The following is a 133941-nucleotide window of genomic DNA, read 5'->3' as shown; positions in this document are numbered from 1 at the left end:
TTAGGAATTTGAATCAATGTAAATGAATCTGATCTTCTACAATGGAAACGTAACCAAATTAGAATCTTGACTTGACGAATCCTGATGACGGCCGTAAGTTTTTTTTAAACTTATTTGTTTTACTTTACTTAACATTTCTAAGCCAAGTGGGTGTAGATAGGCCATAAGGCCTCAGGAATAAAATGCGCAGGTAACTATGTTACAGACATAACAAGTATGCCAAGAACGTTGTAAGATACCGTAAACCGGGATGACATTGGTATGGAATCATACCATCTACAACGGTCAGTATGATTCCATACCATCCGTACGTATTTAAAAAAAAACTAAAACCTATCAAAGTCACCCCGGCTATCAATATTAATATGGAATTAAAAAATACATTAAAACCTTTTATTTATTTTGTATTGACCAAATAAACGTTTTGGTTGATTGGTCATTCAACTGAATCAATAATAAACAATGCCATGGTAATTAAATGGCGAATTTAATATCGTTCACTTTGTGTGCGACATGATTGACATCGATAAACATTTATTAGGGTTCAATCAATTTCCTTCTCTCGCTATCCCTTTGAAGTTTAATCAATTATCTCAGTGATGTTAATTATATATAAGTCATTTTGGGCCTAATAGAAAAATGGTTTCCGGTGCTGATCCGTTTGAGCTGGAATGACCCATATTGACGATTTTCCATACATCGATCATTTTGCGTTTTTTTTTGTTTCACGGCCAAAAGCCTCGGTGGCTAGGACCGAGGGCAAATAATTTTTATAACGCTTTGAAGTATACGGTTTAAAGCCTTTTTATATGACAATGTGAAATACGTGCTCAAACAGTTCAGGTTGTTAAAGGCTTGTCATCGAGATTATGTAACATTTTTTGCCTGCCAATACATTAAAAGAATCGTAGATATTATTTCAAAGGAAGCGCACGATACTTCATGAAAACTTAAACCTTAAACGATAATTTTGTAAATATATGCAAAAACCTAAAATTTGAAAAAAAAAATAAAAAATCCTTGGCAAAATATTTTCTAGGTCACCAATATCTGAAAAGGACCCTCTGAGCGATACATTGATTTGTAATAATAATCTCTTCAAACCATGGCGTGTGTAGTTCTTCATTCACAATGAATATAAATTTCACATTGCCAACCACTCAATTGATACTTCCGTATACCGTAAACCAAACTGAGTGTGATTGAGCGGAACCCACTTTAACCGTACACGTAATGTGATCATCATCATATATAATCCGCCAACAGGACGCTTAATCCGTACGTGCACGAGCAAAGGTGAGTATCGATGAAATGTGACCTTTCCAAGACCACAGTGACAACACGAGAATGGAGAGGTATTATTTTTCCCCTCAACGAGATTATGTTGCATATAACAAAATAAAATGTCGTGAGGTGTAAAGAGGCTTCAACAGATAAATTTCATTACATTTTCATCTAGAATGAGTTTGTTTTATTACAATAATTTTGAAAATTTCCATCAAGTGATAGAAACGTTTATTGTACTGCCACCAAATTTAGCAAACTTGTTTTCCTTATCGAGTATGGATTAGCCATACTCGACCATGACCTTAAGAACCGGTGCCATAAACGAAATAAAGCCCTCAACTCATGCTGGATGTCATCCTGTCATCTACAGTCGACTCTCTCCAGGGCTAATCGTCAACATTATATGGAGAGATTGGGCCCAGAATTTTCAATAATTAAAATTGTTGATTCTACTGCCATTAATGTTAACAGTATTAAGTAATTCCATGTCAAATAGGGAATCGGTTGTACCTGACTCTCTCCGATTTCTATAAAACTTTGTAGACATGCTATCCTACGCTTATATAACCCATTTTTGTGTATATGGAGCCATTTACACTCGAGAATGACATTTGAGAAGGGCGTAAGTGTTTTAAATATTTTTGTATTTCGTAATTTGAATATTGCTGTATCTTGAAGCCGTTGCATCGTATCGAAAAGTGGTCAAACACAAACTTGTAGGAAATTTGGCGGACTTTCCGAAAAAAATACACTGAAAGAAAAAACACGTCACTTTGATGAGATTTTTTGATTTTTAAATTAAAAAGTCAAATTTGAAGGTGAGCCCTTTTTTTTCGTTATTTTTTTGTGAAAATAGCCTAAGATGTTACAAAAAGACTCATGAAAAATGCAGGATGGAGCAACTCTCCTTAAAAAATACAAAAATCATTTATTGAAACTGTTTTTAAGTGCTCTAAACATCAAAAAAAATTAAAACCGAATACGTGAATCGATTCTCCAGACAATTTTATATAAAAGTCTCCATATTGACAATTGTCCTAAGTGCAATCTTTCCGAAGTTACAGCGGTTTTAAAAATAAAAATGTTGAAAAAATAGTTTTTTTATGGTTTATGGCAATTTCTATGTGACAGACTTGATTTTTCAGTCTCGAAAATATTTGTTTTGGGTTGGAATTGCTCTTTAGCGTACTTGCTATTGCTACTGGCAATATTCACGAAAAAAATTTTTTTTCCTTGTTTTATTTTTTATTGTTGAACTTAAGTATGACTCCTAAACTACTCTAAAGTAAAGATGGCGGCCAAAATGGCGGAGATGAAGTATTGGAGAAATACATTTTTTAATTTGATAGGCATCAACAATTCAAATTTGACTAAAATTGGGTTGCAGAACTCGAATTTGATGTTAATAGTAAGGAAATAAAAAAATAAGAAAAAAAAATGTTTTTGTTCGTGATTCTGAAGTCCCATACAAACCTTCGGATAATCGAACTTCGGATAATCGAGTTTGGACTGTACTCGAATGAACGTGCCGACTTTTAGGTTTGGATACCCGAGCAGACGAAAATAACTTGGGAATAACATTTATTTATATTGGAAAATACTAGGCCGATAACATTTTATGTTATTTATAACAAGATTTGTTATTCGTCGTTATGAATTATTTGTTATTGGATTGTTATTGTAATAACAGACTTATAACAAATCTCTGTTATTATTTTTTGTTATTTTAACAACAAATCCTATCATCCCAATAACAATTGAAGGTATTCTTCTATAACAAAAAACGTTATTCTAAAGTTGTTTTTGCTGTCAAACAATATCACACCAATAACAAATTTTGTTATGATAACATCCACTGACATTGAACCCTTATGCAAAAATGTTTATTTCAAGAAGTTTCCATAACACTTTCTGTTATTTCAATAGTATTTATTATTGAAATGGCATGAATTGTGTTTTTACCGTCTGCCCGGGTAGCAAAATAAAAAAAAATGTTCGGTTTTGTTTTCATGAATTCATAATAATTTACACATCTTTCTTGAATATGTTTAACAAAAATTTTCAATGTGTTTTTTAAAATTATTTTTTTGATTTATTCAGAGAAATCTTTTAAAACATTAACCAAACAGTTTTAAGACAAGTTATGTTATATAATTTTTAACAATAAATTAATAAATAATTGAAAAAAAACAAATCAGTTTAAACAGTTGCAATTTTAGGCAGAATAAAAACTAATAAAAATTATAGCATTAAATTATAAGTTTACTGAAGAAACTATCACTTACTATAACTATTTCCTCAAAAAATTTAGACTTAAAAATCAAAAAATCTCATAGATGTGGCGTGTATTTTTGTTTCAGTGTATTTTTTTCAGAAAGCCCGAATTCCTACAAGTTTGTCTTTGACCACTTTTTGATACGACGCAACGGCTTCGAGATACACTAATTTTTAAATTACAAAATACAAACATATTTAAATACCTTACGCCCTTCTCAAAAGTTATTTTCGAGTACTATTGGCTCCATATACACAAAAATGGCTTACATAGGCCTAGGATAACATGTCTATAAAGTTTCATTAAAATGGGAGAGGGTCGGGTACAAAAGTACCAGAAAAAACCTGATTTGAGCTGGAATTGCTCTATTGGCTTCATGTTCGAATATCTTTGTGTATTCAATGTATTCAATTAACCTTTTTTTTATAAACCACTTACAAAAATCAACAAAAATGGCAATTCCAACTATTCGTTTTGGATTCCAGTGATCTCCTTTTCGGGTTAACAAAATCAACAATAGATTGTTGAAAAAAAAACTTGGTAAAAAAAATAGCCCATGCATTTAGTTATATTAACCAAGCTTTTGTTAGATTTTTCCTGGTCGGTCTTTCCGTGTAGAATGTTACAACGTGTAAATTTGGTAAGCATTTAAAAAAACAAAATTCAAGCCTATTTGTAAGCTAAAAGTATCACAAAGTGCTTTATACATTATAGCAGAAATGCTTTTTTCAAAAAGTAACAAAATATTAAGGCCGTTGCAAATATTTTTTAAAGTTTATGTCCCCCCCCTTTCAAAATCGGTTCGAAAAATCAGGGGGCAAAAACATTTTTTTCATGAACATCAAAATTTAAAAGAAATAGAGGTCTAACCAACTGAAAACAATTAGAATGCATTTTCCTGCCTTTAAAATCATATTTAGCATGTCTGGAATCGATCAAAAATATTGTCAATTTTTGTGGAATTCCTATGTACAGCACCGCAAAAAGTTTTTTTTTCGGCGAAAAAAAAAATTCTTCAATACTTGGATATTTTGAAAACTAATGATTGCAAAACAACTGGGCAGGTGTAAAATGCACTTTTTAACACTTTTTCATTCAAATGTTGAGACTATGGCTTGTTATTTCAATTTTTATGTTTCTTGTGTTATCAGATGGGTAATTCTCTACCAACTCACACGAAATCGGGAAAAGTTGCCCCGACCCCTCTTCGATTTGCGTGAAACTTTGTCCTAAGGGGTAACTTTTGTCCCTGATCACGAATTCGAGGTCCGTTTTTTGATATCTCGTGACGGAGGGGCGGTACGACCCCTTCCATTTTTGAACATGCGAAAAAAGAGGTGTTTTTCAATAATTTGCAGCCTGAAACGGTGATGAGATAGAAATTTGGTGTCAAAGGGACTTTTATGTAAAATTAGACGCCCGATTTGATGGCGTACTCAGAATTCCGAAAAAACGTATTTTTCATCGAAAAAACAATAAAAACGTTTTAAAAATTCTCCCATTTTCCGTTACTCGACTGTAAAAATTTTTGGAACATGTCATTTTATGGGAAATTTAATGTACTTTTCGAATCTACATTGTCCCAGAAGGGTCATTTTTTCATTTAGAACAAAATTTTTTATTTTAAAATTTCGTGTTTTTTCTAACTTTGCAGGGTTGTTTTTTAGAGTGTAACAATGTTGTACAAAGTTGTAGAGCAGACAATTACAAAAATTTTGATATATAGACATAAGGGGTTTGCTTATAAACATCACAAGTTATCGCGATTTTACGAAAAAAAGTAATTCTCCTAAGTGTGAAGGTATGGCACGGGGAGAGGGCACCGTGTTATCAGATGAACCGATTCTATTTTGCATGGCTGGTCATTGTTTGATAAAAAATTGGAGATTTGAATGAGCATGAGCATGAGCATGAGAGATCACCCATGGTTGCCCCTCCGTTGCTGAACAGAACCGTAATATCCTTTCAGCACTACTGATCATAGGCTTCGACGATCTAGTGGTGTTTCCCTTATCAACAGCATGTATGAATGCGCTGAAAAGATAAAACACCATGATTGCCAAAACAAGATCAGTTGCGAATAGGTAACAGTCATTGGCCACCAACGGCGCCCGCCATGTCAGTTTGTAGATCTCGATTTTAAGGGACGGGAATGTTAGTTAGCGCAGGTTGCTACTAGGGCAGCTGATTTACTCTGTGCTTACACCCCACGAGCGCCAGGAACCTGAAAATTGGTTAGTAGGATAGGGTGTTTGGTCAGGATTCATCATAGAAGATGATGATGCGACCCAAAATCATAGTGTTTGTTGAAAGGTATTATGTTTTATTCTCAAGGCAAGCAATCGGATGCTGCGGATGAGACATTTCCCGTTTAACTGTTGTTAATTTTTAATGAAATGGTTTAATCTTAGACAGCCGGCTGTGGAAAGATAAAACCAAATAATATTTGTTTATAGTATGAGGTGTTAAACGCAATGCTGCAATGATAGCGTAGTCTGATTTTTAATTATATAATCATTTAGTTCATGAATTTGTTACGGAATAGACGCGACGAACTCAATCATCAAGTGCCTTCCTATCTTCTTTCTATTAGCTAGATTAGGTATTGATTTTCGTTGCCTCTCGAGCTACGATGCTATGGAGAGGGCTTAACACACAAACAACCGACGTCGAGCCCTCCGAGCTATGGAGCTATGGGAAGGTCTTTTCAACACAAAAAAGACTAGCGCACCACACGACGTTCTTGATGAATCAAAATAATTTTGTTACGCGATAAACCTAACGAACTCGGATCGTTTTTATCGAAAACTATATCACAATTCACGACAAAATGCGAAACAAAAGGCACACACAAAAAAATCACTTTTCACTCCGAATATTTTTACGACCACGCGCTCCTTTGCCAATTATGCACTGATGACGCTGCATTTTCAGAGGGTAATCTTCTCCTCGCAACGCACAATTCACGACAAAAATGCGAAACAAAAGGCACACACAAAAAAATCACTTTTCACTCCGAATATTTTTACGACCACGCGCTCCCTTTGCCAATTATGCACTGATGACGCTGCATTTTCAGAGGGTAATCTTCTCCTCGCAACGCACAATTCACGACAAAAATGCGAAACAAAAGGCACACAAAAAAAATCACTTTTCACTCCGAATATTTTTTACGACCACGCGCTCCCTTTGCCAATTATGCACTGATGACGCTGCATTTTCAGAGGGTAATCTTCTCCTCGCAACGCACAATTCACGACAAAAATGCGAAACAAAAGGCACACACAAAAAAAATCACTTTTCACTCCGAATATTTTTTACGACCACGCGCTCCTTTTGCCAATTATGCACTGATGACGCTGCATTTTCAGAGGGTAATCTTCTCCTCGCAACGCACAATTCACGACAAAAATGCGAAACAAAAGGCACACACAAAAAAAAATCACTTTTCACTCCGAATATTTTTTTACGACCACGCGCTCCTTTTACGACCACGCGCTCCCTTTGCCAATTATGCACTGATGACGCTGCATTTTCAGAGGGTAATCTTCTCCTCGCAACGCACAATTCACGACAAAAATGCGAAACAAAAGGCACACACAAAAAAAAAATCACTTTTCACTCCGAATATTTTTTACGACCACGCGCTCCCTTTGCCAATTAATTCACGACAAAAATGCGAAACAAAAGGCACACACAAAAAAAAATCACTTTTCACTCCGAATATTTTTTACGACCACGCGCTCCCTTTGCCAATTATGCACTGATGACGCTGCATTTTCAGAGGGTAATCTTCTCCTCGCAACGCACAATTCACGACAAAATGCGAAACAAAAGGCACACACAAAAAAATCACTTTTCACTCCGAATATTTTTACGACCACGCGCTCCTTTGCCAATTATGCACTGATGACGCTGCATTTTCAGAGGGTAATCTTCTCCTCGCAACGCACAATTCACGACAAAATGCGAAACAAAAGGCACACACAAAAAAATCACTTTTCACTCCGAATATTTTTACGACCACGCGCTCCTTTGCCAATTATGCACTGATGACGCTGCATTTTCAGAGGGTAATCTTCTCCTCGCAACGCACAATTCACGACAAAATGCGAAACAAAAGGCACACACAAAAAAATCACTTTTCACTCCGAATATTTTTACGACCACGCGCTCCCTTTGCCAATTATGCACTGATGACGCTGCATTTTCAGAGGGTAATCTTCTCCTCGCAACGCACAATTCACGACAAAATGCGAAACAAAAGGCACACACAAAAAAATCACTTTTCACTCCGAATATTTTTACGACCACCCGCTCCCTTTGCCAATTATGCACTGATGACGCTGCATTTTCAGAGGGTAATCTTCTCCTCGCAACGCACAATTCACGACAAAAATGCGAAACAAAAGGCACACACAAAAAAATCACTTTTCACTCCGAATATTTTTACGACCACGCGCTCCTTTGCCAATTATGCACTGATGACGCTGCATTTTCAGAGGGTAATCTTCTCCTCGCAACGCACAATTCACGACAAAATGCGAAACAAAAGGCACACACAAAAAAATCACTTTTCACTCCGAATATTTTTACGACCACGCGCTCCTTTGCCAATTATGCACTGATGACGCTGCATTTTCAGAGGGTAATCTTCTCCTCGCAACGCACAATTCACGACAAAATGCGAAACAAAAGGCACACACAAAAAAATCACTTTTCACTCCGAATATTTTTACGACCACGCGCTCCTTTGCCAATTATGCACTGATGACGCTGCATTTTCAGAGGGTAATCTTCTCCTCGCAACGCACAATTCACGACAAAATGCGAAACAAAAGGCACACACAAAAAAAAATCACTTTTCACTCCGAATATTTTTTACGACCACGCGCTCCCTTTGCCAATTATGCACTGATGACGCTGCATTTTCAGAGGGTAATCTTCTCCTCGCAACGCACAATTCACGACAAAAATGCGAAACAAAAGGCACACACAAAAAAAAATCACTTTTCACTCCGAATATTTTTTTACGACCACGCGCTCCTTTTGCCAATTATGCACTGATGACGCTGCATTTTCAGAGGGTAATCTTCTCCTCGCAACGCACAATTCACGACAAAAATGCGAAACAAAAGGCACACACAAAAAAAAAATCACTTTTCACTCCGAATATTTTTTTACGACCACGCGCTCCTTTTGCCAATTATGCACTGATGACGCTGCATTTTCAGAGGGTAATCTTCTCCTCGCAACGCACAATTCACGACAAAAATGCGAAACAAAAGGCACACACAAAAAAAAATCACTTTTCACTCCGAATATTTTTTTACGACCACGCGCTCCTTTTGCCAATTATGCACTGATGACGCTGCATTTTCAGAGGGTAATCTTCTCCTCGCAACGCACAATTCACGACAAAAATGCGAAACAAAAGGCACACACAAAAAAATCACTTTTCACTCCGAATATTTTTACGACCACGCGCTCCTTTGCCAATTATGCACTGATGACGCTGCATTTTCAGAGGGTAATCTTCTCCTCGCAACGCACAATTCACGACAAAAATGCGAAACAAAAGGCACACACAAAAAAAAAATCACTTTTCACTCCGAATATTTTTTTACGACCACGCGCTCCTTTTGCCAATTATGCACTGATGACGCTGCATTTTCAGAGGGTAATCTTCTCCTCGCAACGCACAATTCACGACAAAAATGCGAAACATAAGGCACACACAAAAAAAAAATCACTTTTCACTCCGAATATTTTTTACGACCACGCGCTCCCTTTGCCAATTATGCACTGATGACGCTGCATTTTCAGAGGGTAATCTTCTCCTCGCAACGCACAATTCACGACAAAATGCGAAACAAAAGGCACACACAAAAAAATCACTTTTCACTCCGAATATTTTTACGACCACGCGCTCCCTTTGCCAATTATGCACTGATGACGCTGCATTTTCAGAGGGTAATCTTCTCCTCGCAACGCACAATTCACGACAAAAATGCGAAACAAAAGGCACACACAAAAAAAAATCACTTTTCACTCCGAATATTTTTTACGACCACGCGCTCCCTTTGCCAATTATGCACTGATGACGCTGCATTTTCAGAGGGTAATCTTCTCCTCGCAACGCACAATTCACGACAAAATGCGAAACAAAAGGCACACACAAAAAAATCACTTTTCACTCCGAATATTTTTACGACCACGCGCTCCCTTTGCCAATTATGCACTGATGACGCTGCATTTTCAGAGGGTAATCTTCTCCTCGCAACGCACAATTCACGACAAAATGCGAAACAAAAGGCACACACAAAAAAATCACTTTTCACTCCGAATATTTTTACGACCACGCGCTCCTTTTGCCAATTATGCACTGATGACGCTGCATTTTCAGAGGGTAATCTTCTCCTCGCAACGCACAATTCACGACAAAATGCGAAACAAAAGGCACACACAAAAAAATCACTTTTCACTCCGAATATTTTTACGACCACGCGCTCCTTTGCCAATTATGCACTGATGACGCTGCATTTTCAGAGGGTAATCTTCTCCTCGCAACGCACAATTCACGACAAAATGCGAAACAAAAGGCACACACAAAAAAATCACTTTTCACTCCGAATATTTTTACGACCACGCGCTCCCTTTGCCAATTATGCACTGATGACGCTGCATTTTCAGAGGGTAATCTTCTCCTCGCAACGCACAATTCACGACAAAATGCGAAACAAAAGGCACACACAAAAAAATCACTTTTCACTCCGAATATTTTTTACGACCACGCGCTCCCTTTGCCAATTATGCACTGATGACGCTGCATTTTCAGAGGGTAATCTTCTCCTCGCAACGCACAATTCACGACAAAAATGCGAAACAAAAGGCACACACAAAAAAAAATCACTTTTCACTCCGAATATTTTTTACGACCACGCGCTCCCTTTGCCAATTATGCACTGATGACGCTGCATTTTCAGAGGGTAATCTTCTCCTCGCAACGCACAATTCACGACAAAATGCGAAACAAAAGGCACACACAAAAAAATCACTTTTCACTCCGAATATTTTTACGACCACGCGCTCCCTTTGCCAATTATGCACTGATGACGCTGCATTTTCAGAGGGTAATCTTCTCCTCGCAACGCACAATTCACGACAAAATGCGAAACAAAAGGCACACACAAAAAAATCACTTTTCACTCCGAATATTTTTACGACCACGCGCTCCCTTTGCCAATTATGCACTGATGACGCTGCATTTTCAGAGGGTAATCTTCTCCTCGCAACGCACAATTCACGACAAAATGCGAAACAAAAGGCACACACAAAAAAATCACTTTTCACTCCGAATATTTTTTACGACCACGCGCTCCTTTGCCAATTATGCACTGATGACGCTGCATTTTCAGAGGGTAATCTTCTCCTCGCAACGCACAATTCACGACAAAATGCGAAACAAAAGGCACACACAAAAAAATCACTTTTCACTCCGAATATTTTTACGACCACGCGCTCCTTTGCCAATTATGCACTGATGACGCTGCATTTTCAGAGGGTAATCTTCTCCTCGCAACGCACAATTCACGACAAAATGCGAAACAAAAGGCACACACAAAAAAATCACTTTTCACTCCGAATATTTTTTACGACCACGCGCTCCCTTTGCCAATTATGCACTGATGACGCTGCATTTTCAGAGGGTAATCTTCTCCTCGCAACGCACAATTCACGACAAAATGCGAAACAAAAGGCACACACAAAAAAATCACTTTTCACTCCGAATATTTTTACGACCACGCGCTCCCTTTGCCAATTATGCACTGATGACGCTGCATTTTCAGAGGGTAATCTTCTCCTCGCAACGCACAATTCACGACAAAATGCGAAACAAAAGGCACACACAAAAAAATCACTTTTCACTCCGAATATTTTTACGACCACGCGCTCCTTTGCCAATTATGCACTGATGACGCTGCATTTTCAGAGGGTAATCTTCTCCTCGCAACGCACAATTCACGACAAAATGCGAAACAAAAGGCACACACAAAAAAATCACTTTTCACTCCGAATATTTTTACGACCACGCGCTCCTTTGCCAATTATGCACTGATGACGCTGCATTTTCAGAGGGTAATCTTCTCCTCGCAACGCACAATTCACGACAAAAATGCGAAACAAAAGGCACACACAAAAAAAAAATCACTTTTCACTCCGAATATTTTTTTACGACCACGCGCTCCTTTTGCCAATTATGCACTGATGACGCTGCATTTTCAGAGGGTAATCTTCTCCTCGCAACGCACAATTCACGACAAAATGCGAAACAAAAGGCACACACAAAAAAATCACTTTTCACTCCGAATATTTTTACGACCACGCGCTCCTTTGCCAATTATGCACTGATGACGCTGCATTTTCAGAGGGTAATCTTCTCCTCGCAACGCACAATTCACGACAAAAATGCGAAACAAAAGGCACACACAAAAAAATCACTTTTCACTCCGAATATTTTTTACGACCACGCGCTCCTTTGCCAATTATGCACTGATGACGCTGCATTTTCAGAGGGTAATCTTCTCCTCGCAACGCACAATTCACGACAAAATGCGAAACAAAAGGCACACACAAAAAAATCACTTTTCACTCCGAATATTTTTTACGACCACGCGCTCCTTTTGCCAATTATGCACTGATGACGCTGCATTTTCAGAGGGTAATCTTCTCCTCGCAACGCACAATTCACGACAAAATGCGAAACAAAAGGCACACACAAAAAAATCACTTTTCACTCCGAATATTTTTACGACCACGCGCTCCTTTGCCAATTATGCACTGATGACGCTGCATTTTCAGAGGGTAATCTTCTCCTCGCAACGCACAATTCACGACAAAATGCGAAACAAAAGGCACACACAAAAAAATCACTTTTCACTCCGAATATTTTTACGACCACGCGCTCCTTTGCCAATTATGCACTGATGACGCTGCATTTTCAGAGGGTAATCTTCTCCTCGCAACGCACAATTCACGACAAAATGCGAAACAAAAGGCACACACAAAAAAATCACTTTTCACTCCGAATATTTTTACGACCACGCGCTCCTTTGCCAATTATGCACTGATGACGCTGCATTTTCAGAGGGTAATCTTCTCCTCGCAACGCACAATTCACGACAAAATGCGAAACAAAAGGCACACACAAAAAAATCACTTTTCACTCCGAATATTTTTTACGACCACGCGCTCCCTTTGCCAATTATGCACTGATGACGCTGCATTTTCAGAGGGTAATCTTCTCCTCGCAACGCACAATTCACGACAAAATGCGAAACAAAAGGCACACACAAAAAAATCACTTTTCACTCCGAATATTTTTTACGACCACGCGCTCCTTTGCCAATTATGCACTGATGACGCTGCATTTTCAGAGGGTAATCTTCTCCTCGCAACGCACAATTCACGACAAAATGCGAAACAAAAGGCACACACAAAAAAATCACTTTTCACTCCGAATATTTTTTACGACCACGCGCTCCTTTGCCAATTATGCACTGATGACGCTGCATTTTCAGAGGGTAATCTTCTCCTCGCAACGCACAATTCACGACAAAATGCGAAACAAAAGGCACACACAAAAAAATCACTTTTCACTCCGAATATTTTTACGACCACGCGCTCCCTTTGCCAATTATGCACTGATGACGCTGCATTTTCAGAGGGTAATCTTCTCCTCGCAACGCACAATTCACGACAAAATGCGAAACAAAAGGCACACACAAAAAAATCACTTTTCACTCCGAATATTTTTTACGACCACGCGCTCCCTTTGCCAATTATGCACTGATGACGCTGCATTTTCAGAGGGTAATCTTCTCCTCGCAACGCACAATTCACGACAAAATGCGAAACAAAAGGCACACACAAAAAAATCACTTTTCACTCCGAATATTTTTACGACCACGCGCTCCTTTGCCAATTATGCACTGATGACGCTGCATTTTCAGAGGGTAATCTTCTCCTCGCAACGCACAATTCACGACAAAATGCGAAACAAAAGGCACACACAAAAAAATCACTTTTCACTCCGAATATTTTTACGACCACGCGCTCCTTTGCCAATTATGCACTGATGACGCTGCATTTTCAGAGGGTAATCTTCTCCTCGCAACGCACAATTCACGACAAAAATGCGAAACAAAAGGCACACACAAAAAAATCACTTTTCACTCCGAATATTTTTACGACCACGCGCTCCTTTGCCAATTATGCACTGATGACGCTGCATTTTCAGAGGGTAATCTTCTCCTCGCAACGCACAATTCACGACAAAATGCGAAACAAAAGGCACACACAAAAAAATCACTTTTCACTCCGAATATTTTTTACGACCACGCGCTCCTTTGCCAATTATGCACTGATGACGCTGCATTTTCAGAGGGTAATCTTCTCCTCGCAACGCACAATTCACGACAAAAATGCGAAACAAAAGGCACACACAAAAAAATCACTTTTCACTCCGAATATTTTTACGACCACGCGCTCCCTTTGCCAATTATGCACTGATGACGCTGCATTTTCAGAGGGTAATCTTCTCCTCGCAACGCACAATTCACGACAAAATGCGAAACAAAAGGCACACACAAAAAAATCACTTTTCACTCCGAATATTTTTTACGACCACGCGCTCCTTTGCCAATTATGCACTGATGACGCTGCATTTTCAGAGGGTAATCTTCTCCTCGCAACGCACAATTCACGACAAAATGCGAAACAAAAGGCACACACAAAAAAATCACTTTTCACTCCGAATATTTTTACGACCACGCGCTCCTTTTGCCAATTATGCACTGATGACGCTGCATTTTCAGAGGGTAATCTTCTCCTCGCAACGCACAATTCACGACAAAATGCGAAACAAAAGGCACACACAAAAAAATCACTTTTCACTCCGAATATTTTTACGACCACGCGCTCCTTTGCCAATTATGCACTGATGACGCTGCATTTTCAGAGGGTAATCTTCTCCTCGCAACGCACAATTCACGACAAAATGCGAAACAAAAGGCACACACAAAAAAATCACTTTTCACTCCGAATATTTTTTACGACCACGCGCTCCTTTGCCAATTATGCACTGATGACGCTGCATTTTCAGAGGGTAATCTTCTCCTCGCAACGCACAATTCACGACAAAAATGCGAAACAAAAGGCACACACAAAAAAATCACTTTTCACTCCGAATATTTTTTTACGACCACGCGCTCCTTTTGCCAATTATGCACTGATGACGCTGCATTTTCAGAGGGTAATCTTCTCCTCGCAACGCACAATTCACGACAAAATGCGAAACAAAAGGCACACACAAAAAAATCACTTTTCACTCCGAATATTTTTACGACCACGCGCTCCTTTGCCAATTATGCACTGATGACGCTGCATTTTCAGAGGGTAATCTTCTCCTCGCAACGCACAATTCACGACAAAATGCGAAACAAAAGGCACACACAAAAAAATCACTTTTCACTCCGAATATTTTTTACGACCACGCGCTCCTTTGCCAATTATGCACTGATGACGCTGCATTTTCAGAGGGTAATCTTCTCCTCGCAACGCACAATTCACGACAAAATGCGAAACAAAAGGCACACACAAAAAAATCACTTTTCACTCCGAATATTTTTACGACCACGCGCTCCTTTGCCAATTATGCACTGATGACGCTGCATTTTCAGAGGGTAATCTTCTCCTCGCAACGCACAATTCACGACAAAATGCGAAACAAAAGGCACACACAAAAAAATCACTTTTCACTCCGAATATTTTTTACGACCACGCGCTCCCTTTGCCAATTATGCACTGATGACGCTGCATTTTCAGAGGGTAATCTTCTCCTCGCAACGCACAATTCACGACAAAATGCGAAACAAAAGGCACACACAAAAAAATCACTTTTCACTCCGAATATTTTTTACGACCACGCGCTCCTTTGCCAATTATGCACTGATGACGCTGCATTTTCAGAGGGTAATCTTCTCCTCGCAACGCACAATTCACGACAAAATGCGAAACAAAAGGCACACACAAAAAAATCACTTTTCACTCCGAATATTTTTTACGACCACGCGCTCCTTTGCCAATTATGCACTGATGACGCTGCATTTTCAGAGGGTAATCTTCTCCTCGCAACGCACAATTCACGACAAAATGCGAAACAAAAGGCACACACAAAAAAATCACTTTTCACTCCGAATATTTTTTACGACCACGCGCTCCTTTGCCAATTATGCACTGATGACGCTGCATTTTCAGAGGGTAATCTTCTCCTCGCAACGCACAATTCACGACAAAATGCGAAACAAAAGGCACACACAAAAAAATCACTTTTCACTCCGAATATTTTTACGACCACGCGCTCCCTTTGCCAATTATGCACTGATGACGCTGCATTTTCAGAGGGTAATCTTCTCCTCGCAACGCACAATTCACGACAAAATGCGAAACAAAAGGCACACACAAAAAAATCACTTTTCACTCCGAATATTTTTTTACGACCACGCGCTCCTTTTGCCAATTATGCACTGATGACGCTGCATTTTCAGAGGGTAATCTTCTCCTCGCAACGCACAATTCACGACAAAAATGCGAAACAAAAGGCACACACAAAAAAAAAATCACTTTTCACTCCGAATATTTTTTACGACCACGCGCTCCCTTTGCCAATTATGCACTGATGACGCTGCATTTTCAGAGGGTAATCTTCTCCTCGCAACGCACAATTCACGACAAAAATGCGAAACAAAAGGCACACACAAAAAAAAAATCACTTTTCACTCCGAATATTTTTTACGACCACGCGCTCCTTTGCCAATTATGCACTGATGACGCTGCATTTTCAGAGGGTAATCTTCTCCTCGCAACGCACAATTCACGACAAAAATGCGAAACAAAAGGCACACACAAAAAAAAAATCACTTTTCACTCCGAATATTTTTTTACGACCACGCGCTCCTTTTGCCAATTATGCACTGATGACGCTGCATTTTCAGAGGGTAATCTTCTCCTCGCAACGCACAATTCACGACAAAAATGCGAAACAAAAGGCACACACAAAAAAAATCACTTTTCACTCCGAATATTTTTTACGACCACGCGCTCCTTTGCCAATTATGCACTGATGACGCTGCATTTTCAGAGGGTAATCTTCTCCTCGCAACGCACAATTCACGACAAAATGCGAAACAAAAGGCACACACAAAAAAATCACTTTTCACTCCGAATATTTTTACGACCACGCGCTCCTTTGCCAATTATGCACTGATGACGCTGCATTTTCAGAGGGTAATCTTCTCCTCGCAACGCACAATTCACGACAAAATGCGAAACAAAAGGCACACACAAAAAAATCACTTTTCACTCCGAATATTTTTTACGACCACGCGCTCCTTTGCCAATTATGCACTGATGACGCTGCATTTTCAGAGGGTAATCTTCTCCTCGCAACGCACAATTCACGACAAAATGCGAAACAAAAGGCACACACAAAAAAATCACTTTTCACTCCGAATATTTTTTACGACCACGCGCTCCTTTTGCCAATTATGCACTGATGACGCTGCATTTTCAGAGGGTAATCTTCTCCTCGCAACGCACAATTCACGACAAAATGCGAAACAAAAGGCACACACAAAAAAATCACTTTTCACTCCGAATATTTTTTACGACCACGCGCTCCTTTGCCAATTATGCACTGATGACGCTGCATTTTCAGAGGGTAATCTTCTCCTCGCAACGCACAATTCACGACAAAATGCGAAACAAAAGGCACACACAAAAAAATCACTTTTCACTCCGAATATTTTTTACGACCACGCGCTCCTTTGCCAATTATGCACTGATGACGCTGCATTTTCAGAGGGTAATCTTCTCCTCGCAACGCACAATTCACGACAAAATGCGAAACAAAAGGCACACACAAAAAAATCACTTTTCACTCCGAATATTTTTTACGACCACGCGCTCCTTTGCCAATTATGCACTGATGACGCTGCATTTTCAGAGGGTAATCTTCTCCTCGCAACGCACAATTCACGACAAAATGCGAAACAAAAGGCACACACAAAAAAATCACTTTTCACTCCGAATATTTTTTACGACCACGCGCTCCTTTGCCAATTATGCACTGATGACGCTGCATTTTCAGAGGGTAATCTTCTCCTCGCAACGCACAATTCACGACAAAATGCGAAACAAAAGGCACACACAAAAAAATCACTTTTCACTCCGAATATTTTTTACGACCACGCGCTCCCTTTGCCAATTATGCACTGATGACGCTGCATTTTCAGAGGGTAATCTTCTCCTCGCAACGCACAATTCACGACAAAATGCGAAACAAAAGGCACACACAAAAAAATCACTTTTCACTCCGAATATTTTTTACGACCACGCGCTCCTTTTGCCAATTATGCACTGATGACGCTGCATTTTCAGAGGGTAATCTTCTCCTCGCAACGCACAATTCACGACAAAATGCGAAACAAAAGGCACACACAAAAAAATCACTTTTCACTCCGAATATTTTTTACGACCACGCGCTCCTTTGCCAATTATGCACTGATGACGCTGCATTTTCAGAGGGTAATCTTCTCCTCGCAACGCACAATTCACGACAAAATGCGAAACAAAAGGCACACACAAAAAAATCACTTTTCACTCCGAATATTTTTTACGACCACGCGCTCCTTTGCCAATTATGCACTGATGACGCTGCATTTTCAGAGGGTAATCTTCTCCTCGCAACGCACAATTCACGACAAAATGCGAAACAAAAGGCACACACAAAAAAATCACTTTTCACTCCGAATATTTTTTACGACCACGCGCTCCTTTGCCAATTATGCACTGATGACGCTGCATTTTCAGAGGGTAATCTTCTCCTCGCAACGCACAATTCACGACAAAATGCGAAACAAAAGGCACACACAAAAAAATCACTTTTCACTCCGAATATTTTTTACGACCACGCGCTCCTTTGCCAATTATGCACTGATGACGCTGCATTTTCAGAGGGTAATCTTCTCCTCGCAACGCACAATTCACGACAAAATGCGAAACAAAAGGCACACACAAAAAAATCACTTTTCACTCCGAATATTTTTTACGACCACGCGCTCCTTTGCCAATTATGCACTGATGACGCTGCATTTTCAGAGGGTAATCTTCTCCTCGCAACGCACAATTCACGACAAAATGCGAAACAAAAGGCACACACAAAAAAATCACTTTTCACTCCGAATATTTTTTACGACCACGCGCTCCTTTGCCAATTATGCACTGATGACGCTGCATTTTCAGAGGGTAATCTTCTCCTCGCAACGCACAATTCACGACAAAAATGCGAAACAAAAGGCACACACAAAAAAATCACTTTTCACTCCGAATATTTTTACGACCACGCGCTCCCTTTGCCAATTATGCACTGATGACGCTGCATTTTCAGAGGGTAATCTTCTCCTCGCAACGCACAATTCACGACAAAATGCGAAACAAAAGGCACACACAAAAAAATCACTTTTCACTCCGAATATTTTTACGACCACGCGCTCCTTTGCCAATTATGCACTGATGACGCTGCATTTTCAGAGGGTAATCTTCTCCTCGCAACGCACAATTCACGACAAAAATGCGAAACAAAAGGCACACACAAAAAAATCACTTTTCACTCCGAATATTTTTACGACCACGCGCTCCTTTGCCAATTATGCACTGATGACGCTGCATTTTCAGAGGGTAATCTTCTCCTCGCAACGCACAATTCACGACAAAATGCGAAACAAAAGGCACACACAAAAAAATCACTTTTCACTCCGAATATTTTTACGACCACGCGCTCCTTTGCCAATTATGCACTGATGACGCTGCATTTTCAGAGGGTAATCTTCTCCTCGCAACGCACAATTCACGACAAAATGCGAAACAAAAGGCACACACAAAAAAATCACTTTTCACTCCGAATATTTTTACGACCACGCGCTCCCTTTGCCAATTATGCACTGATGACGCTGCATTTTCAGAGGGTAATCTTCTCCTCGCAACGCACAATTCACGACAAAAATGCGAAACAAAAGGCACACACAAAAAAATCACTTTTCACTCCGAATATTTTTTACGACCACGCGCTCCTTTGCCAATTATGCACTGATGACGCTGCATTTTCAGAGGGTAATCTTCTCCTCGCAACGCACAATTCACGACAAAATGCGAAACAAAAGGCACACACAAAAAAATCACTTTTCACTCCGAATATTTTTACGACCACGCGCTCCTTTGCCAATTATGCACTGATGACGCTGCATTTTCAGAGGGTAATCTTCTCCTCGCAACGCACAATTCACGACAAAATGCGAAACAAAAGGCACACACAAAAAAAAAATCACTTTTCACTCCGAATATTTTTTACGACCACGCGCTCCCTTTGCCAATTATGCACTGATGACGCTGCATTTTCAGAGGGTAATCTTCTCCTCGCAACGCACAATTCACGACAAAATGCGAAACAAAAGGCACACACAAAAAAATCACTTTTCACTCCGAATATTTTTTACGACCACGCGCTCCTTTGCCAATTATGCACTGATGACGCTGCATTTTCAGAGGGTAATCTTCTCCTCGCAACGCACAATTCACGACAAAAATGCGAAACAAAAGGCACACACAAAAAAATCACTTTTCACTCCGAATATTTTTACGACCACGCGCTCCTTTGCCAATTATGCACTGATGACGCTGCATTTTCAGAGGGTAATCTTCTCCTCGCAACGCACAATTCACGACAAAAATGCGAAACAAAAGGCACACACAAAAAAAAAATCACTTTTCACTCCGAATATTTTTTACGACCACGCGCTCCCTTTGCCAATTATGCACTGATGACGCTGCATTTTCAGAGGGTAATCTTCTCCTCGCAACGCACAATTCACGACAAAAATGCGAAACAAAAGGCACACACAAAAAAAAAATCACTTTTCACTCCGAATATTTTTTACGACCACGCGCTCCCTTTGCCAATTATGCACTGATGACGCTGCATTTTCAGAGGGTAATCTTCTCCTCGCAACGCACAATTCACGACAAAATGCGAAACAAAAGGCACACACAAAAAAAAAATCACTTTTCACTCCGAATATTTTTTACGACCACGCGCTCCCTTTGCCAATTATGCACTGATGACGCTGCATTTTCAGAGGGTAATCTTCTCCTCGCAACGCACAATTCACGACAAAAATGCGAAACAAAAGGCACACACAAAAAAATCACTTTTCACTCCGAATATTTTTACGACCACGCGCTCCTTTGCCAATTATGCACTGATGACGCTGCATTTTCAGAGGGTAATCTTCTCCTCGCAACGCACAATTCACGACAAAATGCGAAACAAAAGGCACACACAAAAAAATCACTTTTCACTCCGAATATTTTTACGACCACGCGCCCTTTGCCAATTATGCACTGATGACGCTGCATTTTCAGAGGGTAATCTTCTCCTCGCAACGCACAATTCACGACAAAAATGCGAAACAAAAGGCACACACAAAAAAATCACTTTTCACTCCGAATATTTTTTACGACCACGCGCTCCCTTTGCCAATTATGCACTGATGACGCTGCATTTTCAGAGGGTAATCTTCTCCTCGCAACGCACAATTCACGACAAAAATGCGAAACAAAAGGCACACACAAAAAAATCACTTTTCACTCCGAATATTTTTTACGACCACGCGCTCCCTTTGCCAATTATGCACTGATGACGCTGCATTTTCAGAGGGTAATCTTCTCCTCGCAACGCACAATTCACGACAAAAATGCGAAACAAAAGGCACACACAAAAAAATCACTTTTCACTCCGAATATTTTTTACGACCACGCGCTCCCTTTGCCAATTATGCACTGATGACGCTGCATTTTCAGAGGGTAATCTTCTCCTCGCAACGCACAATTCACGACAAAATGCGAAACAAAAGGCACACACAAAAAAATCACTTTTCACTCCGAATATTTTTTACGACCACGCGCTCCTTTGCCAATTATGCACTGATGACGCTGCATTTTCAGAGGGTAATCTTCTCCTCGCAACGCACAATTCACGACAAAATGCGAAACAAAAGGCACACACAAAAAAATCACTTTTCACTCCGAATATTTTTTTACGACCACGCGCTCCTTTTGCCAATTATGCACTGATGACGCTGCATTTTCAGAGGGTAATCTTCTCCTCGCAACGCACAATTCACGACAAAAATGCGAAACAAAAGGCACACACAAAAAAATCACTTTTCACTCCGAATATTTTTTACGACCACGCGCTCCCTTTGCCAATTATGCACTGATGACGCTGCATTTTCAGAGGGTAATCTTCTCCTCGCAACGCACAATTCACGACAAAATGCGAAACAAAAGGCACACACAAAAAAAAATCACTTTTCACTCCGAATATTTTTTACGACCACGCGCTCCTTTGCCAATTATGCACTGATGACGCTGCATTTTCAGAGGGTAATCTTCTCCTCGCAACGCACAATTCACGACAAAATGCGAAACAAAAGGCACACACAAAAAAATCACTTTTCACTCCGAATATTTTTTACGACCACGCGCTCCCTTTGCCAATTATGCACTGATGACGCTGCATTTTCAGAGGGTAATCTTCTCCTCGCAACGCACAATTCACGACAAAAATGCGAAACAAAAGGCACACACAAAAAAATCACTTTTCACTCCGAATATTTTTTACGACCACGCGCTCCCTTTGCCAATTATGCACTGATGACGCTGCATTTTCAGAGGGTAATCTTCTCCTCGCAACGCACAATTCACGACAAAAATGCGAAACAAAAGGCACACACAAAAAAATCACTTTTCACTCCGAATATTTTTTACGACCACGCGCTCCTTTGCCAATTATGCACTGATGACGCTGCATTTTCAGAGGGTAATCTTCTCCTCGCAACGCACAATTCACGACAAAATGCGAAACAAAAGGCACACACAAAAAAATCACTTTTCACTCCGAATATTTTTTACGACCACGCGCTCCCTTTGCCAATTATGCACTGATGACGCTGCATTTTCAGAGGGTAATCTTCTCCTCGCAACGCACAATTCACGACAAAAATGCGAAACAAAAGGCACACACAAAAAAATCACTTTTCACTCCGAATATTTTTTACGACCACGCGCTCCTTTGCCAATTATGCACTGATGACGCTGCATTTTCAGAGGGTAATCTTCTCCTCGCAACGCACAATTCACGACAAAATGCGAAACAAAAGGCACACACAAAAAAATCACTTTTCACTCCGAATATTTTTTACGACCACGCGCTCCTTTGCCAATTATGCACTGATGACGCTGCATTTTCAGAGGGTAATCTTCTCCTCGCAACGCACAATTCACGACAAAATGCGAAACAAAAGGCACACACAAAAAAATCACTTTTCACTCCGAATATTTTTACGACCACGCGCTCCCTTTGCCAATTATGCACTGATGACGCTGCATTTTCAGAGGGTAATCTTCTCCTCGCAACGCACAATTCACGACAAAATGCGAAACAAAAGGCACACACAAAAAAATCACTTTTCACTCCGAATATTTTTACGACCACGCGCTCCTTTGCCAATTATGCACTGATGACGCTGCATTTTCAGAGGGTAATCTTCTCCTCGCAACGCACAATTCACGACAAAAATGCGAAACAAAAGGCACACACAAAAAAATCACTTTTCACTCCGAATATTTTTACGACCACGCGCTCCTTTGCCAATTATGCACTGATGACGCTGCATTTTCAGAGGGTAATCTTCTCCTCGCAACGCACAATTCACGACAAAATGCGAAACAAAAGGCACACACAAAAAAATCACTTTTCACTCCGAATATTTTTACGACCACGCGCCCTTTGCCAATTATGCACTGATGACGCTGCATTTTCAGAGGGTAATCTTCTCCTCGCAACGCACAATTCACGACAAAAATGCGAAACAAAAGGCACACACAAAAAAAAATCACTTTTCACTCCGAATATTTTTTACGACCACGCGCTCCCTTTGCCAATTATGCACTGATGACGCTGCATTTTCAGAGGGTAATCTTCTCCTCGCAACGCACAATTCACGACAAAAATGCGAAACAAAAGGCACACACAAAAAAAAAATCACTTTTCACTCCGAATATTTTTTTACGACCACGCGCTCCTTTGCCAATTATGCACTGATGACGCTGCATTTTCAGAGGGTAATCTTCTCCTCGCAACGCACAATTCACGACAAAATGCGAAACAAAAGGCACACACAAAAAAATCACTTTTCACTCCGAATATTTTTACGACCACGCGCTCCCTTTGCCAATTATGCACTGATGACGCTGCATTTTCAGAGGGTAATCTTCTCCTCGCAACGCACAATTCACGACAAAATGCGAAACAAAAGGCACACACAAAAAAATCACTTTTCACTCCGAATATTTTTTACGACCACGCGCTCCTTTGCCAATTATGCACTGATGACGCTGCATTTTCAGAGGGTAATCTTCTCCTCGCAACGCACAATTCACGACAAAAATGCGAAACAAAAGGCACACACAAAAAAATCACTTTTCACTCCGAATATTTTTACGACCACGCGCTCCCTTTGCCAATTATGCACTGATGACGCTGCATTTTCAGAGGGTAATCTTCTCCTCGCAACGCACAATTCACGACAAAATGCGAAACAAAAGGCACACACAAAAAAATCACTTTTCACTCCGAATATTTTTTACGACCACGCGCTCCCTTTGCCAATTATGCACTGATGACGCTGCATTTTCAGAGGGTAATCTTCTCCTCGCAACGCACAATTCACGACAAAAATGCGAAACAAAAGGCACACACAAAAAAATCACTTTTCACTCCGAATATTTTTACGACCACGCGCTCCTTTGCCAATTATGCACTGATGACGCTGCATTTTCAGAGGGTAATCTTCTCCTCGCAACGCACAATTCACGACAAAAATGCGAAACAAAAGGCACACACAAAAAAATCACTTTTCACTCCGAATATTTTTTACGACCACGCGCTCCCTTTGCCAATTATGCACTGATGACGCTGCATTTTCAGAGGGTAATCTTCTCCTCGCAACGCACAATTCACGACAAAAATGCGAAACAAAAGGCACACACAAAAAAAAATCACTTTTCACTCCGAATATTTTTTACGACCACGCGCTCCCTTTGCCAATTATGCACTGATGACGCTGCATTTTCAGAGGGTAATCTTCTCCTCGCAACGCACAATTCACGACAAAAATGCGAAACAAAAGGCACACACAAAAAAAAATCACTTTTCACTCCGAATATTTTTTACGACCACGCGCTCCCTTTGCCAATTATGCACTGATGACGCTGCATTTTCAGAGGGTAATCTTCTCCTCGCAACGCACAATTCACGACAAAAATGCGAAACAAAAGGCACACACAAAAAAATCACTTTTCACTCCGAATATTTTTACGACCACGCGCTCCTTTGCCAATTATGCACTGATGACGCTGCATTTTCAGAGGGTAATCTTCTCCTCGCAACGCACAATTCACGACAAAAATGCGAAACAAAAGGCACACACAAAAAAATCACTTTTCACTCCGAATATTTTTACGACCACGCGCTCCTTTGCCAATTATGCACTGATGACGCTGCATTTTCAGAGGGTAATCTTCTCCTCGCAACGCACAATTCACGACAAAAATGCGAAACAAAAGGCACACACAAAAAAATCACTTTTCACTCCGAATATTTTTTACGACCACGCGCTCCCTTTGCCAATTATGCACTGATGACGCTGCATTTTCAGAGGGTAATCTTCTCCTCGCAACGCACAATTCACGACAAAATGCGAAACAAAAGGCACACACAAAAAAATCACTTTTCACTCCGAATATTTTTACGACCACGCGCTCCCTTTGCCAATTATGCACTGATGACGCTGCATTTTCAGAGGGTAATCTTCTCCTCGCAACGCACAATTCACGACAAAATGCGAAACAAAAGGCACACAAAAAAATCACTTTTCACTCCGAATATTTTTTACGACCACGCGCTCCCTTTGCCAATTATGCACTGATGACGCTGCATTTTCAGAGGGTAATCTTCTCCTCGCAACGCACAATTCACGACAAAATGCGAAACAAAAGGCACACACAAAAAAATCACTTTTCACTCCGAATATTTTTTACGACCACGCGCTCCTTTGCCAATTATGCACTGATGACGCTGCATTTTCAGAGGGTAATCTTCTCCTCGCAACGCACAATTCACGACAAAAATGCGAAACAAAAGGCACACACAAAAAAATCACTTTTCACTCCGAATATTTTTACGACCACGCGCTCCTTTGCCAATTATGCACTGATGACGCTGCATTTTCAGAGGGTAATCTTCTCCTCGCAACGCACAATTCACGACAAAATGCGAAACAAAAGGCACACACAAAAAAATCACTTTTCACTCCGAATATTTTTACGACCACGCGCTCCTTTGCCAATTATGCACTGATGACGCTGCATTTTCAGAGGGTAATCTTCTCCTCGCAACGCACAATTCACGACAAAAATGCGAAACAAAAGGCACACACAAAAAAATCACTTTTCACTCCGAATATTTTTTACGACCACGCGCTCCTTTGCCAATTATGCACTGATGACGCTGCATTTTCAGAGGGTAATCTTCTCCTCGCAACGCACAATTCACGACAAAAATGCGAAACAAAAGGCACACACAAAAAAATCACTTTTCACTCCGAATATTTTTTACGACCACGCGCTCCCTTTGCCAATTATGCACTGATGACGCTGCATTTTCAGAGGGTAATCTTCTCCTCGCAACGCACAATTCACGACAAAAATGCGAAACAAAAGGCACACACAAAAAAAAAATCACTTTTCACTCCGAATATTTTTTACGACCACGCGCTCCCTTTGCCAATTATGCACTGATGACGCTGCATTTTCAGAGGGTAATCTTCTCCTCGCAACGCACAATTCACGACAAAAATGCGAAACAAAAGGCACACACAAAAAAAATCACTTTTCACTCCGAATATTTTTTACGACCACGCGCTCCTTTTGCCAATTATGCACTGATGACGCTGCATTTTCAGAGGGTAATCTTCTCCTCGCAACGCACAATTCACGACAAAAATGCGAAACAAAAGGCACACACAAAAAAAAAATCACTTTTCACTCCGAATATTTTTTACGACCACGCGCTCCCTTTGCCAATTATGCACTGATGACGCTGCATTTTCAGAGGGTAATCTTCTCCTCGCAACGCACAATTCACGACAAAAATGCGAAACAAAAGGCACACACAAAAAAAAAATCACTTTTCACTCCGAATATTTTTTACGACCACGCGCTCCCTTTGCCAATTATGCACTGATGACGCTGCATTTTCAGAGGGTAATCTTCTCCTCGCAACGCACAATTCACGACAAAAATGCGAAACAAAAGGCACACACAAAAAAAAAATCACTTTTCACTCCGAATATTTTTTTACGACCACGCGCTCCTTTTGCCAATTATGCACTGATGACGCTGCATTTTCAGAGGGTAATCTTCTCCTCGCAACGCACAATTCACGACAAAAATGCGAAACAAAAGGCACACACAAAAAAAAAATCACTTTTCACTCCGAATATTTTTTTACGACCACGCGCTCCTTTTGCCAATTATGCACTGATGACGCTGCATTTTCAGAGGGTAATCTTCTCCTCGCAACGCACAATTCACGACAAAAATGCGAAACAAAAGGCACACACAAAAAAATCACTTTTCACTCCGAATATTTTTTACGACCACGCGCTCCCTTTGCCAATTATGCACTGATGACGCTGCATTTTCAGAGGGTAATCTTCTCCTCGCAACGCACAATTCACGACAAAAATGCGAAACAAAAGGCACACACAAAAAAAAATCACTTTTCACTCCGAATATTTTTTTACGACCACCCGCTCCCTTTGCCAATTATGCACTGATGACGCTGCATTTTCAGAGGGTAATCTTCTCCTCGCAACGCACAATTCACGACAAAAATGCGAAACAAAAGGCACACACAAAAAAAAATCACTTTTCACTCCGAATATTTTTTTACGACCACGCGCTCCTTTGCCAATTATGCACTGATGACGCTGCATTTTCAGAGGGTAATCTTCTCCTCGCAACGCACAATTCACGACAAAAATGCGAAACAAAAGGCACACACAAAAAAAAAATCACTTTTCACTCCGAATATTTTTTTACGACCACGCGCTCCTTTTGCCAATTATGCACTGATGACGCTGCATTTTCAGAGGGTAATCTTCTCCTCGCAACGCACAATTCACGACAAAAATGCGAAACAAAAGGCACACACAAAAAAAAAATCACTTTTCACTCCGAATATTTTTTTACGACCACGCGCTCCTTTTGCCAATTATGCACTGATGACGCTGCATTTTCAGAGGGTAATCTTCTCCTCGCAACGCACAATTCACGACAAAAATGCGAAACAAAAGGCACACACAAAAAATCACTTTTCACTCCGAATATTTTTACGACCACGCGCTCCTTTGCCAATTATGCACTGATGACGCTGCATTTTCAGAGGGTAATCTTCTCCTCGCAACGCACAATTCACGACAAAAATGCGAAACAAAAGGCACACACAAAAAAAAAATCACTTTTCACTCCGAATATTTTTTACGACCACGCGCTCCCTTTGCCAATTATGCACTGATGACGCTGCATTTTCAGAGGGTAATCTTCTCCTCGCAACGCACAATTCACGACAAAAATGCGAAACAAAAGGCACACACAAAAAAAAAATCACTTTTCACTCCGAATATTTTTTACGACCACGCGCTCCCTTTGCCAATTATGCACTGATGACGCTGCATTTTCAGAGGGTAATCTTCTCCTCGCAACGCACAATTCACGACAAAAATGCGAAACAAAAGGCACACACAAAAAAAAATCACTTTTCACTCCGAATATTTTTTACGACCACGCGCTCCCTTTGCCAATTATGCACTGATCATAAAAAATTGGAGATTTGAATGGAAAAAAAAAACTATTGATGCAAAATGGCTTCTTATGAAATAGGAAATTCATAGACACACAATATTGAAAATCTTGAAAAAATATAAAATTCTAGCGACTAGAGACTCGACACAAAAAAATAAGTAGTCAGCATAAAAACGACCCAAATTGAAAGCAAACCCCCAAATGTTCGTAATAACGTGGAACAAACACCCCCTCTTAACAGCAAAAAACGCCGATGTTGAGCCGTTGAATCCACAGTTTACAGTGGGAGGAACAATAAAGTAGCAGCAAATAAATATATGTAAATTCTCGACTTTTATTTCCAATTTCCTCCCATACGTACCCATCTACCTACGGCAACAACTGAACACGTGGAGCTGCTGTTTGCTGTTCGTGTTTTTTGTAGGTTCTTGTTTGCAAACATAAAAGAGTGAGACCACTGAGGTGTTCTGGAGGGGAAAACGACAGAATGTTGTCCGTTGAGTTTAATTTTTTCAATACCCTTTAAAATGCTCAATCGGGAGTAGAAGTGGTATACATGTTGGAAAAAAAAATAAACGAAAAATATATGTATGACTGATTTGAGAAAAAAAAAATAATTTGCAAGTAAAAGTCGAATTTAAATATATTTTACGTGGATCCTCAACATAAAACGAGAAGACAATAAGAAGCCAACATTGCTCGCTGGAAAATTGAAGGTTGGTGTTTTGTGTGCGAGTGTGTGGTTGCTTGCCAAAGCGAACCATATACGACAAGTGGAACGGGAGCGCATGTCGAATGGATGTTCCGGAGTATCCTTCTGGCCAATTCGGCGTAACACAGCAGCTGAAACCGAGCGTAATATTTGCATGTTGCTTGTATGGTTGAAATTACTCGGAAATTTAAACAGACAATATGCACGCGAATCGACGATTTCTCATCTGAATGAAAATTTTGTTATGAATTTTTGATACTGATTTGCCAGACAAAAATACATTCTGGGCTTGTGCAGCTGAATATTACAGAATGTGAAATCACAGTTTCCACATATAGTTCCTTGAATGTGGAACATACATTTAGATGTAAATTTTTTATCAGTTAAAAAAACACTTCCACGAAAAAAATCTAGCGGACGCAGCTTGAAATTCTGTAAATTCTGAGATATTTTGAAAATTCACCCTTTGTTCTGAACAATTCTCAAAAATCTTGGTTCTGAAGCAGTGTGGAAAATCTCTGAGAGATTTTTTCTACAAGCTATAAGCATAGTTTTTGAATAGATAGATTTTGATACCTTAGACAATAGCTTCTATAGTACGATTTTTTTTTATCAAAACAGCTTTGTGTGTTGATTTGAATGTTGAAAAGGTAATAATTTCAGCAAATTGGGTGTCTTCCTGACCATCCTTTCCATCTGGAATGTAAAATCAAATAAATAACTGTTAGCTAAATTACTTCAAACCATTGGCTTTGTCAATGTCGTCCGCAAAATTAATTATCTCTTCCAAAGGTTCACTTTCAGCGCCAAAGGCCAACAGTGAGATAAAAAAAATCGATTTGTAAACTGTCACAAAAAGGTAACCCGTCGGCAAATGAAATCCCCCGATGCCTAATCAAATATTTTGCTTCTAATAATATTGCGCCAACCTTTCGGCCCCGACAGTGAACCCCGAATTCGAAAATATCTCCCCTTCTTTCTCACGCCACCGCACACCGCAAAGCTGAATATCACGAATCTGGCAGTTGACCCGCGTCACTTTGGCTGCCATGCAAGTGTAACCACCCCTCAACCAGTCCCAGTGTATATAACGTTACGCGCGTGGGAGGGCAATAAGATTAGTTTAAAATGGGTTCATTTTTGATGGTTGGTTTACTTCGGCTCTTCGCTTCTTCTTCATCTGAATTGGACCCTAAATGTGGGTTGACAAATGTCCAATTAGCGTTTGCCATAAAATTTTTCCCATTCCGAACTGGATGTATTGCCAGAGACAGCAAATATTAAGCAAGATTTATCTGTTTTCTTTTGGAGTGACACAACTTGTTAACAACCAGATCTTATTGATTAATGAGCACAGAAAGATGATTTCAATTTAAACTCAAAAAACTATTTTTCTTCCCAACTTACTATTCGATCCATTTTATACCACTTGAAGAAAGTTAAATTTAGTTGTGAGAACATTATCCCATTCTATTTTGTTCAGTCGCAAAGTTTCTGCTTTGAGCATGGGAAACGTAATTTTCCTTCGTCTAAACTTTTAACTTTGCAACTTGCAAGCTGTGACAAAATGCACGTCATAATTTGCAGGAGATGAATATATTTCATGAAAGAAATTTCACATAATAGCTCTGCATTTGACGCGTGAGTGAGAAAACCATGCATCAATTGTATCAATCAGTACAGCAATTGGGTTCCTAAACAACTCCCCACAGTTTGTCGTTTACGTTTGAAATTAAAAATAGAAATTGTTTATGGGAAAACACTTATTAAATTTTGATTGTAAAAAATACGCTTTTCATGTTATATTAAAGCCGGATACATATTCCGCTGCTCTTGTGGTCATAAAACCGCGGCCCTTCAAGATCTTTTGTGCGGCCCGCAGGCTGGTTTTGAAATTATTATGAAATCCGAATCCGAAGATCTCTAGAAATATTAAGAAATGTTTTCTTTGCAAGGACTATAAACATATATTAATTGTATTCAAAGAATGGGAAATCACAATTAAATTTTAGTCACTATATAGTATTAACAGTTTGAAAAAAAAATTATTCACACATTTAAAATTTGTCCAATTTTCAATGTTAAAATATGAAACATTCGTGGAATTCTTTCCGAAAAAAATATTTTCAATTTTTTTTAAAAGGCGTAATATTCAATGTTTGGCCCTATTGAAATGTTAGTCTTGATTTGAAAATTTCAAAAGTATTGTTTTCGGAAAGATCGGAAAATTTCACCAATGTTTCATATTTTAACATTAAAAATCGGACCATTAGAGACTTAGGAAACATCAATTTTCCTGCTTTTTTTTTTTGCATGGCAATATATAGGTCGTATCAACAAAGTTCAAAAAGCAAAATATAGAAATTTCAAAAATATTTTTTTCAAAAGTGGGCAAACATGTGCACTAATTTAAAAAAATGGAAAACTGCGACTATTTAAAAAAAATCCTAAATATGGCTTTATCTTGAAAACGGTGCATTTTATGAAAATTTTACTAAAGTACTTATTGATTGGAAATTTGATTTTACATCGAAGAATGAAGTTGAAAATTTTTTGCGACCAATATTTCGATTTTTTGAAAAAAATAATGTTGATTCGAAAATTCATAACTCGGTCAACGATTTTTTGCACAACCTGGAAATTTCTGAAAAGTTGGCATTTGATGTCCGTTTAAACATATCAAAAAATAAAAAAACTAAAAATAGTGTTTTTTTTGTAAATTAAGTTTTAGTGACAAAAAGATAAATTTAAAATCACGATTTTTTTTTACCTTGTATCATTTTTTTTTCAGTGTAGTCCTTATCCATACCTACAACTTTATCGAAGACACCAAATCGATCAAAAAATTCCTTCAAAAGATACAGATTTTTGAATTTTCATACATCATTTCTGTCCATACAAAGCTGCCAAATTTGTATGGAAAATTATAAGGACAAACTAATGATGCAAAATGGCTTCTTTGGGCATACCGAAGGCACCAAAAAAGTTTTAGCCGGATTAAAAAATACAAAAATTAAAATTCAAAAAAAGATCGATTTCGTAGAGAACTGCTCACTAGTGTAAAATGCATTTTGCTTGTTATTTATTTTTTATATATTTTTTACGCTGTATTCTTAACAGCAGCACCATGCACTTTATTCATTTTGTTGGATTAAAAATTATGTTCAAAATAAAAATGACAAAAATCAAAGTATACCAAAAAATGCAAAAAAAAAAAAAAAAATCAAATACGCCAAGTTTGGACGCAACCGATCGGTTTCAGCCCCTGAAGGCACCAAAAGAGTCTTATTCATGTTTGATCTGATTATTCAAAACAGTAAAATTACTCTTTAGGGGCAAGTTACACGAAAATCGAATAAAGGTTTTGGATAATTCTCCGCCAACTCACACAGCAGTTGCCCCGACCCCTCTTCGATTTGCGTGAAACTTTGTCCTAAGGGGTAACTTTTGTCCCTGATCACGAATCCGAGGTCCGTTTTTTGATATCTCGTGACGGAGGGGCGGTGCGACCCCTTCCATTTTTGAACATGCGAAAAAAGAGGTTTTTTCAATAATTTGCAGCCTGAAACGGTGATGAGATAGAAATTTTGTGTCAAAGTGACTTTTATGTAAAATTAGACGTCCGAATTGATGGCGTACTCAGAATTCCGAAAAAAACGTATTTTTCATCGAAAAAAACACTAAAATAGTTTTAAAAATTCTCACATTTTCCGTTACATGACTGTAAAAATTTATGGAACATGTCACTTTATGGGAAATTTAATGTAATTTAATGTAAGTTTTGAAAATGTTGGTCGTCGTTGATAATGGCCGTTCATGGTCACCCGCGACAGACACGGACGACGAAACAAAGAGAAACGCAAAAAGTAACTTTTCCAAAATATTTTTTCGTAAAATCGCGATAACTCGTGATGTTTATTAGCAAACCCCTTATGTCTGTATATTAATATTTTTGTAATTGTAGAACATTGTTACACTCTAAAAAATAACCCTGCAAAGTTAGAAAAAACACGAAATTTTAAAATGGAAAATTTTGTTCTGAATGAAAAAATGACCCTTCTGGGTCGAAAAGTACATTAAATTTCCCATAAAATGACATGTCCCAAAAAAAAATTACAGTTGAGTAACGGAAAATGGGAGAATTTTTAAAACTTTTTTAGTGTTTTTTTCGATGAAAAATACGTTTTTTCGGAATTCTGAGTACGCCATCAAATCGGGCGTCTAATTTTACATAAACGTCCCTTTGACACCAAATTTCTATCTCATCACCGTTTCAAGCTGCAAATTATTGAAAAACACCTCTTTTTTCGCATGTTCAAAAATGGAAGGGGTCGTACCGCCCCTCCGTCACGAGATATCAAAAAAACGGACCTTGGATTCGTGATCAGGGACAAAAGTTGCCCCTTAGGACAAAGTTTCACGCAAATCGAAGAGGGGTCGGGGCAACTTTTCCCGATTTCGTGTGAGTTGGTAGAGAATTACCCCTTTTGACAGCTTTTTCGAACGAGTTAGCAGCCCAAAAATCTACAAAATAATTTCTTTGTCAACTCAACAGCATCTCATTTTTCGGATGATAAACTTGTTCGTATTGATTCGCAGCTTCATGGCTCAACGGATGTTCTTTTTACGTCTATTTGAATTGTATCCAACGTCAATAGTCGTCAAACACAATCAGTAAGAAAGCATTGTTGCAAGGTTAACAAGATTTATTTTTATTCAACGGTGAGAGACCAGATTCTTCTATGGACCAACAATTTATTTCTGTCTTCTCTTAGTGGGTGTTTAAGATTTAAAAAAAAATAACAATATCGTTCGCTGTTATCATAATGGTCACCTAACAATCTGCTGTAGATAAAATGTTGCAATGTTTTGCTCTTCTTCACTTGAACGATGCTTAAAGTTGCGTCTTTCATCATTTTCCTTCTGTTGCCGTTGCCTCCGGCGATGTTTTTATCGCGGCAAAACAATGAATTTAAATATCAAGCAGGCAAAAGGTCAACCCAAGATGGAAACGGTGGATTTCGTAGAATCAAAAGTACGCGAAAATTGCTTAGGGCATTCCAACTTTTGCTGGAAATCGAAAACATTTGTGCAAAAAAAAATGATGCACAATGATTTGCAATTGAAAGTACAAAATTAAGGTCATCCACTTAAATCATTTTAAATTACTTGAAAAAGGGTGGGAGAATATTTCAAGAATTATAACAGAAAAACACAATTACGGCCAGTTCGCTTTCCATCCCCCAGGATAACCCGCAGGCTGCGAATGTTGCCCGCGTTCCTGTAAGTAACATTTTAATTAAGATAATCCCAATCCACAGCGCAACCGCGGGAAAATAAATTCGCCGAAATTTTCATTACCAGGGTATGACGTAATGAACAATAAAGGTTCAAAGGCGGCCCTAATTTTCAGCACTGCGAAAGATTTCGGTTTCGAAGAAGTTTAAAAATTGCAAGCAAAACATGGGAAAAAACAATCTAAAAATAAAAAAGTTTGTTACGTTTGGTACTTGTTACATCGCGAGGCATTTTTTCATAATCTGATTGATGTTGTAATTTAAAATAATAGCGATTTGGTACAATAGGGTGTAATAAAAACTACGATTTATCAGCAAACAGTTTTTTCATATCTTTTTGAGAATTTTAACATTACTTGGTAATGAAAAGATCAATCCCAAACAAAATGTTTATTTTTCATGCAAATTTAAACTCCTACACCCAAATGGTACGAGCGTGGGAAGGTTTCCAATTCATTTGATACATTTTTCCTCGAATAGATTTAATTCATCTGACGGACACAGAACGACATCATTTGCTGCTGGCATTCGAGGGAATGTTTTGAGCTCCGCTGGAAAACGCAGCTGAAGATTATTTGAGAGAATTCAATTTAAATTTTAATGACCCCGTTCAGCAATTCCACGTTTGACAAAACGTTCCACAAACGACAATCGCACCTTCAAACTCTTGACCTTAGCCCCTCTAGTGGAAATGGGAAAAAAGTAAGACAAAACTGGTATAAACAACACCTGTTTTCTGCCTGTTCAACGCGTTTTTCGAGAACCGTGTAATTGCCAACGCCGGCGACGCCCCAGAATCGTTTTCCCTTTCCTGGAATTGTAATCAAATTTCGCGGGGCTTCAACTTTGATCGGAAAGCCCCCGGTTTCCGTTTAATTTGAAAGCACAGAAAAATTGCTCTTTTGGTGCCTTTAGGAACCCGGAATGTGATGGTGTTGGAGGATGAGGAACAATCTAAAAGAAACACCATTTAGCAAAGGGAACAATAAATTTTCATAGCACAATTCAAGTAATTGGAAATGGCATTGCAGAAAAATATTATTAATTGGAATAAGTTGGGTTTGAATTGATGCAGGCAGTTGCATTTCCCCATAAATGCACTAATTTTGTAGAAAAAAGTTAAAAAAAATGAAAGAATTCTAGAATTTTAGAATTTTAGAATTTTAGAATTTTAGAAGTTTAGAATTTTAGAATTTTAGAATTTTAGAATTTTAGAATTTTAGAATTTTAGAATTTTAGAATTTTAGAATTTTAGAATTTTAGAATTTTAGAATTTTAGAATTTTAGAATTTTAGAATTTTAGAATTTTAGAATTTTAGAATTTTAGAATTTTAGAATTTTAGAATTTTAGAATTTTAGAATTTTAGAATTTTAGAATTTTAGAATTTTAGAATTTTAGAATTTTAGAATTTTAGAATTTTAGAATTTTAGAATTTTAGAATTTTAGAATTTTAGAATTTTAGAATTTTAGAATTTTAGAATTTTAGAATTTTAGAATTTTAGAATTTTAGAATTTTAGAATTTTAGAATTTTAGAATTTTAGAATTTTAGAATTTTAGAATTTTAGAATTTTAGAATTTTAGAATTTTAGAATTTTAGAATTTTAGAATTTTAGAATTTTAGAATTTTAGAATTTTAGAATTTTAGAATTTTAGAATTTTAGAATTTTAGAATTTTAGAATTTTAGAATTTTAGAATTTTAGAATTTTAGAATTTTAGAATTTTAGAATTTTAGAATTTTAGAATTTTAGAATTTTAGAATTTTAGAATTTTAGAATTTTAGAATTTTAGAATTTTAGAATTTTAGAATTTTAGAATTTTAGAATTTTAGAATTTTAGAATTTTAGAATTTTAGAATTTTAGAATTTTAGAATTTTAGAATTTTAGAATTTTAGAATTTTAGAATTTTAGAATTTTAGAATTTTAGAATTTTAGAATTTTAGAATTTTAGAATTTTAAATTTTAGAATTTTAGAATTTTAGAATTTTAGAATTTTAGAATTTTAGAATTTTAGAATTTTAGAATTTTTTAGAATTTTAGAATTTTAGAATTTTAGAATTTTAGAATTTTAGAATTTTAGAATTTTAGAATTTTAGAATTTTAGAATTTTAGAATTTTAGAATTTTAGAATTTTAGAATTTTAGAATTTTAGAATTTTAGAATTTTAGAATTTTAGAATTTTAGAATTTTAGAATTTTAGAATTTTAGAATTTTAGAATTTTAGAATTTTAGAATTTTAGAATTTTAGAATTTTAGAATTTTAGAATTTTAGAATTTTAGAATTTTAGAATTTTAGAATTTTAGAATTTTAGAATTTTAGAATTTTAGAATTTTAGAATTTTAGAATTTTAATTTTAGAATTTTAGAATTTTAGAATTTTAGAATTTTAGAATTTTAGAATTTTAGAATTTTAGAATTTTAGAATTTTAGAATTTTAGAATTTTAGAATTTTAGAATTTTAGAATTTTAGAATTTTAGAATTTTAATTTTAGAATTTTAGAATTTTAGAATTTTAGAATTTTAGAATTTTAGAATTTTAGAATTTTAGAATTTTAGAATTTTAGAATTTTAGAATTTTAGAATTTTAGAATTTTAGAATTTTAGAATTTTAGAATTTTAGAATTTTAGAATTTTAGAATTTTAGAATTTTAGAATTTTAGAATTTTAGAATTTTAGAATTTTAGAATTTTAGAATTTTAGAATTTTAGAATTTTAGAATTTTAAATTTTAGAATTTTAGAATTTTAGAATTTTAGAATTTTAGAATTTTAGAATTTTAGAATTTTAGAATTTTAGAATTTTAGAATTTTAGAATTTTAGAATTTTAGAATTTTAGAATTTTAGAATTTTAGAATTTTAGAATTTTAGAATTTTAGAATTTTAGAATTTTAGAATTTTAGAATTTTAGAATTTTAGAATTTTAGAATTTTAGAATTTTAGAATTTTAGAATTTTAGAATTTTAGAATTTTAATTTTAGAATTTTAGAATTTTAGAATTTTAGAATTTTAGAATTTTAGAATTTTAGAATTTTAGAATTTTAATTTTAGAATTTTAGAATTTTAGAATTTTAGAATTTTAGAATTTTAGAATTTTAAATTTTAGAATTTTAGAATTTTAGAATTTTAGAATTTTAGAATTTTAGAATTTTAGAATTTTAGAATTTTAGAATTTTAGAATTTTAGAATTTTAGAATTTTAGAATTTTAGAATTTTAGAATTTTAGAATTTTAGAATTTTAGAATTTTAGAATTTTAGAATTTTAGAATTTTAGAATTTTAGAATTTTAGAATTTTAGAATTTTAGAATTTTAGAATTTTAGAATTTTAGAATTTTAAATTTTAGAATTTTAGAATTTTAGAATTTTAGAATTTTAGAATTTTAGAATTTTAGAATTTTAGAATTTTAGAATTTTAGAATTTTAGAATTTTAGAATTTTAGAATTTTAGAATTTTAGAATTTTAGAATTTTAGAATTTTAGAATTTTAGAATTTTAGAATTTTAGAATTTTAGAATTTTAGAATTTTAGAATTTTAGAATTTTAGAATTTTAGAATTTTAGAATTTTAGAATTTTAGAATTTTAGAATTTTAGAATTTTATGATTATGACGCGAAACTACGGCAATCAAATTAAAACCAACTTCAGCGCAATACAGGTAATGGTCATCATTTTGTCTTTTCGTAAAAACTCTTCATTAAATCCGCTTTTCGGGTTAATTTTGAGTAGGAAGTACAAGTACAAGAAAAGACCATTTCCGCAAATTTTCTCTTATGATTTTTGCGTAGAGTTTCAAATTCAAACATACTAAATGGACACAAAGTACAAAAAAAGCTTTTCTGCTGATATAAAGTTTGAGGTAAAGTCATTTAAATTTCAACAGCGATCCAAAAACCGCCGACGAGGCAACAGCAACCTTTTCCCATCCTAATTCTTCAATTTACCTCAGCTCCTTGATGGTGGCGCACGCGTCAAACAGCAGCCCCGCAATGCGAAGCTCCTTGGTCTTGTTGTTATTACCTGCTCCTCCCGGCTTCAGGTGGGAAGGGTTTGATTTAGCGGGGATGCTGCAGTTGTTGGCAGCAGCAGCAGCAGCTGACTGCTGGCTATTAGCGGTGCTCAAACAGCGGAAGGCTTTCTCCACCAGCTTGGCCAGCTTTTCGATGGAAATCTCTCCGGAGGCGCCTGCCGCCTCGTTGCCCTCGGCAAGTCGCAGCTGCGGCCCGGTTCCGTCGGACGATATCTGGAAGAAGAAGGGATTTCGGGGCGACATAATGACGGTTTTGCAATTTAGCGGATGCTCGCGGGTAAGATGCTCACGGGGAGCAAACAAAGTACCTGATTAGTGGTTGGCGGGGTTCTTTTTACGGATAGTTTGAGCGATGATAATGCGAGACCGTACTTTGTACCAGAAATTGATGTGAAATTCAAAACCCCTCGTGCAACCTGATGTTGGATCTCGGAGGCTTTTAAGCTTGTTAGCTTCTCTGATTAGTTATACTAAAATTATGTATCATGCAACAAAGGCCATCTGAGGTAATCTGTTGTTCACAACAAGTTACATTTCGTCGCCATCGTGCTAACTTGTCGTACGTGCATTTTGGGCCAAATTGAGTTAAGAACGCCATTTTGTGCAGCTCACAATGCCTCACCTTTTGACCTTCACAGATCCCCAAAATTCGATTTCAATCCTGAGATATTCAACAAAAACCGAAAAAACTCCGTGCATTTTTGTCACTTTACATATGAAAGAAGTTTCAATCTTGTCGTGCTATCTTGTCACTCCATGAAAATTGATGTAAGTGCGACAAAAGGCCAAAGGGATTTCAGGCCAGGAAAGTCAGGATGCGTTTGTCGCACGTACAAGCTAGACTACCGTAAACATTTGTAATCATAACTCGAGACTCCAGCAACCAACTTCAACCAAACTTTGGGACAATGCACAGAATGGTGAGCCAAACAAAACGTGTTTGTTATTGTTTACTTTGCGTGCTCTCGTTTTTTAATTTTCAAGGTCAAACATTAAAACGCGTTTTTCTCGGAACGTCAAAATGGCGGGTGCGACAAGATAGCACGACGACGTCGATTTTGAAGATAGCAACAACGATTGAATCATCATGCGTCTCCATCAAAGTTTATTGCCTCTGAGCATTTCAATGGAGACGCACGATGATTAACTAATTCCATCATTAACTACAAGTCTAGTTCTGTGATTAATATATTTCAATAAATTTGTTCTAAATATCAACGACAGTACTCTAACAACATTATCCGGTGAAACTTTTTCCCAAACCTCATTAGGTAAATGAAAACAAGCAGAGACAAGCTTACCGCAGAGAAAAACATGTCCAACGCACAAAACCACCGACCAGACCACACCGCTCTCGTTCGTTCTCTGTTTATCTCCTGCCAACATAATAAACCTTGCCAACACTTACGAGGGTGTCCAGGTAGTCGGTCAGCAGTGGTCCGACGGCGGCCACTTGCGCCCAGATGCGTGGGTTTGCCCGGGTGTACACCGTCAGTCGCCGGCCGGCAATCGTCAGCAGCAGATTTCCGAGCGCCTGATCCGGCAGGATGTTCTCGAGCAGCTCCTCGGCGTACGTGTCCCAACCGTGGGCGTAAAGTTCGACTATCTGAGGTAAAACAAAACGAAAAGATCAATATTGAATTACGCTCGATGGAGCGAAATTTTCTAACTCAATTTGCCTCCAATTAGGGAATACGACAGTCCAGTGAAGCAATCTTAGAGAACGCTTGCAAAACCACCCAACAAATGGTGCGTTATCATTGAAATCCAAAATTAATTACAACCAGAGCCCAACCAAACCAACCCCATCCAGCAAACTTTGGCCGAAACTATTTAACAAAATGCCACCGACGCAAAAAAGGCCAACTCAACAAGTCGTCCAGAACGATGTCAACACCCTCTCTATCAGGTTTTCAAACCAATTATAAAGTTTTCGTCACCCTTGCGGAAACAACTATGGCAACCATTTGTCAAAGGAGTTTACGAAACCAGAAGAGGGGGAGGGAGTCATTGTTTCCCCTTTTTTGCTGAATGAAAGAAAACCAAAAACTGTCGATTCTTGCTTCTTCTTGTGCCTTCCACGAAGGGATTTATGATTCCGTGTCGCCGTGCTGGTTTCGCCGGTGGCTTTTTGAACATCGTATCAATGGATGAATGTAACGTAAATATAGCTTTATTTTTTGGCGAATTCTTTGAGCGAGTTAAACCCTCTACAAAACTGAGTCACCATTTTCACAACTTTTTTGTTCCTTGCAAATTATAAGTAAGTACCTATGCAAAACAAATCTTTCCAAATTCGACAGTCTGCTTGAAAAGAAGGTATTCGCTTTTGTATTTTTTTTCTCGATTCAGTGTCAATTTTAAGCCACAACAAACGTCGAAAATGAAACTTTTGAAATGAAAGATACATGAGCAGGGCTCTACGAAATCGGCCTTTTTTTGTGCCTTCGGTATGCCCAAAGAAGCCATTTTGCATCATTAGTTTGTCCATATAATTTTCCATACAAATTTGGCAGCTGTCCGTACAAAAATGATGTATGAAAATTCAAAAATCTGTATCTTTTGAAGAAATTTTTTGATCGATTTGATGTCTTCAGCAAAGTTGTAGGTATGGATAAGGATTACACTGAAAAAAATGATACACGGTTTTAAATTACTGCACATGTTTGCCCACTTTTGAAAAAATATATTTTTGAATAGCTGAGAAAATTCTCTATATTTTGCTTATTTGAACTTTGTTGATACGACCTTTAGTTGCTGAGATATTGCCATGCAAAGGTTTAAAAACAGGAAAATTGATGAGACTTGGAAAACATCAATTTTCCTGTTTTTTAACCTTTGCATGGCAATATCTCAGCAACTAAAGGTCGTATCAACAAAGTTCAAAAAAGCAAAATATAGAGAATTTTCTCAGTTTTCAAAAATATTTTTTCAACAGTGGGCAAACTTTTGTGCAAATTTTAAAAAATGAAAAACTGCGACTATTTTCAAAAAAGTCACCTAAAAATGGATTTAACTTGAAATCGGTGCACTTTATCAAAATTTCACTAAAGTACTTTTTGATTTCAAATTTGATTTTACATCGAAAAATGAAGTTGAAAAATTTTCGCGACCAACATTTCGATTTTTTGAAAAAAATCATAATTGATTCAAAAATTCATAACTCGCTAAAAGATTTTTTGCACAACCTGGAAATTTCTGAAAAGTTGGCATTTGATGTCCTCTAAAACATATCGAAAAAATAATAATGTTTTTTTTGCAAATCAAGTTTTAGTGACAAAAAGTTAAATAAAAAATCACCAAATTTTTTTTACCTTGTATAACTCTTTTCCAGTGTAGTCCATATCCACACCTACAACTTTGCCGAAGACACCAAATCGATCAAAAAAGCTGCCAAATTTGTATGGAAATTTATATGGACAAACTAATGACGCAAAATGGCTTCTTTGAGCATACCGAAGGCACCAAAAATGTTTCAGCCAAATTAAAAAATACAAAAAAACTAAAGACCTAAATTTCAGAGAATTCCATAAAACACGATTAAGTTTTAGGGGAAGTTCGAAAAATTAGTCAAAATTATCACTCTTCCAAAAAAATGCTTTTTGTGCAAATGCAAAAAATTGGTACACTCTCTCGTGCTGGGTTATTCCAAATTCAAAAAGTAAATTAAACTTCCCATAAAATGACATGTTTGTCGTTTTTTTTAAGCCAAGTAATGGGAAATAACTACGATTTTTAATTATTTCATAGATTTTTCTGATGAAATAAGTTTTTTCGAAATTCTTCAATAAATTCCTAGCTTTTCACAATTTAGTATTACCAATCATTGAAAACTGTGTCTTAGTTAAAAAGCACATAAGCTGTTTTAATAACTCCAAATAATAATAGATAATTTGCTCAAAAAATAACTCAATCTGCTCTGAACAAAAAAATACAAAATTAAATCAATAATTTTGATACAAATTTTATTGTAAAAAGAAGATCGGAAAGCACTTGATGGTTGAGTTCGTAGCGTCGTTTCTGTAACAAATTTATGAATTAAATGGTTATATGATTAAAAATCAGACTACGCTATCATTGCAGCATTGCGTTTAACACCTCATTCTATAAATAAACATTATTTGGCTTTATCTTTCCACAGCCGGCTGTCTAAGATGAAACCATTTCATTTAAAATTTACCAACAGTTAAACGGGAAATGTCTCATCCGCAGCAACCGATTGTTTGCCTTGAGAATAATATATAAAACCTTTCAACAAACACTATGATTTTAGGTCGCATCATCATCTTCTATGATGAATCCTGACCAAGCACCCTATCCTACTAACAAATTTTCAGGTTCTTGGCGCTTGTGGGGTGTAAGCACAGAGTAAATCAGCTGCCCTAGTAGCAACCTGCGCTAACTAACATTCCCGTCCCTTAAAATCGAGGTCTACAAACTGACATGGCGGGCGCCGTTGGTGGCCAATGACTGTTACCTATTCGCAACTGATCTAGCTTTAGCAATCATGGTGTTTTATCTTTTCAGCGCATTCATACATGCTGTTGATAAGAGAAACACCACTAGATCGTCGAAGCCTATAATCAGTAGTGCTGAAAGGATATTACGGTTCTGTTCAGCAACGGAGGGGCAACCATGGGTGATCTCTCATGCTCATGCTCAATTTTGATACAAATTTTATTGTAAAGTTATTTGCCACTTTTGAATTTGGTCCGAAAGTCAGCGGACAAAAATCATGTTTTTATCAATAAAGATAAAAACAAAGGATTCAAATCACTGACGAACTGACGTGCCACCCCATACATATTTCTGAAGAAATTCTGACCACTAATTCTCCAGCGAACACCAACTCCATCTACCTCAGGTTCGCTGAACTAATTCTCTCTTGTGTTTTCGATATTGCGACTATGATTCAATTTGTAATCAACATTAAATAAAATATTCAGCTTTTTATAAAAGCTTTGGTTTAAAGCCCATTTTAATGGTCAGCATAATGTCCTTGACAAAACTTGTAAAATAATCCGTAGTTCTGGTAACCGGACTTGGACTGGCTTGATCCTAGCTATCCCACCTCGATCCGCAAAAAATCCCTAGTTCTAGTCATATATTATATATGAAATACAAAATAGTTACAAATTGGGCTGTGAACACTTAAAAATTTACGAACTAATAAAATAAAGCTCAGTAGAAAGTATGCAAGTGAGTTTCTATCAAAATAACTAGTTTAAAATGCTAAATTTGCTCCCAGTTGTCGGTATTTTCCAGTTTGAATTTCTAAATTCACTGAACATTCGTATTCCCTCAATTTCCACCAATAGAACATACCTGGTGCTTCTTCAGCTCGGGAATGCTGATTTCCCACACCTCGGCCAGCTGCTCGATCCGCTCGACCCAGGAGATGTGGTCCGTGTAGAACACGCTGTCCAAGTCCTCCCGGATGAGGTCCACGGTGGCCGTGATGCTGTTGCACAGAAACTCGAACCGGGTCCGCTTCAGCAGGAGATCCGCCTTCGGCAGACTGTACGCCAGCTGGCGGTTGATTTCGGCGAAGAAGGACTGGTTGGCCATTCCGTCGAAGAACTGCTGCATCGGTTTTTGGTACTTTACGTTGAACGAAGTTAGAATGAGTAGGACGGTGGTCATTTCGTGGTGCAGCTTGAGCAGGGCCATGTTGGCTGTGTTTTGCTGTGTGGCCAGGGTCGTTAGAGGGATGGGGCCGTCTTGGAGCAGTTCTTCGAAGCGTAGTTCTAGCTTGTCGTGGTCGATTGTGCTGGAAAAGTGATCGAAAAATTCGAGGCAGCTTTCCAGGAATTGAGGCACCAGTGCGTCGGATATTCCGATATCTTGAAGGCAGAGCTTCTCTTTGGGTAGTCGACCAACTTTATTGACAAGCTTTTTGGTTGCCTCGAGAGGTATTTTGAGATGCGCATTCCAAATCATGCAGCACAGCCCGTGTTTCATCGAATACTGTAGTCGTGGTATCGCCTTCAAGCAGGCAAGACCGGCAGAGAGACAGCTAATGTTAGACATGTTTTTGCTCCAGTCACAAATGTACTCCCAGGCCAAGTGACACAGGATTGTACCACTGTCTAAGCTGAAGGGGAAATGTCTCCTCAAGATGTTAAGGTTGTATAGCACCGGATCGAGCTCGGACTCACTGCTACCACCATATTCGCTAGTTTGTAGTAAATCTTCTTTGATTAGTTGTAAACGCTTGCGCTCCTTTCGATCACTCATTTCGGGTTGATATTCTCCGGCTTGCTCGTTTTCAACTGCTTCTTCAGGCACTTCTATCACCAGCTTCTCAGGATCAATTCCACTGGCAGCGATCCACTTTGCAACCATTTCCGCCACTATTCCTTGACCTCCCTTGAGAATCTCCTTCAAACTGACGTCTGGCTTGTGATACTTGATGCTCGGATATTTTACATCGGAACACTTCAAACCTTCTGCCAGAATAGTTCCAAGAACTGCTACATCGTCCAACTTCCCAATCAGCAACGTCCACTGGCATGCCTCTTGCGATACTTCCTCAAACTGGTAGTCATCTTCATCGCTATGCTCCTCGTACTTCAGGGCTTCATTGCGACACATGATGGCCGCGAGCAGACCACGAAGCGCACACGGGGATTCCAGCAGATACTCGCGGACATTCTGCCACCACAGACAAATGGTATTGTTTTCAAAGCGAATCTTTTCTTCAGACAACTGACAGATTCTATGGAGGACTTTGTTGAACTTGTTCAAATCTTCCACTAACTCGGCAATGTCGCGATACGCAAACGGAAGCCGCAACCAATATGCCAGAAACAATTTCAGCATGTCTTCGTGGATCATTCCGGAACTACCAGCAGCCTGGACGAACCCTGCCAGCCGAGCTCCATTGCTTTGGTACACGTCTTCGTAGATGATCTTCCCCAGCGAACTGTACAGCAAAGCGGAGTCATCCTTCAGCAGGATGAGCTCTTCGTTGCTCACGTTAAAGTAGGACAAATACTCTTGAAATGAATTACTCTCAACAGTCGTATCTTTGAAAGTGACTCGTGTCGCTGAATGTCCTTCGGTAGAACCATTCATTGTCAGTAGTTCAATAAGCTTCCCTATTGAGGCCAGTTCCATTTCGGAGAGTTTAACATTTTCATCGTACTTTAGATTGGTTGATTTCGGGTCTCCACAGCTGTCTTCAAGCTCATCGTTGGTTTCCCCATCTTTTAACGAATCTTTTTCAATCTCTCTCGACGCCGTCAGCTCAGCCGCATCCAACTCACGAATCAAAAATAGATAAAACAACGTCAACCGTTTGTAGTTCTCACAGACAACACTCAAATGGCTCCGCTGCTGGCCCTCATGCTCCGCCACACTCGAATCAACATTCGCTTCATCCAGCCCGCCAAACACTTCAACTGCACTTCGGAACAACTTTGGCTTGATTTTCTTGTGCTTCGCCAGCATCTCCACGCACTGCTGCTTGATTTCGTCCGTTTCAAAGCTCCTGCACATCTCAATCATCTCGTCCTGCTCCTCCTTCTCGCTCCCATCGCCGGCCTTCAAGCAAATCTTCAGTCTCTTTAGTAAATGCAAATCCTTGGCAGTTTTGGACTTGGAATCACTCAGTGCGCAGTGAAACGGAATGCTGATTTCTTTCAGCGAACAATCGCTCGGATCAAAGAAGGTGCACCCGTAGCCACTGTACTTGACCTTGCTGCTTCCCGACCCAACGCCCATTAAGCTGTGGGTGTTGTAAATCAACTGTCCATTCTTGGCAGCGGTAAAAGCCGCCACTTTGGGCCCACTCTGCAGTGACCACACCTCAAGTACGGACCGCCTGGGCGCATAAATCACCAAAAAGAGAGCCTTTCGACGGTCCTGTTTGACCACGGAGTCCTTCGCCACCTTCTCGGCCACTTCGACAAAACCACACTGGGCGTCCCGGTAGCCCTTCCAGATCCGCAGCGCAATGCCTTTGACGCAGTCGATTAGTATCACCCGGCCGAGGGTGTCCGCGACGGCAGCCAGCGAATAGTTCGGGGCTAGCCACACGGAGAAGGCGGAGCGGGGAAGGTCACACAGGCCGAACCGGCAAATCAACGCCTCCGAGGGTGGCAGTTGCGGTTCCGGTGGGGTCTGCGGTGTCGATGACGAACCACCAAACCAGGAACTGTGTTTGGAAAAGGATTATTTTTTGTGTCATAAGAATGCTGGACTATGTGAAAAACATGATTATTTTTTGTTTTGAAGTTAAAAATGTTATTACATTTAAAGTACCATGAAATGATGTGACCTTGATATGATTTTGATTTATTATTCAAATATTTATACTTAAAACATTTATGAAAAGAAAAACATTACCACGTTTTTTATTTTTGAAATATAATTGTAAAAGCGAGTTACAAATGAAAACAATAGTTTCGTTCTTCCCGCCAAAAATTTGAAACTTCAGAAAATATGTGTTACTTTCATTATCAAATCTTTATAATATTTTGGCAGCTGTTTACACAAATATGGTATCAAAATATTTGAAAAGACGGTATACTTCCAAATCAATATACATACCATTGATTTTTTGTTTAATTTTTCATCTTAAAAACGTTTGACTTTATTTTGGATTAAATTTTGGCGGATTTTTGCCGTAGGCCTTATTTAAAGATAACCAATTTGTTTTCAGAAAATATTATATTGCGTAATTGATTTTTAAGTATATCTTGAACAACTTTCAACTGTCATATTTACAGTTAAGTGATTTTCAAAAATACATTTTTGATCCGTTTTATATGTATCCCTTAAAAAAAGTTTTATCCTAAGGGGGTTTTCATCCCAAATGTTAAAAACTACTTTTTAAGCTGCCTGCAACATTTCGCTTCTAAGAACAGTAATGACTGCAAAAATTCCAAAAATATTTGTTTTTTTTTTATTTTTCCCGTTCCAAAAATTCTTCAAACTATCGATGTCACCTCAGATTACAGTAGCTTAAATCTAATAATTTACAACATTAAACCGATTAGTCTAATAATCATCTGAAGATTTCAATAAGAATGATATCAAATGATATTAAATGTTGTCTTATTATCAGATTAAAATGTTCTACTTACGGTAACGCCGACTTGATCTTGCTGGCCACGGCCCTTGCCACATCCGCCAGCACAGGCTGCGTGAATCCCTCCTTCGCATAGTGGAACCCGATATACGGCTTCATGCCGGCTGCCACGATCAACGAGTTTTGCGGAGGTGCATGGCGATACTTGGCAAAGAACCCACCCTCCAAGCTGGCCGTCAGCAAGTGGTCAAACGTGCAGGTCTTCTGAGGACCTACCACAATACTGTCCTGAACGGTCATACTTTTCCCGTAGCTCCACTTTCGACACGCAATCACTTCCTGTGCTTCGTTCACTCGCGGACTTCCCACTCCGTACCGACCAATCTGTTGCTTGAGGCTTCTCAGCAACGGGAATAACTGCGCACCGTGAATAATAACCGCGCAGGACGCGTAGAACACATACAGCTCCTCATTGATATGTTTACCACTTTGTGCCTTGATGGCTTGCACCGGTTCCTGGTGGAACAGCTGCGAGTGGATGAGCGTTCCATTTTCACCGTAGAACAACACTTGACCATTGTCGAGACCAACCACTATAAAACTAAAGTCCATACTGATCTGCGAGCTGCCCTGGCCAACCATCGGAGCGCAGAGTATGCTCGTGATGAGACAGTTCGGATCGTCTATCGCACCCTTCCAGGCAATCCTGTACACGTTCAACTGCCGCTGCCGATCCCATTTCGAGCTGAGGATCACCAGTATCGAGCCATGGCCAAACGCAAGTACATCTCCCGCAGGAGACAACGCGTAACAAACCGCGTTCAGCCAGTTTTCCTCTGCGTAATTAGAGAAGAAGAAAACAATTTACAAACTTTGAGGCTTATTGACTGTTTTGGCCCGTCCATACAAGTACAAAGTGATATGAAAATATTTTAAAAATCCTGAGAAAATCACTTGCACTGGCCTTTTAAATAAAAAAAATTAACAAGGTTTACCGAGTTTATAAATAAGAATAAAAAATCAACGAGTTGCAAACAATTTTTTTTTGCATTTTCAAAAAAACACCCAACACATCGTTTAAATCGTAATGATATTGAAAAGTGTTGCATTTCAATGCAATTGATGAAAATTCCAATATTACTGCATCCATCATTTAAGTGCTGAATAGTAGAACTTTTCAGCCCTTGTTTCAAAAGTATTAATTTTCGATTCTATTATTTGTGAAGAAAAGTAGGCCGTTTCGTCATTCGAGAACGACAGGAATAGTAGTTTTTCAAGGAAGTTGTAAAACCTAATTTTGATTTCCTATTCAATAAAATTCAAACCGTTATTAAATAATTAAATTTACAAAAGGGGTCCAATTTGCATATGAAACCCATATCACAAGGGTTGTTTTGAAAATTTTATGAATTAAAGCAACAGAATACAAAATCAAAACAAACCTGAGCTCAATCCAAACTGGTCCTGCACTTCGGATAGATCGTCTACGTTGGATAGCACTTTCACTTCGCACGACATCATCGACTACATAAAATGGAACTTTTTCCCGATGGACGCGAAATCACGGAGCAATTCTTTTCGATTAAATCGACACTTTTTCTAGTGAAATTCTCTTCTGCTGATGATGAATGCAAATTTTCTGACTTTTTGTTCAAGCTGACGGAGATAAACAACACAGGAGTGTCCACAAAGTAAAGAAACGTCAAAACTAATGTTCTCTCTCGCACACACACACAGTCGTCGAACATGCGCAGAGGCGACGTAAAGGTGGGGGCGTTCGCGTGTCGAGTGTTGAAACTGTTATACGCCAGAGAGAATCGTAGCGGTACTGTGTGCTTGAACATGAAGCTATACACTCAAACCCCGGTGGTTTGACACTAACTGTTGTCAAACGAGCGGGGTCACTTTTTTAGTTTGACACCCTCTTTACACGGATATCACACACACTACCAAACGTTTGAGTCCCGTTTTAAAAGTGACAGTTCGACACTTTTTAGTTTGACTTTGACCAATCAACCGACGAGATTCGGGTACCGTTTTAATTTTCTCATTTCAGTTTAATTTGGTCATGAAAAAGGTGGGTCAAGTCTTCTCGATTTTTTTTCCAACCAAGAAAAAAAAATATTGCATTGCCAGTGAAGCACGTTGTATTGAAGCGTTCCAAAAAAGGCTTCACATTTTTCATCCCATCATACAGCTTTTCACAAACATAACTTTGCTTCATGGAATAATTAAATGATATTTAATTATTTTCGGCAGCGACCCAACATACCACCACGCATAAAGTTGTTCAAGAAGAGCAAACCCCTCATCTGTCATTCATCTTTGCCGTGTCCCGTTCCGCTCATAAATTCTTGTAACTTTAATGAGACAATATCAGGGGACAGATAATTAAGAACAGCGAAGCGCAGGACCATGCAAAATTTTATGGACGTCTCGTGGTACACAAGAAAGCTTAGATGCCCCCGTACAACTCCATTAGTGGGAGGACACATGTCTTTAGGATTTCAATGAATTCTTCTGAAAGTCCTTGCATTTAATTAGGTGAAGAGTGTCAAGGTACTTCGCTTTATTTCTCACATTTCTTGTTGGAAATATAAATGGAACCATTCACTTGAGATATTGGACTTTTTATCATGAAAAAACACCTAAAATCAATTTTAATTCATAATTCCATGTTTTCTTGTCCATGCTTTTTGTGACTCACAAATTGAAAAAGTTGAAAGCCTAATAATTTTTGCTCTAAAGATAACATACCATTTTTGCAACAATTCATTTACATGACGAATGTTTTCTAAACAATTGTTATTAAGAACAATAAGTGCCTTAAAGATGTAATAAATTAAATACTGTTATTTTCATATTACTATGAAGGAATCGAGATATATCAATCATCTAGAAAAATAACTACATGCAGATGAAACCATGCAATAAAACCCTTGCTGGAAAACTAGCAATCAATCATCCTAGACTAATTGGTTGGGAATGAGTATGATTTACCAACATGAAATAAAATCCGTTAAAGCTTCATACATCGAGCCTCGATAAAAAAAATCAACGGAGCAATACTTTGATACATATGTAGGAATTTATTGGAGTCAGATTAAATTCTGGGAAGCATAGGAATTGGAATTGAAAACAATCAATGAACGTTTACTCAATTAGGCTTCCGAAAGGAAACTCAAGGAACAGTTTGGCTTCTGCGTTTCAGCACACAGTTGTGTAACAACTTGTGTTTCCAAAATATTGGAGAACCAAACCATTAGCTAATCAATCGAGCGAACCTCAAGGTACACACTACTGTAATCCTCCCATCGGTGATTTCGGATTGCACGAAAATTAATCCAACTGTGCCCGTAAAAAGTAAGCCAACTGAGAAAAAGTTATGAAACTCAGCAAAATTAACTTTTTTATTGGCGGAGCCAAGGTCGAATAAAGAGAATATTTTTGTCGTGTGGAACATACCATGTGATACCATTCCACACCAATAAGAGTACATCATATAAGCAAACTTTTCTCATATTAAAACTTTAGAGGCTATTTAATAATGACTTTTTTGGATAAGTGACATCACATTTTCTCTGTAGCATGTTTTATTTAATAACGATGAACAGAATGATGTTGTTTGAAAACGTGGCTTACTTTGTGTAACTTGATTAAATATTAAATGTAATTTCGTAATTTCATTACAACATTATAGGACTCTGGATCTATTCCCGATATCAACACTGTTAGTTTTGATACAAGTGAACTTCTATAAAAATGAACATGAGAGTAAATTGTATTAATCGACAGTAATTCCCCTTAATCACGTTCAATAACCTATTAATTTTTTTTACAATGCCCTCAAAAACTATTATGTCAACAATCTCGTTTTTTTTTTGTTTTAATTATGCATGCTCGAACAGGATGGCGCTCTAGATTCTCCCTTGCTCGCTAAAATGGCTTTTCTCTGCTTCAAAACACTCAAAATAATTGAATCACTCAACTTCATTAGGCCTGGCGAGCATCGGCCAAGAAGCAACCTCTATTTCTATGCTGTTTTGAAACATTTTTTTTTTTTGTAAAAAAAACGTTTTTGTGACGGTCTGGAGATCGGTCGCCGTAGAAAAAGGTGCCGTTCCGCATAATTGACAGCTGCCAGTCAAAGGTGTCTGTAGACGAGACCCTCCACCAAACTAAGATAAGTCCTTTTTGTGTTCTGCCCTGGTACAACATTAATAACCATCCTCCGGACCTCGCTTGGCCGGAAGAAACTTGAAATTCGTGAAATGGAAAGCTTTCGGCCCCAACTTTGTCGAACGGCGCCGCAGGAAAAAGGGAAAAGTTTAGCACCCGAAAGAAGTTGAAATTAATTACAGGAACATCCCTGTCTGTACGCAGAACGCACCGGGATTATTTTTTTCCCTGAATATTGTTGATATAATTATGCATAAACTTTGGGCGAGCAAACAACAAGGCATTAAGAAGCATTTGCCGGTGAGCAGTGTAGCTTTTGGGATCCAGGAAGAAAAATTGCCCCTGGCAGTACTCTATAACAAATCACATTTTTATGGTATAAGCAAGAGAAAGCAAAAAAAGGAGTTTAAATCGCTCGCTCGCCGCAAGAGCTTCTCTAATGTTTAGTTATTTTTTCAAGTGTAAAAACCCGTCTTTGCAAACGTTTCCTAAATATCAAATACTAAAACTGAAAACTAAATTTTTTTGTTTTCTGGGGTATGGCCTTGCATACCCAATCAACCCTCATTTGAAACTCGACCATATGATTTGGCTCTTTTGAAATGTTACTTTTTTTTTCTTTTTTTTTTTTTCAAAAGGATGAGATTTTTTCACAAATGTAACAATTTTTGACATTTAACATTGATTGAAAGGTTTCCAAGATTTCTTCATTTTAAATTTAGAGCGCATTTCTCCTTTTTTTGCGTGGTTGCAAGCATTTTTAGCAATCAACAAAATTTAAAAAAAGTTCGCCATACACTTTGGATTTGGCACTCTTAGGGTCAAAGAAAAAAACTCTACTTTTTGCGTATGAAAGGTAAACCGAAAAATAGTTCTCCGCAGCCAATTTGTTGTCACTTTTTTTGTCATTTTTTTTTACCTTAGTATGTTAGATTTGAGTTCTTTGAACACGCTCAAATAGTAAGAACTAGAGATGGGCAAAAAAAGAGCGAACCGCTCATAGAGCCGGTTCACTAAAATGAGCGAACGAACTATGGCTCACAAAAAAAGAGCCGCGGATCTTTTTGAAACTTCGGTCTTTTGAAAGAACCGTTCCAAGATAGAATGATTTTGGAAAACTTGCCCATTTTGAAGTTTTAAAAAATAGTTCATAGAATTTCCAACAAATTGTAGCCACAAACATTATAATTATAAAAAAAAATTCTCAAAAATGTCCTACGGTGTTTTTTAGTATTTCAGGATAAAAAACGGCAGATTAAATAGAAGCCAAAAAAATCAAGTTCTCTCGCTGGATTAAACTTTAGCAGTTTGTAATAACGAATTAGGGGGCAATTACCACCACTAGTTCATTAATTCAAAATTAAATAAAAACCAGAACTTGAGACTCTTGGAGATGAGAGAGAGATGTAAAGATCTGCAACTGCTCACATTTGACGTGGGGAAGGAGAATCGTACCTACCCTTTCACAATCCTGGTTCGATTCAGCAAATCGCACTGTCCTGGCAAAAAGAATCACAAAAGATCGTCGCTTTGGGTTATGAAAAAAATCATGTTTATTGCGTTTAACTGTCCTAATTTATTGTTCTTCGTCGTTTTAAAACTAACCTAACCATGTGTGTTCGTGTGTTCTAGTGTATCCCGCGGTGGTCGAGTCAAGTCGGAGTGTAGGGTCTAGCCCTCCGAGTGTGCTTCCCCTTGGCACAAGTTGTGTGAGAAGGGTTGCGAGTGAGAGAGAAATTATGCGGGAGAGTTTAGTCTGGTACTGGCAGTGAGTGAGAGCGCACGGCGCGATGCGGGGGGGAACAACGCGAGTGCTACCGGTGATTTCGGGAGTGGTGTTCCGGAACTGCCGGCGGAGGAACCGACGGAACGGACCGTAGGTCAGAGGGCGGTCGGGAGGAAGATCTGCAGCAATGCAGCTGCGTCCGGTTCGTCGGGACCTCACAAATCTGGCGACGAGGACTAAACAGGTGTGTAAGGTTCTGATTTTTTTTTTTTTGCTAAATCGATCCTCATTTGAAGATGCAAATGTTTTTGTGTTTTCTTAAAATGGGCAAAAGAGTGTTGGTAGTAGATCGCAGTGTGATGTCACAGAGGGCAAGGTGCTGGAAGATGAAAGAGAGGGAGAGGAACAGAGAGGAACGTTTCAACTTGGAGTGCGTCGCGGTGACGGTAGGAACGACCGTTGGAATGCGTTCGCGAAGTAGAAGGAAACGTCAGATGATCGTTGCGTTTAGTAGACGAAAATGGTTGTCTTCGTTTAGTAATAGACGGAACCAGGTTGACGTAGGACTACGTTTTAACAAATATTGATATAAATATGTATTTATTTATCATTTGATAGTTGTATGGTTTTGGAATACAAAATTGTTCGGCAACTCGTGAGAATCGGTAACATTAGATTTGGAGGTAATTGTTTACATTTGTTATAGATAGTTTACGTTATTTCAAAGTTAAATTTAATGTTGTCGTTTGGAACCAACCTAAATGCAAATTTGGACCTTGAGGAATGTTTATTTCACAGGATTATTGTTGTCTAGAAAATTGCTTGGAACTGTCCCTATAAATGTTATAGGTGGTGAACCAGAGGTTGTTCACGGAAATAGTGTTCAGTTGTTGAGCTGTTCACGAATCGGTTATAGTTGTCCCTATAATTATTATAGGTGGTGAACCAGAGGTGTTCACGGGTAAAGTGTTCAGTTGTTTAGCTGTTCACGAGTCGGTTATAGTTGTCCCTATAATTATTATAGGTGGTGAACCAGAGGTTGTTCACGGGTAAAGTGTTCAGTTGTTTAGCTGTTCACGAATCGGTTGTAGTTGTCCCTATAATTATTATAGGTGGTGAACCAAAGGTTGTTCACGGGTTAAGTGTTCAGTTGTCTAGCTGTTCATGAATTGGTTGTAGTTGTCCCTATAATTACTATAGGTGGTGAACAAATGGTTGTTCACGGGTAGATTGTTCAGTTGTCTAGCTGTTCAAGGAATGATTGGAACTGCCCCTATAATTACTATAGGTGGTGAACGAATGGTTGTTCACGGGTAAAATGTTCAGTTGTCTAGCTGTTCAAGAAATGGTTGGAACTGTCCCTATAATTACTATAGGTGGTGAACAAATGGTTGTTCACGGGTAGATTGTTCAGTTGTCTAGCTGTTCAAGGATTGATTGGAACTGTCCCTATAATTACTATAGGTGGTGAACGAATGGTTGTTCACGGGTAAAATGTTCAGTTGTCTAGCTGTTCAAGAAATGGTTGGAACTGTCCCTATAATTACTATAGGTGGTGAACAAATGGTTGTTCACGGGTAGATTGTTCAGTTGTCTAGCTGTTCAAGGAATGATTGGAACTGTCCCTATAATTACTATAGGTGGTGAACGAATGGTTGTTCACGGGTAAAATGTTCAGTTGTCTAGCTGTTCAAGAAATGGTTGGAACTGTCCCTATAATTACTATAGGTGGTGAACAAATGGTTGTTCACGAGTAGATTGTTCAGCTGTTCAAGGAATGATTTGAACTGTCCCTATAATTACTATAGGTGGTGAACAAATGTTTGTTCACGGGTAAAATGTTCAGTTTTCGAGCTGTTCATGAATTGAATGGAATTGTCCCTATAATTATTATAGGTGGTGAACAAATGGTTGTTCACGGGTCTCGTTTGGTGATCTAGCTGATCACGAACATAAATTGAATTGCTTGTAACTATGAAGGAAGGTGATCAGATGGATAGTTGTACTTAATTTCAAACGGAATCGTCCCTGTAGCTGTTGTTACAGGTGGTGGACAAATATATTGTCCACGGGTATCATTGTAACTGTGGTTGTAGATGGTTAAGGAACTAATTGTAAACGGCTGTTAGTTCTCTGGATGAGACAGTATAGAAACTATGTAATAGTAATTACGGATAACGAATTGTTGTAAAAAGTGACAAAATGGTGAAGCTCATTTGTAATCGAATGTTAATCTTATACGATTATTGTGTAGTTTCAAAGAGTAATACTATGTGGGAAAAGTAGTTTTGATTTTAGATGTGTAGCGGTTATAATTACTTTGTATACGTGTTAGTTTTTGGGTTGAGTGGTGGACGATATGTTCAATGATGTACATAGATATCAAATTATCAAGTTCAGCTGATGCCAAACGACTGCGGCTGTAATCAATTATGTCGGTTGTATTAAAAACAATAAGTATAAACTTCAGTATAATTAGGGATTAGGCTAGGGGTCAATCACTTCGAGTATTCTGCATAAGGCATATCATACGGGCATAATATTTGCAGCTACCTAGGCTGCATACAGTATGGACCACAACATTGGATTCATATGAGGTGCGATATAAGAAATGATTTGCCTTCGGGATTAGGTAACTCGATTCAGTAAATACCCATCAGTTCTTCTGGGTTAGTATCAGAGGTACAAGAGTCACAGTTATCCTCGCATATTGGAGTGTCTAATATAACTATTAGTAATTTTTAGAGGATTCAACAGATAACGATTTGTTAGTTTCTGAGTAGTTCAAAGAAAGATTATGTCTTACGGCAATGGTTGTGGTTTAATAATTCATTATAAGTTTATTGTGGTGCTGAATTCAAGGCTGATGAAATGATTTCTTTAAATGATAAATCTATTAACATTGGAGAAATCCTAAGAATGATGATGTTGAGATTCAATTCTGTTTTGTTATACAAACACGTGTCAATGAAGGTCACACGTGTAAAGAACGTGTTGACGTTACAGGATTATTGTTAGTCATGAGTTAAGATTGTCATTGTAAAGTTATAAGCTAAAGTTTTCATTTAATTGTTGTTTCAAACATAATCCGAAATATGAAAAGTAGAGACTTTTATAATCGATTAAGAAATTAGTGGTATTTTATCTTTTAGATGGTTTATTTAACTAAATACTATACGTATCACAAATGTTTCTAAAAAATTGAGCTCTTATTTCAGTTTTGATGGTCAACACTCATTGGTAGAAACCCAGAAGAATAAACGTAGTACACAGTTTCATTAATAACTCTTGTTCAAGATGGATTTACATGCGAAGTCATGATTCAACGCAAGAAACAGTTTTGATGAGTTGATAGTTTTTGGTTTACACACAAATGTCAAAGTCTTATTAGGAAATTATGAAACAGGCATGACAGACATTAGTGATGTAGAAAGATTGAATTATATATGTGTTTTGTATCTAGGATGTTTGGGCAGGAATTGGAATGGTACAGAGTAGATTCGGTAATACAAATTTCGTTAATATGATTGCTTACAATTTGAATGTTCGTTAAAAACAAAACACTCAAACGTCATTAATAACCAGTTGTCAATTGTAGTTACATTTCGAACTATAGAGTTATCTAAAGCCGATCTCATGCACACTAGCGCTCCATTTGTTTTGCTGGCTGGAACAAAATTTAACCTCAATCTTTTTCGAGTACGTACACATTTACGTACACGTAATATAAACGCACTTTATTGTTTGTTGGTTTTCGACCACTTAGCTTTCGTGTTTTGATGTATGTCATTTGTCCCATTTAGTGAAATTGAATGAAACTGTTTTAATGAATTACAAATGATATCAGTTATTGAACAAAATGTTGGCTGCTATTATTTTATGTTGAAATGCGTTAGGTAATAAACTAAGTGATTGAGAATCATATACCTATATTTCCAAAATAGTATAAAACCAAAGAGTTAAGAGTAGAAACATTCAATATAGAATCATACTGGAAACCTTAGTTCATTTTAATGTTCTTTTCCAGGATGGAATTACTAGAAGTGTGACAGTGAAAACTTGAAAAAGTAATTTCATTGATGAGGCAACTTTATTATAATAGGATAAGTTCAAGATATACCGGAAAAGAAGCTATCCTTCTAACATGTTGAATATTAATATGATGAACATTATCAATTAAAGATATAAAGTCGATGACATTGAAAAAAAACGAAGGTAGGAAGGAGTGCTATTAAAGCTATGTCGAAGTATGGTTTTAGGTTGGAATTAATTGCAGTGTTGTTTAAACATAAAATTAAACCAAGGTTATTTTTATTAGTTTTTCATTTGCAAAGTTGTTAGGACAAAATATGTATCGCAGATTAATTGCATAAACTTTGGGAACGATAATTTGTCAGTTGAACTATATATCAAGTCATGGAAGAAACTAACCAGAAATGAAGAGGTGGTGAAATGTGATAGTTTTATCATACATGTGAGAAGAAACAGCAAATCTATTGTATCAGAGTTTATTATTATACAGTCTTGCTCTGTGAAATAGTGTTTTAGAGAAGAGATCACTTCAAACGGTACCGCTTGACAAAATAGCGAATTTAGCTTGAATATATGGTTTGTAGGTATTTAAGTAGGTGTGATTGCATTAGTAGTAGGGTTCCATCCAAACCTTGTAGTGTGCTTGTGAGAGTACAAGAAACTTCATGAAGTCCTACGGCCACATCTTTCAAAATTAAACCAAGGGGGGATTGTAGGGTCTAGCCCTCCGAGTGTGCTTCCCCTTGGCACAAGTTGTGTGAGAAGGGTTGCGAGTGAGAGAGAAATTATGCGGGAGAGTTTAGTCTGGTACTGGCAGTGAGTGAGAGCGCACGGCGCGATGCGGGGGGGAACAACGCGAGTGCTACCGGTGATTTCGGGAGTGGTGTTCCGGAACTGCCGGCGGAGGAACCGACGGAACGGACCGTAGGTCAGAGGGCGGTCGGGAGGAAGATCTGCAGCAATGCAGCTGCGTCCGGTTCGTCGGGACCTCACAGGAGGATCTTCCTCTGGCCAGGCCTGGCGCAGCAACGGTTTTGGTGTCTTTGGTTTTGTGTCTTTGTCTTTGGTAGAAAAAACCTGTGCGTTTAAGTTTTGTTTTAGTACTTGTGCTTTCGTGTCTAGTGGTTAAACAATGAACTCATCGGATGGCCTCCGCCATTGCGCTCTACAGAATTCTCGGGTTGGCGCGCTTTGCCAACTTGGAGGTTCTGGAAAGGAGTTCATTTCTAGTGTTTTGTGCAGATCTTACAATTGATTATTAATTACCACTATTTGTGACACTCCATGCACCACCAACCAAACGACCTCTTTTGACGTTGAGCGCGGTCCTTTGCGTTTAGTTTGGATGGTGAATTGTTGGGACCAACTCCCTGACACTAAATTAACAATAAAAGACACTCTTTAGACACGACTCACATAGTTAAAGACACTAAATTACCATTTCGCCGCTACTGGAATGCTGTTAACATTCAACACTAATATAACAATTTCACTGCACTATAAATTACAAGACTTTTACAGGTGAGACTAGAATATGTGTAACGGATTCTAGTCGGTAGCGGCAAATGAGGACGATTCAAAATGAAGAAGTCTCTTTTATAAAATTTTAAGCTTTTGTTTGCGTATTTCGAAATTGACGCAATAGAGATGTGAGTCGTGCTTGCCGAAGTGATAGCTTGTGTGTTTGTTTTTATGTTGTTAAAGTTTAATGGTTAGTTACAATGTCCTAACTTGTCCCTACGGTTCAGTTTGACAGGATTATGCGAAGCATTGTAACCAGAGATTGTACTACGTACAAGCGATAGGTTACAATTCCCCACCACCAGGGAAAATGTGAGTTTTGCAGAAACTCCACATTTTTCAATCATCAGTAGAATCCCCTAGTTCTGGTAAATTATTTAGTTTTATTGATTAGTGGGCGCATCTGTCAAAAAAAAATTCAAAGAACAACACGAAATAAATAACACAATAAATAAATAAATTAAAATCTGTAAAGTGTATATGAAAAATTGTAAATAAAAAAATCTGAATAAATAAAAAAATCTCAAAAGTCAGCTTGTCAGAATTGTTAGAATTGGTCAGAAATTAATGTTGTCAATTATCACAGAATTATCACAGGGAAATTAATCATTGGCTTAAATTTAGCCATTTATTTGTCACCCTTTAAATTTTCAATGAGTCAGAAGTGTTTGATTTACAAACGATACACTCAGTTGAAAAAACAAAAGAAGGGTATACAAACAAAAATAATCACAAGTAATCTCATTACAACCTCAATTGATTTCAAAAATGCTAGCTTACCATCAATGAAGTCCAAAATTGAGAAGTACTCGTTATAAAATTTAAATTTTTACAAAGCAGTAGTATTTTTTTTAGCAGATAAGCTCTGTGCACCGTCGTACTAGAGCAAAAGTTGCATAAAAATTGACTACTTAAAATTTTGTTAATAAAAAATCATTATTGACCGGTCAGAATTTTTTTAAAATATTCAAATTATTCTAAGTCCTAAGAATGACAGGAGCATCTTTCGCAGATTCCTAGCGGAGGTGCTGTCAATCTCCGGAAGGGCTCTAATTAGGGGAATATTCAACAATTGACAAACTTTCCAATTCTACATTTCACAAACACTCAACATTTAATTCATTCACACTGGTTCATTCACTACATTCCATCCGATTCTCCACGCGGGGGAGGGCACGGTTGACCAGGAATTTATTTCACGAATTTAGCACTACTACTGGCCCACAAACATTATAATTATAAAAAAAAAATTCTCAAAAATGTTCTACGGTGTTTTTTTAGTATTTCAGGATAAAAAACGGCAGATTAAATAGAAGCCAAAAAAATCAAGTTCTCTCGCTGGATTAAACTTTAGCAGTTATCGACTTTGTCGATTCAATCAGAATGTAGAAAAGAATATTGTCTCCAAATATCAGAATTGGGAATCAGAATGTTCAATTTAGGCAAAAATAAACGCATTTTTGTAAAATTAACGGTACACATCAACCATAGCTTTTGCACCCATATTTCTGTTACAGACATTTTAGTATCTTCAAAACAACGCGAACTATCGCTATGATTTTTTATTCATCCCCTAAATTACTGTCTTCAAGGTTATTTACAACATTGTTTGACTATTTTCACAACCACATTCTTGCAGGATTGGGTCCGTAAGTTTCACAAAATTGGAATAAGAAGACAACAACTTCTTTGGTTGCACCCTTAAGAACATTTTTTTTCCAAAATCCTAGATTCAAAACATTCAATATTTTGAACCCTGAACGTTGAGTTTATACAAGTTAAAAATAAATACAAAAATGAAGCCACTCTTGGAATAAGCTTATTTATTAAAATGTTGGAAAAAAGCGAAAGAGCCGCTCTTTTTGATGAGTGAACGAAAATGAGCAGCCCCTAAAAAAGAGCGATTTTGCCCACCCCTAGTAAGAACTGAGAAATTAATTGTAGCAAATTTCCTGCAAATTAATAAAATTGAAAATTGTGGGCAACCATGTGCCTAAAGAGGTGAGGAATAGAGCATAAATACCTGGAATTTAATGTTTTTAGTTTTTCGCTGAAAAAAAAAACAATTAAATCTCACAATGTCGAGTTGTGTTATTTTTCCAATATGTGTTTCGTAAGAATTTGATAAAAAACATTGAAACTTTCAAAACATTTTCCTGTTGTTTTCTGAAGCACAAACGCAAACAAACAATCACACCATCAATATCGTACGAAATATTTTCTCTCCTACGCATAGCGGATTTCCTATCTGTGTTGTGATGACCATTTTTACGTTCGTTATCGAAACCATACATCGCACAAAGTTGCTCCGTTGCCTATGACCAGGACGTGTGGACACATCTCATCTTACTTTGGTCGTAACATCGGAGCCTCTTTCATGTGGCCATCGGTCGGTACTCTTGATGACTACAGCACAAACAAGAGTATACGCATTTTAAAAGTGAAATCCAGTTTGGTGTGGTGCCTAAAATTCATGTATTTCCATTGTTATTCTGATATTTTCATTGATTTTGTGACAAAAAGTCCAAAATATAGTTTAAAAGCCTTTCCAACCGTACTGCGAAAAAACTGACTGTATATCACTATGAACGTCACACGAGTCTGAAGAGCAAACCGAAATCTCCTTTCAATGTCAGCAAAAATAATATGATTTCAATAGCACTTGTATCGCTGCCGGTGCAAAACAGTAGGATTTTGTTACCCATACGAAAGCAACATGATTTCTCATAGGTGGAAAGTTGAGCTTTTCAGTTTGGTGTTGATCATAGAAACACACAAAAATTTTTTATTGTTTTTTTATTGATTGTCGAGCTCAAGTATGACCCCTAAACTATAATATACGCTAAAGTGACCTTAACATAAAAAATGGCGGCAAAAATGGTGTTGCTAAAATATTGCAAAAGTGCACATTGTAATTTAATAGGCAATCAACTATTCTAATTGAACTAACTTTCTTTCGCAGAACCCGGATTTTATGTTAAAAGCAAGAAAAGAAAAAAAATACGAAAAAAAACAGTCTTCGGAACTAGCCAAGCATAAGACTAAGCATTGTGAAATGAAAAGTTTATCCACATTCCTCACTTAAAATCTTGAACCCGCTTTAATCCCGCTCGCAAACTCCAGCCCTCAAGATGCGTTCCGCCCAAATAATTTATTTTATTGTGCGGGCTTTTTTCGTCTTTTTTCCACGTGTCTGCTCGCATTCAACTTAATTCGGATCTCAAGTTGGTCATCAGACGGCAGCTGTTATTGTTGTTGTTGTGAGGGACACAACAACGAAAGAACGTGGGCTGGAAAAGTTTTTATTAATGAATGCTCGTTTTTTCTTTCTTTTGGAACTGGTTTTGCACTGAAGAATGCCTAGGATTGCGGATTTGCTTCATTTCCGGAGCTGTTCACAAATGGAAGTTTTTTTTTTAAATCTTTGGCCGTGTGAACATTTTTATGTTTTGATAACATTATTTTTTATCAAAGGTTTTTTAAAGTACTGAGGGTCAAATCAAAGAAACTGTACTGCGTGTGCTGAAATTACGTGTTAAGTATGAAATTTTGTTTGCCTGTGTAATCGTGAGTGACACTCTGGATTTAAATATCCAGGCGGACGCGTTTGAAAAAAGGAGCTAACAGGATTAGGTTTAGTCTTTTAATTCACTTTGTGTCAAGTTCATTCAAGCACAGACAAATACTACACTCACTGGTGGTTGGTCACTATTTCGTTTGACCCTTTTTGGTTTATACCCCGTTGGTTTGACAAAGTCAAACTAAAATGTGACGAACTGTCACTTTTTACACGGCGCTCACGCACACTATCAAAACACACGTTTGGTAGTCTGTGTGAACTCCGTGTAAAAGGGGTATCAACTCAAAAAGTGACCCCGTTCGAACAGTTGGTGTCAACCTATCGATGTTCGAGTTTAGTGCCAAGTAAGATGGAAAAATTATCGAAAATGTAAACATAACTCGATTTTTTCTTAATTAGGTCCTATAAACAAATCATAAGTTATTATGTATCATTTGTTTTTCCATAGCAGCCTTTAAGCTCATAAAAAACGGCCAATTTTGCATCTTAAAATGTTTTTTGTTGTATTTTGTTTGACAATATTTCAGAGTTTTTTTAACTTATTTAAATTGGGAGCGTTTTTTTTTATTACGTAACGCAGTTGGATGAAAAATTTGCATGCATTTTTTTACAAGGGGCGAGGGAAGTCAAAAATTAAAAATGTTGCGTTACGTATTAAAAGAACTCTCCCTTTAGTAACTTATCGTGCGTGAGAGAAGTTCACCATCAAAAGACAATGTGTCATCTGTTGCAAACATGCCCAACAGGTTTCATATAATACTATTAAGCACCAATTTGCAAATGCCAAATTTATTCAGTGTGTCTATCAAGTTGTAAGGCAATCAGGGAAAACATTTCGGATCAAACTTTTCCATTTGTTAAAGCTCCATGGCATTCCCCCCAAGACCCTTTTTCTTTCGCACTCCCCAATCAAACCACAATCCTTTACATTCACTTACCTTCGATCTTTCTCCGGGGGCTTTCATCGTTGGCTCGTTTTGGCCGTATCTTTCCGAAACTCAACTCGTCCCTTCCAACTCACTGCTCAAGTTTGGGCCCGGCCTTGGCACTTGGTTTTTACGGTTCGCTAAACTTTGGAACCACAATCTATCCCCATCAAAAAGTAATCCATTTTCAAGACGCCGGCCAGCCCAGGATGCTGCTGCTGCCTTCCAGGAACGACTGCTGCCCCACCTACGCGGCACTGTCTTTGTACGGAATGCTGATAAAATCACCCCTGGCGTCGAAACAGGACACTTGACTGCGTGCTCTGATCGGATTCACATTTCACTGAGTTGAGCTTGCTCGAAATCTTATGACTTTCGCCAAAGAGAAATGTGAACTATTCATGATTTACCTTGACAACGGGAAATTAAATCAGCATTGTTGATTTATATTTCAATTGTTGATTTATATTTGAATTGATTAAGGTATGTCTTGCCCAAGAATGGAATGATTTGATTAGCGGAGATTGTATCGATCGTTTCATTTGCACCACAGGATTAATCAATTCATTTTCTTTAAACGAAAACAAAAATTCATTCAAAAAACTACCCAGTCAGTTCAAGTCGAATTTAATATCGTAATTCGATTCAAATCGTATGCGATTTCCGTTTCAAAGCAATAACCGGAAATGGATCGGCGATACGAGTTAAGTTAATTTCCATAATTTGGACTAAATAATAAACCCAATTTTTCCCAACTTTTGTTGTTTTTTCTTCCCTTAACAAGACTATTAACATTACAGTTGTCATTTTCATTTCAGCAGTTAATTTGAAGGAGATTCAACCTGTGTTTGAGAAAAGGGGATTTTAAAACTACTGACATGCCTCGGTTTAGCACCGCATATGGGGGATGCAAAACCGAGGCGTGCATAACCGAGGCACAGAGTTTATGGGATTTTGGTTATATGGGAGAGACATTGGCTATAATCGTATGAAAATTCATGCAAACATAAAAAAATTATAGTGTTTTGGAGTCGGGCTGATGTCAACTATCCATGAAAATAATAATTTCATGAAAATTTTCACAAAAATACGTACTATTCCAGTATTTTGAAAATGCATTTTTTTTCTCTAAAGAAACCAAAAATATATGGTTATTGGAATATGGGTATCAAATGATAATTTTTTTTCATACATTTCGAATGTTGAATTTGTTATTTGAAAACACTCAAAATTTTCACAAAACTACGTATTTTTACAAAACTACGTATTTTCAAAAAAATTCTAAAAAAATCTGTTTTTACAATATGGGTGTCAAACGATCGAGATTTTTTCATACATTTCGATTGTAATAACAACATTTTTTTGAAAATACTCAAAATTTTCACAAAACTACGTATTTTCGAAAAAATACTCAAAAATTCCGTTTTTACAATGTGGGTATCAAACGATCGAGTTTTTTTTTCATACATTTCAATTGTAATAACAACATTTTTTGAAAATGCTCAAAATTTTCACAAAACTACGTATTTTCGAAAAAATACTCAAAATTTTAATTTTTACAATGCGGGTATCAAACGTTCGGGATTTTTTCATACATATCGAAAGTTATTAGAATATGGGTATCAAACGATCGGGATTTTCTATACATCTGTAATAAGTTATGTAAAAATTTTGAGTATTTTCAAAAAATGTTGTTATAACATTCGAAATGTATGAAAAAATCCTGATCGTTTGATACCCATATTGTAAAACTGAAATCTTGGGGTTTTTTTTTCGAAAATACGTAGTTTTGTGAAAATTCTGAGTGTTTTCAAGATATGTTGTTATTACAATCGAAATGTATGAAAAAATCCCGATCGTTTGATACCCATATTGTAAAAAGAGAAATTTTGAGTATTTTCAAAAAATGTTGAAGAACATTTCATTTTCAAAATACAGGAAAATACGTATTTTTGTGAAAATTTTCATAAAATTATAATTTTAATGGACATCAACCCGATACCAAAACACTATAATTTTTTGATGTTTGCATGATTTTTCATACGATTAAAGCCAATGTCTCCCACATAGCCAAAATCCCACAAGCTCTGTGCTTCAGTTAAGCACTGGGCCGTGCTTAACCGAGGCAGCTGAACGAATCAAAACCGGGGCAGTGCAAAACCGAGGCGTGCAAAACCAAGGCATTCATGTATATTTATTAAGTGAAGACATCCCACTGGATCTGCGAAAAATGACAATGCAAAAGTGAAAAAAATATTCTATGAGAATGCTCAACCACGTAAGTGCGAACTGTTTTTTGTCCAAGCATTCAATAACATTTACGGAGTGTTTCTTTTTGCCATTTCTCAATAAATTAAAGTTAAATTATTAAATTTAAAGTTTTGAAGTTTATTATCTGTTTCGAGCGGACTAAATTTGCTGATTGAAAAAATAAACTCTGACTATTCAATAAAAAATAAACGCAATAAAAAACATCACTTTCATATTGCGCCACCTTCCGTCTATCAATGCTACGTGATATATCTAATGCATCACACTTCGTTTCATCTGATCCTGATGGTCACAAATTTGTTCAGAATTAATTAAATTGTACGATAGGAGATTCTCCGGAACCATTCTCGTTTCTCACATCAAACACTCACTAATTATTTGAATTTCGCGCACCACATGCGCCACAACACACGTCATCGACCTTCGTTTGCCCGGCGTCAGTGTTGCCAGGCTTACACGATCTATCATCGCCAGCCGCCGGTATCGAGGCTTCGCGTTAGGCCACCGTCCACCGACGAGTCCAGTTCGTTGGGCGTAGGATCCGAGTAGAACGATGGCCGGGACAGCATCAACGACCGCTCGTCTGCCAGCACGGCAAACTCGCTGTAGCTTGGCTTGCAACCCTTCCGTGGCACGTAGGAAGCCGTCGCGTTACCATAGGATACCGTTGCCATGTTGGCACTCCGAACCCAAGGCTGCCGGCGTGGGGAAAAGTAAATCTTTATTTTGTACCGGCAATCAATTACTAGCGGCAAGTTTTTATTTAATTTACAAAATATCGCAGAAACTCACCTCATTCACAGCACGCCCCGAAGTTACGGCACAGTATCCGAACCGAGTCGTTGCTGTTCCAGGCAGGCATTCTCCTTCTCGGAAGGTGATTGATGGATAATTGAGATGTTCGGCAGCACAGCGAGAGCAAGATAAAAAAAAATGGAAAAATAACAGGAACGTTAAAGTTAAAGGTCACGGTATTTCGCTGCTATCATATGTTAATGCTAACCGGCATGACGATCAGGTCATTTTGAAAAAATAATCTGAAAGTAACTAAATGTGCAAAAAAACTATTTACCCATATAAACTACAATTCCAGTAAAACGTTGTTTCCCAAAGCAAACACAAAGCGAGATGTGAGCACTAATCGGAAATTGGAGTACTTTATCTTTTATTGAGCTAATAAAAGTTTTTCCCTGGCACGCTACTTTTTTGCAGCAACTGTTCCACCGTTCCTAGGATAACTGATATCCGATAAAAGAGGAAGTTTTTTTTCTCGGTTACTTTTGAGAGCAACTTTTACTGCAATTTGCAACTCTTTGTGCTTTCGTCTATCTGGAAATTTTTGGAAAGCTGTTAAAGCTCAATGAAATTGAATCATAGCTGAGCAGTGGTGGTTCGCTGCTACACAAAATCATCTTCATATACGGATTTAGTTGACAAATGGCTTTTAAACAAATATTTTGTCACAAATTAACTAAAAACATAAAACGTTAATTATAATTAACCTTAAGGTTTAAATACATGTATGAGAAGTCATCAGTCATAACCTAATTTTTTTTTTTTTTTATTGTTGAATTTTACTATTGGAAAATTTTGACCAATTCTCCATAACCCAATTTTTTTTTTGCTCAGTATTGCCAGGACTATGTGAAAAAATTGACCAATTTTATCAAGAACATTATTTTGGCGATGAATGTGGTCTTTATACCAATACATTTTTAAAAAGTAAACAAGCTTAAATTTTATTAAAAAAATATTGATATACCCCCTAAGGAAAACAACAATTTCTTCGAAAATGTGGGTCGTAATTTTTATTTTGATTAATATGGCCGGAACTTTAGGATATTTTTAACCAGTCTTTTCAAGGACATTATTTTGGACATGAAAGTGTAACATTTAAGAGTTGAATTTTTACAATCTTAACGACGAATAACGAATATTGTTATAAATAACATAAAATGTTATTGGCCTAATATTTTCAAATGTCAAAAAATAACAAGCTATTGCCGTCTGCTCGGGAACAGCTAGTCTGGGTGTTTTAATAACAAGATCTGACCTCCTAAAAACAACCTCGGGATATGAACACACAGGTAATGTTGTCTCCATGGCATCAAAGTATACATTTTCAACTGCTGAAACCCTTAAATTTGAAGACATATTGCTGAGATATTTCTATTCAAGGTTGGCAGTTTGGAAAAACAACAAAGTCAAAATAAATCATGGTAATATTACATTTGGGAAGGGGTAAATCCTGAGTACCTTTGAAAATGTGTAATCATGTGACTTTTCTGATGTAATGTCTACTTTTTCAGTCTAAATTTAGGTAAAATTACATCATAAAATATTCAACCGTTCAAAATTACAACTTTTTTTTTCACTGTGAAGTGCCACGATATCCTATCACTGGTTTGACCAAATTGACTCAAATTTTCAGTGAAGACTCGTTAAACAATGTTTGAAATGGAATTCGTTCACGATTCGAATCTTATTACTTTTCAGGACCCCGGGCAGACGGTAATAACAAAATTAATAATATTTCAATAACAAATCCTGTTAAAATAACAAAAAGTGTTATTATTTTATCCTGAACTTCAACTTCAAGAAGAAAAAATAATAACAGTTTCTGATAAAATACCAAAGTTTGGTATTGAAGTGATATAATATTGAAAATGTTTAATAACACGCTAATAAGAGGAAATGTTATACATTTCAAAAACTCTCCTTATAACAAGATTTGTTATTCGTTTGGTATTCTGACTTACCATAAATCGCACAAAGTTTCTAAGTGTCAATAACACAATCTGTTATTATTTTTCCTTTTGTTAAATATGTTAAGATCTTTGGTATATGTTTGTCCAATTTCGTCGGGGTCATTATTTTGGCCATGAAATGGGGTCGTTAAGCTAAAATTATTCTAAAAAGTTGAAATTTTGAAAGTTGATTTTTTAAATTATTTGATATACCCTCTAAGGGACTTTGCTAAAATTGGCTAGAACTATGGGATAATTTTGACCATTTTCGTTGGGATCATTATTTTGGCCATGAAATGGGGTCGTTAAGCTAAAATTATTCTAAAAAGTTGAAATTTTGAAAGTTGATTTTTTTAATTATTTGATATACCCCCTTAGGGACTTTGCTAATATTGGCTAGAACTATGGGATAATTTTGACCAATTTAATCGTAGTCATTATTTTGGCCATGAAATTGGGTCCTCAAGCTTAAATTTATCTGATAAAATAACTTTTGAAAGTTGTTTTTTTTTAGTGTGAATTACAAAAACCGTTATTATTTTCACAGAGCGAGGAAGTCGGAGCTGACGTTGAAGTTTGAGACCTCGGAGACGGCATTCTTCGAACAAATCTTTGTTATTGATTTTTGTTATGTTAACAACTAATCCGATCATCCCAATAACATATTTCGATCATCTCACAATATCAAAAACTGACCTTCCCGAGTTATTTCCGTCTGCTTGGGACCCGAATTAAACTGACTGGGATCGCACTTCAAGTCAAGAAGTGATGTAGAAGTTTATAGTCGTAAAGCCATAAAAATGGACGAGCATTATACAGAAGTTTGTATGGAGAACTACATGAAATTACAAGGATCATGTTATTAAAATGTGACCCACTTAGAAACAGACTAAAAATAAACTTGCTCTTGAAACAATAGATTTAGCAATCACTCACCTGTGCTGTTCATTCCTATTTTAGTTTGGCCCGGAGCTCCGTTGGCCAGCCCGAACTGGTTCAGCTTGATGCTGCGTTCCTTCTCGTACATCAACTCGTCTTTATTGTCTCGACCGGTCAGCCGGTCCGAGTGCGGTCCTGCCATACCCGATACGGCATCTGTGTGTGTGTGTGTGTGGGGTAGATTAGCATGAGAAATTATAGCCGGTGTTGCTTAGATAAGTTGTGGGTTAGTGTGATTAGTGATTCTGTCATCCAGAGGCTTCTCTATAGAACAACCCGCACACTGACTTTGGCATCTTTGTGTGCAATTTTCAATTGGTTCGTGATTGCATGTTGGTCACTTTATCATTGATTCAAGCTCTTAAACATTTGCATCGGTGAACGCCTAACAATCATGCATCAAATGTGATAGGCATGAAAGAAAATTAATTTTTGCCTTTATATAAGATGATTATGGATTATGTTAGCTGCGTTGAGCTCAGTGATTCATTGTATGCTAAACAAAAAGGGTTATAAATAGTTAAATTCTAATTTTCCACCTAATTCAATGTCCAGAAAACGAATTCAAAACATTTTTGTCAAAAATCCTAATTGATATTTTAAAATATTTTAATACGTTTAAACATTTAAAAAATCAATTCAAGTATCTCGATTTTCCTTTAACAATTTAATCCAGCGAAAATATTGAATGGTTCTCCCATTGACAACTTTGTCTTCACACATTTACCGCGTATGTATCGCGCACTTTGCCCAATATTTGATTGTGGAATCCCCAACCTGGTGCCGCGTCCCCGCACTTACCCGTGGACCTGCGCTGAGCCGCATTCGGTGTTGCCACTCCATTTGGCACGTTTTGCCGTTTCCAGGGCCACCGACACTTCATCGCGTACGACCCGTAAACCAGCGGATTCATGCACGAGTTGGACACGGCCATCAGGAACAGCCCGTCCTGGATGGCCCCATCGACCTTGATGGCACTCTCGCGATCAAACATGTACCTATTTAGTGTGTGAGTGTGTGTAATGGCAGGAAACGAAATGAATTGGGATTAGAACTTTGTTGATGAAGCGAATGAAAGCCACCCCCCAAATGAATGGCTTTGGTCCAAAAATCACCAAAAAAAGCCGTGAGCACTGAACGATTCACTCACCACAGGGTCATCACGACGTACGGCGTCCAGCACCAGACGAAAACGACCACGATGGTGATGGTAAGCCGGAGTGTCCGCTGCCGGGCTCGCTCGATATGAGTCAAATCGTTGCACCGTAACCTCATTCCGCCCGTGTGGCTGGTGTCACTCGTTTCTGAAAATTAAACGAGAATATGAATTAATCCGCTTGCAGCTCTCTGCATATTTCCGCTAAATTAGAACCACTTCATTTAGCTGTGCTGCAATCAGTGGTCGTTTAGTGCACTCGAACCAATATTGGACAGATTATAATGAATGTTATGAGATTTGCCCTAAACATCTCAATATGGTGTGTCTAAAATAATAATACAGAAGACCAATTCTGTTTTATTCTAACTTATGACAAAAATTTCACATTTGTCTACAATGCATTTATGGGCAATTCACAACAACATAAAATTACTCTTTTATATCCTTATGAGAGGTTTGTGTGGATACAACGAATGGCTTTTTGCTACAAGTAAATAGTTAGAGATAGCAATCACTAGGGTTCAAAACCATGAACTCAAGTGTTTTCTTGAAATCAACTCAATTAAAATTGTCCTCGGGTAGTAAACGAGAAATAAATCCTATTTATTTATTCATCCTTGTCAATCAGAGCCTTTCACTGCACTGAGATAGAAGATCGTTCATAATTCAAAGAATCCTACACACTCTAAATGAACTGTAGGAGTTCTGGAGGGCTTTTCAGGGCTGTCAAGTTCCGGGAACTTTGCAAACATCCTATTTATGTCATATTTTTCCATGCTTAGGCTGGTGACGGATGAATGTCACGAACCGATGATAAATTGAATTGAAATGACGTTTTTATTTCTTTTGAAAATAAATCAGCACTTTTACGTCGATTTCCTGGAGCCCTTTATTCCTTTATAAATATAGAACAAAACAAAAATAAAAATTTAGTTCAAATTATCTGAACTAACCTTAAATATTAACAGCAAAATTTTGCAAAGCTACGTGCCAATTTCCCCACGTTTTCTGGCTTAGAGTGACGGCATGCATTCTGCAACACGAACCAATTAATCAATAAATTGCAATCAAATGTTGTTTTTTATCTCATTTCAGTTGACATTATTCTTTCGGTTCACTGAACACATTTCCCGATGCAGTGAGACAGCGCAGATCAGCGCACATTTTCGTAGAAAGTGCATAATTTCCGCACCTTCCCATTGAAAGGTCAAGCGGATTAATGATTAATTAGTTAATGTTATGTTTGATTTGCAGGGTTGCCAGAGTAAAAAAAAATGAGTACAAGAAATCTGAACGGCCAATATTTAAACAAAAATGAACCTAAGGGACCATTATAAATGAAAAAAGGCCAATAAAAGGAAAAAAGAAATTTAATTTCAAACAAAAGGTTAATTTAGCATTCAATAGGGTAATTTTTTCAACATCATGGCAACCTCGGTAAAAATTCTCGCTTGTGATGGTCTTTTTTAGAACGAAGAAAAATAATCAGAAAAAGGCTCCCACTTTTTTAAACTTTTATTTAAAAATAAATGAATGAAAATTGAAATCGAGTTCTAGTTTTAAAACAAATAAATATTTGCAAAAAAACTGTACTGCACATTTGAATTCCGCTAAAATTCATAATATTTTCAAAATCGTTAAGTTATTGATAAGTTGGTACATTTCACCGAAAGTTGTTTTGCTGAAGAACATTTCGCCGAATAAGAAGAGGATGTTTCGCCGATTTTTTTTTTGTTTTCTTCAGAAATCATAGAAATCAAAAAAAATATTTCAGAAAGCTGGTAATTTTTGTTAAGAAACTGCTCATGCCAAAAAAAACTGAAAAAACATTAAAAACAAATTATAACCCATAATTTTAAATTATTTGCAAATCAGTTCATGTTTAAAATAATGCGCAAGCTCATAAAAAATATTTTTTGAAAAATCTATTTGTTTTCAAAAAACTACTTTTGTTTGAAAGTATGCAAAAACTACAAAAAATGGTTTTAAAAAACACCCATTTATGGTCCGTTGGGATACCCCCAAGGTAATCCGGAAAATCTCCGGTAAAAATGGGCCATATTTGTTCACCATCTGAAATTTAAAAATATAGACGAATCTGCATCTTTTGTATCCAATTTGGTAAATTCTACCAAAAGTTGTACAATGTTTGAGAAAAAAATACGAGTCAAATGACTACCCGAGCTTTTGAGTGTTAAGCAAACCTACCTTTTTCCCGCGAGCGGTTGGAAATCTCGCACAGAATAACCGTGTACGCCGCACTGATGATCATCAGCGGCATGAAGTACATCGCAATCACGCAGAACAGATTGTACGCCGTCTCCATGCCCGGCGTCCGGAAGAACCCGAACGTGACGCACTGCGTGAATCCCGGAACCTGTGGGTGCTGCTGGACGCGGAAAATAATGCTCTGAAATAAATCAAAACGGGAGAAAAAATAATTGAGTTTGGATTGTAGGTTTATATTTGCTTCTAGGAAATCCCACACCCTGACGAGTGAGAATAGATCCATCAGAAGGCCAAAAATGACCGCTGATGTAACAAGCTTTTGAACCAAGGCCAAACTAACAACCACGAGGAGAACAAAGAACCACAAAAATAACATTAGAACAAATACACACAATTTGTTATGCTTCTCGTTGCTAAGATTAGATGTGATGTATTTTCTCGCTGGAACAGGAATCTGCGGCATAAAGGGATTATAACACGATGTGAAACATTGGCCGATCCATCCATCACGCCGATGAAACATGTGTCGGTTATTGAATGCATGCTAAAGCTATGTTTTGTTCCTCTTTTTCGTGGAACTAAAGCTTCGTTTGAAGTTTGTTGTTTCCGTAATTGTTTTCATTTTGTAGAACACTGTCCCAGAATTATATATTATAAAACATCACGTTATTCGAAACAAACTTTGACCACCCTAGCAAAATGCCGTCATTTCTAATCTCCGTGGAAGGATTTCCAACTTCACGGATGGCTGCCCCTTTGTAAAGACCTAGGCCGTCAGAATCCGAGCTCACCCTTGATTATAGCCTTCCTCCTGTGTGGGCAATGACGGTGGATACAGAAGAGGCGTCGTCTTTTAATTTACCGTGCACCCATTCAAGATATGTCATGCAGCGTAAAATGTCAATGGGCTTAGGGGAGATGGGGGTAAGACGGCCACCCTAAGGGAGAAGTCTAATAAAATTTACACAACAGATTATTTTGATCTCAAATTACGTACATATTGTTCTACTACTAGTCCATTATAGAAATGACATAAATTAGTTGGTCTAAAAACCAATTTTCAATACTTTTCAGCAATTTTAAAAAAATAATTGAAATCGTATATATATGAAATACGCGGGGTAAGACGGCCACCCATGTGGGGTAAGACGGCCAGTGCTATAAATTAACTTAATAACTTTGCTAAATCCACCCAAACACCTACATGGTTGGTTCAACAGACTTCTCTGAACATCATAACTATTTTGGTTGAAAAAATCAGGTTTCAAATGTGAAGAAAAATGCTGTTTAAAAATTTCATATTTTGGCTCAGTGAATTTCATATTATTGCGACCACATTTTATGAAAAACTATGAATTTTTACTACAAAACAAACACAATTTGGTACAATAAAAATAGTTTGTGTATTTCGATTAGATTAAGTAAATCAAAATTATGTAAACTATATTAAATTAGCGATTTTTGTGAAAAGTTTGATAGGATTTCATACTATTCAATGAGTTTTGCTTTATCACAGTAAAGAATGTTGTCGAAACGGTAGTTAACAGCATTTTGATTAAAAATGGATAGTTTTATTGAAAATGCTTTTCCTTTATCTACAAATATGTCTTAATAGTCAAAAACCGTCAAAAATATAACCTATATCAAATAAAATCTACAAATTACGGGTGGCCGTCTTACCCCCGGAGGAGGTGGCCGTCTTGCCCCCAAATAAATTATTTTTTTAAACATTTTTTGTAAACAGTTCATCGCATTTTTTGAACTTTTTCGAGGGACATAATCTAGGGAAAACTTCAATTTAACATGAAAAAATATTTGAAGACAGGAAAACATATTGTTATTTAACAAAAATGCCTAAGTTGTAATTCATGAAAATTACATCCAGTTTCAAGTTCAAAAATTATTCCTTCATTTTGAGCTATTTTTATACTATTTCAAACAATATTTTTGACAAAGGTGACTCCATATGCATTATTTAGCATGAGGAACAGTATTGCTAAACATTTTAGTAATATTCATTAGTATACTTATTAAAACAGTAGGGTGGCCGTCTTACCCCGCCTGGCCGTCTTACCCCCAGCTCCCCTACGCGGTTCGCTGGGAAACAGTGCAGTGGGTTTGTTTGTTTCACTGAGATGAATCTTACGCAACTATAGAGAACAGCGTGAAGCACCTCGAAGTGCTGTTTTGTGTGTAGTCTAACGCTGTTTTATGTAAAAATGAGATAATTTAGTTTAACTACGTATATATTAGGATGGCTCGAGATGGTCGATTTTTCAGAACATGTTTTTTTTCGGTTGCTTTCAGGACCCTAAACAACCCCTTAAAATTTGGGAGCGATTGGTTGCGTCCACACTTTGCGCATTGCATTTCAATTTTTTATGGGATTTAGCATAGAAAATCCTTCTTTTTTAGATTTAGATTTTTATCATTTTTATTTTCAACTAAACTTTTCAAACTAACACAGTAGCGTAAAAATTGAGAAAATTTTCAAAAAGTATTGTGCTATCTTGCTCCTGAGCAGTTCTCTACGGAATCGGTCTTTTTTCTTTAATTTTAATTTTTGTATTTTTTTAATCCGGCTGAACATTTTTGATGCCTTCGGTATGCCCAAAGAAGCCATTTTGCATCATTAGTTTGTCCATATAATTTTCTCAGCAACTATGGGTCGCATCAACAAAGTTCAATAATGCAAAATATAGAGAATTTTCTCAGCTTTTCAAAAATATTTTTTTCAAAGGTGGGCAAACATGGGCACTAATTTAAAAAAATGAAAAACTGCGACAATTTTCAAAAAAGTTAGCTAAAAATTGTTTTAACTTGAAAACGGTGCACTTTATCAAAAATTCACTGAATTCTTTTTGATTGCAAATTCGATTTTACATCGAAAAATGAAGTTGAAAATTTTTTGCGACCGATATTACGATTTTTTGAAAAAATCAGTATTGATTCAAAAAATCATAACTCGGTCAAAGATTTTTTGCCCATTCTGGAAATTTCTGAAAAGTTGGCATTTTATGTCCTCTAAAACATATCAAAAAATAAAAAAAATAAAAATAGTGTTTTTTTGCAAATCAAGTTTTAGTGACAAAAAGTTAAATAAAAAATCACAAATTTTTTTTTTACCTTGTATCATTTTTTTTCAGTGTAGTCCATATCCATACCTACAACTTTGTCGAAGACACCAACTCGATCAAAAAATTCCTTCAAAAGATACAGATTTTTGAATTTTCACATATCATTTTTGTATGGACAGCTGCCAAATTTGTATGGAAAATTATATGGACAAACTAATGATGCAAATTGGCTTCTTTGGGCATACCGAAGGCACCAAAAAAGTTTCAGCCGGATAAAAAAATACAAAAAAAAATCGAATGACCGAAAACTCAGAGAATTGCTCTCCTGTCAAAAGATTTCCGAGCTAGGGGCAGGACAACTTGGTCGATAGACTAATAATAGCTTATAATAGTTCGTTGATTGATTAATATTTCGTCAATACTTTAACGCGACCTTACCTGGGTTGTGGATCCTTGAACCTTTGTCAAATAGAAATGTCAAATTGAACATAAACACAAACAATTTTGACGGTGAGGATTTTCACGGAAATTTATAAGTAGCAGAAATTGGACATTTCTTCAGCGTGGACCATGCTCCGTCGGCCAAGAATGGTCAAGTTACTTTTGAAACACCAAAGAAGAAAAATGCAGTGGACCGGTTAACTGATTCCTCTACGTCCCGCTACGTTGAAGGATTACCCGAAAAGTCATGTCCACCTAATCTAGCTTCCTCCTCTTGCTCCTTCTGCTCCTCCTGCTCCACTTGTTGCAAAAGTAAGAGGCCATGTTCCGGGATCAGAACCCGTCCTGTTGCTTCCTCCAGAAATGAACCCTCGATGAATACTATATTCTTTAAAACGGAGTAGGCTTCTCTTTTTCTACGGAACTTGGACAAATTCTTTGGACAGGCCGGATAACATAACCTGATATTTAGAGTGCAAAGAAAAACAAAAATGCTAGAACCGGTGACTTTCCGGATTGGTCCAAAATCAACTAAATAGTGGAAGGGAAACAGCAAATCCGATCATCAATTGTGGCCAAATGAAACCAGTGTCGAAGAAGAAAAACAATCGGCAACGAGACCGATTGCTCCTTCTTCAATGTGGACATCATCATGATCATGGCCGCTAGAGGAACAGTTGAAGTAAAACCCGGAAAATCCCGGATGAAACCGTAAATATTGCCTCCTCCTTCTCCTTGAACTGCATACTGTCCTGAATCCTCCTACCGTTTGAATTCCGCCAAACCCGGTCAACCTCGGTTGAAACGCCACATACTCCATTGAGACGGAATCTCCCTCTTCCTGTGATCGTATTTGGTCAATCTGAGACTGTTTTTCTCTTTGGACAAGTTGCCTATGGTAAACGCAAAAGTAAGGGACCATGTTCCGGTGACCAGGTCTTGTCCCGTTGCTTCCTCGATCATGTAATAAGCAAAAATGAACACTCAATGAAAAGTAGCGGCAAGAGGAAAACTATCGACATCGAGACCGATTTCCTCCTTCTTCCACCACGCAAGAGGAAACAATTGGAAGGACATAATCATGGTCATGATCGTTGGCAGAGCAGTTTCATGCCTCTTCGAGCCATATTGTTAGAGAAAAAACGCGGAAAATCTTTCCAACCATTGATATAGAATCCTCATCCTCCGCGAGCCGCATCGTAGAAAACGATTGGTAAAAGAATATTTTCTGCTTTCGCCTACGGCCCTGAAATCTCCTCTTGTTTGAGCTCCGTCAGCCCGTTATTACGCCGGAAGTTAGGTGTTACTGTGCCCGGATTTGGCCAATATGGGACCGAACAGGACTTTTTTCTCCGAAAATTTCCAAGCGGTATTCTTTAGATAGTAAAATTTTGTCGCCAACAATATTTTGTTGTTTTCGTCTGTCTGTCAAACTGACAACTGTCAAATCAAGGTGTGCAAATGTAGGTCATAACATTCTCGTTGATTTATTGGCCAATAAATCAACAACAACGTCAATATGTTAACGAATGGTAAATATTTTTACTTTGTACACCCCCTAGTTTCCGAGTGAAAAACACGTTTTAGACCAGTTTTGAGAACGCTGTATCTATTCCCATACAAAATAGAAATGCAATGCGCAAAGTGCGCTCCCAAATTTTAGGGGGTTATATTTAGGGGTTGGACACAAATTTCATCTACTTTTTAGATCCGGAATAAAAATGTACATAAATTTCACTTAAGTGGCCATATCTCGACAGGGTTGCCAGATCTTCAATGTTTTGGAGTCGTTGGAAATGATTTTTGATTACCTAACCAACGATGGGTTTGATGGTGGATCCGGACACAGTTTACATACATTTAAGTGAGATCCGGCTTCCAAATAGTACATAAATATTACTTAAGTGGACATATCTTGAGACAGGGTTGCCAGATCTTCAATGTTTTGAACTCATTGGAAAGGTCTTTTGATTACCTAACCAACGATGAGTTGGATGATGGATCCGGGCATAGTTTTCAGCCATATAAGTGAGATCCGGATATATGTGAAAACACCTTTTTATATATAACTTTTGAACTACTTATCGAAACTTCAAACAATTCAATAGCGATGTATGGGACCCTAAATCAAGTCAAATGCAACCGGTTTGATCAAAATCGGTCCAGCCAGTGCTGAGAAAACTTGGCAAGAATTTTGAGAACATACATACATACACACACACACACACATACACACACACAGACATTTGTTCAGTTTTCGATTCTGAGATTCTGAGTATACCTACATGAATATAGGTCTACGAGCTGTTTTTCAAAAGTTCATTTTTCGAGCAGGGTTATAGCCTTACCTCAGTGAGGAAGGCAATAAGATTTTAAAACATTGATCGAACTTAAAGCACCATTCGTCTCCAGCTAAATGTTCTGGAAAATTATGTCTTTTAGGGGAAGCATGGTATATTAAGTTCAATTGATACACCCAAATCCAATAAATTATTTTCAAGAAATCATATCTGGGAATCCTGGTAATGATTATTCCATTTTCTGAAAATATCATTTTAATCAATAGGCTTTTTGGTCACGTGCTAAAATCTTGTAAACACTCAATTTGTGGACCATCTTAATCCGGCTAGGATTATGTTAATCACCAAACTAAAAATACGGGTCTAACTATTTTGACCAAGAAATTCTAAAGCCAAAGTGGACATTCGGAGCACTTTTGACTTCCTATTAGGATATAACGAAATTGACATTTTGGTGGACATTCATGGGTTTGTTCCGGTGAAAATACTGTGCCTAAATCCCAAATATGAGATTGATTGGACGTAACAGGAGCTGGCGCTTTGCATTTGAATTTTGAATGAAAGATTTTTTTCAAAAATGGCAACTTTTGAGGCCTTTGGACACTGAAGCTTTTGTTTTCAGGCGTATTTTTTCTAGAAATCAGTCCCAGCAAAATCAAATGGCGTCTCGGGCGTCGCGAGGTGCGACGCATATCTTTTTTGCCGGGGCCGATTTTTCGAAAAAAATGCCAAACTTTGAAGGTCGGTACCGAGCTCCAGGGTGCTCCAAGGTTATATAAACCAAAAGATGCGCAATGATCTGGCCTACAAGCCAGTGATGTTGAAAATAAACGCTTCAGTGTCCAAAGTGCCTCAAAAATTGTCATTTTTGAAAAAAGTCTTTTTTTATGGGTTAATTCCCATTTAAAATTCAAATCCTGTTCCATCCAATCAAGCTCATATTTGGGATTTGGGCTCAGTATGCTAACCGGAACAAACCCCTGAATGCCCGTCTAAAATTCATTTTTGTTACACTCTATTTCCTATATCGATGCCTCAGTGCTCTCCTATGCTAACTAGATAGGAATCTCAGCAAGCTAAGTACAATAGGGCACAGAGGCATCGATATGTTTTCCAAACAGTTCCAAGAATTCTAGGATTTTTTTTCTTAGACGTTTTAATATGACCAAGAAAAAGTATTTATTTATTAAAGCTGGGTTCACCCTTTTTTAGCCGTGTTTAGCTAAAATAATCCCTCAAATTTTGAAGCAGACCAGAATCCAATTACTCCGTCAGTCGTTTTTTTTTTTGCATTCAATTTTAAGGGACGTTCATGAGTCTAACATATGTCCCGCCCGAGGCGAAACGTTGGTTAATTTAATCGAAAGTTCACCATGGCGTGCCCGCGTGGGAGGACGTGGTGATAAATATTGTGGTTTGTTTCGTTCACCTGGCATATCATAAACAAGTTTTTTTTCTGAGCATCAGTTCAAATCGGCGCGCCAAACGTGGAGAAAAGCATCTTTTTACGCGCTGCTGTCTTGCAACCCTCACAACCGTCTATCTTTTTAGATCCCCCAATGGCAGACCGTATTAGGATAGACACGGCAAGACGTGGGCCCCACTCTCAACAGGATTATTTAGTATTAAGAGCGTACCTGACGGTGGCCGGACGCTGGATAAGGTTTAGAGAGATTTATAAGTCCCACGGGTATCCGCACAGAAAGGCCCTTTACAGAAGATTAAAAAGTTATTTTTCTCCATCTTCTAGAGCGTAAAATAACTTTCAACAGCAAAAATGTTTTAGATTGTTTTGTTGACAAATGATTCTGCTTCAAATAAATTTTACAGCAAAAAAATAATTATGAAATGATTTATGTTTTTCTTAGCATCAAGCAACAGCCTACGCAGTCGCTCTCATAAGATATCAAACTAATGGTTTGGAAAAAAAGTATGGTCATAAATTGAAACTGTAGCTATTCGCCATTTGTTACCTTTCACGTACTGTTTGCGGTACAAGTATAAAAAAAGTAAATATAAAACATAAATAAACTCAATACCATCACGAAAGAGAGCAAATTCTCGTTAGGTACACATGCGGCGTGCTGTCTACAAAAACTCCAAATTGCTAGTGAATGACTGTTACATCCGTGAGATAAGCACCAAAAACACCAAAACCACCTATAGGACATATTTATCACCTACCTGGGGGAGGGCGTTGGCAAACGCGATGAACCAGGCCCCGCCGAGCATAATCTTGCCCCGTTTCCGGGCGGCGGACACCCTCAGCGGGTAGATGACGGCGAAGCACCTGTCCAACGACACGCACACCAGCACGTTCGAGCTCAGGTAGAGACAGAAGGCGCGCATAAACAGGAACACCTTGCAGGCGACGTTTCCGGCGTGCCACTGCACCGTGATCCGCCAGCCAACCTGGAGAAAAACGGGAAACGAAGAAAAGAATTGAATGAAGCAGGAGAAGCTGTTTTCTGCTTTATCTGTCAATCAATTGGGCGGACATGTTTTTGTTTCCTGTAAGGCTAGCTTAAGTTCTGCATCGCAAACAGAGTTAAAATGGCGAGGGAAATGATATTTTCGATGAGGTTTATTTAACTGGGGTAATTTCGCCTCAACTGTACACAAAAAAGTACAGTTTCGAAATCGAAATCTGATCAAGCTCAAATTTGGTGAATCAAATTGGACCACCCCTTCTTTTTTGGCACCACCCCAAAAAAAAATGTTTTCAATTGGCCAAATATTATAAACAAAAAAAATGATAGAGCAAAACTCGACAGCCATATTCAAGGAAAGGAAATTGGACGCTAAAATGAATGGCGTCATCAGATTTTTGGTTCTAATAAACTTTGATATATTGATTTGTGGCTAAATTTCCAAGTCAGCAGTTTTCCGTACAAAAACAGAAGAATGATATGATTTTTTTCTTATTTAAGAAGAAAAGCTGGAAGTATTCTGTGAAAAACACAATTTCTTGTAAAATAAAATTATGGACAACCCAATTAAGGTACTAGACCCAATATAGGGACAAATACTTAACTTACTACTCCTATCATTCCGAACAACAGCATGACCTAACAGAAATTATCAACATCAATTTGAGTGTTGAAACGTTCAACACAAACGTTTTACTGAAAAAACGTGACTTAATTCACCGTAAGGTAGTTGATGCCTTCCTCTCAATAGTATAATTTTTGATTTTTGGTAAAATAAAAATGTCTACCAACAAATCGTCAGATGTGTGCTATCTTGTGACATATACCATTTTGGTCGAAAATGAGTTAATGATAACGTTTTGCTATACTTAACAAACACTACAAGATGCTTTAACCCGATTTTGGAAACTCGCTTCCGTTTCCCGGATATCGCAATACACACTTGTGACATAGACCAATTTATCATCAAAATGATTGTGAACACTTGTGACACGTCATACATGTTGTTGGAAAATGTGGAAAAAATTTCTTGCTTTTCACAAATTTATGTACACACTAGGGTGTTTCATCCAAACAAAAAAGTTCTCAGAATCAGGCTAACCGAGGTTCCCCTAGTAGAGGATACCCATAGGGACTCTCATGCCAAATATCAGCCCACATACTTTCTGAAGGCAATGCAACCGTTTGTTTATAAAAATTTACTGATTAAGTCGATTAAACCATTGATTTGAACTTTTTTATTTTGTATGGGAATTCTGTGCACACTTGTGACACGTAGTGCAATTTAACTTTCGAAACACACTTGTGACACGTGCTTTTCAGATTTTTGTTTACATTATTTACTGCATCTTTTAACTGGTGTAACCAAATTAGTTGAAACTTGGAGCGTTTGTTAAGCGATAGTATACAAACCGATTGCTTCAAAAAGTTTGGTTCTATCATTCATAGTTTTTAAATTATTTACCAACAAACTTTAAAAATCGATTTTCTCGAAAAGTACTAAATGGTCTTTGTCACAAGATAGCACACAACTGACGAAATGATGATGAGATGATATGAGATCCAGCTTCAAAAAAGTGTAAACACAACACTTACAGTATGTAAAAAAAGTATTTACACCCCTTGGGCACTATGCACATTTTGTGATGAAACATGTAAAAAATTTAAAGTTCGACAGGAACCTAGTATAAAAAGTTATATAACAAATACTATTAGGAAAATAAAAAAGATGCAAAAAAAGTTTGTACACCTTTCGAAAAATTAACATAAATAATGTTATTTGTTGACAAATCACCATAAATCCAGTCTCCCAACTCCAAAAAGGCATCCTTGACTGATTAAAAAAATAATTTGGATTGAATATAATGTTTACTAACTACTTAGTATAAAAGTTTATATAACTTTGGAAATTCTATGTAAAACTTATCTAAACTTAATTTTGCAAACTTTTAATGCAAACACAATATATTACCATAGAATTGTTAAATAAACATTTTGAAGTGGGTATAACACCAATCCAGATCCACAATCGGTTCAGCCATTCCGGAGATAATCGAGTGCATTTTTTTGGGTGCACGGACTCACATCCAAACACACACACAGACATTTGTTCAGAGTTTGTTTCTGAGTCGATAGGTATACGTGAAGGTTGGTCTACGAGGTCGAATCAGGAAGTAAATTTTTCGAGTGATGTTATAGCCTTTCCTCAGTAAGGTGAGGAAGGCAAAACAGAGCCAAACACACTCGTCCTCAGTCACAATCGCTATACAACTCAAACAAATATTTGCAACGGCCTAAACATAATTAAGTCATGAAAAATCTAAATCAAACCCCCACAACGCATTTAAACCAAAGGAAGAAGAAGAAGAAGCAAAGAAAAACTCACCTCCAGCGGAATCATGATGAATGCCACCATCAGATCCGCCACGGCCAGGTGACAAATCATCAAACTGACGCGGGACCGCCGGTGTCGTCTGGATCGGAACAGCGTAATCACCACGGACAGATTGCCGCCGGCCGCGATGATGAACAGCACGCAGTACACGATTATCACCGCCACGGTCGAGTCCGTGTAGCCTGAATAAGGGAACAAAAATTGACAAGAAAGAAAAAAAGTTTTGATTGCAATGCTTGAGGCGTCGAGGATACATCCAAAAATGACAAATTTAACATGATTATTTATTCGACACCGTATTGTTAATGAAAAAACAATCTTTTTTTCTGATGATGAAGATGGCAACTGCCTACTAAACTGCCCATGTTTGCATAAATGTCCCATATGCAAAAACAGCAAACTGAGAAAAACGCAAGGCAAGTTTGTCCCACACATAAGGCTACGTGTTAAGTTTTCACGAAAAAAAACTGGATTTCCTCAAGATTTCTAAAACAAAGTACTGGATGTTATAGGCTCTTTTGAAAGAGCACACGATTTTGAACTAAACTGCATAAATAACTCAAAAGTGATGAAAATGCATATGGGACATTTATGCGATCAGGGGCAGTAAAAAAAACACGAATTAAAACCATTTCTAATCACTTTTTTTTAATTTAATGCAAAAAAAGTTAATTTTTAACAATTAAAAATCTATTCTAAATTCTTTGGATCATTGCACTCAGAAAAATAAGCTTTATCGTTGTGAACAATAATATCACACATTTAAGCTTAATTTTAGGACCCAAGCAAATCATTTTCAAATCCTACGCTTAGATTCCTACGCAAAAATCCTTATGTCATGTATGGAAAATTGAGCGTGATTTGTTTTAGTTGCAGAGGATAACATTCTACATTCGATATAACCCAGTATCCAAACAAGTTCACCTATCCTAATATTGTATAAAATGTATGCTGTTGGCATGCTATTCAACTCACATCCCACAAGCTTTAATATCAATTAATTTAGGGTATGTCAGTGTTTAGTCTGAGGCCACATTTTTTTGGTTTGATGTTTTCCAATAAAATATAATCAACTAAATGTTTTGATATTAATTTTATTCGTATCTAGTTATGAATCTATCCAAACAGTTTTCAACACAAAAAAATGATTTAAGGACATTTAATATGCACTCCTGCGTCAGAGTCGCTTCAAAATCATATAGATTTTACAATTTCCGAAATTGTAAAAAAAAAACAAAAAAATAGTCAATATTTTATTTTTAGTACCTCTTGGCATAAAATCTATGTAATGTTTTTGTGCAGTCTCTGTTAATATAGTAAAAGTTTTTTTTGTCTGGAAAAGGCACAAAATGTATTATTCAGAAATTCATAAAGAGAGTACATTTTCCGCATAATCAACCCTTATTGTCTCCAACCAAAAGTTGATTTTTTCACACCAGCCACTGAGCTTCATTAAGTATTTATGAAGATAAAAACCTCTTTCACAAATCATAACCGCGTCAAATTTAACCGCCGACTTTGCGGTGAAATCCTTACAAAAAAAAACTTGAAAAGCCGCCGAATCACTTGAGGGATGGAATATTTCCAAACTGTAATATACTTTGCCGGCCCATTTTCAAGTCTGCCAGTTTATGTTTGGCTTTTGCTATCTACGCCAAAGTTCTGCCTAAGCCAGGGCAGTGATTTATGTCTGTACAGGCTTGACCAAAAACGATAAAAAAAGGCAAACAGTCGACCAGCGAAAAGTCCGCGCTGAATCCTCAATCAAAGCAACCGCTGCACCGCAAAACTCATTTTTTCCCCGCTTTTGCGAAAAGTTTCATTTCAGTTTACACGCCTGCTATGAAAATGAACTTTACGGCCACTTCAGTGCAGAGCCTCGTGGGTTGTCGTATCGTAAATGACAAGCAAAGTCTCCCCCGGTGCCGGATGACGGTTGGTTGATGTCGTAACAGGCTATAATAAGAGACCCCAGCAATCGGTCGGGGTTCACGAACTACCAGCAGGCCGGAAACTGACAATTTATTGCTTCCCAAGTTGCAATCAGTCGCGAGGGGTTTAATGTGTATTTTATTGGTATTTATTATTAAGTAGAGGATATTGATGCCAGTTACGATTTGGATATTGCAAGTCGAGGATAGTGGAGCTAGGAGCTACTCTGCACTGGAGCCACTTGGAGAATTTTGTACAAAATTCGGTGCTGAGCATTTCTCTCAGATATCGGTCATTTGATTTTTTTTTGGATTTTTTAATCAGGTTGAAACTTTTTTGGTGCCTTCGGTATGCCCAAAGAAGACATTTTGCATCATTAGTTTGTCAATATAATTTTCCATACAAATTTGGCAGCTTTTTTTGATCGATTTGGTGTCTTCGGCAAAGTTGTAGGTATAGATAAGGACTACACTGAAAAAAAATGATACATTATAAAAAAAATTTGATGATTTTTAATTAAACTTTTCATCACTAAAACTTGATTTGCAAAAAAACACTATTTTTATTTCTTTTTATTTTTTGATAAATGCCAACCCTTCAGAAATTTCAAAAAAAAAATTGACCGAATTATGAATTTTTGAATCAATACTGATTTTTTCAAAGGTATGTGCACTTATTTTTTGCCCACTATTGAAAAAAATATTTTTGAAAAGCTGAGAAAATTCTCTAAATTTAGCTTTTTTTTCAATTTTGTTGTTACGCCCTATATATAGTTGCTGAGATATTGCCATGCAAAAGTTTAAAAAAAGAAAAATTGATGTTTTCTAAGGGCCCTTACAGAGTGGACACTGCAAGCGACGCTACAAGCGACGCGACTAATTTGACAGGCGAAGCGACTACGCGCGACTCATTTGCGGCCAGCAGAAATCGCTCGCCTATTCAGAGTAGAAGCGATTTTTCGCTGCGCTACAAGCGACGAACAAGCAACTGTCAAATTGGTCGCGCGACCGACCTGTGCAAACCGAGGTCAGTCGCTTGCAAATCAAGCGATTTAAATTGATTCTGATGTTTTGTTCAGCAATGATGACAATAATGACAGGTTTTGCTCTGATCAGATATTGGCCTCTTCGGTGGTTCCCCGGGGGACATTCAGTATCGGTTCTGGAGTGGCCAGTGGCCACCAAATTATTTTGGAGAACCATTTCTGGAACTAGAGCACAACAAATACTGCATTTAACATCAAAAGATATTATGTTTGCATCGAAATTGCTTCTTTCATTCGCGTTGCTTGGAGTCGCTTCTAGTCGCGTCCACTCTGGGGCAAAAATCCAGTCGCGCGTTGTCGCTTGGTCTGTCAAATTAGTCGCGTCGCTTGTAGCATCGCTTGTAGCGTACACTCTGTAGGCACCCTAAGTCTCACCCAAACAACCCACCAACATCTACATTGTGAGTCCAGTGCGCGGTCCGATTGATCCACACAGGCAACCCGCTACAATTTTGGAGCAATCAGTGCAGACCCGGCATTCCGCAAATCATTTGAATTTCCTTACACACTTTTAGGACAATTTAGCAAATTTGTTTAGACAGCAATTTTATTAGTTTTTCAATTGTGATCCCGGGCTAAACCCCCAAAACAAAATTGTAATGCTTTGCGGAAAGCCAGGCCTGCTCAGATTTGAGACCTGATTGCACAGATCTAATAAATAACAAAAATGACTGCGCAGGCTAAACTCGAGGGAAAGCATGAACTTTGGGGTCCCCAGAAACACGTTCACTTCGATTTCTAGACAGGGCCGAGTGGTTTTTCTCCAAAGTTCGTCATTTGGGCGGTTTATAAAATACACTCAAACCCCGATGGTTTGACACCAACTGTTATTAAACGAACGGGGTCACTTTTTAGTTTGACACCCCTTTTACACGGAGTTCACACACACTACCAAAGGTTTGTTTTAATAGTGTGCGTGAGCGTCGTGTAAAAAGTGACAGTTCGTCACATTTTAGTTTGACTTTGACCAACTAACGATGTAAAAACTAAAAAAGTGTCAAACGAAAAAGTGACCAACCACCGTACCGTCCTTCCGTCACGAGATATCAAAAATGGAGCTCGGGTTCGTGATCAGGGACAAAAATTACCCCTTAGAACAAAGTTTAACGCAAATCGAAGAGCGGTCGAGGCAATTGCTGTGTGAGTTGACGGAGAATTCCCAGTTCGAAGTTTGAAAAATCTAGCCTTACATTTAAAATGGTCGTGTGAAAACAAAAAATGCTGTTTTACAGGACTCGGGACCAAAGAGCCTATGACTGAACATATTTTGATCAGATTCCACGGGTATTCTGAGCAAATGTATATATGCGTCCGTGAGGGTGTATGTGGGTTCGGTGCTCCGAAAATGGTCCCTCGATTATCTTTGGTTGAAAGAGGAACAGAAAAGAATGCATTTTGCAATTCCCTTCAAGGACCTATAGTATATTGAAAAGTCATGCTGATGTCCTAAGAGGAAAAGCAAATAGATTAGCCACTCAAGCTTGTACGCTGTCCCGAGAAATTTCCACAGAATTTTCAATATATTCAAGACGGTTTCATTCATGCACATTCCACGATGTAACACTCTGTAGGCTGTCATCGCAATATAAAGGATCGTGAGCAATGGCCTTGTGGGCACACTACTTGGTACGAGATAAATTGAAAATACGCGGAAAAGAGTCTTTTGGGTTGATGTGTCCTCAATAAAGTGCAGAGAATGTCACGTTGTTCGTAGAAATCATCCGTGGCCCGTAAAATGTCAGCTCGTGTTTATTCACGAGAGATTGAAACTGTTAAATTAATGGAACTATTTGCTTGAGAAAAGAAAGCATAAAAAGAAAAGAGAAACAACTTAGTTCAAGCAAACAAAAGTCAATCAGTAGAAGCGAGCTTTTCTATTATTGGCCAAAGCGTTATTTTTGTACACGACGGCCAGCAATCTGTTGCCAAGTGTGATACTGACAGGATGCTAAATTTATATCAATTTTTCGCGTTGGGCGTTTTCAACTGAGGGAGGAAAAGTTATCAAAAGCACTTCGATTGAAAACCAGGTGTGACACCAGAGCCCGTATAAATAAACTCGATTGAAATCTGCTGCTCGTTATGCCGCTCCAAGAAGAAAAGTAGGATTTTGCGTGGAAAAACGCCATAAAACGTGCCAAGTTGAACGACACACGGTGAAGCACCGGAACACAAGGGGAAATCAAGATTTTATCTCGCGCAGGCATGGGGAAACCTGTAACTTGTTCAACAACCGCAACGCATCCGAGTTTAGATTTGGGACAGTCGTCCCAACCCTGATCAAGCCCAAGCTCAAGACATTCTTCAAAGTGAAACGAACGAGAAAATCGATTTATGATTTCCGCTGGGTTGCACGTGTCAGCAGCCCACAGTGTCAAATTTCCTGACAGTATTCTAAATCTACTATCTGATCTGATTGACTAAACATTTTAACAGTTCGTCAAAAGGGTCATGATATTTTTATCTTCATATCAATCTTGATATCGAATAATTCTCAAACATTTCGGCTTGATTTTTTATTTGGACTTCAAAAAATTAGCTTTTTCGGTTACCGTCATCTGGGGCGAATCGGGACTACAATCTGAATAGGGACAGCAGTGTTTAAAGCACTTAAAGGATTAAAATTTGGAAACGGATGTACACATTTTGTTTCGCCCCATGTGTCCCAATTCGCCCCAGTTGACGGTACTATCTAAAATCACACGGAAAGCCCCCGCAAAATTGAATCAAAAACATAATTTAAAAGAGGAGAATTGCTCAACAAAAAAGTAAGGTTCAACTTCAATATCAAGTGATAATATTTAACGTCGTCGTCTGGGTTTACCCACGTAACCGGAGCCTATTTCACACGAAGAAAAAGTGTTTATCTTCATGAAATGGTTGCTTACCTCAGCGACGAAATCCCAACCGTTATCAAACCCACGCATATGATGTTTGCCGTTGTAAACGGCGCAAAACGGTGGCATTTCAATCTAGGACTTTGACATGGGTTTGCGTGTCAACGGTGTCAGATAGCTGTTTTTTTTTTGTATTTTTCGGTTGAATGGACAAATATTTGATTCTAACAGTAGCTTTTTCATCACAAACCCAATAGCATTATTTGGACACGCATAACAGCAAACAAAACATGATAATTTAAACGCATCTAACATTCATAAATAAACACATTAGATGGAATATAGCGATACCACGCAAAACCAGCAAATCGTTGGTATGTATGTATCAAAATGTCATCACCGACGTCATTACCACACACTCGAGCGAGATTCTTTGGAAAACATTAAGGGAAATATGCGTATTCTAAACAAATACCTATCTTCACCATATCCATGAGGAGATTGTTGCTCGATTAAAGCTTCAAAAAACCATAAGCCTCGAGTAAGAACACTCATTTATGCCATTTACTGAGCAAAAATATTTCTCATCATTTTGTTTGCACACACATCCACACGCAAGATGACTGGTTAACCGCTTAACAAAAGTCGCCATCAACATCTTTTCACTTGCTTAAACGTTGTTATAGCGCTTAAGATATGAAATTGCTTCCAACTATCGTCAAAATATTCTTTTGAACACGGTTTGGCCACTCACATGAAAAATAATCCCGAAACAAGTAATTAACTAGCAAGCGCTATAAAAAAAACGTTACTTAATCCACCCTTATGTGGTTGGCGCCTTCCTCAAATTTAAAGGGTGCTATCCAAAATGCAAAAAGTGCGTAAATAATACTTAAGTGCTTGTAACTTTTGATAGGATTGTCAGATCTTCAATGTTTTGGACGCGTTGGAAAGCTCTTTTGAATACCTATCCAACGATAGGTCGCATGAGAGATCCGGACAGCTTTTTCATCAACATATCTGAGATCCGGCCTCCAAAAGCGTATAAATAACACTTAAGCGCTTATAACTTTTGATAGATTTGTCAGATCTTCAATGTCTTGGACGCGTTGGAAAGGCCTTTTAAATACCTTTCTGAAAATGTATAGCATGACGGGTTTTCTTTCAAAACCCACCCTTTTTACAATCTTCCGGACTTTTGTTAAAATCGTTTTTTTAGCATAACTTTTGAAGTACTTTACTAAACTGCATAATTTTTAATAGCAACTTATAGGACCCCAAAACTTACCGAATGACGCCAAAACGGACAAAATCGGTTCAGCCAATGTCAAGATAATCGAGTGACAATTTTTTGATCAACATCCCACCACACACACAGACATTTGCTAAGAATTTGATTCTGAGTCGATAGGTATACATGAAGGTGGGTCTAGGACGTCAAATTAAGAAGTTTAATTTCCGAGTGATTTTATAGCCTTTCCTCAGTGAGGTGAGGAAGGCAAAAACAAACGCGCCGAGACATTTGACGTTTATACCTATTCAAATCGAAGGCTGACGAAAGGCGAGCGAGAAGCGAAGGCAAAAAAAGAACAAAAGCTGGCCACCACACCACCAGCAGCGCAGCCAGAAAACTTTCTCTAAAAATGCCATTTTTTGCAAGGGAATGATGGAACGAGAGAAATCACAAATCCGCATAAATAATTTCAAGATTGTTCAGGTGTAAACCGAAAACGTGATCAAAAATTAAAGTGGAAGAATAAGGCTTTTAACTGCTCATGTAACTGTCGGTGAACAGGACGCCACACTGTTTAATCATTTTCTGACGTACATTCAATTTTGCAGCCCAAAACCAATTATTGAAATAGAAAAATAAAATTCTTTTTCAAATTTTCTTTTCTTGATTTGTGTGCACCTAGGCCGACGACCAAGATTGTTTACTTTTTGCTCTTTGGTCTGACAGTCTTGGTCTGACAGCTTTATCATGGATTTGGGTCTGGTCTAAGCGAGGGATAGGACACAGTACCTTCCTGATTTTTTGTGAGTGGTCACTTAAAGTTTCGTCTGTGTTTGTACCGTTTAGTTAGTAAATTCAGTCTGAAAAGACGGTGTGATGTCTAGGTATTTAAGCAGACACAAAAGCTGCAAGAAAAAAGAACTCGGCCGATAGTAGAAAAATTGGCGGGGCCCAGTGCATTCTCGTCAGATTAGAAAACACTTGAGATTTTTTTTAATGCTTTTAGAAGGAATAGAATAACTTTTGATGGAAGTCAAATTAAACAGACATTTTCATAAAAAGTTGATCTAATGGTTGGTGTACTTGGTTTTATTAAATTTCAAGGAACACTCCAGATTATCCAGCATCATTCAGACACGACCACTTATTAGGCTGAGAATGGGTATATTTCCTATCTTGGAAACCCCGGTTACTTCACGTGCTCCACAGAGTCATAAAAATAAGGGTGATCCATGACATGACTGATATTTCAGAGCAAGGTTTATTTCCAACAAGTTTGCAAACAATATTTGCGGAAATGGAACACACACTTGAGCCCATACTTTGAGTATTTATTTTAATTTTATATGGGATTGTTTGGGTAATGTTGAAGAACAGAGTTCATCAAATAAACTTAGTTTTGAGACAAATTCATAAAATTCCTTACGCAACTTCAAACCAGTCAAATTAATATGAAGCAAAGCGAAGGAACACAGCATCAGCTCGTTCTAATAAACTAAATTTTTAAGCACTCAATTTGTAAAGTTGAAACAAAAATAAACCTCGAAACGTACCAAATTGCATGACGAATTCAAACTACGAAAGACGCACTAAAGCGCTAAAATTCCGGCGAAATACTTTCCTCCAGCCAACTCCATGGGGCAACTGTCTCCACCAAGTGAGACGCAAAACAGACGACCCTAAGTAGGTGTTTGCTCATCAGCTTCATGTTCTTGAAAGCATCGTGAATAATAGAGCCTCTGGCACCAGAGCTTATAAGTGGTCTCAGTCAAAAAAGGAGGAAAAAACAAACGAAAAGTTCGTTTTGATTAACACAAAAAAAAATCGAAAATTCCTAGAAGCAAACTGAATCAAAAAACTGAAGCGCTTAATTTTAAGATCCATTTATCAATTTCAACAGTTTCGCATTCAATCAAAAAAGGAATTTCCTTGATCCACATCAAAAAGAAACAAAACAAGTTTGAATCAATCCGAAAAAAAACCTCTTTCCTTTCATGTTCATCAGTGCGTCATCAGCACACACGATTTTCTAAAGCCTCTTAATTTCCGGCTTTGAGGAGGGGGCTCAATTTTCAACCATCCGGACTGTGCGGAATATGGTGAGCAAAATCGACCAACAGATTTGCTCATCTCGGAAAAGGTAAAACTGAACCGGCCGAATCCGCTTTTTTGGGATAAACTAACTTTAAGTTGAAAAATTCAAATGAGTCGCTCGCCAGACTACAAAATCACATCACAAAAAGAAGCTTACACTAGCAGATTTGTGGGCGTAAAGCTAAAAAAATATCCAGTGCAAACAACGTTGCATGCAACCCAGAACCAGTAAATAGTTTTTTTTTCGAGATTTCCATAACAATGGCTGATTTATTAATGGGTTGGGATGATCTTTTTTACTATCCTACCCCAAACAAATATTATAAATATAAACTTAGATATTCACAGCACACCCACCGTGTTTTTTGAGTAGTAAATAAACTGAAATCAATTTCACGTCCGAGCAGAGAATCGTTCGTCACACCTTTTTTTTATCTCCACTACCCTGAAGCTAGCAAGGTTTCCGGTTGAAACACACGATGGCATGTGTCGAGTCAAATAACACGCGTGACACAACGGAACCGAAAACCATATCCGGACTGACAGATCATAGTCATTGCACAAAATTGAAGAAAAAAAACCCGAAACGTTGTGTTCAGATTCATCCTTTTTGACAGTGAGAAAAGGCTATAAAAAAGTTTGAGTGTTTGTTTTTGTGTATTTGTTTGTATTTGTTAGTGTGATTTTATTAAATTTCATTTGCAGAGCAACATCAAAGGGCCATGTTCGGTGCTAACCTGTGTCCTCATAGTTCTGCCTGAGTAGCCCAAATAACAAAAACATTTTATTTATACACACTGATAGGGGAGCTGGGGGTAAGATGGCCAGGCGGGGTAAGACGGGCACCTTACTGTTTTACTAAATATACTAATGAATATTACTAAAATGTTTAGCAATACTGTTTCTCGTGCTAAACAATGCATACTGAGTCACCTTTACCGAACATATTGTTAGAAATAGTATAAAAATAGCTCAAAATAAACAAATTATTTTTCAACTTGAAACAAGATGTAATTTTTCATGAATTACAACTTGGGCATTTTTGTTAGGTAACAATATGTATTCCTTGCTTTACATATTTTTTCATGTTAAATTGGAGTTTTCCTTAGATTATGTCCCTCAGAAAATTTAAAAAATGCGATGAGCTATTTGCAAAATATGTTTTAAAAAATAAGTTATTTGGGGGCAAGACGGCCACCTCCTCCGGGGGTAAGATGGCCACCCGTAATTTGTAAATTTTATTTGATATAGGTTATTATTTTTTTGCTATTAAGACATATTTGTAGATACGGAAAAGCATTTTCAATGAAACTATCCGACAATGGCTTTTATATTTTTGTCCCTCCCCCCTTGACCACGGCAAGAGCTGAGAGAAAAAACTTTGAAAAATATTTGCTTCGGCCTAAAACAAAAAAAAACATAGGAAAACTTAATTCTTAAAAAGCCATGAAATACTTGAGATACTTGAAATACTCGAAATGCTTGAAATACTTGAAATTCTTGAAATACTTGAAATACTTGAAATACTTGAAATACTTGAAATACTTGAAATATTTGAAATACTTGAAATACTTGAAATTCTTGAAATACTTGAAATGGGGGGTGACTATGGGTCAAAAAGCGATACACCTCTCGTAATTTTTTTATAACAAAATCAATTTAAATAACATCGAAAATCTTTCAACGTAGATTAAATTTTGTTCTTAGAAAATTTTGTTCTTAGATAGTTTACTAACATTTTCCCAAAATATGGTGGATTTTGATGAACACTACCTAAAATGCAGATAGCTTGAAAATTAATTGACCCAATCTCACCCCTTAGAGGGGTGACATTGGGTCAAATGAAACTAAAATGATGCTCAAATACAACGATACGGTAAAAACAAGTCATCCAACAGTATTTCTTCTTCGAGGGAATCGTATTGACATGCTACAATGTTTGAAGTGGAGATTTTCAAATGAGTTTTCGAGCAATTCCAACAAAAATATTAGAAAGTATTTCAAGTTTTTCAAGTTTTTCGAGAGGTCATTTTTGGCCAAAAACGTACCTCAACTTTAGACAGCTGCCAAAATAACAGGATTTGTTCTAGGGACGAGATTTTTTCAGCGAAGTCATCTTAAGATGTCCCCTACACAACCCTTTTAACAGAACTCAGTTTCAATGAGAAGAACCTGAGAAATGGTTTAAATCCGTAAAAAATCACTTTGACTCAATGTCACCCCAACTGACGGTACTTAAAATTTTTGAAATACTTGAAATACATGAAATACTCGAAATACTTGAAAAACTTGAAATACTTGAAAAACTTGAAATACTTGAAATACTTGAAATACTTGAAATACTTGAAATACTTGAAATACTTGAAATACTTGAAATACTTGAAAAACTTGAAATACTTGAAAAACTTGAAATACTTGAAAAACTTGAAATACTTGAAATACTTGAAATACTTGAAATACTTGACATACTTGAAATACTTGAAATACTTGAAATACTTGAAATACTTGAAATACTTGAAAAACTTGAAATACTTGAAATACTTGAAATACTTGAAATACTTGAAATACTTGAAATACTTGAAATACTTGAAAACTTGAAATACTTGAAATACTTGAAATACTTGAAATACTTGAAATACTTGAAATACTTGAAATACTTGAAATACTTGAAATACTTGAAATACTTGAAATACTTGAAATACTTGAAATACTTGAAATACTTGAAATACTTGAAATACTTGAAAAACTTGAAATACTTGAAAAACTTGAAATACTTGAAAAACTTGAAATACTTGAAATACTTGAAATACTTGAAATACTTGAAATACTTGAAATACTTGAAATACTTGAAATACTTGAAAAACTTGAAATACTTGAAAAACTTGAAATACTTGAAAAACTTGAAATACTTGAAATACTTGAAATACTTGAAATACTTGAAATACTTGAAATACTTGAAAAACTTGAAATACTTGAAAAACTTGAAATACTTGAAAAACTTGAAATACTTGAAATACTTGAAATACTTGAAATACTTGACATACTTGAAATACTTGAAATACTTGAAATACTTGAAATACTTGAAATACTTGAAAAACTTGAAATACTTGAAATACTTGAAATACTTGAAATACTTGACATACTTGAAATACTTGAAATACTTGAAATACTTGAAATACTTGAAAAACTTGAAATACTTGAAATACTTGAAATACTTGAAATACTTGAAATACTTGAAATACTTGAAATACTTGAAATACTTGAAATACTTGAAATACTTGAAATACTTGAAATACTTGAAATACTTGAAATACTTGAAATACTTGAAATACTTGAAAAACTTGAAATACTTGAAAAACTTGAAATACTTGACATACTTGAAATACTTGAAATACTTGAAATACTTGAAATACTTGAAATACTTGAAATACTTGAAATACTTGAAATACTTGAAATACTTGAAATACTTGAAATACTTGAAATACTTGAAAAACTTGAAATACTTGAAATACATGAAATACTCGAAATACTTGAAAAACTTGAAATACTTGAAAAACTTGAAATACTTGAAATACTTGAAATACTTGAAATACTTGAAATACTTGAAATACTTGAAATACTTGAAATACTTGAAAAACTTGAAATACTTGAAAAACTTGAAATACTTGAAAAACTTGAAATACTTGAAATACTTGAAATACTTGAAATACTTGACATACTTGAAATACTTGAAATACTTGAAATACTTGAAATACTTGAAATACTTGAAAAACTTGAAATACTTGAAATACTTGAAATACTTGAAATACTTGACATACTTGAAATACTTGAAATACTTGAAATACTTGAAATACTTGAAAAACTTGAAATACTTGAAATACTTGAAATACTTGAAATACTTGAAATACTTGAAATACTTGAAATACTTGAAATACTTGAAATACTTGAAATACTTGAAATACTTGAAATACTTGAAATACTTGAAATACTTGAAATACTTGAAATACTTGAAAAACTTGAAATACTTGAAAAACTTGAAATACTTGACATACTTGAAATACTTGAAATACTTGAAATACTTGAAATACTTGAAATACTTGAAATACTTGAAATACTTGAAATACTTGAAATACTTGAAATACTTGAAATACTTGAAAAACTTGAAATACTTGAAATACTTGAAATACTTGAAATACTTGAAATACTTGAAGTACTTGAAATACTTGAAAAACTTGAAATACTTGAAATACTTGAAATACTTGAAATACTTGACATACTTGAAATACTTGAAATACTTGAAATACTTAAAATCTTGAAATACTTAATATCTTCCCTCCCCAGCTACCATTGAACACTTCAGGTTTTGTAAAGGAGCTGCCAAAACGCATAGGCTTCAAGTGCCTTAAGTACTCCAAATTTTAGCTGATCCAACCGAAATATTAGTTATTTACTAATCCCGATGGTAAATAAGTGACAAAAACGGTTCAATGCCATTGCAATAGAAGATCATTAAATCGAACATGGTCACCCTATCTCAAGGTATTTATTTTTAAGTGAAATTAATCAACTTTTTAAAGCTTAATCTGACTTTAGTTAGTGAAAATGACTTTTCAAACGATCTCATGATAACCTTAGTAAAAATAATTAGAAAAGCTTTCACCAAGTTATTGGATTTCAGAACAATTCTATACCATCTTCAACCAGAAACTTCAGCAATGCAATTTCATTAGCATGCCGAACAACATATTCTCGCCTGTGTGGTCACAATATAAGCATTTTTCGGCTTGTGCTCGTCGGTGAAAAACGGTCTACTGGGAATTTAATCATTAAACGCCATTCCCGAATTTAATGCAGAGGTATTTTTCTCAGTAGAGGATTTGTAATTAATTAAACATTCTGAAAATTGCATTCAACATATTTCTAGGCAAACCTGCTTGTAATTTTAAATATTAAAAAATATGTCAAATTAGTTTGAGTCAAAACAACAATAAGAGTTTTCCATGTTTGTCGGGAAAAAAACAAATTTTGGGTATTTTATCATTATCACCAATGTTTCATTCACACAGAAACCGAAGTGTCAACAGCACAACAGGGGGGAACAACCAAAACTGTACAGACACGTGGCTTGGCTAAACATAAATCGTTTATAGCAGCGGACGTAATCGACCTAGTATACACCTGGTCATGCAAAATAAGGGATGAGGATGCACTTGAAGCGTGAAATAAACAAGTTGTTGTTTTGGCAGGATCGAGTCCTTGTGCGTGCCCGTTCACATGTGTCACTATACGTGCCTGGCAACATGGCAGCGATTATATTGGGGTTTATACACCCGGTGGAGTAATTTATTCTCGAGCGTCCCGAGCAGACGGAAATAACTTGGGAAGGTCAGTTTTTGATATTGTGAGAAGATCAAAATCCGTTATTGGGATGATCGGATTAGTTGTTAAAATAACAAATTTCAATAACAAAAAATTGTTCGAAAAATAACTCAAATTGTTATTGCTCTGTTATTGCAATAACATACTAATAACATAGAATCCAGAACAATAGAATAACAAGGTTAGTTATTCTGAGCGATGAATGGGGGGCACCCAAATAACAAAAACTGTTATTTATATGGATTGATTGCATAACAAAAAGTGTTATTATTTTATCACATGGAAAGCTATCCCGGCCGTAAATTAGATTTCGATCCAAAAATTATGTTATTCGTTTAAGATACACCCTCCCGGTTCAGGACCCTCTTTCCACCTCTTTCACTCCTTTGGGCCATATATTTACAGAAAATCGCAATAATAAATAGGTACCAAAACAAGATTTTTCTCTGATTAAAACAACTTTTTTGATAATTTTAGCAAATTTTCAAAGCGCGGTGTATTTTGAGGACATGTGAAAGTTAAAAAATTAGATTAGTTGTGCTTTTAAGAGAATTTTCCAAATGAAATAAATTCCTAATTGACAAAATAAAATGATATAAATTTCAGAGTCCCTTTTTCTTATTAATTGATTCATTGCAACACCAAAATTGCTTGTTATCGTAACTATTCAAGGACTAAACTGAATTCAGTCACATTTAGCAAGGTCTAGTTTTTTCGATATAATCTTTATCTAAAAACCAAAGTTTTTATCCATTTTGATAAATTTAATGATCAATGTTTGAACGGTAAATATAAATTCAAAAATTGAGGAAAAAAGTAGGTAACCACAAATGGTTTCCGGGTTATCACGTGATAGCTTCACTTTAGAATAATTTTTAAGTGACTTACCGATAGACGTATTGCATTGCCTATCAAATTTAGTGGCTGATCAATGGCACAAATGTTTCTAAAATATTGAATTGGATCCATTGAAGAAACTCTGGAATAAAAAGAAAAAAACAAAGTATCTATTCAAAAGTATATAACACTTTAAAAAAATACTTATCTGAACGTTTGTGTAGCTTTACCAATGTTGAACGAGCTTGCGGACATGCATACTGGACGGATCCCGTCGGCAAGAATCGAGACTGCTGCTTGGCACATCCCGAGCGACGTGTTCCTGGCAGACCCGACGTTCAGCGAGCCGCACGAGATCGACCTGGTTATGGCATCGAACTACTTGCTGCGAACGGATCGAGTGAAACTGGCAAACGGCACCGTGACTCTGCGTTAAACCGATCTGGGCTGTATCGTGACCGGCGTGTACGACCCGTTCCAGCAGCCAAGTCGTCCACTCGAATACCACGCTGAAGGATCAGCTGAACAACGTCATCGAGAAGTTCTGGCTGGTTGAAGAACTAGCAGACAACTGCAAACCAATGAAGAGCAAGAAGTGGAAGAGCACTTTCACGGCACCCACGCCCGTGACGACAGTGGCCGCTTCCTCCTCCAGTTGCCGTTCAAGGACGCGGTTCTTGAGCTGGGCGACAACCGAGTCCAAGCGTTGAGGAGATTCAACCGTCTGAAGCGCCGTCCGTCGTGCAACCCGGAATTACGGGAGCAGTACACGGAGTTAGTCAAAGAGAACGAGGCGCTGGGTCACTGCAAAGAAATTGATGAGCGAGAAGATCCACCAGAAGTGCGTAAGTACTACTTACCGCATCACGCTGTGCTCAAACCTTCCAGTTCGTCCACAAAGCGGCGACTCCGAAGCCGGCAAGTACTCCTTGATCGATGTGTTGAAGGTGGGACCGACCGTTCAGAACGACCTGTTCTCTATAATTCTACGTTTCCGTCGCCATCCGGTCGCATCCACCGCCGACGTGGAGGAAGAACCCGAACGAGCGCTTGCGAGTGTCTGAGCTGAACACTGTGACTTACGGAACGGCGAGCGTCTCGCTCCTCGCAACGCGGTGTCTGGTGGAGCAGTCGGAGTCGATGGAAGACCGGTTCCCTGCTGCCTTCGGTTTGCAAGGCCACTCGATCCGGCTTTTGATTTCACGCCAACTCCAAACACTACACTAACCAACAAACTACCGCAGCAAATTCACCACCAAGCCGCAGATTCGTCGAAATGTTTCTCCTTGCCACGGTTGAGAGGTCATTATCACCTCCAAATGCGGTTCTGAAATCGCCAAACCTGCGGTTGCCACTGCGAATGTTTAAAAAGTGGATCAAAACAAACACGCTCAAAAAATCAGCAAAAACATTGGCAAAAACCATTAAAAATCACATTCAATCTACAAACGACCACCTGATAACGAATTTACATGGATTTCTTATCTTTTTCGCAATAAAAACACTCTCACACTTATACCTAGTTTAATAATTTTACAGAAACGATTTTTTTTCCGCGAGCCAAAATGAACCTTGACGAACCGACTGAAATGTAAACATTACACTCTGAAATGAGTTTACCCGCTGTGGTTTGAAGATTAACCCACAAAAGTTTAAACATTTAATATAGAGTAATCTACGTGCGTATGTATAGCGTATACGTACACGAAAAGAAAGTGAGGTTAAATTTTGTCAGCCAGCAAATTCAAATGGTGCGCTAGTGTGCGTACGCGAAACGTCATAAAGCTCTATTGATTTCGACTTTCACTTGCGGTGCTCGACTCGAAAGGAAAACAAAGCGAAATTATTGACGTTTGAACTCTGGATTGTACTACACGGAAAATAAGATTATGGAAATCTACTCTTTTTACTTTACATTACATTAGGCAAAAATGAGTAAATTTCTCATTCTTGGGTAAAAAACTCGAAATCTGTAAAATATTTGTACAGAAATGCTCAAATCTGTAAAGGAATAATGACAGTTCCGTTGTGTCGGTGTCAGCCCTGACTTGACAGATGCAGAGTGCCTTGACCTTGACATTAATCATCATAAAATCGACACAGTGTTTTCTACTTTGTTTACATCACGACGGGTAGATTTCCAGCCCCTGCGATAGGAAAAAAAAACAATTTCTAAGCGTTTCTCTAGCAGTTTTCTATTTAATAATCGTTTTCTATTGATGATCGCCGATTCTGAGGAAAAGAAAAGTAAGTTTGGCGAGTAGGCTCTTTCGAAGTTTATTACAAAAATCGTTTTGTTCTTTCTAGACGGCTTGAAGTCCCTACAACGGTTCCGTAAATCATGGATGAGGACGTCAAACTCTAGCTTCAGGACGCTGTGTCGTTTTTCCAGCTTCCGCCACCGGCAGCAAACGGAAGTCGCTAGTTGTTTCAGTACTACTGGTAGGACTAACAAGTAAGAAGTGTTTTCAGCTCCTGATTTATAATGCACCGAATTTAGTGACAAACTGTTGATAAAATTGGGTGTCCCAAAGCACGGTTGAGCCGAACATGGACTGTGGCTCGTTGATAAAAGGTCAATTTGATGTCAATCCTTAACTAGCTCCATACGGTTGTGAAGAAAGAAAGTTCAACTGACAAACTCTTTGAGGTCTTTTCGGGAAATTGATGTAGATCAACCGCGGCCGGAAACAGCGTGCTGCCCTGAGCCGTTTCTGATTGCGGGAGCTCCGGGTCTTTCGTGGTCTCTATTGCAAGTTTCTGCTCGAACCAAGGAGTCCGAAGGCTTGAATGGGGAGAGCACCCAAACCTCTTTGTGGTGATCGAATAGAAGTACAATATTCTGATCGGGTAATCTCTGCAGCATCCTGGTCGGGTAGTCACGGGGATGTCAGTGACGGGTAGTTGGGAGAACGAGAGAGGACTGTCAATCGTGGCAGAAGAGTAGAGTGAGTAGGTAGCAACAGAGTGGAGAAACCGGAACGGACATCCCGGGAGATTCGGTGTGGCTTGGCCCAACAAGGGTGCCACAAGTGGCGACGAGGATGGGATCCTCCAATGGTTCCGAATCAATCAGGTCCGTTCCGGTTATCCTCAAATCAGTGACAAAAGTGTTTTGAAAAAAACAGAATAGCGCAGTAAAAGAAAGGACAAAAGAAGTGAAAAAATGACGGCACTACGTCTTAGTTGGTATTGGAAAATAAAAAAATAGTGACTTCCATGGCGTTTTAAGACGATCGCCGAACAGCATCGACGACGAAAGTGTAAACAAAAACAACACAATTAGTTGGGGACTAATAGCGTGTCTGAGAGCCTCGAGCTCGGTATTGGGCTTCGAGCCCGGAGATGGAGCTTGAGCTCGGGGTTGAGCTTCGAGCTCGGGATTGGGCTTCGAGCCCGGAATTGAGCTTCGAGCTCGGGTATTGGGCTTCGAGCCCGGGGATGAGCTTCGAGCTCGGGGATGAGCTTCGAGCTCGGGATTGGGCTTCGAGCCCGGAATTGAGCTTCGAGCTCGGGTATTGGGCTTCGAGCCCGGGGATGAGCTTCGAGCTCGGGGATGAGCTTCGAGCTCGGGGTTGAGCTTCGAGCTCGGGATAGAGCTTCGAGCTCGGGATGAGCTTGAGCTCGGGATAGAGCTTCGAGCTCGGGATAGAGCTTCGAGCTCGGGATAGAGCTTCGAGCTCGGGTTAGAGCTTCGAGCTCGGGATAGAGCTTCGAACTCGTTAAAAAAAAAACTCCGAGCTTCGAGCTCTTCAGGAGACTGAGCTTCGAGCTCGTTAAAAAAAAAACAAATCTCCGAGCTTCGAGCTCTTCAGGAGACTGAGCTTCGAGCTCTTCAGGAGACTGAGCTTCGAGCTCTTCAGGAGACTGAGCTTCGAGCTCGTTGAAAAAAAAATCTCCGAGCTTCGAGCTTTTCAGGAGACTGAGCTTCGAGCTCGTTAAAAAAAATCTTCCAGCTTCGAGCTCGTTAAAAAAAACAAATCTCCGAGCTTCGAGCTCTTCAGGAGACAGAGCTTAGAGCTCGTAAAAAAATTCAATGCTCCGAGTTTCGAGCTCTTTAGGAGTCTGAGCTTCGAGCTCGTTAAATAAACAAAACTCCGAGCTTCAAGCTCTTCAGGAGTCTGAGCATCGAGCTTGTTAAAAAAACAACACTGAGCTTCGAGCTCTCCGTGAGACTGAGCCTCGAGCTCGAAAAAAATTTAGCCACGAGACCTCTAAAAAAAGAGAACAAGTCGAGTTTGAAGCGAGTACAATAAATAACAAATAACTTATTGAGCTACGAGCTCAGATATAAGCGTAATGCTCCGGGTCAAGAGCTCGGAACCATAAGCTCCAAACTCGATACAACTGTACATGCTTTTAGCTTCGAGCTCATTAAAAAGGACAGAGCTTAAAGCTCGATAAACTTTCTACAATCCTAGAGCTCGCATTCAAATATTTAAAAGAGAGCTTTTCAGTATTCAAAATAAAGTCAAAATAAAAAAAGAGACTTCAAGCGTCTGAGTCTTAAACCCGAAAAAAGGGGAATGTAAAGAAAATAGCTTACAGCTAAATTTGGTTTTGATTTTCGTAAAAATAGTAAAAAAAGAAAGAACTGTAGGCTATACGGTATCCTTATGGCCAAAGCTTGATGCGATCTTATCAAGTACGATAAAGATATAACTCGTTAAGTAAACGGCCCACCCCCACAATGATAAATGGTAGGTTCTAGCCAAAGTCAAAGACAATGCAGATATAAACCGAAATGCTAGTGCAACCTGTCCAAGTCTCTTGTGACAAAGGATCTAGGAGATGAACAAGGTCGACGTTTTACTCTTTCAGACATATGATTGGGAAGTTTGTCATACCCTGAGTTTAAGTTCTGTGCTATCGATGCCACGTATCATCTACATTCCCAGAATGCACCTTCAATACATGCCAACCCTGGTATACCGATATCATATAGGAGCGACACTAACCATGATCTATGTCCGACTGGCAATCTAAGATATGGTGATTATTACTGTGGATTTTGTGTGACATAGATTGTAGATCGTTGTCGATGACTCCTTATGGCTTAAATGCAAAGATGATCATTTGGTATTATGTAATGAAGAAATTATCTGTCTGTAGAAAAAACGAGATGTGGTGATCGAATAGAAGTACAATATTCTGATCGGGTAATCTCTGCAGCATCCTGGTCGGGTAGTCACGGGGATGTCAGTGACGGGTAGTTGGGAGAACGAGAGAGGACTGTCAATCGTGGCAGAAGAGTAGAGTGAGTAGGTAGCAACAGAGTGGAGAAACCGGAACGGACATCCCGGGAGATTCGGTGTGGCTTGGCCCAACAAGGGTGCCACACTCTTTATACCCCAAGGAACCTTCCTGTACTTATGGCACTTAACTGACTTAACGGCCTAACAACAACCAAGGTCGGGACCGACGGTTACTTTCTCATCCGATAGAAGGTTGGAGCAGATGGGAATCGACGCTGTACATCACTGAATCCCAAACTTTTGGCCAGGCCCCACCTTCCATACATCAATGGTGGGGCCCACGTCCACTCCAGGAACTTGTCCGGCCTTATTAGTGGGGCCCAGTACCCACTTCGGAAAACACTGCTGTACATCATTGGTTATCGCAAATATGACGAACGTGATTAATTTTCAGCATCACCAAGAACGGGTTGGACTGCGCTAGGTGGCTTGATGATGACACTTTCTATTCCTTAACCACATGCAGTTCTCACATTATTAAAACACTAATCATACGAATTGTCCTCGACAAGACGTACTTCCAGACACGAACGAAACTGATGTGTCGCTGGTTAAGATCTGCTAGTAACACCGTTGTTGCTGCTCCTTTTTTCATCGTTATTACACCGATCATTATAATTGTCCTTTATCACTAAATAATTCAAGCAAAACAATGTGATTGGGCTAATGTGAGTTTTTACATCAGTGAAGTGAGCAGGATACACTGTTTGTTTAAAAACTTACATTGGATTTTCCCAATGGAATATCAAATTAATAACAGTACCTGTTATTATACAATTAAATGGAAAACATAACTTAAACTGTTATTATCATCTTATTTCACATTTCCAATGGAATATCAAACCAATAACAGTTCCTGTTATTATGAAATTAAATGGAAAAACATAACTTAAACAATTATTATTATCTTATTCCACATTTCCAATTGAATATCATCCCAATAACATTATTTGTTAAAATAACAGAAACTGTTATTATTTTTTCTTTCAAAATTTATTTTCAAGAATATTCAATAACAGTTTCTGTTATTTTAACAAAATCTGTTATTGAAATGACATGAATTTTGTTATTACCGTCTGCCCGGGACGTGCCATTCATAAAAAATAGGAAAACCATTTGTCTGATACGACCGAGGCATTGGCGTTCGGAAGGTACGGAACTGGAGCTCAGGGCGTATCCAAAATCAACTTTTTATACTAAGTTGGTTGCTATAAACGTCATATATTTCAAGGCTTTGGCCAAGTCAAGGTAGGCCATAAATTTATGGTTAACTCAAACCCTGAGCTTTTACCTGTTTCAGTGTGCAATTGCAACATTGCAATACATCTCTATGATGTGTATTTCAACAAATTTTACATAATAATTAAATGTGCCATCTTCAATACCAAGTTCATGCGAAATTTGATTGAAATTGAAATTCGTCATGTGGAAGACGGTAGGCACACATTCCTTCTTTGTTTCGAGAACTAAAATCAAACTGCATGACGCAGTGGCGATGTCTGGAGGTTATGCAAGCACAAGAAAATTATAGACTTCCGCATTCAATCAAACGAATGCTTATGTAGCTCCCCTTCAATAAGGCTTTCTAGTCAGAAATTTACCAACACATTCAAAGTATGTTTACATGACAGCTGGACGTTTGTTTGCATCAGGTTTCCTCCCGAGCAGACGGAAATAACTTGGGAAGGTCAGTTTTTGATATTGTGAGAAGATCGAAATATGTTATTGGGATGATCGGATTAGTTGTTAAAATAACAAAAATCAATAACAAAGATTTGTTCGAAGAATAACTTAAACTGTTATTATGTTGTTATTGCAATAACACAGAAGGAATCATGAAGGAATAACAAGATTTGTTATTTTGTGCGGAGAGGTGGAGCAGCATAATAACAAAAATTGTTATTGAACTTGTATGTATCCATAACAAAGAAAGTTATTGTTATTGTTGCCATTTGCAAATAAACCTGCAGTTGCCATAACTCCTCTGTACTAGTCAGGGCTGCAGAGTCGGGTACCTCCAAGCGACTTTGAATTCATACTTTGAAGACAACTCCAACTCTGGATGCAGGATATGACATCAACGACGACTTCAGCTCTCTAAAAATACCAGACTTCACAGATTCCGACTCCAAGTAAAAGTTGCTGAAAATTTGCTGAATCCGATGCAGTCTCCGAGGTCTCACTCCAGCTTGAACTTCAACGTCAGCTCCGACTTCCTGGCTCTGTGAAAATAATAACAGTTTTTGTTATTCACACTTCAAAAATTCGCAATAAATAACTCAATTCCGTTAGGGAATATAACAAAATTTAAAAAAAATGATCTTTCAAAAGTTAATTTTATCGGATAAATTTAAGCTTGAAACCCCATTTCATGGTGAAATAAATGACCCCGATAAAATTGGTCAAAATTATTTCATATTTCTAGCCAATTTTAGTAAAATCCCTTAGGGGGTATATCAAATAATTAAAAAAATCAATTTTCAAAATTTCAATTTTTTAGAATAATTTTAGCTTAAGGACCCTATTTCATGGCCAAAATAATGACCCCGACGAAATTGGTCAAAACTATCCCATAGTTCTAGTCAATTTTAGCAAAGTCCCCTTAGGGGGTATATCAAATAATTAAAAAAATCAACGTTCAAAATTTCAACTTTTTCGAATAATTTTAGCTTAAGGACCCCATTTCATGGCCAAAATAATTATTTATAATTATCCCAAAGATCTAAACATATTTAACAAAAGAAAAAATAATAACAGATTGTGTTATGGACACTTTGAAACTTTTCCATTTGTGCGATTTATGGTAATTTTATTTCTATGTCAGTATACCGAACGAATAACAAATTTTGTTATTAGAAGAGTTTTTGAAATGTATAACATTTCCTCTTATTAGCGTGTTATTAAACATTTTCAATATAATATCACTTCAATACCAAATTTTGTTATTTTATCAGAAACTGTTATTATTTTTTCTTCTTGAAGTTGAACTTCAGGATAAAATAATAACACTTCTTGTTATTTTAACAGGATTTGTTATTGAAATATTATGAATTTTGTTATTACCGTCTGCCCGGGCTATCTCTTTCTAGCAAAAAAATTTTGTCAGGCGACTTCTAGCTGGGTTTTTTGACTGACTGCCCGATATGTCAGCCAACATACTTCGCAGGGCTGTGACAGCTACAGCTCGACCTTTGTTTGCATCAGGACACTGTGACGAGGAGTTCGTCATTTTTGAGTAAAATTATATTTTTTTCACTGGGCCTAGAAAGCCTTATTGCATAGAACATTCAACTTCTAGAAATGAGAAGTCAAAAGTTTACTCTATTTTGAGCAAACAATTGCAAATTTACGATTCAATTGAGGCTCGAAGGTCATATTTCTAATATCCGTTCAGTTTTATTTGATTGTTCAAAATAAACAGCAATGCCAAAAACTTAATTTTTACACCATCTCGCAAAAATATATTGGTTCACATTTTAGTTTTTTTTCTCCAATCAATAAATTGACAGAGTGTAAAGAATTGTAACAAAATAATTTAAAGGTAGGTTTTTTATCCAAAAACCCGTCGACTGTGTTGAGTTTGATAAAAACGGGATCAAGCGGGACAGCTTTATTACCCACACGTGACTGTATTCAATGGAATGCCTAATTTTAACATTAATATTGCTTTAAAATCCCGTCCCAATTCGCCACGGCTTTTTTCTAACGATAACAACCAACTGAGCTAAACAATAATGTTTGGTTTCCAGAAAATAGAAACATTAAAAATCTCAATCCAACCACCACCATATTTGTAGTGGCATAAAAATGAAATTATAGCATTATTGTTTATCTAAACTGCTCTTTGTTCCTTTTGCTTTCATCACCTGAAATAGGGGTAATTTTTAGACAAAAAGAGTAATAAACATAAATTTATTTAACTAAAACGCCATAACAATTACTTTTCCTATAAATTTGTATGTTTCAAAGCCATGCTTACAAAACACACTTCAATTTAATGTTGTTATTGTGTTGAATTAACCTTTGTTGCTGTAGAGAAAAAAAAACAATGTTGAAGCCCTGGTAGTAAATCTGTGTTATAAATACTGTATTACCACCAGTTACTCCTCACTTGACCTTTTGTTCCTACCGTTGACAAGGATATTCGTTAGCCAAACCCGAAATCTGTGCCTGTAATGATAAATATAATGAAGGGATTCAACCCGAGAACAAAAATCCCTCTTGCGTGGGAATTTCTGTAGTTCTTTCCACAGCAGCAAGCTTGCAAGGAATACAAAATGCGGTGAACCTTTTTCCATTTCAAGTCTCACCACAAAAACCCAACCAGGCCGACAGAGTGGAATGTGGGTTTTTGTTTCACCTGCAGGAGAAGAATTTCTTTTGGAACATTGTTGAGCACGAATGACGAGTCTCCGGCAGAGTGTTAATAAAAAAAAACACAAATTGCTGGAAAGTATCTTGTGAAGAGAAGCAAAAAAGAAATATTAAGCATACTTGCGCCAAAGAATCTGTTATTGTATTTAAAAAGTGCGCTCCTTCACGTTACACGTGTCACAATTATTTTCTTTGTTCATCTTTTGATACGAATACGTTCAACGTATGTTTATTGCAGAGTTTTGCAACGATTGTAGTAGTAACAGAAGATTTGTGATAAAATGTGTAAAATTTTATGAACAAATATTAATTGCTGTTGAAACCCGATGTTTCAGGGAAAGAGAAAACCCACAAGGATAGTACAATAACTATGTCCTAACTTCTACAGTTTTTTCATAATTTTCAGACCTTTGGAGAGCTAACCGGCTTCGCGGCTCCTGTCTCACAAGCAGGGTACAAGGATCAGGCTTGACAATCCCGTAAATCCCTTTGAAAATTGGGATTGGAAATTGAACAAAGAATATTCTAATAAAGAAGCGTGTATTAAGTGGTATTCAAACTCGCACCTTTGGATTGATGAGCATTGAACATGTAATCATCTCATATTAAATATTATGAATTGTTTGAAGGGATTAGAAGTCAAAATGTATACAAAAAAGGAAAGAAAAAAAAACAGTTTCAAAATGACAAGCCTAATTTTCAAAACTGTGTGCGTAATTCTCACTAAATAATGCGCGTTGAATAATACACTCAACTTTTTCGTTTGACACTTTTTTAGTTTGTACCCCGTTAGTTGGTCAAAGTTAAACTAAAAAGTGACGAACTTTCACTTTTTACACGGCGATCACGCACACTATCAAAACAAACGTTTGGTAGTTTGTGTGAACTCCGTGTAAAAAGGGGGTCAAACCAAAAAGTGACCCCGTTCGTTTGACAACAGTTGGTGTCAACAATCGGGGTTTGAGTGTATCTTTGCGATACAAGCTGGAGGATGAACAGAAAATTCACGGACGTGATTTTGAATGATCTCAGTTTGTTTACAAAAAGTAGTAAATCAAAGAAGAAGTCTGTTAAAGAGCTTTTTCGAAACCTGAGTCGTATTGCAGAACTAGTTTCGGTAGATCCGTGGTAGAATACACACGTTGATCACACAACAAATGTGGTAGAAAAGTATTCACAGCGATCTATTTTTTACAGTTCGACCTCAACGAATTATTAAAAGAAAATCTACCGTGGTTGATCAAAGTCAGTTTTGGAATTTACTTTTAATTTTGAAAGCTCCAACAAAAATTTTATTTTTTTTTTATTTTTTGTGTAATGGAATGGGGCCATCCATAAACCACAAACATACGAACATGTTTTGCATGGAAATTTTCCACGAGGGGATTGAGGATTCCATAAAAAAAAACGTGTCAACGTTGTTTATGGATGGTCCCTTTCAAAAACCCCCATAGAGAAAAATACTCCAGAGTTTTTTTTTTTTTTGGTTTTCAATGAATATAAACAATAAAAAGTGCTTTGCGAGTTTTTCCAGGTTGACCAAAGGTCGGTCGGCCAAACCACACTCCTATTCCGGTTTCTGGGTTACGAAGAACTGCGTCGGAAGTGGGTGGCGTTCTGCGAAGTCTTTTAGGGACAGCGTGTGAACGTGTGCACATTTTAATACCAATGAGCTTTGAATTTCTCAAATTTCATAAGTGGCATTGAATTCAATAATAAACGAACTCCAGGAAGAAATTCTGTAAATCATAATTACTTTTCAACGCAATTCAAAGGGATCTCTTCCAACTCACACGAAATTGAAATGCCCCAATCCGTCTTCGATTTGCTTGAATAATTTTCTGGTCCCAGATTACTAATCCGAGGTCCATTTTTCGATATCTCATAACGAAGGGAACAAAAGTTGCTCAATTAGACCTCCCAAACACGGGAAAAATAAAAAAAATCGAAAAAAATTTGGCTGTAGGGGGTTAAACGGACCTAATAATGCGGAAACGCAATAATTTCATTTCAATTTAAGTTTGAATTAATCCAAAAAAAAATTAAGGTCAAGCACGTTCAGACAGCAGCATTTTGCCCGCGCCCTGCAAAACCCACCTGGAGCAGAAATTTCCGCATCGCTGGTCCCGTTGGACATATCCAGTCCGAGGATCCCGCTGCCGTTGCCGGTCAGTACGGCCAGATTCCGGTGGAAGGCTTCATCGCCAAAAGCAGGCGCCCCATGATCACCTTCATGTGGCTTCACGCCGGTGTGGTTCGGATCTAGCTGGAGCTGTTCCTCTAACTGGGGATGGGCATTATCCATGATTTTGCGTAGCCCCGCCGAAAGGTACATCCAGAAACGGGATGCAGCTGGCTTTACACTGCACTGCTAGGGGGATAGATCACTCTCACAAACGTGCTAACCTCATGAATTAGAATTAAACCTAGAATAATAACTACATGACTACACAAAGCCTAATGCTTATATAACCTGAGTTCTATAAAATTTAAATCAAAAAATATTTCTAACTTAAAGCCTGCAGGTAGTTTTAATTTGATAAAGTAAGAACCAACACAACCATGAACTTACAAAAAATGGATTATAAAGAACATTTCATATTTTAACAGCATTTTATTACCAAACAAAAAGTTCAAACTGGTAAATCATTAAACATTGCACTGAAAGCTACTAATCAGCCATTCGACTGTCACCGCGAACTCCTGGGTCTGCTGCTTTGTCTGTGTTTAAAGTTTGAAATGTTGTTGGTTGGTGCCATCCCTCTGTGTCTAAGTATTCTCAGCTGAGTCTGTCTTAACACAAGCTGTCTAGTTTACTGGTAATGAAGGACTATGCATAAATTACGTATTATTGAAACCAGAAGCCTTCTTTACTTAAAAAAAAAGATTTTTGGAAGGTTGAAAATTGGGTAGGTTGAATATTTCCTCTTTTTTGAGTTATATTCCATAACAAATGAGTTAAAATATGAACCTGATGAAAATTCACCAGTTCCTTATGCAATATTACACATTTTTTTCACAAAATCTGTCATCATTCCCTGATGAATATTACCATAATTTTTTTTCTGTTTATACTGAATCAAATAGACAAAATCACTAAGAGTGTGTGAGTCGTGGCACCCAATAATTTTCAATAAAATATAACATTTACGTAATTTATTCGTAACCCCTACTTGAAAAGGACACAGTGACGGCAATCAGTGCTGAACAATGCTGCGGAGTCATTTTGCGAATGCATCCAGATTTGCGCCGACATTATCTTGGATGACAGCATCGGATAATTGTTATGTCCTGTTAAGCAGATGGGCCACAAAACCGTTCTGCTTCGGGGCCGTCCACAAAAGGGGATTAATTTGCTTTGAAGTGTCTTCTCACTTCGTTCCGAGAAGTTTTCCGAACAGTTCGCGCCATGACTTCCCTTGCCGGTCGCCAGCCGGTCCCAGCTTACGGATTTGTTCCCCGTTGGTCGCCAACCGGCGCTCGGTGGCATCCAGTTGTGACTCCAGGCCGGTCAGGATCTCGGTGTGAGCGGCCATTACGGCGACGATGGGATGGTAGTGCTGTCAGGCAGAGGAAGAGGAAGAAGGGCTCGTAAAATATACTGCAAGACCGTGACTTAAGGAGGTGAATCGCTGCGAAATCCGTTTTTTATGGCCCCGGCTGATGAGATTTGATCAGACTTTTACGCCTGGTCGTGAAATCGGGCAAAATTTAACACACCTGTGCAAAGTAATTTGGAGTCGTAGATCATCAGTGCGTCTTGCACGGCGTGAACAAATTTTTATTATCATTGAAAAAAAGTAGCAGGCAGAGGCTACAAAGAACAATTAAAATTAATATTAGGACGTAAAAAGGCCTGAAAGAGGTGCTCTGCACTGTAGTCTACATTCAGGCTTATTCTTGAGAGTGAAAAGAGACTACAAGATAGCGCTAGTGTATCCCGCCAGGTTTTTAAGCGCGATTTTTTTGCTCAAGACGTCGTTCTGTTGTCTGTGCTGTCAACTTTACCAAAGACAATCAGAAAATCCGTTTTCAAAACAAAGATGTTTGAATATTTTTTCGCATTATTGTAGGGATAAAATTAAAATGTATAATCCAAAATTGCTTCTTTAAACAAACAAAATTTCAACCAGGTCAACAATTCTTAAAAGTAAGCTTTAAGCTTCTTTTTCCACAAATTGGAAATATTCAAGCACCCAAAAATAATTTAAAGCAAAAGGGGTCAAACATAACCTATATCTGGCATAGTCATCGAATACCCCTCAAAAAGCTTTCAATTGTCCACATTTAAACGGTAATCAAACCGGACAGCCCAGACGATCCCTTCCACGGACTCTTTGTCAAACCCAAACAAGAACGGGAAAATCGCATCTCTCTTCAGGCCAATAAACCTAATTCCAATTAATTCATCAGAACCAAAAGCATGGTTGCGAAGACAGAACCAATTTTACCTTTTCGCAAGTTCGCCGGAAATCGTCCAGCTCCGAGCGCAACCGGTCGACACTTGGCTGCCAGTCACGTGCCATCGAGTGGTCCATCCGGTGGGCAACCTCCGTCAACAGACGGTAGCTGGTGATGATTGGTTTCCGTGGTTTGGTTTTTTTATTAGATAAGAGAGGGGGAATAAAGGAGGATGAATGAAGTAGTGGGTTTTGTTGAGTTTCATTAACGTCTCACAGCAATGCATAAGCAATGGTGAAGTACTACAAAAATAGGGCACTGGTTTCCTGTATTGAATATTGAAATGAGACCTCGAAAAAACAAATCCTTAAAGAACCAATCAATCAACGAAGAAACTTTTCTGGCACGAAAGCAAACACAAAGTATAAAATCGCAAAACCCATCCTTTATCATGGGTAAACAGGCAGCCCAACATTTGAAAAGGGTATGACGGCTCAGTTTTTGCCTAAAATCAAACTAAATTAAGCTACTGTTGCTGAACTCAAAACACGACCTACCAAACTTCCTATACGTCCTCATCGGAAGTTGTTCCTGCTGCCGGCGGACATAAAAGAAAAAGTTCACAAGAGTACTTACAAGTTGTTCCGTTCAGCGAACACATTCCGGCAACAGTTTCGCTGCGATGAGTTTGATGAACTTGCTGAGGCCGCTGACGACGACGGCAGTTCCTGTGGGCATCGCTCCAGGGCGCTGATTGATTGGGCCATCTCGTCCAGCACGAGGCCAACGGTGCGTACCGAATCTTCCAGCACAGATTGCTCCCGCAGGGCGACCTCCAGTTGCCACGGCAAAAGATTTATCTGCGGGAACGAGCAAGGCAAGGGGGTGGGGACGATAATTACTCACCAGAAGCGCAAAAGGCTGAAACTGCTGTACCATGTCACAATTTTGGTGTACTTTGGCATCCCACTGATTGACGGCTGCCGACTGGGTGCTGAAGACCGGCTCGAGATCCTCTCCGAGCAACGTCAGCATCAAGTCGGCAAAATTTTCCAAATCGTTGAAGTTCATGCTGTCGGAATTTTGACTAGACCAGAGCCAAATTTGATCTCTTAGAAGCTCGAGTGGCGAACCTGAGTGACACAGAAACTGGTTGCTATGAAAACGCTTGAAAGCTCCAGAAATCGAGTTACCATGCTTCTCCATCGAAATAATATATTTTGGTACATTTTAATGGAGCCGCGAGGTAACCTAATTTTCGATGCAGTTAACAACACTCGGGATCCGCTCACGGAGGTTGTTTGACCGCCATATTGGCCACCATCTTGGATTGCAATAAGAGTGGTTGAAATTTGACTTTTTACCGCCCATATTTAGAATCTCTAACATGAGTTCGGTTGGACGACAACTCGAGCATACCAGGCCAAATACTTTTGTTTACGATTTTGTATGGTGGTAGCATTTTTACAAATAAGCCATTTTTGTGATTGTTGTCAAGAGCATAAACACCTTAGCAAACACCTTAGCAAACTTTTTGCGCTAAAGTCAATCAATAAGCAAATAATGAGCAATTCTCCAACAAAGCCAGAAATGAATTTCATTTGTATTTTCTGATTTGATCAAAATTTGTCTCAAATTTTGTAAGGGGCATTTCTATGACCAAAGAAGCCATTTTGTGACATCCATACAACCACACAAAGTTCCATACAATTTTGGCAGCTGTCCATACAAACAAAGTTTATAAGTAAGTATTCGAAAATCTGTCTATCTTTTGTAGAAATTTTCTGACCGATTTGATGCCTCTGACAGAGTTGTAGGTATTGGTGATAAGTATTTGAAAAATCTAAAACAATGTTTCGAAAACTGTATTTTTTATGTGTTTTAGGGGACAAACATTTCAAAAGTGCAGAATATTCAATATTACTCCATTTTGACTTATGGATTGAACTAAATCATCTTGCACAATCTCAATTCAATTTTCATCCACTTTGATCAAAAAAATGTCAAATATTTTAATATTTCTATTGGCAGGAAAGGGTTACATACTTTTTATTCAAATGGTATAACATTAATTATGATGAGTTTACCAAAATTAAATAGTAAATTTTCATTCCATAATATAGTATCTTGTGTTGCCCAACAAATGACCAAGAAATATTTAAAGTTTAGAGTTAAGATTATCCGAAATAACCTTGTGATGAGAACTTCAGAAGAGTCGGTTAGTCCAATAAGAACAGTTAATTAATTGAAGTAATTAAATCAAACACATTTCTTGCATTTGATCATTTTTTCCAATACATTTTCAAGCCTTTGTTGCCAAAGAGTGTAAAAAATGTATACTTCAGCTTAAATTTCGGGAAATGGGATATATTTTTCACGGAAAACCCTGGGAATTCTCCGAATTTTTCCCCGGGACGAGAAATTGGACGCCACAGTCATATTTTGATTCCAAAAAATGAAACTTCAATAATGGCTTTACACAATTTAAAAAAAAAAATCTAGGAACGGTTCAGGTTTGAATCCTAATCTAAATATTCAGCATTGAAATTCGAACCCACTGGTTCCGAGCTTCCGAGTAGTTACGTCCAAATTGCAAAATTTCTCTATTCATTTTTTTTTCAAGTGTTTTGAAAAAAGCTTGCTACCGGGCAGGTGGGAATAACAGAGATATGTAATACCATTTCAATAACAAATCGGCAATTATCCCACAAACTGTTAAAGAATTTTCTTTTGGAAAACGATTCATGAATAATAGTTTGATAACAAGTTATGCTATCATAACTAAGTTTGCAATAAAATCTTTTTGTCTCGTCGATTTTGTAATAACCAATTGTGTTATCATAACAAAGATTGTTATTGATTGAAGTTTTTCAATAAAATCTAATACCATTATATGTTATTTCGATCATGTTTTGGTTTCCAGGGCAGACGGTTATAACAAAATTCATGCCATTTCAATAACTGTTAAAATAACAAAAAGTGTTACGCAATCTTCTTGAAAAATCCATAATTGCATAAGAGTTTAATAACAGTTTATGTTATCATAACAACATTTGTTATTGGTCTGATATTGGTTGAAAGCCAAATCAACATGGGAATAACATTTTTTGCAATGGAAGTATAACTCCAACTGTTATTAAGATGATCGGATTAGTTGTTAAAATAACAAAAAATAATAACAAATGTTTGTTCGAAGAATAACTTAAAATGATATTAGCGAATAATTTGATTTTTTACAATAACATTACAATAACAATTCAATAACAAAAAAAATCATAGCGACGAATAACAAATCTTGTTATAAATAACATAAAATGTTATTTTCAAATATCAAAAAATGTTATTCCCAAGTTATTTCCGTCTGCTCGGGTTGTTGTAATAAAAGAATGTTCTCAGCTGCTTGCCAAACATATTTTCAAAAAAAACTTCAACGATCCCGGGTCTTTTGTGGGTCTTTTTCTAGGCCTCCGAAGGTTATGTGTGGTGAGTTACCCAAAAGCTCTTTTACGCAAACAATTTAATATCTTTTATACACCAATATTTTTTTTCCGAAGACTTCAAACGGATCAAAAAAAATTACCATTTGTGTGTGTGTGCAACCAACCAAACGGGACCACGTGGTCGCTTCTTACAAATTGAGTTGTTTCCATGTATTTTTAGATCTACATTCTATACATGCAAATAACTCGCATAGGCATTTGGAAGGTGTTAGCTCTGCCTAGCTTCGGAGACCCATTTCTACGCTGGCTAGCCGAGCGCGAGGTACTTCAGCTTTATCGACAAGCCCCGCCCTGAAGAACGTTTGGACCAATCGGATTCAAACGTTATTTAGAACTTCCGAACCCTTGTCAAATGGAAAAGGACCCAGCGCGTATATAGTTGATAGTAACAGTATTCTTAATTCCAGTCGCGAAGGCATAGTGGTTAGCATTTTTGCTTACCAATCCAAAGGGCGGGGGATCGAACCCCAACTCGAGCGACTTTGATTTTTCGTTCATGTTCAGAGTTTCAAGATTTATATTTCCTATACTTTCTCGTTCGGAGCAGATGGGAATCGAACCCAGGACCATTCGCTTACAAAGCGAACACCGTGACCAGTAAGCCACGGCCGCTCCGGATCAAAAAAAAAAAGACCATTTTTCTGTAAAAAGCAGCAATACAAAAAAACAATCCATTTCTCTGTTAATTTTTCAATCACGTTTTTAATCATTCCGCTAACGAAATTTAATTGCACTTTAATTCTTTCTTTCCAATTAGGACATTTTTCTAATTCTACAATCAAAAAACGCAATTATAATTCCTGTTGGCAATGCGCATAATTTCGCTCCCGGTTCTAAGTATCCACTCATTCTGGCAGCAGCCCCGAAAAAGTACAAATATTCCGACGTTTCTCTCCATTATTCATTATGCAATCAAAACTCGCACTCGATCCGGCTTCAGTGCTAGGTTACAATTTACCCATTTTTTGCCCCGTCTAATTTATCACACATGTAGAGCGCAGAAAAACGTACCTTTTCCTTCATTTAGTATTTATTACAAGCACACTGTTTCGTTTGAAATTTGGCAGAGTATTGCTGGGAAAAAATCTGTTTGAGTTGGACAAAGCACATAATGCGTACAACAAGAGCAAATGTTGAATTAAAAATCAAACTTTTTCCGCTTGTTCACGAGTTGATACCCTTTTCGTGGAGCATAATTTGCGATACAATTGATTAATTTCTCTTTCAACGAAATAAATGTAAAATTGCAATCAGAGCTATACATTTTAATTTAAATTGAAAAAAATAAAGGCATACCTTGAGGGATGACAAGTCTCTGGGCGTAAAAGAGTAAATCACAAAATGCTCTCAACAAAAAGATGGTTTCCTGGATAAGCAAATTCTTCCATTTTTCCCCGAAGCCACATTCAATCCCTCTAGTGTTTATCAAACACAAATGCTTGCTTTCCCCCATTTTATAAACATTTCGATAGGCCATTAGATAACACCTATACGACTTGCTAAATGTCTAAACTGGTTCCATTCCCCAAAGAGTGTGGGTATTTCTGGGGTAACTTCTGCTGTAGGTTTTCCCAACAAGGGTCCATAAAGACCCCATATTAATCGAATCCCAACACAAACAGCATCCTGTCACGTTTTCTGGTCCATCCTCCGACGAGGACTTTGCACGCCGCCTGAGCAAAACGGATCGAACTGCGACATTCCTCCTACGCTCCCATTCGGCATGTGCCATCCTGTGGGACGAGAACCGGGGACCAGGTCAAAGCTCAAGGCAAACGAAACCCTCAAGTGTGTGACGACGAGGTTGGGTGGCAACATTGCCGAAACCACTCAGTGTGTCATAATTGGGATTCCATGGGACTGTGCTGGGTATCGACCGCCCCCCAAATGGACGAAGAAGCGTTTTCGAATGCTGCACAAAGTTCGATCAATGTGTTGCTTCATATTATGCTAATGTGACTTTTATTCAAGTTATGCCGCAATTTTCGAGTTATTTGTGAAGTGAGACAATAACACTAGTCCATCGAATTTCCATCCGATTAACCTAAGAAACAAAAGTGAATTTGTGGATAGTTGGTTTCACGATTTTCGCCGTTAAACGGCAATGAAATCATGAATCGCTGGCAAACTTTCTTCGCCCGCGCAAGAGAGAGGAGGCGAAACTCGTAGAAGAAAATTGGCCCCGTACTGTTCCGAGAAAATCAATCAGTAGAAGACTTTTTGTGAATCTCACTGATAGCACTTAAGCAACGAATGACTTCAAAAGTTAAAGCCTCCTAAAATAATCAGACAAACAGCACAACTTAAATTAATTTATTTTCGTCTTAAGGGGATAAATTAACACTTATGTCAATAGTTTCCGTTTGAAGATACAAAAATAGTGTAGCAAAAATCGTGGTGAAACAGCTCTAGTTAGAGCGTCCAATTTCCAGTCCCGCGAAAAAATTTCCTGGGAATTCCCGGGCTTTCCAAGAAAAAAATATTTCCCGTTTCCCGGGAAATTTGTAAATTCCCGAAAAATAAGCGGAAGTATACATTTTGCTACCTTTTTGGCACCAATGTTTTGAAATTAATTATACAAAAATACTTATAAGAGAACCTGATTTGATTGTATTCATTTCAATCTACTGTTAATATTGAACTAATCGGCTGGTCTGTAAATTGCATGTCAAGGTTTAATTCAGATATTTTTTTTCTGAAACATTCTTAACTTCTTGTATTTTGGGCAACAAAAATTACGCTAGTGTGGAATGCATATCAACTTTTTTTATATTCGATTTAAAGGAATTTGAAAATATGATATTCACCTATTTTGGCCAAGATCAAAACTTAGTTTTGTTTAAGATTTTTGTTTACCTTAACCAAATTAAATGGAAATTAAAATGATATAATTAATTTTTTCAAGAAGAACTTCTTTACAAGTATTCGAGAAATTCCTGTTTGACGTAATAAATTTATGAAGCACGTGAGCTACCAAGGGCGTAAGAGGGTTCAATATGAAAAACGTTACTTAATCCACCCTTAGGTGGTTGGTGCCTTCCTCTCATTCAAAGGGTAATGCTATCCAAAATAGACACGCTCGTGGGAAGGTCTTTAAATTACCTATTCATCTTAATATCTGAGAACTAGCCTCCAAAAAGTGTATAAATAACTCTTAAGTGATAGGGTTGTCAGATCTTCAATGTTTTGGACGCGTTGGAAAGGTCTTTTGATTACCTGTTCAACGACGGGTTGCATGATAGATCCGGACAACATTTTCATCGTGATATCTGAGATCCGGCTTCCAAAAAGTGCATAAATAACACTTAATTGCTAATAACTTTTGATAGGGTTGTCAGATCTTCAATGTATTGGTCGCATTGGAAAGGTCAAAAACCACCCTTTTTACAATCTTCCGGACTTTAGTCAAAATCGTTTTTTTAGTATAACTTTTGAAGTACTTTACTAAACTTCATAATTTTCAATAGGGACTTATGGGACCCCAAGACGAATCGAATGAGATCAAAACGGTCCAAATCGGTTAAGCCAGTGCTGAGATAATCGAGTGCATATTTTTTGGTGCACAGACCCACATCCCTACGCACACACACACACAGACATTTGCTCAGAATTCGATTCTGAGTCGATAGGTATACATGAAGGTGGGTCTAGGAGGTCTAATTGAGAAGTTCAGTTTCGAGTGATTTTATAGCCTTTCCTCATTAAATTGAGGAAGGCAAAAACGTTTGATTTCAACCACTTTTACACTTATTTTAATCTAATTAATTTATTAGGCCATATAATTAAAATCATACCTAAATGGAACCATGAAAAATCATTTCAAATAAAACATCGTATCATATAAAGTTTACCCAAAGAATGCAAACATATTTAAAAACTCGCATCAAATATTTTAAAACTTTGAGTTGTTAATTAAAAAATGTTTCAGGCTAAATGGCACTAGAAATTAGATTTTTAAGGCAAATTCAATGCTATTTATTTACAAGCTGGAAATACAAGTTCAGGAATAAGTTATTTGCCATGAAAAACATTATTTTTGCATATTTTTTTTACAATTTCATTTTTATGGTCACTGAGCCAAATTTTAAAGCAATTTTATTGTTGTGGAGCATAGGTTTTCACTGTCCAAACACTTTGATTGAAAAAAATACTTCTCAACAAAAAATACCAATAAAACCTTTTTTTGATTTGGTACGATTTGACACCATAAAAATTAGATTGCTGTTCTATACAATTCTGTTGCAAAATATTAATCAGAAACTGGATTATTTTTTTTTTTCATAAAATATAGTTTTATTAGTCGTGAAAAAATACAATAGATGCATTAATCGCGCGATCTTCTACCAGTCGTCATACAGATGATTCCAGTGAGGATCCCAGGGCTTTTTTCTTCGCGATCTTCTCTTGGGTTTCACCGTTTTTGCTGTTTCGTTGTCGTCGTCGTCCTCTGGAGAAATATCCATTGTCTGATCTGATGGTGTTGTTTGGTGATTTTTGACTGAGGTCGATGGCAAAAATGTTGTTGTTGTTGGTGGTACTATTTCAGGCAGTGTTTTTTCTGGTGCTATTTCTTTTTCTATCGCTGTTGCTGATGGTGTTGATACTGGTGGTGATAATGCTGGTAGTGTTGGTGCTAGTAGTTGTGCTGCTGGTGTTGTTGTTGTTGTTGTTGTTGGGGTTAACGCTAAATTTTCGTCACACTTCTTCCCGTGGTGAAGTGGTTTCGCACAATGGCGGCAAGTTTTAACTTGCTGGTTGTACAAAATGTAGCCAACTTCTTCCTCTACCTTTATAAAGGAAGGAATTGGCTTCTCCAGAACCATCCGGACAACTCGAACTCCGTTCGGAATGCCTGGAAAATATTCTCGCCAGACTTCTCTCCGAATGGAATTGACTTCCCCGTAGGCCTCGAGATGGGTGGCGATTATTTCGTTCGGCATGTGCGGCGGCAAATCGTGGACGCGGACTTGGATGGAATTGTCCTCCAGGAAAATAGGTATCCGGAACAATTTGCCTCTGCATCCTACCTTGTGTTTGAGGTTATGGCGTTCGGCTAGGTCCGAAGCTTCCTCCGGCGATCCCAGCTCGATGATGACGTGGTTTCGGGAATTGTTGAGTTGTAGGTTTTTAACTCGTTTCAAATCCAGTTGAAGGTCGTTGGAGATGAACTTCGAAACGGATTCGATGTCCGGTCTTACCGGCAAGACGTTATAGTCGATTACGACCGCGTTCCGGCGATATTTCGACATTTCGATCGGCACGGCCCCGGCAGGGGAGAAAGAGAACAAAGGAGATCAGCACAGGCTAGTAAGATCAGAATAATTTTCGTTAAATCTTAAATTCCCGGGAATTCCCGGGAAATTTGCCGAATATTTTCCGTTTCCCGGGAATTTTGTAACCCCGGTTAATTGGACGCTCTAGCTCTGGTTGGTGTGCACTCCCTAATTTTTTTTTTTTTGAATTTGTCATCGAATAGTCTAAACAAAAACTAGTCCCCTCAAGAGTCGTTCGAGGAATAGGTTGATCCCACCGACAAAAAGTTTCATACTAATAATTTAAATGATCTAACTGCGAGTGTATTTAATCATTCTAAACCTGAACAATTTTTTATTAAATATTTTGCTATATAAATTTTTTCGACTGATTTTGAACAGGCATAGCAAACCCCTTTCTTGTATTGTTTTTGATGTGTTTTGCAATGTTTACATTTTTCGACAGATAAATTGCGATAGCTTTTGACAACTTGAAAAAAAAAATAAAGTGTAAACCAGAACCAGTAAAACCATAAATAAATAAATTATTTTCGCTAATTCATTGATAATATGCTAATATTTGCAAAAACAAAACAGTAATGATATTTAAAGCATTTTTTGTAACTCCTGATGCATAGAGTTACAAAAAATGATAAGAAATTGCTTCTCTATGAGATTCAGTAAATAATTTATTGTCTCAGTTTTACGAACACAACTTGCATAATGCATATATTCAACTGCTTAGGACCGCTTCTTCCAATTATAATTTCAAAAAAAAATCAAAATTTAAATCCCGTTCAAAAAATATTATATCATTAGTAATCCAGCATCTGAACTTTACCACCAACACAACATGCAGACAGCTTGCATTAAGAAAAGGTGGATAAATAGCATAACGCTCTCTCACGGCAGCTAATCCCAAACTCGAGCTGACATGCTTTGGTATAAATACAACACATAAGCCACGGGGCACAGGAAGACTCCGGGCTTTCTCTAAAGCCATCATCTTTGAAACATACACGTGGAGCGCAAAATTCCACGGGAGGTGAGCAAGCCATCCAAAGCTTAACTATATCCCGGAGCGTATTGTTCTGGAGTAGGAAGAAGCTTTCCTAAGAGGCAATTAGATTTGTCGATAGCAAGCATCATCATGCCCGGCGACGTCAGGATTGAGTACACAAATTCCTCTAAACTCACCAGATTTGGAAATCAGATCGAAGAGCGTAATTCAATAACGAGGCAGATTTGTTTCAGCATGTGCATGAGCATTTCTACACAGTGGAGCAATTCCTCGAAGTTTTTTTTTTTTGGCACCTCTATTTCCTTAGTCTATACTTTTTTAAAGTACATAGCATGACATTTTTTTTTTTCAAGCGAAATCATTTCGCAAGAAAGAGCACCCTAATGCACCGTTTTTCATGCCAAACAAATACCAACCCAAACCGTTGTCTGATTGTGGAAAATATCTGAGAATGCATATATCCTGGATTGTACATTCCAGAGCGAAATCGAACGGAGGACGCTATTTTTTGCTCAGGACGCTTCATCAAATGCTTCGATACCGCTTAATGTCACTCAAAGCACAGCTAGAACGTCAGTTGATAATGTGAGGCTAGTTTCATGACAAAAAAAAGAAAGATATTTCTTGGTACAACAAAAAACTAATTTCCCGGCATTTGAAAACAACCCAAAATCTGATGATTCAGTAATCAACAAAAGCTGAAATTACCACAAAACGAACAAATCTTAAAATCTTGTTCAACAGAAGTTTAATAATTGGTCTACCTTACTTTTTTGAACCAGAGATATGTTTAAGTTTTGGAATTTTGAAGGTGAAATTTGAGTTACCGCTTACGTGAAATGTTTGAAACAAAGTTGTCTATTATAACGACGATCACAAAAATTGTTTGGACTGATAAATTACATAACATGTCCTGAATGTAATCATTTTACAGCCACACATCAAAAATCTTTAGAATACCTGCAAAAATACAACGCAAAACATCCACAACTCATTAAGTTTGTGGAATTCGAAACCTCTTCGCCGAATTGTCCCCAAACCCGTCCGCCCGGCACCAGTTTCCATTAAATGGCAATCTGGGCCCTGTTTAGCTTTACCCAGAAATTTTAATTAAACTTCGTAACGGCGGTCGCAAAATTCAATCAGAATTATTGCTCACTGCAATTGCCACGGTGCCTATATCTCGCCAGGCCACCTGGGGCACGCCTTGCTTCGAAATGTTCAGTTGGTCGTACTTTAATCAGTGCCTTCTGGCAGCAAACTTGGCCGATATGCTAGGGTGACCAGCTTTTGATGGCGGTAAAGTTTTGTCCTGTTTTTGTATTGTAAGAAAATTCTAAGCGTAATTTACATGAATTTGTTGTTAAAATCTAACTAGAAAAAATACAGTCACTCTGCTCAGCAGAACCAATAGCAACTATACGGGTCGTTGGGCTAAAGTGTCTAATTCAATTACGCGGCAGAATTTCTCCAGTCGAATAAAGCAAGAACAAACTCGCACCACACGCACGAAGAGCTCAGCTAATTATTACACCAAGGACGTATGCGAACCTGGTGGGCAGGGATGCCAGGTTGCCAGATAAATCTGGCATTGCCAGATTTTTTGAGCGGCAATTAGAAAAAAAATATTTTTTTATTTCTTCCAGATTTTGTTAAATTGATGTATATTGTTTATGTTGTGAAGCTATAATGTATAACAAGTGAAAATGCACCATTTTTGAACAAAATGTTTCACATTACTTTGAGAAAATTGGCTTGCCAGATTTTTCCCAGATTTTTTGCCAGTTTTTTTATTCAGACCTGGTAACCCTGCTGGTGGGCAAGGCCAAGAGAGATTGTCTGTGGTTTCACGATATGTGAAACGCAGACGGCACCAAGACAGGTAGATGTGAATTACCCCCGGTAATTGGTGACTTTTTCGTTTGACACTTGTTTAGTTTGTACCCCGTTGGTTTAACAAAGTCAAACTAAAAAGTGATAAACTGTAACTTTTTACACGGCGCTCACGAACACTATCAAAACAAACCTTTGGTAGTGTGTGTGAACTCCGTGTTAAAGGGGTGTCAAACTAAAAAGTAACCACGTTAGTTTGACAACATTTGGTCTCAAACCATCGGGGTTTGATTGTACATAATTAATTATGAGTATGGAAACGAACTAAAGCCACTCGTCTTGTTGTCTGTGGCGATAGTTTTTGTTGAAGTAATTTATCGCTTAATCCAACGAGTTTTTCCTTCAACATGTCTGTTGTGGTCGTTGTGGTGCACTACATTGAGTCGCTATATAATGAGGAAATACAATGTTGGTCAACTCTGTGAAGGTGGACATCAGGTCAGAAGATGTCGTCTTGATTAATTTGTTATGCTGTTACAGTTCGCAAAAACAGGACTGAAACAAATACAATGCGTTAATTGTTTTTACATCTACAAGAAAAAAATGCTGCAAGTCTGAAAAAAGCCTAGAATTTTTCTTTGTAATATTTGTGTCAGTTCATTCTATTTAGATCTTTAAAGAAAAAATCAAGGGTTGGTTACGAAATGTTTCTTTGAAACAGCTTTAATTGATTCTTGATTCTTGTAAAAAAAAATATTCTTAAACAATATTTTCCTTGTTTTAGTAATATTGACAGTAATTTGTTATATTTACAAGAAACAGTTAAACTTGAAATATATTTTTAAAAACATTTTCCTTCAAAATAATGTATTCTTATGCAAATCACATTCTTACAACATTAAAAAAGAAGCTTCCATTCAATTATGTCTAAAATTATTTTTTATTAATAAAAATCAACCTTGTTTGTGTTACATACATTAATAATAATTTGTTTATGCTTTAGTAACATTTGTATATTTTTTCCATGCCTTCTTTTTTTCGTCTTTACGATCTTTTATCTTTCAACCTCTTGTCCTTTTGGGGTTTTGACTTTACCCATTTGCACCACAGCTGTATAACAAATCAGCTTTTTCTAAACACTCTGCCTTAAAAATATATACTGAATAATTAAAATGTCAAACAAAGTAAAATTTCGCTGTTTTTTTGTTTTTTTTTTGTATTTGCTTGTATTTTTTTTTTAATCGGTGCGAAAATTTTGAAGAACTGTCAGCCTGTTGTTGAAAATATTCAAAATTTCCGAAAAATTATAACTCTCGAAATTTTTTGACTTGATGTAGTTGTAGTTTTTGGTTATATATCAAAGTATTGACGAAATATTTTTTTAAGAAAAACAACGGTATTTCAAAAAAAAATAAAATATTGTTGAAATTTCAAAAATGTTCAATATGATTTTGAATGCAGGAAAATGTATTTCAAATTATTTTCAGTTCATTACACTTCTTTTTTCATAAAAATTTTGAAGTTTTTTGAAAAAATATTTTTTTGCTCCCTGATTTTTCGGACCGGTTTTGAAAGGGGCGATATAAACTTCAAGAAATATTTGCATCGGCCATTTTTGAGCCTCTCGATTCCCGGGAAATTTGGTCGAGACTTCCGGGAATTTTGATACTTATAAATATTGAGGCAAAATATTAAAAGTCTAATCAGCGACAAACGAAGAGTTAAATTCCATACATAAAAGACAAACATAAAGCCATTTTTAAGTTCAATTCTATTAATGCTATTTTGATTCGCAAATTCAGAAAGTGAAAATCAAAATTGAAAAAATTTCCTGCATTTGAAATTGATGACGTGACCCCTAAGTTGGGGAGCTCAAATTTACCTTATAAAAAACTGGCAGTCACAGCTCAGAAATTAAAATTTAAGGTATTTAAAATAATAGTAATTTTCAAATTTGGAGGCATGTTTCGAAAATGTACCAAAATCAATAATTATTTAAGTAAAACTATGGCATTTTTAGCTGGGACCGTGGTGTAGGGGTAAGCGTGGCCCAGTCGGTCTGGGTTCGATCCCAGACGGTCCCGGTGGCATTTTTCGAGACAAGATTTGACTGACCACGCGATTTTTTATAGCATTTTTATCGATGTTTAGGAAAGCCTACAGTTCATGTTCAGTTCAGTTTTCCTTTAACTGTAAATATTCCTTTGCTTCTTAATAGCAGTTAAAACGAAAACACTTCTTTGAAATGTTGCTTAAAATTCTTATTGTCTTATAGCAATTATCCTGATCATGTAAATTGATGTTTAAATTTTTGTTTAAATTTTGGAGAAATCAAAAGAAATGTTGATGTCCAGGGTTTTTTTTTTAAAAAAAGGTCCAATAAACTATAGTGTTTCATATGTTTATAGGACCTATTAAAAAAACTCTGGATGTCTACCCAGACAAATTCTTTAAATACTTATTTAGTGAGAATTAGAATTGAAAAAAATACAAAATTCGGTAGAGTTTTGAGTCCCAACAAGCCATTGAGCTGAACTTATACCAGCAGATTTGGGAAGATTTTCCAACACGTAGATAGTTTTCCCCCAAAGTAATTCGAATGTCGATATTACACTTTCTTTGCGTTGAATAACTGTAACTAAATGATATTAAATGTAAACAAATATTATTTATTTGTTTTAGTACTTTTGAATTTCTGTCAGTAAATCAATTATTTTGCCAACCAAAATTACTCCCGGGTCCCGAGAATTCCCTGGAAATTTCAAAATTCATCTCTCGATTCCCGGGAAATTCAAAAGTATTTTTAAAATGCAAAAAATGAAAAGAAACCGAAAATGTATACCTAAAATTAAGTATAACTTGAAAATGGTACATTGTATCGAACAAAAGTAAAGTACTTTTCGACAACAAAGTAGATTTTACTTTAAAAAATAATTTCAAATATTTTTTTGTTCAGGCTTTAGATATTTACCAAAAACCCGAGCAGACGGAAATAACTTGGGAATGACATTTTTTATATTTGAAAATACTAATCCAATAACATGTTATGTTATTTATAACAAGATTTGTTATTCGTCGATATGCATTTTTTGTTTTTGGATTGTTATTATACTAACAGACTAATATCGTTTCAAGTAATTCTTCGAACAAATTTTTGTTATTATTTTTTGTTATTTTAACATCTAATCCGATCATCCAATAACAGTTGGCGGTATTCTTCCATAACAAAAATTTTTATTCCAAGGTTGTTTTGGCTTTCAACCAATATCAGACCAATAACAAATTTTGTTATGATATGTTAACTCTTATGCAAAAATTGATTTTTCAAGAAGGTTCCATAACACGTTCTGTTATTTTAACAGTATTTGTTATTGAAATGGCATGAATTTTGTTATTACCGTCTGCCCGGGAAATACGATTTTTTTTTTCAAAAAATCATATCTCCTCAACTACATTTTGCATCTATAGGTCAGAAGATTTCTTTTCTACTCCCATAAAACATATGAAAAAAATCGAAAATAAAAAAACATACGTATTTTGGGAATTTAATTTTAAGTGATAAAACGTTGAATAAAAAACAACGGCCCTGTGTACCTATTTTTTTCCGATAATTCCTAATTACAACCTACAACTTTGCCGAAGGCACTAAAATTCTTCTCAAGATACAGAATGTTATATATTTACATACCCATTTTGTATGACCAGCCCCCAAAATTGTACGGAGACTTGTATGGAAAAAGTAATGATATAAAATGACTTTAGGAATTCATGGACAAAGTTCAAATAAAAAAATACAAAGAAAAGTCAATTTGCGAAATCGTAGAGGACCAATCTTTTACCTTTAAAGATGTTTTTTTTTCGTACGAGTATTACGGAGTTTGAAAACGATAGTTTTTGTGCTGCTTAATATTCGAACGATTTGCAAAGCTTTTTCCCATTATGGAAGACCTTTTCCACCCCATCTTAAACTCTATGAAATGCCAAACTCAAATCAAACTGCGATGTGCCCGCTCGACTAACAACTCTCTTTTTCTTTAACTTCCGGTTCCGCTGGACTCATATCCTGCAACCAAGCGGCGCTCGGTACAGCAGCCTGGCGGCGTTTTGTTGGCCCGAAAGAGAATTTTCTATCGTTATTTTGGAGAGATGGCACTCGTACAAATAAGTCACGTGAATGAGTGAAGGAGTTTGGCTCGATTGGCACACCTTCAATTTTAAATTGAATTTCCGAATAGTTTCAGAGTGGGTTGACAACTTTTCCGTATCAATCGTGATTGGTTAGAGTTGAATTAAAGTTTATCGAATGATTTCGTTGAAGAAAAAATATGCAATTTTTATCCAAAAATGGATCTTCCAGGTGAATGGAAAAGGTCAAAGAACACAAAGTTTCTTGTGTAAACGAATCGTTCTTTGTCGAAAATGCTCATTATGTGCTGTATCTGCCGCTCTAAATTTTTAATGAAATAATTTCGCTGAAATCCGAAACCCCCTCGGATTCAGTCAATTATAATGATCCATTTATTCTTATTAAGGCCAAGTCGAAAACATTCCCCGGTAGTGTGAGCGAGATGCTTCGGGTGAAAACAGCTCGACTGCTGTCCTTGTGCCAGAAAAGCAAATCCAAGCCAGACGATGCAAAGTTTTCCCAATTTTCTGCCGCCACCCGCTGAAAGCTAGCAAGAGAGTGTAATATTTTTGTTCTTCTAATTTCACATTAAAATTTCCACCACCGAGCAAATTGGCTGCCAAGAAAATGCTACCAGTTGCCGTTTGTTCTTCGAAACCTCCAGCGATGGAAAATAAGCAACTCGTCACGTGCGTTGGAACAAGAGTGGTTCAAAAGATGAATTTGTCACCAAAGATGCTTCCCTTAACAAGAGTTGAAAAAGTGTTTGTTTTTTTTTTCGCGAAGTAATCTCATTTCTCGCTACCTTATCAAAATTAAAATTCTTCCTAAAGCTATAATTAGTAATCAGCTAGCAGTGAAGTGAATTATGCTTGTTTTGACTCCACTCTAATGGCTGTCTAGCACGAGTTCCTTTCGTTTTTGCCACGAACAACTTTATTCCAATGTACCACCGTACTGGTCCTTGAGTCCCCTGCGTTGGAAATTCCCTCTTCGTTTCAAATTAGATCATCAACAGTGAGCAAAGCTCTGATGGTAGATGCAGATGGAATGAGTTTAATTTAAAGTTTCAATATTTCCATGTTTAGATAACTGAATGGAGAATTGAAAGTTTGGTGTGGGAAAATAGGAACAACTCAACCATATTTCAATTGTCTTAATTTATGCAAAACTAACGCGTCGGGAATTCTATAAATATTTTGCTTTGTTCTGGGAGCTTCATTTTCTCAACTCCGTCTCTAAAGAGGACCAACTTTGAACGTGTTTTTGAGAAAATTAGTTTTTGAATAACTACCACGGCGTTTTCTTCCAGGTAGGGTACAAACATATTCTCATATGTTTGTAAGCAAAACGAGCATCCTAATGAGCATCCATATTCGAATTGACGCTTTCTCTACTTAGGCCAAGAGAACACAGAGCTGCATGGAGAGATTGTGCCCAGAAATTTTAACAATTAAAATTGTTGATTTTACTTTCGTAAATTTTAACAAAAACGTACTTGTTACTGCCAATTTTCTGTTAAAATAGCCAAAATTCAGTATTAATTTAATAACCTGTTTGTTGAAAATGCTAAAGGCAAAAAGCTAACAGATTTCCCGAACTCGAATAAACGTGCTCGACTGTTAGCTTTGGTTTTAGAAAAATCAAAAATTTAGTTGGTTGAATATAATTAACAATTGGTTGAATACTTAAAAGATGAACTTGGGTTTGTTTACGTTTATCACTTGAAGTCAGGATTCGAACAAGAGCGGTCGATTTGTTGAGTTTGTGTTGTTAATTGTGGAGTGAGCGGATGTGAAAGGTGAAAATCACACTTTTTGGCTAATGTTGAAGTGCCAATTCAAAGTGAACACTGTTGCAACTTGTGAGCAATTGGTGAGTAAGCTTGTTGATGATTTATTTGCAGGTGATAAACTATGAAGAGCAAGACGAGGACTTTCGCAATGAGGACCTGTGATGCGAGGGGACTTCATGACAATGTTTGAAGGAAAGGGAAGGGCAGTGAAAGGAAGAGGCTGGCGAACTCATTCACGGGAAATTTAACAAAATTTTGGTTAATCTAAGTAAGCATGGGGGGTTTATTTTTACACAACAATTTATCTATTGAGATTTTAATTGAATTACTGAATCATCAAAAACCTTCGTGCTTACGATGGATACAATTTTAATGAACCATTATTTACCATTACCATTATTATATAGATGATGATGACTTATCGGATGATTTCACAGCGATGGTAAGTGAAAACAACCCCCTTCTAAATTGGCCCGAAATATCAGGGGGCAAAAATAATATTTTTACAATAAACTTCAAAATTTCAATGAAAATTCAAGTGCAACCAGCTGAAATCTAATTAAAATACATTCTTCTGCGTTTAAAATCATTTTTAGCATGTTTGGAATTATTAAAAAATCTTAAGATTTTTTGAAAATTTTTGATGCAAAATCTTTTTTTTCGATACAATTTTTGTTTTCGTCAGATCTTAGATTTTTTGAAAACTAATGATTGTAAAATTTGTAAAATTCTTTCATTACTATAATTTTTAAACATTAATTTAACTTAAAAAAAAGTTTTGTTTTTATGCTTTTTAACAGAAATTTAAAAACTTCATGCAATGAAAAAGTTAAAATTTTAGGCAGAATGAATGCGAATATAAAAACACCCACCATTTATTTGTGAGGCATTATTATAAAATTTACTGCAAATTCAATAAAAATATTGCTAACAACAGCTAATTAGGGGAGAGTAGGGAGACTTGATCCCCTTTTTTGTATCGCACATAACTCTGTCAATTTCTCACAAAACTATGAACTTTTTGCATGAATTGAAAGCTTAAACATTCAACTATGTTAGGCTGATAAGGGTACTTCATCAGATAAACTCTTCGAATCATGCCAAGCGTTTTTAAAAAATATTTTAAACCGACATTTTCAAAATGTTGGGGGTAATTTGATCCCCCTTTCAACATTTTGAAGAAATTGTAAGCAAAAGGTTTCTTATTCATCCAAACTTTTAATTTTCTATAAGTAACACAATTTCACATTAAACCTGTACGTTTGTGTTCAAAATATAACAAGTTTAGCATGTAAAATATTTAAAAACTTAAAATTTTATTTTTTAGACCAAAATTGAGCATGTTTACAAAAGCTGGTAATTTTTGTTTACAAAACATTTGAAAAATGGTTCAAACTGCAGTAAGTTATATACAACTATACTAAAGAAAACTATTTACGAAATCCCAGCCCAATTACTTAATCTTGAGGCTGATTCCAGTGACTGTAAAAATGCAGGGATCAAGTCTCCCTAAACGCACTTTTTTAAACAATTGATTGTAAAAATAGTATAACGATAAATTTAACGTCAAATGCATAAGGGTTTTGGAGTGCATATGTTTATCAAACAATTCATGTATAAAAGTATTGTTTTGAATAATTTTTGAGTGTTTTCTATACTTATCAAAACAAAGAAAAAAGATCTCTTGGAAGTTTTTTGCAGCATTTCTTAGAAAAATCTGTGTAACTCAATCTAAACATTTTTTAACTTTTTTCTTTGTTTTCTACAATGAGTTTAAGTCAATTTCGCACAACTTTCTAGAACAAAGCTAATTGTTTTACCCACATGCTGAAGAGATACAGCCTTGGGATCAAGTCTCCCCGGGGATCAAGTCTCCCCACTCTCCCCTACTGACTACATGTACGAATATTTTTCTGTGTTCAAGTAAGACATTAGTTAAAAATATAACTAGGAATTCGGCCCAGCCTGTATCGTTAAATAATCAAAGAAAATATAAATAGAAACTAACATAAAAAAGTAAAACCTATACCTTTCTTTAGTAAGAAAGGCATAAAAAAGTTGAAAAATATGGTCCAGCCTGTTTTTTTTATGAAATATTCCACAATATTTCAGCTGAAAATAAAAAAATAGATAATTTTGAGAAAAAAATATTCTAGCAGTCGACTGCTAGAATTTTTTTCGGCCATTTAATCAACTAAAATGGCAATTCCAACTATTTTTTTAGCTACTTTTAGCTTTGAAAATGTTGGTCGTCGTTGATCATGGCCGGTCATGGTCACCCGCGACAGACACGGACGACGAAACAAAGAGAAATGCAAAAAGTAACTTTTTCAAATTTTTTTTTCGTAAAATCGCGATAAATCGTGATGTTTAAAAGCAAACCCCTTATGTCTACATACATATATTTTTGTAATTGTCTGCTCTACAATCTTGTAGAACATTATTACACTCTAAAAAATAACCCTGCAAAGTTAGAAAAAAACACGAAAATTGAATATGAAAGTTTTGTTCTAAATGAAAAAATAACCCTTCTGGGTCAATGTTGATTCAAAAAGTACACTAAATTTCCCATAATATGACATGTTCCAAAATATTTCACAGTCGAGTAACGGAAAATGGGAAAATTTTCAAAACTTTTTCAACCCTCCGTTACGAGATATCAAAAAAACGGACCTCGGATTCGTGATCAAGGACAAAAGTTACCCCTTAGGACAAAGTTTCACGCAATTCGAAGAGGGGTCGGGGAAACTTTTCCCGATTTCTTGTGAGTTGGTAGAGAATTATCCATTTAAAAACTCTACTTTACCGTTAGGAGATATAAAAAAGGACCATGCATTTGGCCAATATGATCCCTAAGAGCAAAACTTCACGGAACTCGGAGAGGATTCGGGGCAACTTTTTTGTTTTGTTTTGTTTTGAGAACATTTGCCAAGTGTGTTAAAATAGCACCTTCCATCGGATCAGGAAGTAAAATGTCGGTCCCGGCCTTGGTTGTTAGGCCGTTAAGTCATTCCAGGTGTTGAAGTTGTCTTCATGCCATAAGTACAAACAACACACCAAACCAAGCCTACTCCGGTGGAATCGCTGGCGGCGGTTGGACTCGCAATCCGAAGGTCGTCAGTTCAAACACTGGGGTGGAAAGTTCCTTGGAGTAGAAAGAGGTTTGGGTGCTCTCCCCATTCAAGCCTTCGGACTCCTAGGTTCGAGCAGAAACTTGCAATAGAGACCACAAAAGACCCGGGGGTCGTTAATGTGGATGGTTTGATGTTGTTAAAATAGCAAATAATATGATCAGAACAACAATCACAGTCCTAAATGCATAGCCCCATGACGACGTTTTTT

The 133941-nt window shown here is 37.2% G+C and overlaps 3 protein-coding genes and 2 long non-coding RNA genes across 5 annotated transcripts; 1 reads left to right on the top strand and 4 right to left on the bottom strand.

The window, feature by feature from the left end:
- Positions 1-38263: 38263 nt before the first annotated feature.
- Positions 38264-49415, bottom strand: LOC6032230 (rab3 GTPase-activating protein regulatory subunit). The gene is made up of 5 exons (XM_038262936.1): positions 49176-49415; positions 47789-48569; positions 44025-46857; positions 40108-40305; positions 38264-38912 (listed from the first exon to the last, which is right to left on the bottom strand). Exons 1-5 carry the CDS (start codon positions 49252-49254, stop codon positions 38610-38612), a joined length of 4194 nt encoding a protein of 1397 aa, XP_038118864.1. The 5' UTR covers positions 49255-49415; the 3' UTR covers positions 38264-38609.
- Positions 49416-58686: 9271 nt separating this feature from the next.
- LOC119770522 lies at positions 58687-59251 on the bottom strand. The gene is made up of 3 exons (XR_005278870.1): positions 59109-59251; positions 58937-59046; positions 58687-58878 (listed from the first exon to the last, which is right to left on the bottom strand). It is a non-coding gene; the product is annotated as an uncharacterized LOC119770522 (long non-coding RNA).
- Positions 59252-66064: 6813 nt separating this feature from the next.
- On the bottom strand, positions 66065-111079 carry LOC6032229 (gonadotropin-releasing hormone II receptor). The gene is made up of 9 exons (XM_038264556.1): positions 110769-111079; positions 83676-83866; positions 81045-81272; positions 73022-73223; positions 70805-70958; positions 70456-70652; positions 69652-69810; positions 66761-66834; positions 66065-66663 (listed from the first exon to the last, which is right to left on the bottom strand). Exons 1-9 carry the CDS (start codon positions 111004-111006, stop codon positions 66433-66435), a joined length of 1674 nt encoding a protein of 557 aa, XP_038120484.1. The 5' UTR covers positions 111007-111079; the 3' UTR covers positions 66065-66432.
- Positions 101117-102167, top strand: LOC119770159. The gene is made up of 2 exons (XR_005278684.1): positions 101117-101289; positions 101350-102167. It is a non-coding gene; the product is annotated as an uncharacterized LOC119770159 (long non-coding RNA).
- A 765-nt stretch (positions 111080-111844) lies between the features above and the next one.
- LOC119770492 lies at positions 111845-114083 on the bottom strand. The gene is made up of 4 exons (XM_038265486.1): positions 114009-114083; positions 113709-113932; positions 113123-113240; positions 111845-112231 (listed from the first exon to the last, which is right to left on the bottom strand). Exons 1-4 carry the CDS (start codon positions 114009-114011, stop codon positions 112043-112045), a joined length of 534 nt encoding a protein of 177 aa, XP_038121414.1. The 5' UTR covers positions 114012-114083; the 3' UTR covers positions 111845-112042.
- Between the last annotated feature and the right edge of the window lie 19858 nt (positions 114084-133941).

This window comes from Culex quinquefasciatus, chromosome 3 (genome assembly GCF_015732765.1).
Source record: "Culex quinquefasciatus strain JHB chromosome 3, VPISU_Cqui_1.0_pri_paternal, whole genome shotgun sequence".
NCBI lineage: Eukaryota > Metazoa > Arthropoda > Insecta > Diptera > Culicidae > Culex > Culex quinquefasciatus.
The sequence above is the reverse complement of the archived record's forward strand: the minus strand, read 5'-3'. Positions and strand labels throughout refer to the sequence as shown.

Coding starts and splice junctions, on each gene's coding strand:
- LOC6032230 (XM_038262936.1), bottom strand. CDS start 49,254: ATGATGTCGTGCGAAGTGAAAGTGCTATCCAACGTAGACGATCTATCC. Junction 48,570..49,175: donor CCAGTTTGGATTGAGCTCAG/GTTTGTTTTGAT, acceptor CTAATTACGCAG/AGGAAAACTGGCTGAACGCG. Junction 38,913..40,107: donor CCGACTACCTGGACACCCTC/GTAAGTGTTGGC, acceptor TTCTTCTTCCAG/ATATCGTCCGACGGAACCGG.
- LOC119770492 (XM_038265486.1), bottom strand. Junction 113,241..113,708: donor TTCGCTGAACGGAACAACTT/GTAAGTACTCTT, acceptor AATCATCACCAG/CTACCGTCTGTTGACGGAGG. Junction 112,232..113,122: donor TCCGGCGAACTTGCGAAAAG/GTAAAATTGGTT, acceptor TCTGCCTGACAG/CACTACCATCCCATCGTCGC.
- LOC6032229 (XM_038264556.1), bottom strand. CDS start 111,006: ATGTACCTTTCGGCGGGGCTACGCAAAATCATGGATAATGCCCATCCC. Junction 83,867..110,768: donor TGCGGAAATTTCTGCTCCAG/GTGGGTTTTGCA, acceptor TCCCTTATTCAG/GCTACACGGACTCGACCGTG. Junction 70,653..70,804: donor TACGTCGTGATGACCCTGTG/GTGAGTGAATCG, acceptor CACACTAAATAG/GTACATGTTTGATCGCGAGA.